We start from the raw sequence: 117,057 nt of genomic DNA, 5'->3' as shown, positions 1-117,057 counted from the left end.
GACTGTATTATTATATTATTATAATATGCAAACACTTTAATTGTTCAACCGAGGACATTGTAATCATATGTTTTTGATTGAGTTACGTTTCTAATTTCTTCACATATATATATTATTTTATTTCATTTAAGCAATTTATCGTTTTTACTTATTTACCTTATACTTTGTCTCTTCTACTGTAACATGTAAATTATCTTTTAGGGATCAGTATAGTAATTTCTTATTGTTAAATAGTGTTGGATAATACACCCATATTGTAAAATGGCTCTTCAGCATTAACCTAAAATCTGATTGATAGTAAAAATCTAATCATAAAAATGTAAAATTCTGTAGTATTTTATTGGCAAAGATGTAAAGATGTAAAATTAATAATTGTCTCGATTTTGTTCTGCTTTTGTTTCTCTGAATAAGTTATGCACCGATCGATCTCCACGTCAAAACATCAGTCAACAGAAAAATAAATAAATCCCATTCAGTGTTGAGTTTGATCTTCTGATCTGCAGCACATGAATGCTGCACTTTCATCAACAAGTGTTGACCAGCAGCACGTGAAGGCAACAATATGGCGCTGAGGAGCCTCCGTGTGGAGACACGCCCACCTGACAGCATGGCAGACTGACCCTGGAGAGAATCCACACGTAGAGATTAACAGAGGGAAGAGCTTTAAAGACCAGAGCTCATGGATATCAATGATAATTAATAAATACGCAAAGGTTCAGGGTGTGGGATTTAGTGACATCTAGTGGTGAAGTGTCGTGTTGCAGCTGAGTACCCCTCATCTCTCACAAACCCTGCTGATCCACAGCAGAGTCTGAGGAGAGAACTGACATCCACCAGTTAGATTAGATGTTAGGAACTTAAATTAAGTTTTGACTTGACAGGTTATTATATTTCTCACTGACACACACACAGACACACCACACTCACACTCTCACACACACACACACACACACAGTTGAAAAACAAGCAGCATTTCAGGCTGGATCACAAGAAACAGTCCTTTTTTTTTTATTCACGGTTCATTTCTTACATTGTTCAAGTACAAAGTTAAAATGCTTTTTTAATTAGTTCATATTCATACAAGAGTAAAATAATAATAGTGCCTTTTCATTACTACGACAAACTTAAATACAGTCATTGTAAAGACAAACTTGATTTATATTCCTAACAATATATTTTTCTTATTTTCAGATAAAATTTTAGCACCTTTTGAAACACCACCAGTTCCTCCTTTTTTTCCGAAAAGCTCATCTTTCATTTAGTCCATGAGATGAGTGTCTGCATGCGCCACAGCATTGTGTGTGTGTACGTGTTGTGCGTGTGTCTCTGTGTGTCAGTAACAGTGTGTATTTGTGTGTATTCGTTTGTGTATCAGTGTTTAAAACAGCGCATCACTCAACCTAACAGCTGTCGATGTAGGCGAACATAAACACCATCACCGTGTCACCTATCATTTAGAGATATCGACTCCATCCCTCACGCTTCTGACCGAACTGCGCTCTCAAAACAGACACACACTGAAGTGACCGCTGCAGACAAATCTGATGAAAAGAAGCCAGTGGTTCACAACTGGGATTCTGGGTTTGTTGTCCCTGTTTCAGGAAAGTTTACTTTTCCAAATTCAAACTTTTAAATACAAGTTAAAAGAGGGAAGAGACACCACAGGATCATTTTATATCTTATTGCAAGGAGGTTATATTTTTACCTCTTGGTCTGTTTGTCAGCAGAATTACACAAAACGAAGGTAGAAGGACGGGACACGGGCCAAGAAAGACCCCATTCCATTTTGGTGTAAATCTGGACTGAGCTTTGGATCCACAGATTATTTAACTTCTTTAATTCCGAGGCATTTTTTGACCTTTTCACCAATTTTCCAGGGAATCCGACATCACTTCAGCTCATCTCCTGTTTGAGAGCGACTGTCCTTTGGCTCATCGCTTAAAACAACCATTTCTTCATTGCCTCCTTGGATACAATAGAACAAGTCACTATACTAACTGTAATATATGCTTTCTCGAGCCTCCCTCTCTCCGCTCTACAGGCTGAGACTGAACTGAACTGAGCACCAACCTGGAACAGTACACACACACGATAACAGATTATTATTGTAATATTATTACCATTATTTTTATTATCTTTACTCCCTAATCTAACATGAAATCAGAGATTACACTGACTGACTGACATGCAGCACCTGGGGGGGTGAGGTGGGAGGGGAGGGGGAGGGATTTCAGTGTGGGGGGGCGGGGGGGGGGACCGGGTAGGGGTTGTGAGCACCAAGCGACGCGGGGTGGTGATGTCACACCCGGTGGTGCCGTGGGAAGCCTGATGGCAACAGGCAGCCGGCAAATCCACAGTGTGTATGCTTGTATGTGTGTGTGTGTGTTGGTGGCGTGTGTTGCAGAGAAAGGAAAAGCGTGAATGTCTGCACCATATTTGTAGCAAAATGTGTGTGTGTTTGTGTGTGAGTGTGTGTTTGTTTGTGTGTGTGTGTGTGTGTGTGTGTGTGTGTGTGTGTATGAGAGACCTGCAAGAGCACTGTAAAAAAGAGCAAAGTTTAAAAAGCACCAGACTGTTGGTTGTAAAAGCGGAGAGTAAACTTGTCGGGAAAACATTTTGAACCTGCTGGTTTATTGTTGTTTTGTGTTACTGTGTATTTGTGTGTCTGTGTCTGTGTGTGTGTGTGTGTGTGTCCAGTCGTTAGCTGGTATCTGAGGAAGGTCAGAGGATCAGAAGGCTTCCTGGGAGAAAAGGATTGTTGGTCGTCTGAGGACCAGAAGCACCAGACTGAAAGTGATGACAGCCCTGTCTGAATAAAACACACAACTGTGTGCAGTGACGCGTACACATGGCGTTAAGGTGTGTATCATCTCCTTATTGTTTACCTGCCTATGCCCGTTCAAGGTCACGAAGGGGCTGAGATCCTCCCAGCATGCATTGGGCATAAAAGAGGTTGAACAGTTGCATCTGTGTTGTGTGAGGAAGTATCTGTTATTTATTCAGGGCTGTCTGTTTCAGTCACAGGAAGTAGAAAACCAGCAGAGAGTCTACAAAGTAAAGGTCCGTCTCTGGTTTCACTGGACGTCGCTGCAGAGTTTTGATCCCTACGAAGCAAAGTCGAGGTTTTAACTTCAAGTCGCGCAGGACGACAACACTGGAGCTGAGGTGCAGGAGATAAATACCTGGAAGTGTTCAGGACCTACACTTTGCAAACTGGAATTTAGTTTGAAAGCTGCTCTTCAAGAATAATCTCAGAGGATGAGTTAAACCTTATTGACAGAGCCAAAGATTAAAATATTTTTGATTGCAAAACACGTCTAATAGTTTTGATTTTAAAATCCAGAAACTTTGTTCAATAGTGTTATAAGCATGGCCAGAAATACAGAGATATAAATCTGTTTTTTAAATATTTGATTTCATTGTTTTTGTGTCTGACAACAAGCTAAAACAACCAAGATACTAATTGTCGTTTTATTTTTTAGATGTTCACATTTTTAACCACAATTAGGTTTTTGTTGAAGGGCCATTGTTTGACTACTGCAGGTAAAAGATTTCAAAATTCAAAAACCACTAAAATAAAAAGCAATTTCTAGAAAGAAAATCTAGAAAGCAGACTTTAAATAGAGTAAAGTCAAGGTCACAAAGATAAGATGAATAAATAATCTGCAGAATGTGGCAGACAAAATTCAAGCCGTGCTCCTGATGGGTAAAAACAAGCTGCTACAGAACTAATGACCTGATATTTACACTTCACAGTAGCTGGGTTTTGGGTTGAGATGCAGGGTAGTCACTCCCAGCCTAATGAAATGATCCCAGTAAGTTTTCCTTATCATCGACCACCACCTGGTGACGTCTCCAGGGACGTTCACTGCGACTAAATGAATGCAGACGATAAAAAACTCCAAACTCTCCAAGCTGTGAGACCTAATGTGAGAAACCTCTGCTACGTTCACAAACAGTATTATTCCAAATTTGCAGCATTAAGATGAACATCACAGTCGTTGGAGCAACAGTAAAGAAATGCAACCCAACAGCACGTGTACAGCATAAAATAAACACAAGGTAAAATACCCATCGTTAAAATGCTACAGTATTTCACAGCAATTAACTCAACTTAATATACAACCACTGCCTAAATATCCCCATATTCAATAGTAGTGTGAAAACCTAATAAAAGCTGATCCTGACCAATAAGAGACCTGCAGCTGTGAATGGTACTGAGAATAAAAGCTGATTTAATACTTTGTCTTCATTAAGTTCACAATATTCCAACACGTCAGAGACTTTCCTACTTCAATCTCACCTCTGACGTTACTTTAAAAGTGTTTTCATGACGATATGAAGAATATGCCTCGTGTATATTTGAGTATGAAAACGAATTGGATCGATAGGATGCAGATTGGTGAGGTGAGCTAGGGCGTTAGCATTCGGACCTTCTAGTTTATTTAGGTATTTTCTTGTTGTTATATTTGAATGTAAATCACTTTGCATTGTCTCGTTGTTTAAATGTTTATATACAAATAAACTTTGCCGGTATCACTGACCACATTTCAGCTGGAATTCGTCTTCCTCAGGTTTAAACATTTTTTTCGAAGCTACTTTACCAGAAAAACCCGTCGTTTACCTCGATCCCTGAGGTTTTTACTTCCAGAGCAGCGTTTCCTCCAAGAAGAAGAGTCTGATTGAGTCCTAATCTCTTTGGGAAACTGTCCTGCCAGTTCTTTCACACCAGATCTGACAAATCAATGTATCCTGAAGCCTCACGATCACCTGGCGTTGCATCTACCTGCGAATAATCGTTTAGTTTGACTCGGGTTGGGAAACAAAACTGCAGCGACTGAAACAACCAGAGACTGTTCAGTGTCTAAAAGCACCAAGGACTGTAAAAGTGTTGTATTAAAGTGGCACCATTAGGACTCTTATCACTGCCTGACCAGCACCATGAGCATTAACTGGAGTGTGCGTGTGCGTGTGTGTGTGTTTGTTTGTTTTTGTATATATTTGTGTTTGTTGCACTGTAATATACCAGCAGCACTGTCACTACACATGAATACAGTTATGGTTCAGAGGAAAATCATTGGTGTGTTGATGTGTTCAGAGCGTTACTGTATTTAAAAACAAAAGAAAAGTCAGGGCGTCTTGTGTTAGCTTTAGCGCCCCCTGGAGGTTTGAACTCCAGCTGCCACCACAGAGTAAAGCCAGAAGACATCAATTTCAAGGTTGGACAGGAAGTTCGTGTGTGAAGATTTACAGTACAGAGACCCTGCACCAGTTTGTGTAAATCAATGACTGTTTATAAAGATGGAAAACCCCACAGCTCTCAAAGGGGAAACCAAAACGTCTTGATATGGCAGCTCCACCCCCCCATCCGGCTCAAAATGACACAAAAAGCTCAAGATGGCAGCACCAGCACATATTCGGCATATTTTGGATAAATGTTTGTTAAGTAGGAGGAAGTGGAGACGCGGCGTCCATCTTTATTATCAGTCATTGGTGTAAATCAATGGAAGGTAGCACCAGGGGACTAAGGTCAGCCAGTGGCCTACAGGTGTGTGTGTGTGTGTGTGTCTGTGTGTGTCTGTGTGTGTGTTAGTGTGTGTGTGTCTGGTCATCCTGTGTCAGCCAACCTTCATGTACAATCTGTATACAGTGTGTAGTTGTAGTTGTGTGTTTGTCATTACATGATGTTTATGTGTGTACGCATGTGTGTGTGTGTGTGCATGACAGAAAGAGAGAGAGAGAGTTGGTGTGTAACTAGTTGCAGGCGAAGAACTCCTTGAGTGGGGCGAAGAGGTGCCTGATGACGGGGACGCTCCAGGAACGTCCCAGCAGCCTTTGCCTGGCCAGACGACTCATGTTGGACACGTCGGTGTAGTGGACGGGGAAACCGAACACCCTGGAGACACACGGGAGATTCAGGTATTTGACTTTCACGAGATTTGTGGTTGTAATCAAATGTTTAAGAGCTACAGATTTCCTTCATGCATCCAATTCTCCTATTGATTGAAGATGAAGTTTATAAAAGTTACCTTTTTTATAAATCACTCATTAGAGACGTAACACACACACACACACACCACCGTACCTCTCCATCTCCGTGCACCAGAGGATGTCCTCCTTGTTGTCCATGTAGACGGGGAAATGCTCGTCTTTCCCCTGCTTCACAGAGTTGGAGCGTGTCGTTATCGTACGCAACTTCTCAAACTAGAATTACCATCCAGAGCCAAACACATCACAAACACAGACACACACATGCTGTTTGTGCACCAGCTTTGAAGATTCGGAGGATTCATATGAAGCATTAAAAACAAAAAAACAAAAGTAGAGAAAAAGTACAACAGTAGAAATATATATATATATTCATATATAGAGTCGACAAAGGGAAACGCTTCTGAAAGTAGAAAAACCCGAAAGACATTTCCCCCTTTTTCTATTTTCATATGTACAAGACATTTTTAGATGCTGCACATTTCCACTCTTTATGTTTAATTATAAGCTGTAATTTGTGACTTAAAAAGAGTAAAAAGTTAGATGGCATAATTATAATAATCTCTCACACACGCACACACACACCCAGGTGGTTACCTTGGCATGGCGCCCATGCTCGAGGCACTCCTGTAGGTCCAGCCTGTCATTCACCATGGCTGCCAGGGGTCTGCCACAAGGAAATGAAGGTGAACAAACTAAAAAGTAGAAAGTTGTGTTCCAATGTTTTTTATTGTGTGTTTGTGTTTGTAGGTTTGTATCACCTGGACATGCCTGGCAGGTTGCCCCAGAAATAGCGAGCGCGGTGCGCGGCCGAGACTTCCTTGGCGTCGATCATTATTGGATTAGACTGCAGACAGACGACAGGGTTACGTTACTGTTTCACTGAACATGAACATCTTCCGTGTGAGACTCCTCCGAATGTCACACTCCTCTGTTTGTGCAACCCGCTTCAGCTGAGTCGGTATTTAAATGTGTGTGTTTTTGTAGCTGTACTTCATTTGGCTTGTTCACCGCACCTCTAAAAAGCGAGAGATGTCCCGTTTGTCGCTGACTCCCATCGCGACCACGTTCTCAAACAGCCAGAAGAACGGCCGCTCGTCGCCGGGCTTCGGTCGCGCCTCGTGCAGCAGTCGGTAAAACTCAAAAAACAACCGGCCAGTTCCCTCTGCAGGAGGAAAAGAGAGAAAGCCTTTGTGGTGATAAGTAAAAAACAACGACAACGGAAAGACCTTGTGACCCAAGATCGCTTCGTACCGTAAAGGCCTTTGCGTGCAGGGTTGACTATGGAGAGGTCGTTACAGGGGCTTCCTCCTATCACCAGATCAAAAGGTCCCCACTCGTCAATCTGACAGATACAACACAACACGAGTCAACGTCACAACAAAGACAAGTCATAGTGTTGCTTTAAATGCATCGTGTCCGAATATCCACAAATCTCAGATGACCATTATTTGTCGACGAGGAGAATGTCACCTACATGTTTGCGGGTTACGTTGCGAATGTCTCCCACGTACATGATGCGTCCGTGGTGTCGTACCAGGCCGACAGTAATGGAGTCTTCACACACCTCAGACGCCACGTACTTGTCGATCTGGATGCCCAAATCCCTCAGCACCAGCAGACCTGAGTAATGGGTTGATCGTTTCAGTCATTTACCAGAGAAGACGAATATAAATACGTATTTAGCCTCTTTCGGCCTCTGCCCTGTTTAGTCTGACAGAAACAACGATTTGAAGGCATCACCTTGAGCTCTGGGAACTTGTGTTGGATGTTTTTCTGTATTTTCTGACATTTTATAGAGTAAAGTTATTAGGTTTAAACAAGTTGAAAAACTTAAACTAGGAGTCTGGAGCCCGGCTGGCGGCTCTGTGGGAAACTTTGTGGCTCTTGAAGCAAAACGCTGACGTGCTCAGAATGACAACGCTGATCGAGTGTAACGTTATAAACCAAAGAAATTGAGATTCATGCCGAAGGGAGACATTAATGTGTTCCATCCACAAATGTAAACCTCATGGTGGCGCTAGAGGAGAAGTCAGGGGATTAATAGAGTCATTAGGAATCATTATCTCTGGAGCATGAATGTCTGAAGAAGACATTTCCCAGCAGCGCCCCCCCCCCTCCCCGCTCGCTGCTTCAGACTGACTGACGTTGCCTATTAATAGTGAATTAATTGCTAGTTCCCGCCAACGTGTTTATTTACCTGTGGCAATGCCGTCAAACAGAGAGAGGACTCTGATTGGCTGTCTCTTCTCTGCCGCCACTGGAGGATACAACTTGGCTGGCTCCTGGAATAGAGAGTGAAGAAGAAGAGGTGACGTTCTATATTTCAGAGCATATTCACTAATACTACAACAGCTATTCTTTATATATATATATAATCACAATTGTTTGATACGTATTATCTGTATTATCTTACGAAGTCCTGTTCGTGGTTGTTGGCGAAGAAGTGCTGGAGTCTGCAGGGCCAGTCGTCCCGTCGCCGCAGTAACCCGTGGGTGTTGCGGGGGCCACACATGTAACAGTTCCAGGGGTCTTCTTTGATGGCTATCGCTGCTGAGCCGGCTCCGACCAGCAGATCCACACACTCCACACAGAAACACCTGCACACACATGGGGGATTCATCAGGTTTCCCTTGTGGTTTGGATAAATTAAAGAAATGACGCCTTGTTGTCTTTTAGTTCTCGTCCACTTCCTGTTCAGGTGTGCTGAAATGATCATATCTACTCCCACAGACCTGTGGTTTGTCTCCTTGGAAGAAGGTGGAAGGAGTTTGTTTGAACCAAATCAAAGAGGCACATCATATATATATATATATATATATATATATATAACCCTGTCTATTTGTGAGTTAAATATGATCTGACTCATCTTAACCTGCTGCTGTGGCTCATTTTTATTTGTTTCCTCTCAATAGTTTAAAGTTCCCTGTCAGGACACGTCCACAATCGAGCTGGCAGCTCTGTGTGTCTCAGCACTTTTAAAGTTAATTGGAAGTTTTGTTATTGTGACACCTGATATGTGAAGTATTTGCAGCGATGAAGTCAGAGGAGCCTTGAAGCCTAAATCAACAGTTTACTCTGTATTCTCATAAATAAACCTGGTCCACGTACACAGGCTGACTCGGCCTTCATGTGTCATGTTTGTGGGTAAATTGTTTTTCTTCATGTGAAATCCAAAACCTCGTCCGAGCCACAAAGAGGAGCGACCGAGTTCTGACCGCAGTGCACACGGTCCTGTACTGACCTACAGCAGTTGTTGTTGCCACACATGAGCACTTCCCTGCCTCCACAGCAGATGGTGCAGTAGGACTGGTAGCCGTCGTCATCGTACTGGTAGGCACACTCCAGGAAGGAGTTCTGTCAGGACGACCAAACAGTAATTAAGGATAATATTGAATTATTTACCAGTTTCAATAATTGAAAGGAGAAAAGACTGGGTGAGTTCTTACTTTGCAACCCTGACACATGGCTCCTGAAAAGAGAGGATGCTCCAGGGAGACGTTGAGGCTCCCGCAGGAAATACAGATATCTGAGCAAAGGCAGACACACAAACTCAAACATTTTCAAGATGTGGTAAATACACAACTTTCACAGCCGCTGAGGTAAAAGGTAAACATAACGCACTTAAAATCACTAACAGGACTGAATCACAAACCCCCCCCCCCTCCACTCAAACAGTAAATTATTCTGCTGTTTTTAATCGTCGCTAATCGTCTGAAACACAAACAGGAACAACTGACTTTAAGGATAATTCAATAATAACCAATAAAAAAAAATCCTCAAATGATCCTGAATGAGAATTAGTTAAACTGTTTATTTAAAAGCTCCCAGATGATGAAATTAAATTATATTTTATTAACCCGAGAAGAGAGTTTCATATAAAGGGTAATGACATTTTAAAATGATGCCATATTTCAAACAATTAAAGAAGAGTTTTAATCTTAGTTTTAAGAGTTTTTTAATGTCTTAATATTCAACATTATTAAACCATTATGTTTGTCATGTCATTATCACTTAATACCACAGTTAGAATTTGGAGGCTAGACACAAATTATACATAAATACAGTATAATATAAAGTAAATACATCACTTAACACTTCAGATACTTTCAGGGGCTTTTTTACCTTCTATATTCCTGGTTTTCTTTTTGATCTCGCATATGAGTCTCTCTGGAAAAACACAACAAATTAGAAAAAGTAATCACTTCACACACATATATATATATATTAAAGAATAATGGGTTTCAGTTAAAATGTTCTGTGTCTGTTCACCTCTGGTCCCCTCGTCGATCACTTCTCGGATCTTTGCTTTCTCGGCGAGGTTCTTGCGCGGTTTCTTCGCAGGCGGAGGCGTGTACGCTGCCTCAGGCTCCGCCCACATCTCCGGGTACACCTCTTTGTATGGATTCTGCTCCTCTGTGTAACGGCAAAGTATAATTTACACGTGTGTGTGTTTTAGCGCGGGTGTGTCATTGTGTGTTTGGGATGATGAGGAGCTAGTCACCTTCTGGAGGTTCCAGTGACTGTGGACCTTTGGGCAGGAAGCCGGTCATTGCCCACTCTATCATCTGTCTGGTCTGAATGTCCACGCCGTCGGCATCATCGCTCGCATCACAGGAAGGGACTGGCCTCCCCGCCCGCACACTGGCCACCTCAAAACAAAACAAGCACGAAATTCAAATATAGGTGCACCGCTTGTTTATAATATCAAACCAATGGGTGCCACAGAGTCTGTAAGTGACCATGTGCTCTGTACTAAGAGATAAAGATATATTGGACCAAACATTTCCTTAAAATAATTGATTTATACTAATATACCTACGTGTCACCACGTGTAAAGTTGGGACGGAGCTGGAAGAAAAAACCACCTCCACATATGCAAAACAGCAACGTTACATAAGAGAAGAATGAGTAAAATACGACCTTTAGACCTACACATGTATACTTATGTCTTTGAGATGTTTATTCCATCCACAGAAATGCATGATGAGTGCAGAATGACACAAAACCACACACACACACACACACACTCCCTGACATTAAGAGGCAGAGGTTTAATGACGGGGTTGATTACCTGCAGAGCCTCGAAGATGGCTTTCCTGTACATGGACTGTTTGTTGTAGGTGGGCTGGTGGAAGGCAGATGAGAACGAGCTCAGCAGCATCAGCTTCTCCACACAAACCTGCAAAATACAGACACGATGACAGATAGAATAAGAACAGACCTCTTATCTGTGGTTGGACTTTTTTGGGTGATGGTGTTTGAGGCCTTGATAAGAATTGCCTGATAATTTTGCAGCTGCTGAACCTGCATCCGATCCATTTCACCCCCGAAGCGACTCGCACTCACCACAGAGAATTTGCCGTCGCCGAACCACATGACCCAGCGGGTGCCGTCGGCGGCTCGACTCCGGCCGCTCATCCACCAGGAGACGATCCTGCCGGGCCACCATGAGAAACCTCGCAGCTTCCCGAACACCAGCGTGCCGATGCCAAAGCCCCGGCCATCCTGTTAGCGCACGTACACACACACACACAGGCACACACACACACACACACAAAGGAACCACAAGCCAAGTTTGAGGTTTCATGCTCTGTTTGTAAGACGATAACTGTGAGTTTCTTAACAGGAAAGATATTTTATGTTTCAGCCAAGGACTAGAAACTTGAAAGTATGACAGGCCTGGATTTCTGCAACATGAAAATAACGTCTGAGTTATTCCCCTTATTTTGAAAACACAAAATAAAACAGCAGATAAGTATATATAGTATATATATATATAAGTATAACCAAAAGTTTTTAGTACAAAAGCACAACATAATGGTTTTTCCTTCATTAGACACACGTTGCTTTGAGCTGTGTCTCGTTTTCCGTGCAAATTTGCATTAAATCAGCACAAGAGGTTATTTCCTGAGATGGAAATATTTTATGAGATGGACCGGTATCAGGAAATAAGAGAGCGAGAGAGAGGAAGCTCTCATCTTCACAGGAGGTGTAATGTGAGCAGTGGTATCGTAGCAGCAGCAGCTTCAGCCCTCGTTGTCTGTCATTCTTTAAAATGTTTTTTTTTTCAGACATGGCCTCAACCATTGGCTGACGTACCTGGTACTCTACCTCATTGGGTGTGGCCTGGTCTCCCCTGGCGACCGGCTCCGGCGTCACGGCGACTGTGGGGGACGCGGGGTCCGTGTGCTGTTGTGAAGGCGGAGGCGCTGGGCTGGCCGGTTCCTCCTCTTTCCGAAAGTCGGCCTCTGTCAGTTCGTCCATCATGCTCATCTCTGCCTCTCTGTACGCCCGCCGCTCCGCCTGCGACGGACACACGCAGACAAACATCGTCACATGGCGAGCAAAGAGATGAAGATGAGTATTCAGATTTTTTGTAGGATATTCTGTTCGTTTGTGTTCAGATTTGTTGTTTTGTGTATTTATTGTTCTATAGTTAAAACCAAGTTAAGACAATAATGGTACTAAAATGAATAAAAATAACAAACAAAGTTACACATAGACTTCAAATGGAGTTTCCCTGCCATTTTCAGTGGTGGGTATCTTCTCTGTTCTGTGGCCTCTTACTGTGGGAACAGACTTTTTGACCATATCTGTGCATAATTACAAGGAAAAAAATGTTCCTAACTTCGACACAAAGTCAGATTTCCCAGCACAGTCGACAGGATTCTCCATTTAAGGCCGAGTCTCTGTCAGATTTTCCTTTGGGGAAAACGCCTCCACGTTCAGAACCTCCTCCACTAGAGTTCTTATGAGTAGATAAAGGATTAGTCATACAAATGTTTGACTCTGAAAAGCCGCACAATGTTTACAGCGAATTTTGCTATTTGACTTTTGATGAGCATTTTTTAAAATGTATTTGGGAAAGAATTCAAATCTAGAGTAAAGAGCAGAGGGATGACTTGAGAAAGCTCGGGGGACAAAATGCAACAAAAGACGATGACTGAGCTTGATTCGATTTTTAATATTCAAAGAAATGCCATTATATTGTTACTATAAGTACTATAAGAAATACTGACAGTAATAGTAGTAGTTATTTAAAGTTTATGGACGTAAGTTGAATATTAATATGAGCACGACATCCATCAACAAACAATCTTGTGTGATCAGGTCATGTAATGATTATTCCCACAGGCAACACCAGTCAATCAGCATCATATCTGTCATTTTAAAATGTTTAATGGTAAATGGTCAGTGTTTATATCGACCCGAGGACATTTTGGAATGCGGACGGGGATCGAACTACTGACTTTCGAGTAGTGGGCAACCCGCTCCACCTCCTGAGCCACGGCCCCTCCTGAGTGTCTAAAAGTTGACCATGACATATCTGTAAATATATTCTAGGCGAATCCATCTGTAAAGGATGATGTCTCTATAAATTCAAAGTTGCTGCTGATCATTTCTCAGTGTCCAGTGACTCGGCTCCTTTTTGTTTTCCTCCTGTTGGACTGTCCAGGCGAACACTGTCATTTAAGGAGGTCTCCTGCGGTTGATGTTTTATGTGGATCTCTGCAGTCGATGTGGTGGCTGTTCGGAGATCAAGGCCTCGGCGCTCGGGCCCCAGGGGTCTGTGGCAACAATCCTTTAATTGTTCCTCTAAACAGGAAGTGAGCGAGGAGAAAGGGTGCGGTGGAGAGGCAGTTCAACGGGTTCAGCTCAGGAAGGAGCGAGAGAGAGGGAGGGAGTGGAAGCAGAGGGAGAGTAAATGGGATTATGATATAAAACTGAGGGAATACAATACGGACGGAGAGAAGGAAAGTGGAGCGTGTTTGATGGGTGACAGGAAGAGAAGGAGAGACTGCAGGCGGTGAAGTTTTCAGATTTTCTCCTCTGTTACCTCCACCGAGGAGCTTTCATCCCGGTTTTTAATGCTTTGTTTGTTTGTTTGTCAGCAGGACTTCACAAAAACTACCGGATGGATTTACACAGAACTTGGTGGAAGGAGGAGACGCAGGCCGAGAAGGAATTCCATCAATTTTGACGTGGATCCAGATCAGGGGGCAGATACAGGATTTTTTTTCCCACCCTCTTTACATAACGAGATTTATGAGCATCTTCACAAATTTCCCATGGAATGATTTATAGATCAGGGTTATTTAGAGAACTGATTTCTATGAGTGTGCGGAATTTGTTGGGCCTTGGTTGAGGTGTGTGCTCTACTGAGGGAATTTTTAATTATACATATATTTCTTTTAAGTTTGTCGTCGTAATAGCATCAAAATATAATGTGAAAATGTGAAAAACATCCCGTTGTAACAATAAACTTTCAAGTTTCTTTCTTTCTCTTTCTGGTGTGACAGCAATAGGCTTTGGTGACGTTCCACCTCTGGTAATACAACACGTACCATTGTTCAAAGAGACAAATGACAGAGCAGCACATGAAATAAAAAGCTATGAAATGTTGTGGAATAAGAAGTCCAGTGCAGCTTCAAAGACCAAATCCAAACTAATCATGACCTCACTGGTTACGACTCTGCAGGAACGTCACTGTGGCCCGGACGTTAAATCCCACGACTCCTTCAGAGCATTTCCATGACCTACAAACATCGTTCCCTGTTTGTTTTTAACAGAAAATGTAGGTTTCTACTCTGAAACCGTTAAATGAACGTGTGAAACAGTTTGAGGTAGAAACACATTCATGTAGAAAAAGAGAGGGAGAGAGCGTGAGAGGTGAAGGAGGCGGAGAGATGACGACGCGACATAAATTCAAGTTGAGGAGACAGTAAAAGTGAGGGTGTCCGGTTGTGACACTTCTCTCCTCGGTTTGACCCCAAAGTGAGAGGAGGTCACTCCTCCCTGCTCCTGTTGACCCCTGACCTCATAAAGTCCAAATCAGCCTGTTACACGGATCATATACCGACCACACACACACACACACACACACACACAGGTGCACGTGCACATGCACTGTAAGGGGAACTCCACATGTCGTCACTGAATTCTAAAACATCTGGTAACTCTTGAATCAAAAGTCTGAATTCTTCCTTCCAGTGTGTCAGTGTGTCCCACATCCATACCACGACTTTAGCATTTAGCATTTAGCATTTAGCATTTAGCATCCTAAGTGATGTAGTATGTTTGGAAAGATCTTGGAAAACAGTTTCACATAATAAAAAAAACACAAACTGAACTCAAACAAATGCAGTTTGATGGATTGTTAAGATAAAATGCTGAAGTTTGCTGTGAACCAACAACTGTAAACTAATGTTTTGTTTGTGAGTAATTAGCTTTAAAATTAGCATCATTTTACAGTTTTAATGCTGCATTTATTGCACATTTGTGAACTCTTACTTAATGAATAGTAATTAACCTTGGTGTTAAGTTACTTATTAACTAATATCTCCTGTATTATTCTTCTTCAAACTACTTGGAGACAAATTGAAAGCAGGAATGTAGAAGTAGAAATTGTTACGTCCAGGACCAAATGCATTAATTTGATTTCCACCTTCATCTGATCTAAACTTTGATGATGTTTATTGTGGAGGAGACGTGATGGTGTCTTTAAGCATCCTGGACTGAATCTCCTCTTCACACGACTTGGACCTTGCTCCTGTTGCTAAGAGATGTCGACCTAACTCCCGCTTACAGGAAGAAAGTGTGTGGGTTGCCCGGCAACATCGGCAGATTGAAGCGTCCGTCAGGGAGGTTTCAGAGGACGAGTCACCGCTCACACACGAGTGTGTTTTCATCTGCTGGAGAGCAACACTCTGAAATGAACTGAAACCTGCTGCTCTGGTTCATTACTGTCAGTCTGAAGATATTGAACATGTGGCAGAGGATTAGTTGACTGTAAAAGTTTTATGGACTTTCCCTTCATTGGCTGCCAGTTGAATTTAGGATTGATTTTAGGATTATTTTAACAACTTTTGAAGCTCAGCACGGTCTGACCCCCAGTTACATTACAGAGCTACTAACTCCCCACACTCCAAGACGTAATCTACGATCTATCACAACACTAGTATTTTCTATAAGTCAAGGCTGGTAACTGAGGATGACCAGGCTTTTACTCTGGAACTCCTTGCCTGAGGAGATTAGACTTTCCTGCACTTTACCTGTTTTTAAATCATTTCTTTAAAACATATTTTGTATAGGAAAGCCTCTTAATGCCTGAATTTGAACTGGTTTTAAAAGGTGTGGTTTGTTTTTAAAGTTTTAATTTGTGTTATCTTCCTTATTTTAGTTTTGTCTGGTTTTGCCTTGTGTTGTTTTATCCCCATGTGTTTTGTAAAGCACTTTGTAACCTTGATTAGATAAATGCTACAGAAATAAAGGTTTATTACCACTATTACTATTATTATTACATTTTATTGCACTTTTAGAAAGTTAATTGATAAATAGAAGCTATTAATGGTCTGGTAATGTACCTTAGATTATTTTTTAGGATAATAGTTGTCACCTCTGTGTTGTTTCGGGGGTGATCTATGGAACTGCTTCGTATTGTCACAGAAAACTCAAGTGTGCAGATGCTCTCAGGTCAACAACAACAACAGAAACACTTGAGGATGTGTGTTGTCATGTGAGGGGACAAATAAAGGCGGGGTGGGGGGGTGGAAGGACACAGAGAGGCTGTAATGTTGTGAGTTACATCTTTGAACTTTATCGTACCCCATGGCCTGGTCAGTGTTTTCACTCTTTGTGCCGCCCCCTTGACCTCCGACCCCTCACCCTCTGACCTAGCCAATGAGCCATTTCTTAAACCCCGCCCCCTTTATGAGCGTGACTGACCCTGACCTGGAGATGAACCCGACATAGCAGTTAACAGCCTCTCTCACATGGTCAAGTGACGGCTCTTTGATTAGCATTGATCGCAGCCGTGGGACATGTTAAAGAAACACAAGCAGTGGGTTTCAGTGAAGCTCCCCCGAGGTCTCTTGGAATGAAAGTGACCGAACAACGTCTGATGTGTGTTTCAGGAGAAGAAGCTGATTTCAACCCTGCAGGGAAATAATCGGTGATTTGGTTTTGGACTCTTACGAAAAGAGTCCAAAATGCTTTTAAAGCTCTAATAAATAGTGATTGTGTTAATAAAATCAAACTATAAACAAACCTGATGTTAACCTATATGAACACTTCAGTGGCTTGTTCATTTGACATATTTCAGCCCAAAGACTCTTGCAAATAATACAATAAAAGGTTTCATAATTGTCATTTAATGCAAATATTTACTCAGACTAAACTATTTAGACTATTTAGTGTTTTTTTTAAACTTAACGTGCAGAAACATAACGTTTTTCAGCTTTTCCAAGCTAATTTCTACGTTTTCATGAGGGTGACTCAACTGCTTTCCAAAGACTTTTCATTCAAAACCAAAATGCACAAAAAATATATGCTCTCAAAAACACTGGTTGGGGCCCCAGCAAGAAGTTTAACGGGTCTCAAGACGATTAAAAGAAGAAAAAAAGCCTTGACTGAAAATTCTGATTCTCCTGTTTTATGTTTATTTTACTCTTTTGAATCCTATTTATAAATATTAACCTTTATATCCTGTTTCCATGTGTTTTTTATCTATGTTTTGAATTAGCTGGTTTAGCTGCTATACAAACAAACTTATTTTGCCTTGTAAGATGTCAGGGGCCAAAAAAGTTGATATATTTAGACAAGACCAACATGGAAACAGGGAGTTGTCCAAAGGTGACAAACATGTTATGTAAACAGTACAAGGTAAACACGTAAACAGAAAATAAACATAATATTTAGATCCAACCAAACTCTCTTCTGTCAGATGTTTATCCCTCAAAAATAAACTTGCCACGAAAAAACATTCTGCCAACAAAAATAACTTGTATAACTTTGTGTTTCTTCACACATTTCTTCACACACACACACACACAGGTGCAAACTCTGCAACACGTGCACACACGCAAGAGAAAAAATATGAAATCACTTACAGACCGGACATGACAGCTCTGCAACTGTAACCCTTCCTCCCTGGATCTCTTTCTCTCCTTCATTTTCTTTGTCTGTCTCTCTCTCTCTCTCTCTCTCTCTCTCTCTCTGTCTCACCTCCTCCTCCTCCTACACTTTCCCTCTCTGCGTCTCCTCAGCTTCACTCAAACCCTCAGGTCGTCCTCACCCGCTCCCTCTCTGCTGATTGGCCGGCAGGGAAGAGTGTGATTTACTGGCTTCTTCACCTAACAGATGTTTAGGTGAACTTTCACGTCACACACACACAGAGAAAGAGCGAGAGCACACTAATGTCTGGTAGCCCTGGAGTTAAAGGGTGATTAACACACACACACACACACACACACACACACACACACACACACACATATGGGCTGATGTGTATAAGAGGTGTGTTCATGCACTGGGGTCAAAGGTTACGTAAGCCTCATGGTTGACAAGGCAATAGGATGTGTTAGGGTCAGGACCTCGCAATCACACACACAACGACACACACCACGACACACACGTGCACACCGACATCGACACATACACATTACTGTGAAATGCAGTTGTACACAGAGTCACATGAGACTCTTGGGTTACAGAAAGAAAAATAAAGCCAAGTTGACATCATGTCTGTGAACTGTGTTTTGGAATCAAAGCCACAATGATTGTTTTCATGAGACCAGGAAAGGCTCCTCCACTCGTTTTGGCCACCAGGGGGCACCCAGCCAGACACACAACTCCCATGTAATACTGCCTCATGATATTGGTGAGAGCAAAAATGTTAGAAAACATTTACACATATTTTAAAACCTCAGCAGACACAGGATTATCCATTTCTGGCCTGATGCTAAAAAGTCTTTTGCTGCTAGTTTGGTCTCCACCAGTTCCTCACTTAAAGCCGAATAACCATTTCCGCAGACGGGACAGTTAAGAGCGCTGAGGCGGAACCACCGACTGTAAATAAAGGATGGACGACGAGAGAGCTTCTCAAAAGTGAAGCCAAATTATCTTGATAACTCGTAAACTCAAAACTGGCGTTGCAAATGTTATTAGTTAGGCCTGTTATATTTGTTAGTCCCACGCATTGCCCTCTGGAGGGAAGCTGAACGTAAACATAACTCTGCGGGGGTGTCTTTAAGTTACCGATTCATATAAACACGTCTATTAGGTCGTACGTCAGCCATCATTGATTAGATCTTATTGACATGTCTGGAAATCACGAGTTTAACGTAACACTGCGTTCACGAGTCAAAACAAGGGCCCGGCTAAGTGTGAGCTCCGTGTGAGGCTCGCTTAATTCAATCGGCACAAAGAGAAGTTTAAGAAAGCAGACCGTCTAATATATACAACACACAATACCCCCACTCGGGCTGTAACTCTACACGCGAAAGAGAAAACGACTGCGCCAGATGTTTGTATCCTGCAAAATGGAAAAGAGAGTTTGCGGAGTGACCAGGTTTTCTTCAGTCTGCAGTGAGATGGGTCTGTTAACAGCTGGCTGCAGTTCCAGTGACAAATGAGAGAAAACACACACTCACGGACACACACACACACACACACACAGAGGCAGAAACCTGGAACTGGTTAACCTCTGTCTCCATCATTGATTTCTCCTGCTCTCTCTTTCACTGTGTGTTTCCCTCACCCCCACCTCCCCTCCTTTCTTTTCTACCTTCCATCTTCTCCTTTATTTGCTTGTCCCTCTTCTTCTCCTTTTTTTTTATCTTTCTTCCTTGTTCTTATTGTGAAGTTTCCCTCTTGTGAGGCTGGAAAACATTCAAGTTCATTAACTCAAGTGTTGAGCTCTTGAGGTGGTTTAGTTGAGTCTGTTTTTTAGTGTTTGTACTTGTACTTCATTATATTTTATAGGGAAATACTGTCCAACATTTTCACTTGATTTGCTGTAGTTACCTTTCAGATTAAGTTTGTTTCATCAAGATTTTACATAAAAACAAGAGATGCACATATATAATATAATATTATATTACACATTAAACCGATCTGGGTTTTTTGCCTCTATTTTATGCTGTATTATTTTAAAATACACACAGTTACAAAGGATATTCTTCAATGAGTCCTTTAAGTGCATTCATATATATTTACATTCATGTATTGTATCTAGTTTTGATTCTTTGCTCCTAGTGGCTCATTTACATTATTACTATTCACTATATTAACAACCTTCATCCCTTCCTTTCTGTATTTGACTCTTTTGTGTATTTCCTTCTTTCAAATTGACATAAAGACGTCAGAGCGACCTGCATTTCAGTCTCATTTTCTGTCACAACACACATGGGAGCCGGCGATGAGTCAGTACATGATAATAAGGTGTTGACAGGAAGTCACGCATGCTCTACCTCTCTCTCTACCTCTCTCTACCTCTCTCTCTCCCTCCATCTGTCACATGCAACAGCCTGAAGACAAGCTGGTGTCAGTTTGACCAATGGGAGCTCATGTGCGTTCACATAGGCCTCAATCATACATGATTTGTCTGTTTTCCATGTAATTAATCAGACATAATACACATATGTTGTTGGTTGGGAACTTTTCTTTCCTCAAACAAATGAATCTGAACATTTCTCACAAACACCGACTGCAGTTAATTCAAACACGAGAAGGAGGAAGCTGTGGCCGCGCTCTTTACTCTCACCTCCCGGTGTGTCTCATTCAACCTGTCTCACAGTCAGCCCGATTAACTTTCTCTCACCCGTTCATGACCACACACACATCCTGTCTCTTCAGTTTTATGTCGTCCACACACACACACACACACACACACACACCACACACACACACACACACACACACACACACACACACACACACACACACACACACACACACACTGCATCTACAGATACACAACCTCTCCTTGTAACAGCACAACAGCACCTTATTTTCTCCACTATGTTGTCAATATATTAGCGCAAGAGTATTTTACATGTGCATTAATGTGATCTAATCTATTTTCTTACTATCTGTCTTACACTTCAATCATAGAAAACTGTATTGTAGTCTTTATGATTATTAGTCCAATATTTAATCCCTTGTATCTCTCCTTTTGGTCTCCACCATCCCCTGAGGGAAAAGGTGGTGTTGTTTGATGCTCAGCAGCTTTATTGTCCTTCTAAAATCTGCTGCATGCTTCAAAGTGCAAAGTGAACAAGAGCAGTGAAAGTTTTAGGCCATAGAACCCAAACAATGAGTTTGAGAATGCTCCCTGAGAGGAACTGCTGAGTTGGGTGATAGATATTTGTGGGTTTGACCTGTTACACGTTGAAGCAGTGATATGTTCAATTGTTAGTTCAGATGTACAGATTATAGCCACTTCACATTATGGTTAATGGGACGTTACTGGGTCAGGTGTTGAAATAAAAAAGCCAAACAAACTGAAAGACCACATCGCACTCTCCAGAGCAGAGGACGGCTTTCGAAAACAACAATGTGAGACAAAGTATGATGTTGACATTTTCAGTCAGTGGTTGGTTTGGTTTCAAATATTTATGGTTCGACCCAAATGGTTTTGACCAAAACAGACAAATGTCATTTGAGAAAAAGAGAGACAGTGTGTTCCAACAAACCAAGATCAACTAAAAGGTCCAGAACCAGAGGAAACGTCTAATGAGTCTTAGAGAAGAAGAAGAAGAAGAAGAAGAAGAAGAAGAAGAACTTAAAAACTGATTGAAATGTTCAATGTTAAATCTAATGAAATTCTTAATGTGTGATAATGAAATGCATAGAGTCACTGTGCAGAGTTTCCGCAGGTTGCTGATTATTATTGTATATTAATAACATCTTTTTTCCAGTAAAACCCAGCATTACATAACAGAAGCTATTTCAAATCAAATCACCACAGTTGGTACTTGGTAACACCTTCTTCTCATGGCCTGTAGATATCCCGCCTGTGTTTAATCTTTGAATTCTTAGTTCAGTCGGCCAACTCACATGGAACAGATCACATGAATGTAGAATATGTTAAGTATTAATGTTTGGAAGATCGCTTCGAGTTAAGCGGTGGGGCAGCGGCATAAGATTAAGCAGAGCTCCGGTGTTTTCAAGATTAAACAAGTACATTGGATCCATGTGGAGAGTTGTATGCAAACACATGAGGAGAGAAGAAGAAGAAGAAGAAAATATAACCTCTGCAGCAAAGACACATTAAAAACCAGCTTTTCTTCAAATGTTAAATGCACGGTTATTTTTTAATTCATGAACTTAAAAAAAATGGAAAGAATAAACAGTTATCATGGCAGGTACAGGTCCTTCCCTTTCCTGATTATTATAATTATTCTCTCTGAGAGTCTCTCTTGCAGCCACAGCATGTTTAGGATCTACACAGATCTTCAGTCACCCTGTGTGTGTTTCTTGAAGTAGTTCATGGAGGATTTTGAGATCTGCTTTGGATCACTGTCCTGTGGCAGCGGCCGGCCTGTTTGCGGTTTCAGTTTCGGGACATTTGCATCTAGAATTTGTTAACGTCAAATTAAAACCTTCCCTCCATCTCTGCAACATGTGCAACTGGCTGCCAAACAACCACAAAGATATTAGAATATTACTGCCTTGCTGAACAGCTGGAGAATGAGTAGGCTACATCCACACTACTAGGTTTCTGTATCCACACTACACTGGAGTTCCAGGGTCGGTAAGACAAGTTTTAGAGGCTTTGCTGGCCTCGTTAAATTGTAAAAACTCCGGGGCTGTGTTTTAGTCTGGATCTTTAAAAACATTGACGTATAGAAACTCACAGCTGCTGAACGATTGGGTCTTTGTGGTCACGACGTAGCCTTTCGCTGATTCATCACATTACATAACACATCATTTAGCTGACGATGTTATCCAAAGCCACTTCCAATAAGTGCATCAACCATGAGGGTACAAACCCAGAACGGCATGAATCACGTAAGTACATTAGCTTTAAAAAAGCCAAACTACAAAGATTCGAAAAAAACGGTTGGTTGCTAGCTAGCTCGCAGTGTTAGCTTCGTTTTTACAAAGTACAAACGATGTTCAAAATTGAATTTCTGACACGGCTCTCTCAATTAATTTGAGTAAAATGAGCACTTAACAGAATCAGGACATATTAAGTCAATAATATCCTTACAACATTTTAAATGATGTCAAACAACACTAAGTAAGTAGGTTGAGCTCATTTCTCAGAGTGATTTTTATATAGAGCTTTGGAGGCTTTATAATACAAAGCATCCATCTACAGATTCAGTTCGAAAGCTTGAAATACTTCTCTGCAGATAAGTCATTGTGATATGTGTCGTCCTTCACAGCAGCCTGATTGTTTCGGAATGAGGTGTTTTTCCTTCATTCTGACTTCCGTTTCATTTTCACTCCGTGTCACCGTTTATCATTTCACACAGACAGAGACCTGATTCTCTCCCACCTCTATCTTCCAGCGGCTGAGCCACTCGTCTCTCTGTCTCCTGCTGATGTAGTACGGGTCGCCGGCCTGGAAAGTCACCCGGGGGACTGGCCTCCTCCGCAGCCTCCCGGTCTCACCCTGCACACACTGACACACAAACACCTCGTTATGCACTTTACTGTTAGACCTGTGTGCTGGCTTCATTTTAGGAAGGGAATTAAATAAAACGGGGGTTACAACTGCTCTTCTCACCTCTTTGGGGGAGACGCAGCTTCTGTCGTCTGGCTCGTCTGCAGGAGAAGAGAAGTTACAGGAAATAGCCCATTTGTACAGATTTAACAAGAGGTTTAATGAGGAGGTAAAGTCATGGTTTTCATCACTTTGCTCCGGCATACATATTTTAGAAAAATGCCCTCAAACACTGCAATCTGGAAGCTATTTAGCAGGTTATTATCCAGGTAAACTGACAGAAAGTGCTTCTGAAAACACACATCATGTCAGGATTGGAAAGTTCTTACGTTTAAAGCATCTTGATTTATAGCAAGTTAGATATATCTTCCTGGAAATCTTTATTTGAAAATTTGAATTGTTGTATATGTGAACAAAGCCATGTAATTTGAAATTATATGACTTTGCATTAAAGCTATATACCCTTATTCCTCTTGGTTCGCTCTAGTTTCCGACGCCCACGCTTCTTGCGAGGGGCGGGGGAGGCCTCCGGCTCCTCAGGCGGGGTTGGGGGGGCATTTGCACAAGGGTCAGAGGTCGCCATCTCCTGGGAAACAGACGGAACACAGTCTAGGTCTGAGAAATCTGCTGCTCGCCCTCGTCTAGACCCATCAAAGCAAGCAGGCATATTAACCGTACACACATAAAAACTTGTGCATGTACACACACAATCAAAGAGCTGCTGCAGTACACGCACAAAGCTATTAGTCTGCTCTTATTAGTGCAACACAGAGCAGGTACGTCCAGCAGAGCCCGTCTGCAAAGGATCAGCCTAATAAACACCCTCAACTCCCATTAACACACACACACACACACACACTTATGAGATGAGAAGGGGAGTAACACTGATGTCATTAACAGTGATAATGATTAATGAGCACATTTATGCTAAATGATGCCAACCCCTCATAATGAAAATCAAAAAAATTCCATTAGCCCCACGGCGACCGCGACGTTTAACTCTGATCATGCGTCCGCACTCAAAAGGCCAGTAGGGGTTTTATGTGTGACTGTGGCTAAAAGGCTAACACCTTTTATAGATGAGTCGTTAAGGAGTGAGGAGCAGGGGTGAATGTCAAGCTCAAAGGCTACGCTAACCGCGGCTAGCACTTACGAGCCCTCGGAGGCTGTAATGAGCAGGTGAGAAGACCTTTAAAAGGCAGAGGACTCAAAAAAAGGCCCCGGGACAGAATAAAGTGCACCAGCGCACACTGGTTACACACAGACACTCGATCAGAGGAGGACAATTTAATCAATGGCATTATTGTGCGCCGTTGCCCTTTTGTAACAAATAATTGCAAATAACTAAGAGCATGTGTAAAGTCCGTTCTCTGGGGGTTCACGCAGGATCAAGCTCTAAGAGCCAGTTGGGTTTGTATCCTCTATTAGTTAATCATCAGAAAGGTAATCAACAATTTTGAGTATTCAATTATTGTCGATTATCTACTTCTTATCCCTTATGGGGGGGGGTCAATCCCAGCTGACGTCGCCTACAAGGTACAGTCAATTTAGAGTCTTCATTTACCCTAATCCCAATCTAATGTCTTTGGACTATATGGGAGACTTGAGTGAATCCACGCAGACTGAAGGAGAACATGCAACTCCACATACAGAGACCCTGCACCCCCTCGTCACCAGATTAATATTTCAGACATTTTTTTAAGGAAGAAAAAGTGAAATACTTCCTGTTTCCAGCTTCTCAAAAGTGAGATTACGTGAAAGTAAACTGAATATGTTTGGATTCTGGGCTGCTGGTCGGACAAAACAACAACATTTGAAGAGAGAACCCTCATAAATTATAACTTTACACACATTACACTGAAAATAACTAGAATATTATAATGATAATAATAGTTGGCTGCAAGCTTTGATTTCATATATCCAGTCTGCATATGCATATATAGCACCGACAGCTGTGCAATATTATTTTAAGTTGATTCATTAAATGAATGAACTTTCACACAGGAACAATTATCCTGATCTTGACAATACAGAGTTTGATTGATGACGTAGCAGCAGATAATGTTTTGTTTGACCTAAATAGAGTCATTACCACTGAAAGGTCTCAGTAACAATCTTTTAACTTGGTACATATTTATAAATAATTATCTGTGAGGCTGCTTATGTGACATGTTCAGACAAAATATTAGGGAATGAGCTGCTAAGGTAAAAGTTAATAGACTTGACTGGGAAAAACAAAGATAGAGATTTGTGTTTACATTATCTTACTGACACCATTCAACACAGAAAAATGTGACAAACACAAAAGTTCTGACTAAACAAATCAACTAAATTCAACTATGCAAAAAAAAAAAATTCAAGCATGTGCCTAGAAAAATACAAATGCATGACACTTATTAACTGACATAAATTAGCTTACATGGATTTTTAAAAACAAATCATGACATAAATTAACCAGATCAAAAATCAAAATTAAAAATAAGTGCAGCAGAATCTATCACGTGCACACGTAACATCTTCATGTGCCCTCGACGAGAACACATGAGCTTAACATTAATCGTCTTAACCCCAACATGAAACTAAAGCTGCATTAGGCATAGTTTTATTAACTATTAGTTATTACTACATCAGCATCTACTACTAACTTTTAGGCAAACAACTCACTACTTACACATTCAGCAGAAACAGAGGAATCTGGACTCGCAGTCATCTTTTTGGCCACATGTCGAATGTAAAGTTCAATTCAGTCCACAGACTCTTGAGAAAATACGTCTGGATGTCTTTTGACTGCTACATGTTCGACGCTCTTCGGCCACTTCAGCCTCTCCGGCATCTAGCGATAAACAGGAAGTGTACAAACAGCTTGTGTGAGCCGGTTGAACACTTCCTCCTCTGAGAGCAGGTGAATCTTTGAGGCTGTTATTTCACATTTCTTACTTTTTTGATTTAGTGTCACTAACAAAAATATGACTTAATGCAGCTTTAATGTCGAATGGAGGGGATTTTAAGGCACCGTGCATGAAACTGGACGACATTTAGGCTCTGACGACCTAACATTAGCATTAACTCAAACACAGAAACCAACTCCTGCGGGTTTTTCACTGTTGGTCTCTTTTGTCTTTCACCGTTTCAAACGCCTCCTCGCTGACCTGCACTTCCTCTTATCTCAACGTCCAGCCTGGACCTTGAGTGACAGATGGCGTGGAAAGTACCCGACTTAAACTGTGCGGCTGAACTCTAACCTGAAGGGATTCTTAGGTTTTTAAGTTGGATGAAAAATGTGATTACACCCAGGAGGAGGCCGGTCAGGGAACAGGAAGTAGCAAACAATAAAACAATAGTGCACCAAAAATAGTAAAAATAATGCATGATTGTCCATTTATAGATGAGTAGGTTGAGTAACTGAGTTAATTATTATCCAAAATGCTATCTCCAATATCAGCGTGACACATGGAAGTAACACATATGTGCAGAAACATGTGCATCATCATACTTCTGACGTTTTCGCGTGGAATAGCTGTGAATTTCAATCCAGATTGTGTTTAGCATCAAATAAATCTTGCAAACGTTAATTTACTAAATTTCTTTCAACTTCAAGCTCAACTCTTTTCATCTGTTATTTGTGAAATTTACTTTTCTCGCTTCAGTTTTTCTAGCTAACACTAGAGATAGCTACTGCGGAGACACTGAGGGGAGGAGCTATCCCTAGTTGCTAGATTAACTGAACTTTTAAAACTAATCTAACAAATGATTGTTTGTCAAAAGCAAATAAAGGAAAACCTGACAACGTTACCCAGCATTGATTCTTAGAGCGTCAATTCAGCTGAAGTTTGTTTTGTTTTACAGCCATTGGCTTCAGGCTACACAACAGAAACACATGTCAGTCAGTGTAACACACTACTATTTCTACTTTGTCGCACATCTGCTGTGAATTAAAACAGGGATTGACCAATTAGGATCCAAAAGCTGCATATAGAGGAATTTACATGTAAACATTTGACATCTTTTAAACAAGTTTTGTACTAAAAACGTTCAGGATACAAAAATATAACAACTTTCTGATAGATTTCTCAGTTAAATTAAATGAATGTAAACACAGATTAATGTAATGATTCAATGAAAGTCTTGACATTGTTTCCTGTAACCGCAACAGTCTGAGTTTGCTACTACTAATACCAATACTACTAATACTACCACTATTTCTGCTGCAAGTATAACTGCAACAGCTACTACAAAATTGTGATAAACAACATTTCAGTGAACCAATGCAGCAGGTAAACACAAGCTCAGCTACTTTGCAGTGCTGTTTTACTTTTGGCCTGAGAAAGTCATTTTTTTTAGGCCACAGCTCATGAAACTTTCTGCCAAACACTGCGAACACAACCACAATGTTCCCAGAATCTCTCAGGGACCTTTGAGGTTTTGGCGCAAAATGGAAAACGCCAAAAAAAAAACCTGACTGAGCTGCGTTTGTGCCGAGAGCAAATCCAAACCTCTGGACTTCAGGATACAAGTTAGGACCTTGATTGTTTAGTTGAGCCTTTGTCAAGATAAAATCTAGTTTTTATTGTGCATGAATAGGTTCATTGTTTATAACAGTCATCATCACAACTGGTGATGTAACAGTGTGTAAATGTTGTACTAATATAGTCTCTTTAATCCTACTGTACTTCAAACTACTCTGAAGTCTTAAAAGCCACAAGCACAACACACACACACTCACACACACGCACACACACACACACACACAGAAACCCCAGCTGCTTCACACATGGTGCCAGTGGCAACAACCGAAGGAGAAACGAAGGAGGAAGGAAAGACGAAGAGTCCGACACCTATCTGAAGTTTTAGTGTTGAGTGAGCGAGTGCCAAAGAAAACTAAAGAGCCGCCAAAAAATCTGAAGCGTGAAAGGAGCAAAGAAAAGAATGGCGCTTCGAAAACAGTTAAGTACCATGTCGCTGATGTAATCATCCGTGAAACGATCTTCATTACTGTAATAATGTGTGTGTTTGTAATAGAGGTGAGTGAAGGAGACAAGTGAAGGAGACAGAGGAGGAAAAAGTGAGGCTCCATCCCTCTCTGCTCTTTATAGTTAGTGCCACTGACAGCTCCACCCTGAGCTCCACACAATAGCTCTATTCCTGGGATACACTCCACGGTGTGTGTGTGTGTGTGTGTGTGTGTGTGTTGTGTGTGTGTGTGTGTGTGTGTGTGTGTGTGTGTGTGTGTGTGTGCAGCGTGTGTGTACATTTCATGCTTAAGACCATTTAATTGGTGACGACTTGTCCAACTGTTACAAAAGTTGTTTTTATCGCATCAAATACTTGACCAAACTTAGAAAACTTGTTCATACAACATTGTGATGAGAACTAGTTAAAATGACAGAAACCATCTTTGAGAAAAATGTATTTGACGTGTTCATAGACTTTTTTTAGTTTGGTTCATTTCCCATCCACTAACACGGAGGAGGCGGGTTTATGACCTATACTGCCACCAGCCATCAGGGGGCGATCAAGGCTCTCTGGCTTCGCTTTTGAGGAGCAGTTATGTCGTCGATCTACTTCTACTATACTAAAATTAAATACTACAACTACATCTATTATTACTGCTACTAATACTGACAAAATCCGAGTAGTCATACTACTGCGACAGAAACTACTAATACTGTTACAACATGATTTATATTAATCCTGACCAAGACATCAAAGAAAGACCAGACCTGCTCTTTAGTGTACAACACACACACACACACACACACACACACACACACACACACACACACACACACACACACACACAGGTCTTGTTTGATCAGCTATATTGACTTGCTGATTCTGCCGCAGAGTTCATTCAGTACAAAAGGACACACACACACACACACACACACACACACACACACACTGACAGACACACAAACACACTCTCACACACACACACACACGCACACACACTGTGAGCACTAAGAGGATGAATGAAGAGGGAAATAAAGATGCCAAAGACCTGAAGTGTGTCAGAGTGGAGAACTGCACAGCACAAAGTCATTACAGTAATAATGCAGCACAGATTATTTCTGCCGGCCTCAAGGTGATTGGAAGGTTGCCAGTTTGAAACCCCGGTCAGACTTACATTAGGGTGGTACAGTAACATTGCCTCTTTGTATACGTACAAGTACCCAAGTTAAAAAACTACAGCTAAATTGGACAAATGTACACGTTTTAGTCATGTTTGCACAAACACATGCAAATATGCAAAGTATAAATATCCAGTATGAGCAGATGTGTGGATATGAATTACCTCAGAGTTTATTTAATCTATCCTGTGATAATATTTTTGCTATAACCAGTGTTCAGTGTTGACAGTATCGCTTTTTGTGTTTTGTGTGGAGAAACGTGTTTCTGCCCCTTAAACGTTGCCTACACCTGACGCCCTAAAATACTGTCCAATGCCCCTAGACGTTAATTGGTCGTTGGATGTTACCTCTGAGACTGTATAGAGGATAACAGAGGTGTATCACAGCAGAGGTGTGTGTTTAGATAATACAAAGAAATGTGTTTACATCTCTAAAGTGTGTGGTTGTTCTCTAATTTCATAATTTCTCCCTCCTCTTCCTCTTGAACTGACGAAGTGAGTGAGGTGCGGGGTTGAGGCCGACAGTTATCTACAGCTTTTTATTGCCCCCTGTTTTTGATAAGTAGAGAAATCCAGGCCGACCTGAAAGATTTGATTAATGCTCCTCTTGTTATTAACCCAGAACACGTATTCTGATTAAGTGCTAAAGATGACCTCACATCCGTGATAACAGCTCGTGTCTGAAAATGTGGGGGCTGATAAGTGAAAATGATGATGAGGCTGAAAATCAATGAGGAAGTGAAACCAACGCTACATGTTGAAGGGGAGCGAACGCACAGGGCTGGTTTCACACAAAGTCTCCATGTCACACGTAAAAAGCAGAAGAACAGAAAGCAACACAAGCTGCTGCGAGGACGAACGTGTTCCATCTCGTCTTCTGTCAAACGCACTCAAATGTGATGATTAATTAATGTAGTGAGAGTGACCTGAGTCTTCTGTGACAAGAGACGGAGCCGACTGGGGCTGACACGGTGCATAACTGTGAGTTAATGTGGAGTGAGTACGTGCATGTTTAACGTGTCTTTCCAGGTTAGAGGGTGGAATTTTGCAGAAGGATGAACAGATCAATTAATACGTCTGAGGTGGTTTGAAGCATTGAAAACACAGGGTATAATTACAGCACTCACAGGAAGCAGCTGCTTGCGTTTCCTTCCAGGGCGGCCCACTCTGCGCTTGGTGCGGGGGCTCGCCGGCGTCCCCTCCTCCGGACTGTCCTGGTCCGCTCCATCTTCACACTGAGCAAGTACAGAGAGGCCACATCAAAACACTGAGGCATTCAAACGACTGTATGAAGTTATGATGGATGTCAGCAGCAGCTATGATCCAAGGCAATGTGGTGAAGAAACACTCTGGAGTAAACAGCATCACAATGAATAAAGAGTGGCAGCACATTGAGGAAAACCCCCATGAAGAGGGTTTCGAGAGGGTTTCATACTTAGAAAAGAAGCTAAACTGAAGATAAATTCAAAAAATACTACTTTAAAATTGAATTTATCAAACTGTACATGGGTAAATAAAGAAAATCTACGATGGCACTCAACATACTTCCGAGTCCGACAAGGCCAAACAGTCCCCTAATGAAGCCACATTTAAATTCATTAGTTCCAGATTTCTGATATTTATGAGCGTGCACAGAATCGTGCACACTCATAAATATCAGTCCTCTTAACATCCCTGATTGTTTTCATTAAGATTCATGAATTATTCCCTGAGCAATCAGCGAAAATGTTGAAAAACGGCCCCAGTCTCACGATGTTTTAAACAAATCGAGGATCTGTCCCTTGATCTGCATCCATAGCAAAATGTAACGGCTTCTTCCCGGACCCGTACCCGACCTTCCACCAAGTTCTGTGGTAATCCCTCCAGGAGTTTCCCTCTGCTAATACCCTCCTCGGTGGAGGTAACCAGTAAATGACCTGTTTACGGACGTGAAATCCATCTGTGTTTAGACAACACGCATGTTGGACCAGTCCTGCACTGGATTCATCTGAGCACGGATATACAACACGTCTCTGTAAGAACTTGAATAATTCATCTGAAGTGTTTTAGAAACTTGTCAGAAGCCTTGAGAACATAATGCTTCTCTGCTGCTGCTTCTCCGCAGCTTTTTGTGAAACTTTGGACCTGAATTAATTCACCTCAGCCTTTTTAAACAGCTTCCTCAGCTCGGCTCACAGCAGAGACAGAGTGGTACAGTGCAGCGGAGCTGTGGAATAGTGATGTGTGGAACAAAAATGGCACAGCACCTGTGTTTTAACTGGTGTGTGTGTGTGTGTGTGTGTGTGTGTGTGTGTGTGTGTGTGTGTGTGTGTGTGTGTGTGTGTGTGTGTGTGTGTGTGTGTGTGTGTGTGTGTGTGTGTGTGTTTGTGTGTGTGTTTGTGTGTGTGTCAATGAGAAACACAATTGAGATGCTTCTAACCAGAGGAATTAATTGATTAATTTACAGTATCAGCTAAATTAAAATGTGCTGACATTTCTTCCTGTGTGTTTAAATTTGATTTGTCATGTCAAAATAAAATTAGAAGAAAACTTCTATCAATGACTTCACTTCAGTTTAATGACGTGGGATGATCTCATGTCCTTTCCAGGCCCAAAACATTTAATATTATGTCATTAAAAAGTGCAAAGGTCGTTTATTTTCCTGACAACAGCTTTAAACAAGCTGACAGCAGCCAATCGTGTCACTTGTTCAGCATCAGGACCAACAGACAACAGACGTTACAGCAGGTTATCAAACGTTGGATGTTAAAAACTCTGCTAAGAAAACAGACGACAACATGGAAATCATTATCAAATAATTTGCAACTGACAAAGTAAAAGCCTCATCAGTTTGCTTTTAAGTTATAAGTGTTTTCTGGAAGTATGGATGCACAGAGTGGACTTCACTTCCTGGCATACAGCAAAATCCTGAATCATGATGATAGTGTAAGGACTGAATTTCATAATAGCTGAAACTGTATATGATGGAGATTGGTCGCATCTGGTTAATAGCAGGATCTGTATTTCTATTTGAAAGTTATGAATACAACTTTTAAAAGAACTTGTTATTTTTACTGCAAAAACCTGTAAACACATTTTGTTTTGTAGGACTCAAACACAAGGTTTAGGACTTGGACTTGAATAACTGGTGACTTGCAAAACAATGATTCTGCTCCACCTCTGCCTCTTTGCCTCTTTGCCTCTTTGCCTGATGATGGAAGGTGTTTCCTTGATTTAATAACATCATAAATAATGAATGGGGGTGAAGAGAGGGACTATGTTGCAGAGACAGTGGCTTGAAGGGAGGAGAAGCCTGAGTGGATGAGGTGTGAATATCTTGTTTTAAACAGAGCTGTAAACCTTCCGTCTCCCACACGTTTCCATTCACACTTTGTATTTCTACATCTGCTCCGGACAAACTTTCACTTTCTGAGTCTCGGGTTTGTGCAGAGCTTTTATTGGACTCGAGAGGAAAAATAGGCAACACCTGCTGCGTCTTTACTTTAACAATCCAAACTTTCATGTGGTTTCACCATGAAACATATCAATGCCCGGTGCTTTGAGAGCAGTATCGTATTTTAGCCCGGAGGCAGGAATTTGCCGGCCGCAGTGATTTTCATAGCATTCATGTTTGAGCGCTCTAAATATGCATCGCGGCCTCGGGCAGAAATTAAATCACTGGTACAAGGACCAAACCTTAAAACTCTTGTATCGCTGAAGTGAAGCAAACAGCTTTAAACGCAGCAGTCGCAATAATTATTGGTTTTAATCAGAGGTTTGTGCAACTGGGACTCAAAGTTTGAACAGAGGCAAGTGATGTATACAAGATTAAAACAAGTGAGAAGCATCAGAGAGATCAAACTCCTCATGTCAGTGATGCTGGGTTTTGATTTACTACTAATACTAATACTGATAATAATAATAATAATAATGAATCCTCTCTCACAAACTGTCTCCAGCTATAATCAGTGCAGTTTGCTTCCGTGTGCTGCCTCCTGTCAGGCGAGTGTTCCCACTAATGTTGCTGAGTGGTCGCTAAGGTGCAGAAACTGCTTAGCAACTGTCTCCGACAGGGCCTCTGTGCTGACTAAAGCTCCTGATGTCACTTCCCTGACGATCAGCATAGCAACCAGCTAGAACGGGGGGTAATGGCCCTATCGGCCTGGTGTGCTGCCCATATGCCGGTGTCACGACACACACTCACAGACACGCACACGTTTTTAACAACACAACATGAACCGAGTGTACGAACAAAAACATAAAGCAGCACGGCTAAAACCAAATCCTTTCAAGAATATGTCTCGCGCACACACACAAACAAACACACTAGTCAATCTGTCCAAGTATCTTTGGTCTATTTCTATCTCCCGGCAGGTTATTTTGGGCTGCTCCAGTTGCTAAGTTACCAGACTGAAACCAGGCGGACAGAGGAGGATCCCATCAGCAGCAGACAGCCTGTCCTCTTTCTCTCTCCCCCACGTCCTCCTCTCTACGTCGCTCTCTTTCCCCCTTTTCTTTCTCGTGCTCGTTTCATCTCATCTTCTGCTCTTCTTTCTCAATTTCACTCTGAATCATTTCCTCACCTGATGATTTGTTGATTAAAATGTCAATATAACAAAGACAAGACTCGTTAACCGAGATTCCCCTTTCAATACTACTGTAATTCAGAGGATGTCAATTCTGTATTATGCAATTTTATATTTACACATTGAAAACCACCAACAGACTGAGGTTTAGACCCCAACTTAGCACCCTAGTTATTTATTTATTCGTCTTATGGCCTTTGAACAACTAAACCTGTATCAACTGTTACTCCATTGCCCTTGTTTGAAGACAAGGGCAAACTAAATTTATTCTGCGACCAGACACTGACCAGTGATCCCACACTGTCTAAAAGACTCAATCACCTTGCAATCGTTGCAAAGTGGTGGTTGTGGGTGGAGGTAGAAGCAAGGGAACCGGCCCCCCCCCCTCTCAAGTGTTGACAATAGAGAATTTTTGTGTTTTTTGAAGCGTGGCACCTTTTCCCTGACTTCAGTCTGAAAACTATAAACACATGAAACCCTCTTTCAAACAGTGGGTTGACTTCTACCTACATTCTTCAACCTACAATCCAACATCACGTCCATGTCTATGCCGTGAGCGACGAGGTATGCAGAGGTGACAAAGTGGAGCAGAATTGGAGGTTTTTCACAGGTCCAAAATTGTGGACTTGATATGAAAAGGACATGTGCATGTTGCCCAACCCCCAACATGCACATGTTACTTATCAAAGACACATACAGACCTGAGGATAATCAGACCTGATCCAACGTCTGGTCAGGTCAAACAGAAGACATTCTCAAGAGCCCATTGGCTATCGTCTGAATTACCCTCTGGGGGCAACAGCGAATATTTTGAGGCTTCTGGATTCAACGGCAGATATCTGGGCCAAGACTCCGTTCCCAGTTACCATTTACAGTCCGACAAATCAAACGGAAAGTTTCTCCACACAAAACACAATAACTGATACTTATGGCGGGTGTTTTAGGTCCAGACAACATTTGGGCTAATTAACAGCTACTTGCATATCAATGCAGACAAATAAAAAATAGCCGATGCATTTCAGTCAATGTGTTCCACCTCTTTAGCTCTCCACTAGTTTTTTGTTTACCAAAGCCTTCTCAAATCCTACTGGTCAAACTAGAAACAGACACTGGAAGAACCCCAACATCTTATCTACTCGCGAACAGATTCTGCAGATTCACAAGCAGAATCTGTTTATAGAAACAAAACAGATCCGAACAGCGAGAGAACACAAAGACAGGCAGCGACATGATGAGCTGTTAATGACTTTGATCTTTTAACGAGTAGCAAGACGCGCTCTAATATTTACGTCCTAAGAACAAATAAAGAGTCAGCGAAAGTAAATTAATTCCTTTATATGCTCCAAAGACTTGTTTATTTAAATATCTGCACCAACAGTCGAACCCTCTTTAGCTAAAGACACAGAGAATCAAATGTTGCTTTCATTGTGTTGTTTGAATGGGACTAAACAGCTTCTCTCAAGGCAGAGACAGAGATGATTGTTTATCCCTTCATCACTTTAACCAGTAGCTTCTGTCAGGTGCAATAGTTTATAACTGGAATAAATCAAACCTCCCACACCTCAGTCCCACCCCCCCACAGTAAAACCTCCCAAACACTGTGACTCACTCTGATTTCTCTCTCTGAAGGTTTTACTTGACTCTTTGAGACACACAGAGAGCGAGAGAGAGAGAGAGAGAGAGAGTTAAGAGACACAGCGAATTCTTATACGGGAAACTTTGTCCTCGTTGGCTCGTTGCCACTCTGTGAATGTGGAAGTAAGTGAGTAAGACGGTTCTTTATATAGCTGCACTATAGAATGAACTTCAAACCTCTCGCAGATTTACAACGGCTGCTGCCCTGGGCTCTGGGGGCGCAAATGAAAAGGGCCATTTTTCACCCGCGTGTGTGTCTGACTGTGTGGTAGCGTGTGTGTGTGTGTGTGTGTTTGTGTGTGTGTGTACATGCGTATTTAAAAAAAACAACCCCCAAAAACAGTTTGAGACTCCAGACTCCTGCACTCATCTGTATGTGGCGGTGTGGAGTGTGGAATGCAGAAAAGCCTGTAGGTAATGTAAATAAATAACTGTAGGTTTAATTATTAGACACACACACACACACACGCTCTGACTTGCCAGATTTTCTGTGAGCATTGGCTAAAAACAGCTCTGCACTTCATGCTCAGAAGCCAAAGTAGTGATGGTGGTGGTAATGAAAGCTGTAATAATATCTGAGGCTGCACAAATAACAGTAGTAGAATTTCACCGCGTATGATAATAGAGGCAGCAATAACAACAACAGCAGTAGTATTTCAGTAGAAGTTGTGGTGGTGCAGAGAGTTTAGGGTGGAAACCCCAAGTTTAAAAGTGCTGCAGTGACATTTTGAAGCACTAGTACGTGACTTATAAGTACGAACATTTTATTTAAAGTTAAATCTACACTTTTTACAGAAAGAATATATTGAGTATTTGATGCAAAAGAAAAGTGTTTTCTTAATACACAACAAATACAGTGACCACCATAACAGTATTTACATATAATAATATAAAAGTAATGATCCCACTCTCACCACATCGACCACGGTGTCCTTCGCTGGCGTCTGTGGCGTCTCCGTGGCGGCCGGACTGTTGGACGGCATGGCAACGAGCGGCTTCGACGAAGCCAAGTTCAGGAAGTGAAGAAAAAAATAAACGGAACAAATCAAAACATGGGAAAGGCCCTCAGAAGCACCAGGTGCAGCTTCATTCAATCTGTGAGTCGCTCGCTCGCTCGGTCCTCCCCCTCTCTCCCTGGAGATCAAAGACAGAACACAGAGCGGGACGTGAGTGGATGTACAGTAGGAGGAAACTTGTCAAGAAATCATTTTAAGTACGTGGTTCCCATCTCCTTCTTCCTATCGACCCTTTTCTTACCCTTTCACTCACACACACACACACACACACACACACACACACACACACACACACACACACACACGCAAAGCCCCAGAGTCAAGCCGGTAAAACAGGTGTGTTTATGATCTACAGTTGATGGATACATAGTTGCAGCACATACATTTCATCTCTGAACAGTAACCGGTTAAAACAGGAAGTGGTCCACATTCACACACTAACACACATTCACACACATTCACACACACACACACACACACACACACACACACACACACACACACACACACACACACACACACACACATGCATGTGTCCTCAAAGGAATCTGCTGGAATCAGGGTAACTTTCAACACGGCTGTCACACAGTTTGATTGACGGTGGCTCGTCTGTGCCCATTTCATTAGACAAAATGGCTGCGTTCACGCTGAAGGTACAAATCATGGCTGAAATATGACTTTGTTCCCTGTCACACATGTAACATATATGTTTTATAGACATTGACGGGGAAAAAAACCCCATTAGAGTTGACCGCTACGATCCTGATTTTTAATTGTGGCTCGTTAATCTGTTAGTGAACCACCATCACTATCGGGATCCACCACCACTTTCCACGATCAGCTGCAGCCAATCAAATTACATCTCGTGCACGGAATCATATCGGTGGTTAAACTGTGAAATCTATTCATCTATCTTTGTTTGTGAAGTCCTTCATAAGATGAATGGACTTTCCTGAGGTTTCATCCATTTCCCCCCCATTTTTTCGCCAATGAGTCTTTCCTTTTTCTACAGTGGTGATTTGGGGCCATTTAAATAAAACTGGCTTCACTTATTTTCCATGGCGATAGCTCGGCTGCACTTAAGCAGACGCTGCACGACACGTGCCTCCGTTTCACTCATTTCACTAATTTCCTTCTGCAGGAGCATCCTCATGTTAAGTTTTGCACTGTTGCGAGTCAGTGCTTTGTTTACTGGTGTCAGTTACTGATCACAAGCGGCGGACAAAGAAGGATTTAACGTTTGTAAACTGGATTTGGGTTTTAAGCACATTACCACTGCAGCCACAGTGTCTGGCTTTGCTCGGGAGCTATTGTACAGTATGTCACTCCTCACGCTGTGGCCTTACATCACCTACTGTAAAGACAACAGGCGGCCGGGCCAGAGCTACCAGCGGAAAGGCCGGGGTGGAAACTTTGCAGAAATGGGTGTACAGTATCCAGCCCTCCACCCCTGAGGGCTCCTTGCACGAGCTGCAGGCACCAGGCCAACCAGCCAACCAACTCCTCCAAGTTCTGCATATGTAGGTCACACACACACACACATGCACACACACACACACACACAAACACACACAGACACACACCTATAGCAGGTCTACATACAGACATTTAAATTGTTCCAGTCGTCCTGCCAGCAGTGGTTTAAATTAGAACATAGTTAAAGGCCCAGAAGCCTGAACTGGTGGGAGGAGAAATGGTTGCGCAGAGAAAAAGCTTGAAAGGTGTGTGAAGGTGGAGAGAGTCACACAGAGACTAGAAAGGGAAGTAGGGCATTAGTCTTCACAATAAAAGCATACACTGAATCATTTTCTTTGCCGTTTTATTTGTTAAACTTGAGTAGCTCTATATCTAGTTAAATTACTTTGGACATGTCTGCTGTGCTGCTGTTACATGTAAATGTCCTCTGGGTCTCAGTAACGTCTTCACATCGGGACGGACACGAATAGTTTTTGCCTCATTCTGACTTAATTTGAAACAAACAAAAGGTAACAATTGCAGATAAATGGGTGTTTTGTATTTGAGCATAAAGAAAATCATGTTTAAAGGCATTTAAAGATTGTTTTTAAACTGATTTATCGACCTTTTAACTGTTTTTTAAATGATCATCATTCATAAAAATATTATATAGGTCATTACAGGATTTTAGAAATCCTGAGGTCATATGAGGTCATGAGTCCAACAACCCTCAACACATTTTTATGAAATCTTTATGTTGCTGAGGGTAAACTAACCTAACTAAAAAAAGACCTGACTGATAAAATCCATATTTAATGGAACTCAAAAACTAGTAATCCCAACAGATTAGATCTGAAATAATCCAAAAAATTGTTGATTGACGGAACATGAACATACAACTATTTAATAATCAATTCATTGTCGGAGTCATATTTTACCAAAAATACCATGATTGTATCTTTTATGAGCACAAATCAAACACCTTAAGGTTTGGGAATCGGTCAAGTATAACAGCAACTAGTATAACAACTAGCATAGCAGCAACTAGTATAACAACTAGCATAGCAGCAACTAGTATAACAACTAGCATAGCAGCAACTAGTATAAAAACTAGCATAGCAGCAACTAGCATAGCAGCAACTAGTATAACAACTAGCATAGCAGCAACTAGTATAAACTAGCATAGCAGCAACTAGCATAGCAGCAACTAGTATAACAACTAGCATAGCAGCAACTAGTATAAAAACTAGCATAGCAGCAACTTGTACAGCAGCAACTAGTATAACTTCAACTAGTATAACAACTAGCATAACAGCAACTAGTATAACAACTAGCATAACAGCAACTAGTATAACAACTAGCATAGCAGCAACTAGTATAACAACTAGTATAGCAGCAACTAGTATAGCAGCAACTCGTACAGCAGCAACTAGTATAACTTCAACTAGTATAACAACTAGCATAACAGCAACTTGTATAACAGCAACTTGTATAATAGCAACTAGTATAACAACTAGTATAACAACTAGCATAACAGCAACTAGCATAACAACTAGTATAACAACTAGTATAACAACTAGCATAACAGCAACTTGTATAATAGCAACTAGTAAAACAACTAGTATAACAACTAGCATAACAGCAACTAGCATAACAACTAGTATAACAACTAGTATAACAACTAGCATAACATCAACTTGTATAACAGCAACTTGTATAACAGCAACTTGTATAACAGCAACTAGTAAAACAACTAGTATAACAGCTAGTATAACAACTAGCATAACAGCAACTTGTATAACAGCAACTTGTATAACAGCAACTTGTATAACAGCAACTAGTAAAACAACTAGTATAACAGCTAGCATAACAGCAACTAGCATAACAACTAGTATAACAACTAGCATAACAGCAACTAGCATAACAACTAGTATAACAACTAGCATAACAACTAGCATAACAACTAGTATAATAACTAGTACTCCAAAGATAAAAACTTTCAGGGCAGTTGCCAACTCGGTAATTCCGAGTCCTATCCTAACTGAGGCCTATTTTTCAAAAACACATTCATTGCAGTTAAATGTTTCATTGTCAGCATATTGATTCAAAGTAAGATATTGTGAAGGACAACCTGTACCTATGTTATATATATATATATATATATATATATATATATATATATATATATATATATATCAATCAACACTGAAGACCACCTCACAGCAACCTGCGCTGCATCAGTTACTCATGTTAAACATATATAAGGCAAACAGCAGGTTTTATACACCACTGACATCTCGTCGTGCAGAAACCTCCACGTCATGTCAGCCAACACAGGTCATCAACATCTGCAGTGTATTAAAAACTCAACGATTCAGAATGATGTTCACATAAGGGCCACATACTTTACTAAATACCTCTCGTCTATTGTTCTAGTTCAAATTCAATTGTTCTTAATTGGCCGTTTCGATCATTTCTCCCCACCACTGGTTAGAGGAAGTGATTGACAGTGTCAGAACAGTCGGACAGCTTGTGATGAGGGTCTGTCTGCACCATAGAATCTGCTCAGCACATGTTTATATGGTTTTATGGTAGTTTTACTCTTTTGGAGGGTTTAGAACACAGGATGTTGCACCTTGTTAAACTCTATGAGACAAATTGTGAATATGGGCTATACAAATAAAATGTGATTGGTTGATTGACGGGTGGATATACTTGCTGATCTATTCAACAATAACAATCTGTTAACGTTGGTGGGTGAGGCTTTTATTTTCAAATAGCAAACCGGAAGTAGCGTCCCCCCTCGTGCTACCTTAACGCAGCGCAGCATAACGATAATACAGGGAGCGACCTCACGCGGCCTTTACCGGACGGCCTCCGAGCAACCGGGCTATAATCCCGGTGTGTGTGTGTGGGGCGGGCCGCCGGTGCGAGGCACGTGTCGGTGTGTGTACCGGCGATAAGCTGCAGTGTGTCCGGTAATAAACACACACACACACACACACACACACACACGGGGGCGCGTTTCAGACCGAACGCACCCGTTAACCCCGGGCAGGCGCGCTCCCGCCCGCTCGGCTCCGCGCGCTGATGTGTCTGCATCTGGTGGTCGGAGGTGACTGCGCGCTCCGGTTTAACGTTACCTGCCGGTGCAGGGGGTGGGGTTGGGGGAGAACCGTCTCCTGTCCACCGGATAACGTGCAACACACAGCCGCTACACACCGTGCGTGCGGCCCGGTGGTGGGGTTTTTTTTTTCCTCCGCCTCCGGTAAAAAACACAAGTCCCCAAGTTCACCGCTCCGTCCTCACGCGCACATCATCCGCCGAGACGGAGCCCGCGGAGCGCGCGAGCGATGACTTTAGGAGTGAACTTAACGGCGGTAACGGGAGCGTGCACGAGCCCAAATGTGATGTTTATATTTACCGTGTCGTCCGTCGCTCTGCCTCCCGGAGCCTGACGGTGGTTCTCTCTCTCTCTCCTCCCGTTCAGTCTCGACCTCTCTCACTCTCTCTCTCTCTCTCTCTCTCTCTCTCTCTCCTCCCGTTCAGTCTCGACCTCTCTCACTCTCTCTCTCTCTCTCTCTCTCTCGCACTCTCTCTCTCTCTCCTCCCGTTCAGTCTCGACCTCTCTCTCTCTCTCTCTCTCTCTCGCACTCTACCAGGTCTTCTCTCTCCGCTGCTGTCTCGCGCTCCCCCGCCTCTCTCTCTCTCTCTCTCTCTCTCTCTCTCTCTCTCTCTCTCTCTCTCTCTCTCTCTCTCTCTCTCTCTCTCTCACACACACTCTCTCTCTCTCTAACCGCAGAGGCTCTGCCGCACCACACAGAAAGTTTCCGCCGGGTCCTAGAGTCTACATTCTAAACGTCACTCACGCGCGCACACACGCACACACAAACAGGTGTAGAGGTTGGACTCAGGTAGGAGACATGAGCTGTGTCCTAATTCAGGGGCTGCGTCCTTCGGAGGATGCATCCTTCAGGGGCTGCGTCCTTCGGAGGATGCATCCTTCAGGGGCTGCGTCCTTCGGAGGATGCATCCTTCAGGGGCTGCGTCCTTCGGAGACCGAGTGCGTCACAGCGCCGCGACCAGACTGTCCCAATGCGAAGGCTCCTTCAAATGTGTCCTTCCAGTTCCCGGGCCCAACGTATCCCATGATCCATTGCACTTGCGTGACAAAATAGTGGCATGCAAAAAACAGCTTTACAACGTTTTGGTCCCTAGCTGTGTCGCTAGGCAACGGCTGTAACCGCGGGACAAGCTGGTGACGCAACAGGAAGACCAGACCGTCTCATTTCGCATTCGGCTGATGCGGTCAACAAGGGCGTGAAGGATGCGGCCGCTGAATTGAGACACAGCTATGGACGTACCCAGGGGCCTGAGAGGTCAGACGACCTTCTTCTTCTCTGTTTGGTTTATTGGCGAGTGGCAACAAACGTCAAGGTGCATTACCAACACCTTGCCGCCTTGTGGCAGCCAACGGCACCTTGGCCACCGCCAATGGACCCAGCAGGGAAGAGGGGGAAGTTTGTATTTATCACAAAGGATAATAGGAGATACAGTAGATGGCGGTAGTGCACCTTGATGTTGGTTGCCACCCGTCAATAAACCGCACAAAGAAGAAGAGACACCAAAAAATGAAAAAAAGACACAAAATGGCGACAAAGAAGAGACTGAAGAGACACAAAACGAATACTAGCGCTACGTTCAAGTTCAAAGATACAAACCGGCTGCAAAGGAATGCAAAGACTACAAATATAAGGAATGTGACCAATGAGTAATAACTGGTGTTTAGATAACTTTCCTGTTTCCGTGTGTTTGATGTCAGCAGTTTACAGCCTGGAGGAAACTTTCTGTCACATCTGTCTCGTCTCAGGGGGTCAAGGTGACGTCTAAACTTAAAATGCACCTTTAAAAAGCTCAGACGCTCCAGTTTCCAGAGTAAAGAATGTAAGATCTGAGAAAAGTCAAACAAATTAACATAAGCAGCATATTTCTTTCAAGTTTTTCTGTCTTTTTAATGATCTTGTGTCCTCTGATGTATCCGGGAGTTGTAAACCACTGACTTACACTGTGTTACAGGGATTCTGGACTAAAATGTGCCTCAGATGTCTCTTTGTCATGCCACTGACACTTTTACCAACTTTCCTGCTCGGCGGGTTCGTTTCCTCTAATCTTTCTGCTCAGGTTTTTCCAACAGGTGAAGCTGAGGTCTGCGGGGACAAGTTGAGACGTGCGCTCCGGCTGCTGTGGACGTGGTCTTCTATCAAACATATAGGAAAGAAAAAGCAGTAAATATAATCGATAGAGCACATTTGAAAGAAGCTGCTGATGAACAAGAAGATACATCTCGTGTTGAAGTGTGGAATCTGTGTAAAAAGGTCTATGTGGCGCTTGCTCTGATAGAATTGTTTTATTGACAGATAATTCCCCTAAAAAGATGTCACTCACCTATCAATCAATCAATTAGTCCACCGAAAGAAAATGAGTCTGCAATGTTTGTGATAATTGATGTTTCAGTTGCTTTAACGAGCAAAAACGGCAAAAAATCTGTTCATTCCAGCTTCTGAAATGTGAAAATCTTTCTTATATATCATAATAAGTTATATATATCTCAGCAAATCAAAGTTGAGGGCACTTTACTGATTCAGAGTTCATTGTTTATTTCAATTGTCACATCAAATAGACTTTCACTGCACTTCCGCCGCTTGATTCTTGCAGTTAGTTTCTAGTAGAGAAGGTTAAACTCAGTTTGACCTCTGAGAAGAAAAAGATCTGGACTACACAGGGTCATAACTACACTGGGCGCTGTGTGTGTCTGTGTGAGAGCATATAAGAGGTGGGGGTTATTTATAGCAGTCAGTGAGGTCACTGACACACAGAAAACCTCAATGTGCTTTATTCAGTCTATAGTTTACACCCCCCCCCCCCTCCTTGTATACACACACACACACCCTCACACAAACGCACATCCACTGAGTCACGACCTCTGCGGGGAGCTCATGGGAAAAGTGAGAACTGCTCATCCACACTAACGAGGACACTAAATCAGGGGAAAGTTTTTAAAGTCTTAACATTGAGGAGGAAAAACTGGTGTTTTTAGTGTATGTCCAGGCTGAGAGACAAGGGGGTATTTATAGAAACTGGGTTAGGACTGAAAAACACTGGCTCACAGGAAAATGGAAAAAAAAAGCTTCTCTCCGGATTACTGAGATCACGTTTGGATGGAAATATGTGATTTTTTTTTTTTTTTCAGACTGCTGCCTGTTATTGTTCTACCCTCGGATTAATTACATTCCTAAAATGGTTGGATTTTTTTAGGGTAGTAGGTTAGAGGCCTAAAATAGGTGGCGTGTTTTTAACAGGAGCTTCTTCTTCACTACGATCCTGGAACTCTGTTGGAGGTGGAAGGAAGATTCAGACGCTTTACTGAGAAAGTAGAAAAACCAGAGTGTAAAAACTACTCAAGAACAATCCTGCATTCTTGTACTTGAATGAAAGTAATACCAAAAATCAAAGTAGCATTTCTAGGCAGTTAATATATGTTTAATAAAGCTATTAAAGTAGAATTAAAAGCAATTAAAGCTTTTTATAATGAATGTCATCAATCAAAGTTGTAAACAATAAAATAAATCTTTTATTACAAATACTGAATTACTTTAACTCTTTAAAATGACCATAAACAGGATGTGCGTACAACTTCATTTTACAGTGTCGTAAACAACGTATTCATTACAACTGAAGAGCAGCGGATTAATTTGTTTACAGTGCAATCAAACCAATTCAACTTGTTCAGGTACGAAGTTTGAATCCAGGACGACGATGGCAATGAGAAATACTGTAAAGTCTGGTAATTACAGAAAGAACATTCCCTAAATGGCTAATGGGGAAGTAATAAACTCTTAAAAGGTTTTTGATTTCATGGAAACTTTTGAGGATTATTAGGATTTTAAAGTAAACACACTTTCTTCGTTCCACCACTGGTTTAGTCATGGTCTCGTATTTTCTTCCCCCGCTCTGGTTTGTTTTTGCAGATTTGTTTCCAGTTGTGTTGGAGTCGTTGTAATATCCTGGGATTTAGAAAAGTGCAATACTTCAGCGGAGGGAAGTCGAGGAATTTCACAACTGGGTCACTTTCCAGGAATAGAGTGGAGAGTGTGGTTTCCAACTTATTAGATGTTTCAAATTCTGCCAAACTGCAGCACGAGGAGAACATGGACAAACAAGGAAGGAATGAAAATGGAAAAATCGGAGGAGAGTCATTGAAAAGCTACTGAATTCTATTAATACATTTAGTTGTGTTGGTGTAATTGTTTTGAGCCTCAGGAAAAAGTCTGAGGTGTCGAGTAAAGAAGTGAACAAGAAACAAGCAGACGCTCAGAGTTTGACGTTAAATATCATTTATTGCCGATGATCCACACGTTTCACTCACACCGTCTCAGCTCCGGCAGGTTCAGAGCTGAATGAGTTTCATGTCTGGACGAGTCGGTCCTGTCAGTCTTGATTTCTCTCGCTCTCCCTTTTTCACGCACACACGTTGAAACATGAGCTCATTGGTTTATTAAATCACTCGCACTGTCAGTCAATCATCGCTGCGGACTCAAAAACGTGATAATCCCAGCCACAAGTAGTCAGTCGAACAAAGTGGAGGCCGGGGGGGGCGGAAATAAACTGATGCAGAAATGTACATTACAGCAAAGTACAGCTTCCTGTGAACATGAATCCAAACATGTTGATAAAAAAAAACATCTCACGGCTGGTACATGAAAATAAAATCAACCTGACGTGACTCGAGCTCAGTGAGTCGCTTTGGGTCGTGCTGGATTTGCATAAAAATGTTGTTTTGAGGTGCTGTGGGGGGGGGGGTTACTTCAACTTCAACAATCAGAGGCGTCTAACAGGGAGATTCAAAGAGGAGCAAAGTGCGAGGAGTTAATTTTGAGAAGCAGCTGTTTGGATAGAATCTGTCACGTTTGGGTTTTATTTAGCAAAGAGGCAATTTTGAGCAGTTTCAAGACTTGAATGGACAAAATTCTGTAATATCAATACTTTATTTCTGATTATTTTCTTCTTCTGTTGTTGCAAGAAAATTAATTATATATTTTTTTAAATATTAATTGATTTCTTACTCTATCAAAATATAATAAATAAAGAGTTAGGATCAAATTTAATCAATTATTACACATTTTTTAATGATTTGCTCCTGAATGTGCTAATTGTTTTTTTACTTGTTGGAAGGACTAATACGTGAAACTACTTTTAAACTCGGAGGGACGAGGTCGGGGAGAGAACGTCTTGCATGTTGGTGCAGAGGTGGATTAAAGGGCGATCCAGGAATTATTGTTCACTTTCTTTATGTTTTATGACAAATCATAATTCAGATGATCAGACGACTTGCTTTTTTCTTTTATATATTTATTCTATAAAAGCTAAACAATCAAGTTTCGGACTGTTGGTGGCTGGTTATCCAAAATTTCACAAATTAAAACCACCGATTTTTTTTTATTTCTCTTTTTGAACGGATCCTTTAAAAGAAAACTTTTAAAATAGGCGTTAAGGTTTTACGAATCTTCTCCTCCCACTTTGCTGCTCTACTGCCGCCCCTCCCCTGTTGAACACACACAGACACACACACACACAGTAATCAGATATGACCTCTTTAAACGTGGTCCCACTGCAGTAGTGGGATCCACAGAGAGGTGTGGACGACCTGAGCTGCTTTCAGCACCACGGCACTAATCTGGTCCAGGTTTCAGACCTGGGCCGACACTTCAACTCTGCATCGCTTCAATCAGACGGGGGTCCTCGCCGGTCTCGATGCAGCAGGAAACATTAAAGCTTACAGCAGGGCCCGACCACACTGGCGTACACAGAAGCACTCAACCGAATGAATAAATGTCAAACATCAAATCAAAGCAATAAATACTAAGCACACAGTGCTGAAACTTAAAACGTTACATCTCACTTCCTGTCTGTCTTTTGACTTTCCTATGTTTCTCCTCTCACATGGTCACGTACAGTTCCTCCTTCCTTTTTAAAAAAACAATTCCTTCACAAATGTCCTGAACGCACCTCATCTGTCACGGTGTCTCTCTCTCTCTCTCACTTGCTCGACCATCTCGCAACTCGAAAAAAAAACGCAGAGCACACACACACACATGCTACAGTACAAATCAGTAGGTATCCGTCAGCTCGTTTAGCTACGCACGATCAAATCAAAAAACTAACGTAAAACCACAGTGACAAGACACACACACAGAATCTCAGCTATACATCAGTAGGGACCCCCCCTGCTGTGGGGTCATTTGGTGTCCAGCATCGTGATTGGTTGATCGACAGTGGAGCGGTCATCCCCACTGGCTAACGAGGGTTCTAAGAAGATCCGCTTGAATCCCTGCAGGGTCTTGTTTGGCCAAGATGAAACCTCACACCTGAGGAGAGAGCGACAGATCAAGATTTAATTATTCTGTCACATGGAATTTAACAGTTTAACTTTTTTGGAATATGCTCGTTAGCTTTCTAGTCAAGAATTAGATGAGATTATTAAGTCTGTGTGTGAAAATACGAAGCTGGAACAAACAACTGGGTAAAAACAAATGACTTACTGCTTTAGTTGTTCCTCCAATGATTTTAACCTGCTAGAGAAAGAAAGTTGTGTTAGAAACAAGTAAAACAACTGAAACAAGTGCTTCAGGATTCTGACAGAAACTAAAAATAAGATTCAGACCAGTTCTTACATAGAAACTTCAAATAAAATGGTACTAACTCCGGTGGAAAAACTATGATGTAGATGATCTATCAGGGTTTCTTATGCAGGCTGAACCCTGGCCTCCTGTCTGGCTGGGGGTCCGAGGGTTAGTACAGCAGGTTAGTATTCTAATGAGTTTTTACACTGAGCCGGGCAACAGACCAGGAAGCAGTTTGACCACCTTGTCTCTGCAGGTGGTCCTCTCGTAAAGAGGAGGGGCTCCATAAAGCAGCGGGTAATGAGACGGCGTGTTAATGAAGCTTGCTGCGGAAACGACGAGAGCACCTGGAGAACGAGTGGCGCTGGGTGGACAGTGTGCACGTGGGCGCGCACGGACACAGACAAACAGGGCAGGAAAGGTCGGGCGTTAAAAGCAGTACTTGGGATGTTTCGCCTGAAATTATCCAGAGGTTCCGTGTGTGTGTGAGAACGTAAACGTCAGAGTCAGTTGCTGTTAGTGTGACTCACGATGAGTTTCTCCAGCCAGCTCCATGGTAAGAACTCAGGAGAATGTCCGGGGGAGCCCTGCTGTGTCTTTATGTGGAAAAGGGAAACTCTGGAAAACATCCAGACTCACTTGTTTCCAGAGTTCACGTCCCCAAGATGAGAAAAACTTTGGACACCTCAAGGAGATTTGAGAATATTCCTGTACTTTCACTCAAGTTACTTTCCACTACAGGCTTTTAGTTTACTCAGGAGTGTTTTTACTACTTTTACTCAAGTGAAGGATCTGAATACTTTTAACAGATTAACCCCATTTGCTCTCGCTGCTGGACATATGATCAAGAAAGCACCGCAGAGAGAGAAAAGTTCAAGTGTGCCCTCGAGAGCCGAGAGGAAACATCAACTCAGCTGATGTGTGGACGAGCGGATTAACTTCCTCTGAGCCCTCGGGGGGGAAACTTACTCTTGCTCTGTGACGGTAAACTCAACATTTTGTTATTTTAAATTTCCTTGAGAAAAAGAGCTTTTTGAATGTGTAAACTTGGGCCACAGAGAATAAAGATATTTCAATATCTTATGCATTCAGTATTTAATTAATTATTAAAGAACGTAATTATCAGATGTATTAATAAAGAAAACAATTATGAATCTTTAATCGTGGATTAATACGACGTTGCCTGAGGTTTTCTGTGGTTTAATTACTTAACAAAAATTTAAACAGTTTAATGAAACATTACAAAGAATAACCACGGTTCAATCTAAAATTGTAAAATTTGATTTAGACTCTTACGACGAGGGCAGAGTTGATTATTTTACGTCAGCTGCACAAGTTTCAAACAAATTTGCATTTAATCCCATTATGCAGACATTATGCAGGCTGCCTGGTTTGAGCAGTCAGAGATCCGGCCTCAGATGTGTGGACAGACTTATTAACTGAAGAAATTTGGCCAAACTCTTCACTGTCATGAGATCCCACTTCTGTACTTTCTTGTGTGATCAGGATTTTCCATGAAAAACCGTCGGAGACATGGCCGTGGGAAACAGATTACAAATTGTTTTGGGATTTTAAAAAAACTCCCCAATTCTTCACACATTTTAAGCGAAAACTTGCAGAAAAATCCTATATTTTTGACTTCTAATTTTCATGTGTTCAATATGTTTTTTCATCGTTTGCTTTGCATTATTAAGGTCAAAATCTAAAAGACGCCGATTATTAGCATCTGGCTCTGTTGTTATTGTTAATTCAGCAATTTGAAAATGGAGAAAATCTTCGTGGAGCTTCGGTGCAACGGTCAAACTTTATATTCATCATTAGTGTGTCTGCTTTACGTGGCAAGTTAGAAAAGACGTTAATGAGAAAAGCTAATGAGCCGCTGCTCGAAGAGATAAATGTACCTCTGTCCTTCCCGTTCAGCAACCGCTCCTCTTCCTCCCGACCATCATCTAGTCAGAGTAAAAAGTCAACATGTGAATGTGCGTCGAAACAAAATGATTTTAGCAACTTGTCCATTATCAAACCAGAGAATTCTCATCTTTTATAAAAAATTACAGTCATTCAGAAGCTACAGAAATGAGTGAAGAACATCTGCAGGAGACTGAGGGAGTGTGTGTTTGTGTTGTTTGTGTTGTTTGTACCCGAGTGCAGCTCTTTGACCAGGGAGGACACAGTGTTGGTGATGGAGTCAGCTGCCACCAGAAGGTCGTTTCTCAGGTTCCTTCTGGAGCCTGAAGTAGACACACGCAGAGAAAACAACAACTATCATTATCTAGTGTTGAACACCACAGAACAAACTTCAGATTTACACTATATGTATGTGTTTTTACAGCTGTAGGCCTCTAACCCTGGAAGTCACGCTTGTTAACTGCATTTCCAGTGTGAAATCTTTCTAAATTGCTGACATTCACGCCAACTTTGGCTAACGCTGCTCTACCAGAAATAACTTCTCCTTTGCTGCTCTAAAAACAGACACTAGCCAGCGGCGGAGTAATGCAACTTACTGGTGAAACTAATCTACTTCAAAGACGTGGTAACAGATTCAAGTACTTGCCAATGCGCGACTCAGAATTTTTAAGCAGTACCAGAACATCTCTTACACTAACCCTGTGTTAAGTTAGGACTTAAAATATTAAACTGTCTTACTGTTAAACAAAAACAAAATCATAACAAACCACAACCCAGCGACGACTTCAAATGGAAACAACACCTCCCAGTTTACAATGAAGCACACGCACGACTACAAACGCAGTTTTTCAGCTGGTAAAACTTGTCACAGCAGGAATGTACACACACTCACTTATAGAAGCTTTCTCCAAAATCCCTCTCACCTTGAGCGAAGGCCTCTTGTACGTCTCCACCCACCCCGGCGAGGGAGTCCTGGGGAGGGTACATGTGAGCCTGTGGAGACGCGGCACCTACAGAGCGAACGGTTGATGGACTCGGCCGGGAAGGAGAAGCGTGAGAAGAGCCAGCGGCCTGCGCCTAAGAGACGGATTCAAGAGGGTTGTTAGGACCTGGAGGCGTCTGTAATACTTGTCTTTTCTCACAACTGACAACTGAGATCTCCAGAAAAGATTCGTCTGACTTCAATAAGAGGCCGTTAACAATCCAAAATATCAAGGTTGCAATTAAGGAAATGAATTTGCCCGCACGGCTTGAAATGTTTTTCTTATTTTGAGTTAAAAAAAGGCTAAAGCTCAACATAACAGGGAGAAACTTACTGCCTGTCGCTGCTCCTCATCCTACAGGGGCCACAACATGGGCAGTTGTAAACAAACAGGGAGGAAACGGATGGAAAAGAGGAGGTCAGACACAGTCAGAGGCAGAAACAGAGGTAAAATGAGACAAAAAAGGAGGAAGTAGCAGAGAGGAAGTGAAGCTTGTTACTGCAGCAACAGAGAAAAGAGACGAGGCCCTCTAGTGAGAGGCAGGACACCGGGCTGAAGGCGATAGTCAGTGTGTGTCTGTGTGTGTGTGAGTGTGTGAGTCACCTTGAGCAGCTTCATCAGTCCCTCCAGCTGCACCATCAGCTCCCTCCTGCTCTCTTGTAGAGACGACATCCTCTGCTCCAGCTCGTCTTTCCTCTGTCTTCAGCACAAACAAACACACACACACACAAACAGCTTGCGTCAGGGGGAAACAGGAAATACAAAATAACCCAAGCACCAAGACTCTCTGGAGCTAGAAGCTGTAGTAAGACGAAAATAACGAGGATACGGAATTTCCAAAAACTGACAAATAACCAACAAGGACAAGACAAGGGCTCGGAGATTAGCCTTTCGGTTTTCTTACAGAATAAAACTCAGTATCTGTGCCAATGCTCTGGATTTCAATCAAGCCCTACATCAGTCCCCCAAATATGCCTGATTTCTTTATCAAGATTCATGAATTATTCTCTGGGAAAACAGCGAAAATGACAAAAGTATCTAAGTTTTCAGGAAAATCGAAGTTTCAAGCCGAGGAGTGTGGTTTCTCAGTATATATTAAATATTACAATCAAATAATTTAGTAGAAACAACACAGTATATTGTGATCTGCTCAAATTTATGCCACTTTGAGTAGAAATTAAAAATTTGCAAGTCTGGCACCCCCATGTGGTATAGAAAAATATACCATGACACAGTGACCTCATTCTAAAATAAAAAATCATCTGAAAGACGTTAGCATCTCATAAAAACAAATATATCATTATAATAATAATACAGTGAAGTTACAGTGAACAACCATCGTGGATAAACAGCCTGTAACTGCTTCAGATTAAACCCGCTCACTTCCAGCTCCACCTCGTCCTCCCTTGACTTTTGTTTTCCACACTAAGCCTAAACATGTTGGTGGTGATTTTTTTTTACATTAGCTTTTCAAAAGGTCGACCATCTGCCATCTGCCATCTGCCATAAAGCCCCCCCCCCGTGCCGCAGAGCAACACGGCCGAGTTCCCTCCGAACCCAACGCTGCGGTTCTCGATGCAGTGGAACGCAGCAGCAGCACGGGGGCTGGGGATCTCTGGACCTTTTGAACATGTTGCTGTACGTTTGTGTTCGGCAGGTTTCGGTGTAAACTCCTGATCCTCCTGATCCTCCTGATGCGGAGCCTGTGTTTACCTGAGCAGGCGAAGCTCGGCCAGCAGCGTGGGGTTGGTGCTGCCCCTCTCCGGGCTGAGCTGGCAGGCGGCGTCGTGCTCTGTGCGGAGATGTTTGATCTCTGCCAAGATCTCTCTAGGAAATTCAGAAGATAAACAGAGTGTTCAGCTCCGGCTGGGATCGTGTGGGAAGTCCGGGCTAAATAACAGGTTTTTATTCTTTTTGGAAGGAAAAATTAAGTTGAGACAAACCGAATCTGAAAAGCGGTGGAACACACAGAGTAAGACAAACTGTGTGTTGACCCGTTTCTACCTGTTTTTACTCTCCAGCTGAGCGATGAGCTCCCTCTTCTGCTTGTTCACGTCAAAGTTGATGCTCCGGTTCGGTATCACCTGAAACACACACGCACACACAAATAACTTACTTATTGGAACAATGACTGTGGGTTGATCATTGATCATTTAACGACCACAAGACTTCATTACTGTGTGTGTGTGTCCTGAGTTGTGTGCACGTGTAACATACGAGAACCTGATTGAAGATTTGCATATAATGGTGTAGGAAACAAATGAGGTGTTGTTGACTCACTCCTGAACCGTCAGACTCCGCCAGGCGGGAGGTGTAGCGGGCGATCAGCTTGTGCTCCTCATCTTGTCTGCTGGGACTGTCCACACTACTGACACACACAACACACACACACACAAACACAACACAACACATAGTGGAGGAACGTCAGCATCATACGACTAATGATCATCAGAAGTGTTAGATTAAAAAGGCCGGCATGGCAGCTGATGATACAGGTACATTACACATGGACTCTTTTCCATTATTTTAAAATCTTTGATTTTGTCTTGAGTGGTCAAATGTCCCCTGTGAGCCACTGTAGGTGTTACTTGGCAACTGTCTCCTGCACATTCTGGTGTCTGATCAAACAAACATGTGAACAGCCTGTAGCAGGTGACAATGCCCCCCCCCTCTGCTCCTCTCTCTCACCGTGGGCTGCTCTGGAGACGATTCACGTACGCGGCGATCAGAGCGTGTTCCTCGTTCATGCGCTGAGCCGCTGCCAAACTGGACGGCAGACATAAAAAAAAAAACCAGACAGAAAATAACCGGTGAGCATGAAAGACTGTGATTATCAACCAATTTACCCAATTTGCAGGAATCACAACAGCTTTGTTTCACCCTGACGGATAAAATGCTAATTCACATTTTTGACATTATCGTATAATTCTAATATCGTGTCATGTTTCGTTTAATCTCTACATTAAAATGTCCTTTTGAATTTGAAGGCCGGTGCTTTTTAAACACCAGCAGTGAACGAGCTGCTGCAAAAGACTCAAATTTTCATTAAATCCAATCAAAAACATTTAATTGGCAGTTGATGTAAAGTTATTGCAGAGGAGACTGTGATTTGCACGTAACAAAGGAATAAAGCAAGTTGTTAAAAACCCATTTCATGATGACTCTGACACATTATGGCCTGGTAGGAACCGGTATTTTATCTAATCTATCGAGTCTTTACCGTTTGGTGGACCCTGGTGACGACGAGGACAGCAACATGGCCTCATTGGCGTTTCCAATAGGTCGAGAGGGGCTGCACAAACACAAACACACAATGAGTGAAGTCCATATCATCAACCGTACAAATATAAAGTGATAACAACGACATTTAACCGTTCAAACACAAAAGGCCTTCAGATAAAAGACACGCACATTCTCACCCTCACATTCTCACACACGCTGCGTCTGCTTTTCTGTGCATTCATGCACTAGTGAATCGTTCTAGTCTGAGCAAACACACACAGGCCAAAGATCGCCGGAGGGAGAGAGCGAGAGAGAGAAAGAAAGAGAAAGACAGTGAGCACGAACAGAAACGACAGAAAGTCTGATAAACCTTGTGTAAAGTTCGACAGAGCTTTGCTGTCAGCATACTCACAGCAGTGCTAAGTGCAGCCTCTGTGCTCTGCCCTGAATACGAGTCTAGTCAGAGCTTGCAGGTCTGTAATGACCCAGTCTGTCGGCGCTTGTTGGAAAATCAAACAGTGGGAATCCAGCGAAAAGGGGCGGGGCCGCCGCCGCCGCAGCGGGCCGGGCCGAAGAGGCGTGACTTTGGTTTTATTCATGTTATCATAACTTTCTGTGCACGTGTAACTTGGTGACGGCCACAGAAGCAAGAGTCGGTGAAATGCTTCTGCAACGCGGTGGTTAATGTTTCACCTTCTGTGATGAAAGTGACAGAAATAGGGACAATAGGACCTATAATTATTTATTCCCATCGTATTTTTTGTTAGTTTAGATACAAAATATAATTTTTCTACTTAACCTGACGTGTTCTTATCATTTTTGCCTTTTTGACATTGTCATAAGAGGTTGAGATGATGTAATGTGAGTGAATCTGAGTCAATTATCATTTAGACGAGTAAATGTTGCTGAACTTGACTAATGTTATTCACCAATTCTATTTAAGCAATTAACACTATAGAAGAAAACTGTGTTGTATTGATTTGATGATGGAATATATTTATATCTTGTAAATGTGCCGTTTCTTTTCCAAGAGGAATAAACTGTAGTTATTTGTCTTGCATGTGTAACATACCCTCAGTCCTGGTGTGCGTCATGAACGATGTGTGTTACAGTGTGTATAAGTGTGTGTTAGTGCTGCGAGGTCTTACACGATGTTGGAGAGGTTCAGCGTCCTCTCAGGTTCCTCTGGATAAATTGGGTGGGGGGGATCTCTGGACGATACGCAGCCCAGAGTCCTGCTCAGGGCTCGACCAAGCTTCGTCGCTGGGGACTTCTACAAACACACAAACACGCACACAGAGAGAGACACACACGTCAGGTCAACGTTCATAGACCGTGTGACTGAAGCAGCGTTAACTGCATTAACAGCAGGACTGAACTCTGTGGTTGGAACAGTTAATCTTGAAGGATGAAAGTCTGAACTCGTGTTATCAGTTTGTTGTTTATCTCAGAGGTTACAGGCAATTCACAGCATCTGTTGCACGCTCACACATCCGGGGGAGGAATCCCCCGTTCACTGCAGGAGTCTTTTACATTTCTATCGTTTATTTGCATTGTTTCTCTAGAGAAGATTATTAAGACATATTTTAAGTTTCCTGCTGAATATTGGAGATAAAAAGTATTTTTAACTGATCTGTGTTCACTTGGTGCACGACTTTAAACTAAGAGCTGTGCAGCACCGAAGGTCGACAGGTAAACTGAGAGTAAACTTAATCCTGAAACTGAATCCTGTGGGAGATGATGTGCAAAGTCTGCGGAGGATTATTAGGAGAGATTTACTTTGACGGGCAGGAGCAGCGGTGCTGAGGAGATTAATTCCTGAAACATTAATAAGACAAATGATGCCAAGTCGGAGGGATGAATAATTCAAACGACTAGGTTTCCATCTATTTATACATCATTTCTATACTGAAAACATTCTCTCCCTCAGCCTCGAGCAGCTGTCTATTAAGTATTATAAAGATTTGACATATTTCATTTCCAATCAGTCTTTTGGATTTAACAAATCACAACAGCAGTAACCAGGAACATTTACTCAAGTACAAATCTCAGGCAACTGAGGTAACTGTACTTTCCTTTTATGTCACTTTATACTTTTCAGAGGAAAATATTATATCTTTTACTGCACCTCATTTGATTGGCAGCTTTAGTTACTAGTTACTTAAAAACTTTGACACACACACACACAGACAGAGATGGTGCCCCCTGGTGTGATGAATGAGTAATCGCACGGTGACTCACCCAGGACGAGTGCTCCTTCATCTGATGCTGGCTGGTGTGTGAGCCGCTGATGTTGCCGCGCCAGAAGCAGTTCTGACAGAGCTGGTAACCGCGGCAACGGAGGCAGCGGTAGCGGAAGCCCGTCATGCCGTTGCCACGACAGAAGGAGCACGACACAGGATGATAGACTGAGAGAGAGAGAGAGAGGGAGTTGAAGAGTTTAGATCTTGATCTCAAAGTAAATATACTGCTGTACTGGTAATACAAATATTCAAATATTTTGTATATATACACGTGTGTGTGTACCGTGCTCCACGTTGGCCAGGCGGTGCATGAGAGGCAGCCAAACGAGACATTGAGGAGGGTTGGTAACAATGTCCAGGAACATGTTGAGCATCACCCTCTTCTACACAACAACAAATACAAGAGACAATAACAAGAATAAACACAGCAGTGAATAGAAAATACAGCAGGGAAAGAAAAACAATGTTTAATATAAACTTTCAGATGAATCAGTAGCTCGAGAGACGAAGGTGTTTGACCAAACCTGTTGTGGGAAACACGAGCGCGCTAATGTGTGCGTGTAGCCAAAGGACGGTGCTTCATGTACAACGGTGGGCAGCTTCAGAGCTTCCTTCAGAAACCCATCAAATTTGGACAGAACCATCACACCACCGGAGTCAGATATCTGAGAAAACACATCTACACACACACACACACACACACACACACACACACAGACACACACACACACAGTTAGAGAGCTGTTACATTAACCTACTTTCATTCTCCTGAGATGTAACCTCACTATGACCGTAAGCTCTACAACTCTTAAAGTTAATATTTTATGTCACGGTGATCTGCCCTCAAGTCGAGTCTCTTTAATGTGGCGCAGTGAAGCCGTTTATGTTCCCTGTAACGTGAGTAATATGCGAATCAACCTGAGAAAACAGCAGCACTGACGTACCTTCTCCACAAGGTGGCACATTTCTAACATGGATACATCAACAACAAGTACATCACATGCTGAAAGAACTCACAGCGGAGTTTATCCACCAGTTTCCCTCCACACAGCATCGCCAGCATCGCCTTCACCGACAGCACCGTCAGTCGGCTTTCTGGTTCACTGGGAAAACACACAAACACACATTTGATTGAGATACACCACCTTGATTTTCACATAAAACCCAGTGTGAGGTCTACAGCAGTTCTCAGGTAGTCTTGCACTTTTTTATTGTTAATAACAACGTGAATATCTGAGCGGGGGTTCTCCAAATTAAGCTAATTGTTTTCTTTTGTCTGTGTTGTAAAATGTATGAATAAAGCGAACAGGGAGTTGATGTAGCCTGTGTTGTTGCTGCTGCCATGGATACGAGCACCAGTAGTAATTATGCAGATGAAATATTATATTCTAAATGCCACAGCTCTGTCCTCCTGCTTATTTAAAAAAAAACACATTTATGTCTTTTTTATCTAACAGATCCTTAATCAGTCCTTAAATCTCCAAACAGACTTAGATTCTTAGAGATTTGATCTTTCAGAAGAGCTCAGGTCAGTCAACAGTAAAATCCCAGCGCTGTGTAAGAAGATGTGAATAATTAATGAAGGTGTCTGAGAGTTTGAAGAGTGCTGCTGCCTTGTTGTGCACATCTGCAGCCGTTGTCTTCACTGTCCAGATGCAGCTCGGAGTTTATTAGATCAGCTTTACTGCTCAGCTCATGCTTCTTACATTAACGCGTCAGGCTGGTTCGGTCCAGAATAGATTTAAAGACAATTTGAAACAGATGCATCATGGGACATTTACACTGGGATTACTCTGCATTGTCGTTACCTGTCCACGGCAGCCAGTAAGAACTCCACGAACAGGGCGGTGCTCTCTTGCGGGTTGATGGTGTGCGTGGTGGGCAGGCGCTTGCTGAGCTGGTTGAACAGGGACGACACCAGGTTCTCCAGTCTGGTCACGGAGATGCCGGCGTTCAGCTCGACGGCGTTCAGACCAGCGTCCCGCACCGCCTCGATCACGTTGTATATGTCGATCAGATGCACTGGAATGAGAGGAGGGAAGTCAGTGAAACCTGCACACACGCCGATGTGTTTTCTTATACTGGTCGTAATTTCCGTATCTGCATCATTCCACATGTTTTAATAGAAATCTTTTTTCCTCCATCTGACATTGGTCACACAGTCACGTCCCTTTAACAGCCAACATGTTCCTTGACAGCAGCTTTGACTCACGGTTGCATCTCTTCTGTATAAACCGGAGCTTGCAGGACGTTCGATATGTAGAAAGACAAATGCCGTCAAGGTTCTGCTCCCCTGGGACGAGAAGAAGAAGAAGAGGACGTTTTGAAAAATCTTTAAAAGTCATTCATCCTCACACAAAGTTTATTGTGTGGAACAAAGTGCAACAAAACATGCAACATGTAAACAAAACCTTTTATTTTATATATATTATGGTTAAACAAAAAAATATCAAGCCTCAACTACATTTCTTGACATCTTAGGAATTATTGTCAACATCTCACAATATATCAGTAACTGCCAGTCCCCAATAACCATAAAGATAATCACTTAGCAATCAGGCTTTAATAGATACAGGATATTTATTATTGGTAAATCTTTTGACTCATGATCTTCTCATCAATCTCTATCTCCTTTCTTCGGAGTGAATATCAATAAAGTGATATTTACAGAAACGCATTAAAACGTTTCCCAGGAAAAGAGACTAAAAGGTAGTTTTTAATCCTGTGAACAGAATGAGCTGCACAGACCTCCCGCAGGCTCAGTTCATTAAGGTTCAGCGGTCACTCACCGAGCTCCACGAAGATCTGCCGTCCCTCCGCTGCTGCCGTCACCGGACCCCCCCTCCCTCTGTCTCCTGGACCCCCCTCCTCCATCACCATCCTGCAACAGCGAAACAAACCACGAGGACTCTTAGTGTCAGAGTGAAGGAAATCTAAACATCAGGAGACCGTTTCAATGTTTTTGACGGAGGTGGAAAAAAATGTCTCGTAAATAACTGATGCAATAAACAGTGTAATCCTGCAACCACCAGTCTCAGGAACAGTTTGGTTTGTTGCAGTTGATATTAGTGTGTGGATATATATATAAATATGTGTTTACAGCAACGTCAAGAAAGGTCCATCCTGCTCCCCCCCCCCCACTGACAGAACATAAATTGTCCATTTTGCTTTAATAGAGGATCACAGGTGATGTTAAAATACCTAATTTATTAGTTAAATACGACAATAAGTGTGTAATAGATGATTTAATTTGCGCTGAATCAATTTGTGATAGAAAAATAATCAGTCATCTCTATGTTACTGTAACTATTTGATAATCAATTAATCATTAGCAATATTTTCAAGCATTTATGTGGCTGCCTATCTTAGAAATTTAAATATCTTTGGAGTTGATTGGACTAAACAAGCATTTCAATGTCATGACCTTGAGCTTTAGGAAACTTCGATGGGCATTTTCTTTACTTTATAGAAGAAAAACAATAATCGATTACTAATGTAAAAGACCATTAAATACAAATTTGAATGTCTGATGTGTTACAGCCATAGACAGTGAAGAAGCAAATGTGGTGAACTAAGACATCAAAGTGCAACAGGAATTCTTCAAGTGTTAAATGTGATTTGTTCCAATATTTCAAGAAGCAGCTTTAAAACCCAAGATAAATCCTTTCGACCTAAAATGGGAAATACAATGAGTGTGTATTTTTACACACTGGTTTACTGTGTGCATACCGACACACCCATGTAAACATCATGGGACCGGGTCTGTGAGAGAGGACGAGTGGAGCGCTTGGTAAATAAACACATTAATGAGAGCAGCTGATGTAATCTGATCTGCAGGCTGGCATTTAGAGGACGACAGAGAGAGAGAGAGAGAGAGAGAGAGAGAGAGAGAGAGAGAGAGAGAGAGAGAGAGAGAGAGAGAGAGAGAGAGAGAGAGAGAGAGAGAGAGAGAGGTGGGGCGGTGAAAGAAAAGAATAAGAAAAAAAGTTAGCTGTCAACCCCAACGCCGTCAGGTGACACGGAAAAGACCAGAGGATACCGGTCGCCATGGCAACGGTTATACTACACCACGAAACTGAAAGACACGCACACAAATATTTGCATTCCTTGTACAAATGTGGTGACAGGCCAACCCCCAACACACACACAACAGACACGCACGTATAGACACACACACACACACACACATATAGACACACACACGCGCACAAATTCCAGAGAGGATTTAAAAGCTTCCCAGGAGACTTCATGCTTCACCCAGACAAAAGGACTCTTCTTTTCAGTCACTTTCACACACTCAAAAATGCACACACACACACACACACACACACACACACACACACACACACACACACACACACACACACACACACACACACAGCTGTTTCTTTCCTCTTTCTTACTCCCTGACACACACACACACTCTCGAAGCTGCTGCCGTCAAGTGCAAGTATAAGTGTAACTTCGGTGATGTGTCCCTGAGAAAGACACAACTATAGTCTCACACTAGACAACTGTGCACGGAGGACGTGTCATGGTCTCATGTTCCTGAGAGTCACCTGGAGCTTCTTCATCTGAGGAATCCTGGAGAATAAATTACTGAACTTGAACTGAACCCTGATGGGAGTTAATTTCTCGCACTGCCACCACAACAAATAGTGGTTTGATCCTCAGCTCCTCCACTTCCTGTCCGGTAGCGTCACTTTAACCTCACGTGAACCAAATAAGGACATGTGGCCATTTCCGAGAGTCTCACTTACTCATCAGTTACAACTCTGGACTCCCGTGATGAGTAAATTGTTATTTCCAGCCTGGCCTTGGTGATAACTACACCCTGTCTGTCTGTCTCTCGGTCTGTCTGTCTGCATATAGCTGACACGGAGGAACATTTGCTGTGTGAGGTTTGCTTCTTATTTTAACTTTCGAAGCTTTAAGCCATCGTAGATATAATTAACCTTCCCGCAATTACCCCCCCAACTGTGTCAGAGGGCTCGGAACAGCCCCACGGACGGTTTTTAACCCCCCCCTGGTCAAGGCGCCGAGAAGTGGCGCTTGGAAATTCTTTAGATAGCAACGTTACAACACCTGAAGCTACCAGACTGAACATCAGGCGACGCTACAACTGAGCATTTTGTTCAAGAAGTTGCTGCGTCTGTTTGCGATGTGCGTCATGATGACATGAAACGTTTGATGCTCTATTCTCTCGTGAGAGGACAAAGTCAAATCAGCTTTGTATCATTTTCTACTTGGTACTTTGAGTTCCGTTACAGAAATGAAAGTACAGGGAACAGAAAGAGGGAGCGAGAGAGAAGGGGAACAGACGTGGCTGACACATGAATGCGTGTTGCTTTTCTGTGATTGTGTGGGTGGCGCTGCACACGGCCGTTGCACCATGGTGTTTTACTGTGGCCGACATTTGCTGAGCTTTACGGAAACAAACATGCCAACAACACACGCTGCTCTGAGCGCGCACACACACACACACACACACACACACACACAGAGACACACGAACACACACTATGAGCCATAGGAAACGCTGTCTCTGTAATGCTTAATTTTAAAGAATGAACAGTGTCATTGTGTGTGTGTGTGTGTGTGTGTGTGTGTGTGTGTGTGTGTGTGTGTGTGTGTGTGTGTGTGTGTGTGTGTGTGTGTGTGTGTGTGCGGTCACCTCTCTGTGTCAGGGGGTCACACAGGACAGAGGAGCTTCAATACAGGACGTCTAGCAGAGAGACACACAGGGAGGAGAGAAAAGTCTTTTCAGTCTTCAAACAATAACGTCAAAGGCTCTTTAGAGACAGCAGAGGACACACTGATAAAGACACACACTAAACACAACCAGTGGGACACACATTCCACAACTACATCTTCACACTGGATAGAAAAATGTATATTATATTATTGTTTAATTCCAATCTGGTTGGTTTTGTAATATGCAGTTTCTGATGCCGATTGTAAATCATCTTTAAAAGAATTTACTTTAATGCTTTTACATTATTATCTTCTGTTGCAGTATAAAGCAGCGTAAAGTACACTTTATAAACATGTACTGCACTTTACATGACAGGATATTACATAGAAGACATACATTTAAAAAGATACAGAAGCATTAAACTTCACAAACACAAAAGCACAGGCACGGAGCTTTGAGAGAAGCAAATAGTGCAAATTAGATTGAGTTGTTACATAACCACCACATCTGTTGACATACGTCTCATAAGAATATAATGTTCCTGTTCTACATCCTGTTACCAACCTCAAATGCCACATGTGATCTTAATAACAACTGTCAACTCTCAAAAACACCAGTGTCACGCCTGTTGACGGAGGAGAGACAGAATCCTGTCCCGAGTATCAATCACTGACAAGTATTTAAAGTTGTCAGATTCTTCGTCTTATGGAACATCTTCAAACATCTGGTTTTGTCTGAGCAAGTGTCCAAAGGTCCAAAGATGTTCAGTTTAATATCAGAAATAAAAGATTAAAGATCAAATCCTCACATTTAAAAAAAGCTAGAAACAGCAAATATTTGACATTTTTGCCAAAGAAAATGAATTTGAATACAAAGACGATTTGCCGATGGATTAATCAACAAATCATTAAAGCTCCATAAACTTGGTCCCGAACTAAAGTAGTGTGAGCTGTCATTTATACATCCTGCACACACACACACACACACACACACACACACACACACACACACACACACACACACACACACACACACACACACACACACACACACACACACACACACACACACACACACACACACACACAGACTCAAGTTATCACGATGACTTAATTACAAATATTATTGTCAGTCTCAAAAACATTTAATTTCTCACTCTTTTTAATAGAGGGTGTGCATGTAGGGACAGTGCATGTAAAAGGGGGGGTAGTATCAGTGCAGGCCACCCAACTACTGCACCTGTGCATAAACACATTCACACAGAGACACACACACACACACACACACACACACACACACACACACACACACACACACACACACACACACACACACACACACACACACACACACACACACACACACACACACACACACACACACACGCGCGCAAACCACACACACAGACACACACACTCTAAAGAAACTCCTCAGAACAGTGGTTAAAGTTATGCAGCCCCAACACCTGAGCAGGGAAAATGGTCCTGAAAGCAAACACACACACACAATCTACTGTCCCACAAACATCACACACACTCACTCTCTCTCACACACACACTCACCTGTTCATAGAAGTCACTCACTCTCAGTCTGAATCATGCACTGCAGGTGTGAATTCGTAGCCAAAATTCAACAACAGAAAATTACCTCCGCGTTCGTTCTGTGGGGGTGAATCCACGAACTAAACGTTCACGAGTGACGAAGACGAAGACGAAGACGAACAGGAAGAAGAAGAAGACGACACTGATAAAGGGAAGAGCTTCAGGCAGGCGAGCTGGTACTAAAGAAGGGTTAGAGAGTGTTTACCCCCCCGCACGCACCATGCATGCCACATGACCACATCACCACTTCCAGCTGCTCTGTGTTCTCAAAATCGGCCCTGACAGGACCCGACCAGTGTGTGTGTGTGTGTGTGTGTGTGTGTGTGTGTGTGTGTGTGTGTGTGTGTGTGTGTGTGTGTTTATATGACATATTTACAGTCGACAACTTTAGACACTGTCGTTGCTGGAATACCTACGAGCTCCATTTATCCTCAAAACGACCTCGATTACTGTAACACACACAAAGCAAACCCACAAAGCTCTGCAGACAATTTGAGAAATTTGGATGTTTGTGCACATTGTGGAGCCGAGTGACGAACTGGTGGTTTGGCCTCGAGGGTCCTGAAACATTTCAGACATAGTGGAGACCAAGTGAAGTGAAATGTGGTGTTTAGCAAAAAGCTGGAAAGTTTTAGGAGGAATCTATAACTTGATTTATTCCAATATGCTGCTGCAGCCGTGGACAAATATCTATTTGATAAGTCGCAGCATGTGTAGTTTGATATTTTTGATATTAATTATAACATTTAACATCACTCTGGACACAAGATGATGGTCTAGATGTTGCACCTTGAGGAGAATGAAGTTGGAAGAAAAGCAAGGTTTTTGTATTTGATAGCATTAAAAAAAAAAAAGGTTGAATTTCAAGCCTGAAATACCAAACTAAAAACGTAATGTCTTTACCACCTGCACGTTTGTTGGTTGAGCCTCATTAAAAACCTCACCGCCATTAAAAAACGTAGAAAATCAAGTTCGACACCAGCTTCTTTACCACAGAGCAACACCTGCGATTCTAACACCTACAAGCAGGTTGAACCAAAAGCAGCAACACCCCCCCCCCCCGCCTCTCCGATCTCTCTGCCTCCCGACCTCTGAACCCTGAGCTGCCATAGAGACGGCCCGGCTGACCCTGCATGACTCCAGGGGTGTCACCATGCAGGTAAAAACAGAAGCAACTCATATCTGGTTTCAACTTTTTTTAAAGATGGACAGCTAGCATGCCACAGGGGGTGTCTGGAGGACTGGTCAGGAAGCTATAGGTTTCTCTGGAGGTAGTGGCGGTACTGGTGGAGAAATATGTGCAAGCCCGAGCTCCTGGTCCCATTCTCAGACCCAGTAATGTTTTTACGACTGTTGTGAAACTAACTTTAACTTTACAGGGTTGTAAAATCATCCTGTGCCGTCTTATTATGTCTGTGATACGCCGTCACACTCCTGGACCTGCTTTTCAAACCCGTCCTTCCTGGATCGTATTTCATAGTCTCACCGATACCTGAAGGGACACGTCCCCACAAACAGTCTCTTGCTTTGTTTTACAACATCAAAGTTTTCCTTCTGAGTACCTGATGCAGCAGAAACCTATCACAAACTTAATGAGACTCATTATCAGATTCATCTCCAGTTATAATTACATTTACGCTTAAATCTGTGACTGCAAGCAAGTAAAGTTTAGGATTTTATCTTCGACTGGTAATCTGGCTTTTCCGATGGTGAGGGTTCCATCTCCAGTGATGCGGTGGTCATGCTGGTTGCAGAGGAAGAATGAAAGGAGATAGAGACAGTACAGGTGGAGAAGGAGATAAAGATGTGAAGACGTGAAGAAGAATCTAGGAGGTACCAAGACTCCAGAAGGAAGCGGAGAGTCAGACGCTACGATGCTAAGCGACAGGAAGAGAGTGAAAGAGAACAACAAGTTTGATAATATGACCTTGAGTCATCGAGCTGGATCGATGACGACAAGGCCCACAGAGTTATCAGTGTCCTTGGTCCAAAACAAGGTCTTACTCAAACAAAGCTTGACGACATAACTGGGGAATCTGTGCTGGGAGACAACCAGCCCAGTCATTACGCTGCAACGCCACAAGCCGTCTGAGAATTAACCTCAGTAAACGAGGGGAGAGCTCCCAGGGTCGCCACAAGTGTCGGAGGCGACATGCAACTGCTCTCAGACGCAAAAAATAAAGCAACTCTTAAATTACACTATAATTTAATTCCCGAGAAATTATATAAACTAGAGGCGGGATAGGAATGGGCTGCTTCTAATTATAGGTTTCGCCCCCTCACAGCTATTATCTCCTCACCCGTAGTGGAGACAGCAACACACAATTCAGCACTACTGTAAATCAGCGTCGTCTCAAAACACTTCCATATGGAGACGCTGAGATGAAAGGGCATGAAGAAGCTGGGTGGTGATTAGAAGCCGCTGCAGGTAACGTATACAGGTGAAACACGAGGGCTAGCGGTTTCTATACCTGGTAATCACAAGCCAGGGAGAAGTGGGACGAATACTTCTTCATTCCTCTGTTACTTAGTCTCGTTCAAGATGTAAACAAATCACCCAGCGCTCGGGTTTAAGTGCACGAGATGCAGCGACAAGGGGAAAAAGTTGCGGCCTCCGGGGGGACAGCTCATCGGTTTCAGTAATCTCGCACTTTTTCCTGTCATTCCTCTCTTTTCTCAGCTTCCTCCACAGGGAGCGACAATTTGGAAAAGTCTGAAAACTGCCTGAATACACAATAAAAAAAAAAAAACCTGACTCAGTGTGGTTTTGCTGAAGTAGTTGAATTTTCACACTGTCACAACTTCTACTTAGAAAGGTGCTCGGTTGATTAACCACCGACTGTATAAAGATAGACGACGTGACAGCTCCCCAAAATCTCCCCCTGGAGGCTGACTGCGGTACAACCCGGCCTCCTCCATGTTAGTAGATGGGAAATAGACCAAATTCAAAAGTCACTACACGTCAAATACTTGTTTCTCAAAGATGTTTTCTGTCGTTTGAGGTAGTTCTCATCACGTTGATGTTTGTTTAAGTGTTCATTAGTTGGTTTGATGCTAAAACACAAGTTGAAACCTCATGATTGACAGCTGAGACAGCTGAGACTCTCATTGGTCGAGTATCACTGCACAGATAGTGATTGGATGGCAGCTTTCTTATCTGGGATATTTTGGCTTCATTTCTAGACAGTGGGAGGAAGTAGAGACACGTCGTCCATCTTCATTTACTTTGAATTTCAATTGGAATACATACATCGATGTAGTACTATTGATAGTAGTAACAGAATTGAATTTAAGGGCTCAACTTTTAGGCAGAAGTTCAATCACCAGGACATACTGGTTGGCAGTATTAGCTCATAACAGATATCTCAGTATGTATACATCAGTAATACATGACTTTTCTCTAATTATACTGATGCGTTGGTGACTAGACAGAAAAATAACATGTATTCTCTTATTCTACTTGCATATATCGCAGCCCTGGGTATCTACAGTTTGTACAATCAGGTGTTTCATGAGTTTTATGTGGACAAAAGGCCGAGTTCACCCTGATTCACCATCTGACTGTATCTGCTCCAACACATTTCAGAGGGTTGGGTTTCGCAGCCACACACAAATGCTCGGGCCGTCTCCGCTAACACCTTTTTGGCAGGTTGTGGTGTGAGAAGTCATTTCAGTTGACCCCCACAGGTCAGATGACACGATTCATTAAAAGAGAGACTGGCCGGTGATTCCGTGAAGTGAAATAAAGATTTATTAAACCTTTTTCATTTCACCAAAAAGGTCAAAAGGTCATTATCCCAGCATTCTCCCCACAGCGGTTTCCATTCAGCTTGTTGCGTTGTAATTGTACCTACACGTACACTGAGACTGTAGTGATTGCAAAAAAGTTTATATATTTATGTTTGGGGGAAACGTAAAATCGCCATATTTTTGAATGGAGCATGGTTCCTCTCGTAGAAGGAAACAGTTTTGATTTGAAAAGTGGGCTCGATTTACGACTGACCACCGGGAGGGACGACAACACGTTAGATATTTTTAATTATAACATTCTAACGGTACTTTCTGGACTCTTTAAGTTTCCATTCAGCTTGTTGTGTACACGCACGTGCGATTCAAACCTGATGAAATCCTCAACATGCCATAAGCCGAATTCCACATTTGACTGTAGAGATTGTAAAAAATTTGACATTGATGCTGAATGTGATTTGTAAGTTTGAGGAATACGCGTTGCAAAGTAAAATCTGCATATTTCTGAATGGAGCATGGGGGAGAACAGCAATAATTTTGATTTATGACTGAAAACTTTTAGGGACAACAACACACTGCACGTTTTGCTGAAGTATGAAAATTCAAACAGTCTTTTCTGGTTTGAGTTTATTATTTAATGAACTCTCCTGAACGCGTCTGGTTCTGCTTCTCGTGGCTCTGCCTCCTTCTGGGAAGCTGTGTGACATCTGAGCGGCCATGTTGCAGAAAAAAAAGTTTAACTCCCTGTTCACCTTGTTCCCCTCGAGCCAACGTGCACGTGAACCCCGCTCAAACTTCTCCGCGTTCCTCTTCACATTGAAACCCGACATTTAAAGCGGTTAAACCTCAAGCCACCATCTTTAATTCCGCGTTGAATCCACGTTGAAACGGGCGCAGCTCTGGGCTCTACTCACCGGGACTGTTTTCCGCAGGTATTCAAACTCGAACATCAACACGGGAGCGCGTGTCACCGACTTTTCCCTCCTCCCGGCTCCGTGGCTCACGACTGTCCTCCGTCCCCCCCCCTCCTCCTCCTCCTCCCGGGTCCCGTTATCTATTCCCGCGGGGGAACCATGTGTGTCTGCCCCGGTGCCCGCCGCCTCGCCTCGGTCCTCTGAGCCGGGTTCTGCTGCTGTGATGACGGGAACTATTTTTGAAACGAGTCGCTCTGCCTCCTTGGTCCGTCCCCCTCCTCACCCCCCCTTCCTCCTCCTCCTCCTCCTCTTCCTCATCCCCCTCCGGTGTACGCTGCTCACACAAAACCAACTCATCACTGGTTTCACTTCTAACAGTAGTTGGTTTCCCTGGGCTGCTTGAATTTAACTTTTTTATTTATCTTTATTTTATCTTTATTTATTATTGGTTTATTGCACCATGGAGGTATCAGGAGAAAACAAGGCCCTGGGCACAGATGTGGAAAAGGCCCCCCAGCATTCAGGCGCCGGACACCCCAACAGAAAGAGACGAAGTTACATCTAGAGATGATGCTGCTGTTTTGGTTCCTGTATCTTTGAATCCTAACTTCACTGAGTCTCTTATAAGCCTTTTTTATTTTTGGCATCTTTGAGTTTGTTTCGAGTGTCTTTGTTGTCGTTTTGCATCCTTGTAGTTGTCATTTTGAGTCTGTAGTTTGTTATGTTGAGTCTTTGTTGTTGTTTTGTGTATCTTGATTGTTGTTTTGCATCCTTGTAGTTGTCGTTTTGACTCTGTTGATTGTTATAGTTGAGTCTTTGCTGTTGTTTTGTGTCTCTTGATTGTTGTTTTGCATCCTGTGGTTGTCTTTGAGTCTGTTGATTGTTATGTTGAGTCTTTGCTGTTGTTTTGTGTCTCTTGATTGTTGTTTTGCATCCTTGTAGTTGTCATTTTGAGTCTGTTGATTGTTATGTTGAGTCTTTGTTGTTGTTTTGTGTCTCTTGATTGTTGTTTTGCATCCTTGTAGTTGTCGTTTTGAGTCTGTTGATTGTTAAGTTGAGTCTTTGCTGTTGTTTTGTGTCTCTTGATTGTTGTTTTACACCCGTGTAGTTGTCGTTTTGAGTCTGTTGATTGTTATGTTGAGTCTTTGCTGTTGTTTTGTGTCTCTTGATTGTTGTTTTGCATCCTTGTAGTTGTCGTTTTGAGTATTTCTTCGTAAAAAGTATTATATTTTCCTCTGTAACATAGTGAAGTACAGAATTTTCAATATATTCAAACAAAACTCTGTGTGACTCAAATAAATATACTCACATGACCTCACTACTGATTTCAGTGTCTGTTGGTAACAATAATGTAACTCACAGTTTTAAGTAAGGTCGGATGTAACCTCGCTTCCACAGTGTGACTCTTCCTCTGCTTCTGTTTCTCTTCCTCTCTGCATCGTGTTTGACAAACCTTCATTCTGCAGAGGTTGTGAAATTCACCAGCAGCGTGTGATAAAACACCACACGCTCCGCTGTTTGCACTGTTTTAGGCTGATTCCAATGACAATGAAACATTTAGAGCTATTTGATTAGTTGATTGAAGTTTAAAAGTGAGGCTTTTATGCCAATGAATCATTAATCATCTCAGTGATACATAGACTTAAGTAGTGGATGAAGAACTGCAGTATTTAAGGATATACAAAATACTGTAGACTACACGTCCTGCAGTCATTATTTACTTAAGAGACTGCGGTGGAGTAAAAAAGTACAATATTACCCACAAGTCCTCTCGTGCTTCAGAAAGAGCCAGTTGTGCAACCCAGTGTATGAGTGTTAACTCAGTACACAACAGAAAGACATAGAAAACGTAGCAACCAAAGAACACAAACATGTAAATGTACTTCCCCATGTCATGTAAATCTGGAACCTGCAAAATAAAAAAAGAGGGAAGTCCCGGTCAGCGTCACGTTTGAGCCGCAGGGTCGATGCTCAAGATGACGCAAACACAGCAGATAAAAGCACGGCTGAGGTAAATCTGTGCAGAGGCGATCTGGTTGTAACGCAGCAGAGACCAGATCATACGTTTATCTGAGGTTTAACGTGGAAGCTGTGTGAGGATGTTGTGTCTTCAGCTCGTTGCCATCTGTGTTTTCCTGCAGGTAAGTTAACATTCAGAATGATGTATGAAATTTTAATTTGAAGAGCTGTAAAATGTCTTGAAATAGAGAAAATAAAACCATATCAGATTATGTTTTTATGATTTAATATTGATGTTTACTATCTCAGAGCAAAGGCAAATTGGGATTCATCTGGTGCAATTGTATTATTGAAAGGTTTTTAAACTAGAATACATCAAATTGAAGCAAAGGAAATACAGAAATAAATAAGATTGTCGTTAAATCTAAGTATCTCCATTTACATTTAAAATTTCCGCTTGCAGATACCAGGATGTTTCCCATCATGCCTCATCGTTGGCTCTGTAGCAAACTGCGCCTTCCAGAACCTCGTTTCGGTTCCTGCTCTCCCTCCTCACATCACCCACCTGTTCCTGGAGATGAACCGCATCGGTGAGATTAACTCCACCTCCCTGTCCGGCCTCGAGCGGCTGCAGGAGCTGGACCTGGGAAAACAGGGCGTGCAGCTTGTGATCAGAAACGACGCCTTCAGCAGACAGAGTCGCCTGAAGAAGCTGCGGATCGACTCCAACGCCGACCTTCGACTGGAGCCCGGGGCCTTCGTGGGACTGTCCAGTTTGCAGAAGCTCCACCTGGGTTACTGCTCGCTCAATGAGTCCATACTGAAGGGAAAGGTTCTGCAGCCGCTGTCCTCTTTGGAGACTCTCGACCTCTTTGGAAACCGCATACAGAGACTCCAGCCGGCCGCGTTCTTCGCCAACATGAGTCACTTGAAAGAGGTGAATCTCAAACTGAACACAATCGATAGAATGTGTGAATCAGATCTGGGGGGTTTCCAGGGGAAGCACTTCAAGGTCCTCAACTTGGACTCTGTTCGCCTTAAAGCGATGTTGACTGGCGGATTTGACTGGCAGGGATGTGGCAACCCTTTCAGGGGAATGTCCTTCCAGACACTCGACCTGTCCCACAACGGGTTCAGCGTGAACATGTCGAAACAGTTCTTCAGAGCCATAGAGGGGACGAAGATCTCCCACCTCAAGCTGTCGGGACACATGGGTAAAGGCTTTTCATTCAATAACCTCCCCGATCCGGACCGCAGCACGTTCGCCGGCCTGAGGAACAGCTCGGTCCTCACTGTGGATCTGTCTAAAAACTGGATATTTGCTCTGCAGCGGGGGGTTTTCAGTCCACTGAGGGACGTGGTAAATATTGACCTTTCCCAAAACAGAGTGAATCGGATCGACAGAAATGCCTTCGAAGGTCTTCAGGGTCATTTAGCTTCACTCAACTTGTCGCACAACCTGCTCGGGGAACTCTACTCTTACACTTTTGCTTCTCTGACGAACCTGCGAGTGTTGGACTTGTCTTACAATCACATCGGTGCGCTGGGTTACACTGCGTTCCGTGGACTTCCCAAGCTGGTAGTGTTGGATCTGACAGGGAACGCCCTGCGGGACTTGGGTTTCCCTGCAGCTTTACCACGTTTAGTTCGTCTCCTGTTGAGTGACAATCTGTTGACCCACTCATCAATGAGGAGTGTCGCAAGTTTTGCCAGTAATGTCGTGCATTTGGACATTAAGAACAATAGAATCACAGACTTAGCGAATGTTTACACCTTCTTGACTCGGCTGAAACGCCTGCAACATCTCTCCTATGGAGGAAACTCAATCAGGTGGTGTGTGCCCAGTGCCCAGGTTGGTCCCAATGAACTCCAGTTCCTGGATCTTCACAGGAGCTCCCTGCAGTCAGTCTGGGCTCAGGGCAATTGTCTGAATCTCTTTGACAAACTCGGAAAAGTGTTGGTTCTCTACTTGAACTCTAATGCTCTGCAGGCCCTTCCTCAAGGCATCTTCAAGGGTCTCACCTCAGTGGTCCAGATGGACCTGTCGTCCAACTCCTTGACGTATCTCCACCCGGACGTGTTACCCAGAAGTCTGGCAGTGCTCGACCTTTCCAACAACTTCATAGCCTCCCCCGACCCCGACGCTTTCCGCTCCCTCAGCTTCCTCGACCTGAAAACGAACCGATTCCACTGCGACGCCGACCTGAGGGGTTTTCTGACGTGGCTGAACCAGACCAACGTGACCTTCGTGAGTCCTGTTCGGGAGCTCAGGTGTGAGTTTCCCTCTCGGCTCTATAAAGTTCCTCTGTTGAATTACACTGCTCAAGTCACACAGCAGGAAAAGCGGTGGGAGGTCAGGAAATGGAATGTCAGCAAAGAAGTCGTCCAGTAGTATAAATGCATGGTAATTAATGTTGGTATAAGTAGTGCAGTCATGTAGTTTCCACTGTTAGATCCAACGTCAAAGTGTCAGGAATGTGTGGAAATTGTAATATGAGTAAAACCTTTCAAGAAAATGGAATAAAAACATTTCTTTATTTAAAGAGGTCTCTGATATGCTTCATAAACAAATTAATATGCTTCTTTTAAACTATTGTATGATGTCGTATATCAAATTAAGTTTTTTCTTGCCTCATTATCTCAATGGAAAAACAAATGAGGAAGTGCTTATATAATAAAGGGAAACAGAAAAGGTACGTTATATACATATATAGACATAAATAAAGACATGTTCTGTTCAATAAAGTATTTTTCTCTTTTTGCAGTCCTAGCAGATATACTATATTTCCCTCTAGAGTCAGAGGCAGCTGTCTTCTCCCCCTCTCGCAGCAGAGGGCGCCCTCAGTCCAGTCAGGAACCTGTTGACCTTCACGCTGCCTCTCAGCCACAGACTGTGAACAAAAAGCTCTCAGGAGTAAAACTAGTTCTGAAACCAAAGTCTCCAGTTAAAATTCAACCAAGCTGCTTCCTCCCTCTCTCTTTACTCCAGTCACTGTCGAATAAATCAATCTTTAACGAGTCTAATCAGAGATGATTAAATAAATCTGAATATCGTTGCTCTTGGCGACCACCTCACATGTGTAGATTCATCACACACACACACACACACACACACACACACACACACACACACACATTCTCATTCTCGTACCACATATACTTACATTCATTTCCATAACCACTGACTAACCCTTGTATTATTATTATTATTATTATTAGAAACACGACTGATGGAGAAGCAGGCACCTGTGACAATGTCTTTATTATATTTTTTTCAGCCCCACCGGCCCACCATGATACATACATACATATACATAGAGACCCCCGAGACCCACCCGACCCAACATCTCCCCATCCCAACACCCTTTGCCGGCAGGTTACCATGGAAACAGGCTCCTCCACAGTCACTTCCTGATTGTCTCTGGATTCCTGCATCCATCCATCCCTCCGTCCACCCCCTTCCCTCTCTCTTCCCATCAGCAGCAGCAGCCTCGCTCCGCCCCACCCCCACAGTCCTCACACACACACATTTGTACAATATTTCACGGCCCTGACACAGATGGGAAACGTACATGGATATATATATTTTACTGAATAATATGACAACAATGTTTATACATTAGAAACTGTCCTCAGTTCAATTTAGAACATAATTTAATTTTACAATAGAGGCGACACAGTGCGAATAAATAATTTACTGTTTTAAACGTTAAAATTAGATGTTTTCAGTATCGTAGACACAATTTTTTAAAATATTTTAACTTGAATATCATTATTTTAACATCTTTATTTGACCAATAGTCCGACGCTGTTTGGAGTCTGGATTATACATGAAGATAAACATTTAAAACCCTCAGTGTCGATCAGTCTGAGACGGAGGTAGATTTCAATCAAAACAGCATCTGGTGATAAATTACACCAAAACCAAACGTTTCCAGGTTTGTTTAAAACTTCTTTGGGTTTCGGACTTTTTACACAAGTAATTTAAAAACATCACCAACATTTCTGGCGAATATTGACAATTTGTGCATCCAATAAGTGATTCAGCCATAATGAAGATGTCTGAGTCAAATTCCCTCGTCTGTCATATTATCACATATAATAAATGATATGATGTTTGGGTTAAAACATATTTTTGAACACACAGGACGACGATGTCATGTAACAAAGATGTGGAAGTTTCGATCTCATTGGGAATAGATGTACTTTGACTGGAGGACGCCTGTGTTGCTCTCTTGCACTTTGCAGGGGGTTCAGCTGCAACAGGATCTGAAGCATCAATAATACAGCGATGATCCGTGCCCCCCCACTGTCCGCTCCTCTTCACCTCCATGAAGAAAACAATGGACTGACTGCTCGCTGCCTCCGGAAACAACAGGGACACTCCACTCAGTCCACCTGCAGAGAAACAGGCTGCAGCTTTCACTGACTGTCTTACCACAGCAGCCATTCGGGGGTGTTTTACAGGAACATCTTTATGACTGTGTCATTTCACAGAAACCAATATGCACAGTACGTAGCCAGTAGTACATTCAGCGGCTCTGGCTATGCACTGGAGACGAGTCCTCAATTATAGGGAAAAGACAAAGTTCACAGCAAATCTGCCAGTTTCTTAAACTGTGACACTTCCACGTCTTCAATTAAGCTGAAGGACTTTGGAAAACCTGCTATTATATTTCCTGCTGCAGTGTTTTTTGTGTGAAATGCTCCAACCATCTTAATTTTCTTCTGATTATTATTTGAAGGCATTTCTTACTCGTTAGATATCGTGGAGGGACAGAAGAATGATGAGTGACAACGGGTATAAAGGTGAAGGTCATCATTCAGGCTTCAACGCACCTCGTCTGACCAACAACAGCACATTTCATATGTTATATCAATATTTTCTAACGTGCTCAACACAGACATAAACACTCTGAAGGGAACGGACGATGGATTCGGACCAAACCCCCCCGAAGGAAAGAAAATAAAACATGACATATTTACACTGATTGATATTCTACAGGGGAGTCAAGCAGTTTGTGAGCTCTCAGATCTCAACTGGTCACAATTAGAAACACAAACAGACAATCATACAGCCCCGTATGCACAACACACACTCATACACACACCAGCCTGGCTGCAGAACAACTCTGCAGCCAGACGTTTTAAAAGACAATCCAAGGCTCTTGGTCCCAAACATGCAGGGACGAAGGAGGAAAAGTCTTTACATCCGTAGAACAGGAGGAACTGATGTTTTATAGAAGTTTCTGAGTTCATTTAGTTTTCCCGTCAGGAGAAAGTTTCTTTATTAGCGACCCGTTAAAGTCTGTGACCTCTCGGGATTCAGCAGAGGTCGTAGCGTGTGCTTGTATCCCAGCTGTGCGCCTCGCTGAGAAATGTTTCAGAGGAAAATCAGCAGGAGGAAGCAGAAGAATGAAATAAATTAACAATAAAAAAAAACACCTCAAGCCTCTTCACTAAAGCTTTACTGCGCCGCCGTGGGTGTGGCAGCGTGACACGCCGCCAGGGAAACGTTAGACGAGGAGGAAGTGATGGATTTCGGCGTCTGACACCTGCAAAGGGAAGAAGGAAGAATTATAAAAGTGAGATGAACCTGCAGATTCGGTCAAATCTCTGTCTTCGCACGGAGCGTAGACGCAGGTTAACGAGATTATCCCACATCAGTGAGATTACAGGAAAAAATCGAAAAAGATAAACCTTCAGATTAGGACCACGTAGTGAGGGTGTGGCTAATCCTGAATAATCCCATTTAAAGACGCATCGAGTCTAAACCATTTACACCCATAAGATACAGGATGAGCAGTAAAATGATATTTCCCTGCATACAAAAGAACACAACATGCGTCCACTACATGACAAACTGGCTTCTGGTAAAAGGGGGTTGGTCTCACCAGGAGCGAGACTTGCGGACGCCCCCCCTCTCCTTGGTGGGCGAGTTGTCCCCAGAGGTGCTTTGGTTGGGCTCCGTCGAGCGCTCCAGCGAGGCCGTGTTCGGAGGAGTCATGTCCAGCTCCAGGAACATGATGTTCTCAGCCTGAGCAGAGGGACAGAGGGTCAGGGCTGCAGTACACGTCATTAACCATGTCTCCTCCATGTTGGCAGACGGGACATGGAACAAATTAAAAAGTCAAACACGGCGAATTCATTTTTCTCGAAGACGGTTTCTGTCATTTGATGAAGTTCTTACAACGACTCATGTTCATGTTTTCATTTTTCCTGAAAGTTTGGATTTAATTTGTTATTTGATGCTGTAAAAACTGGGTGATTGACAGGTGAGACTGTCTCGGGATTGGTCGAGCACGTTTATCAACGGGATCTCAATCTCAAGACGTCTACATCTCTGGATAGCGGGAGGAAGTGGAGACATGGCGTCCATCTTTATTTACACTACACACACACACACACACACACACACTCCCACACAGACACCTACCCTGTATCTGGAGTGGGCTCCCATCGCTATGGCAACCCTGGCATACTGGCTGATGGGTCGTTTGTATCCGACTGCAGACGACGGCCTTTTCTTCATCTGCGAGGATTTACTGAGTAAAGACAGAGGAGGAGGGATCAATATAAATAAAATCTGTTATAAATCAATGTTCGAACCAGTTTCTAGAAAGGAAAATGGTTATAAAGGATTTTAAAGTCGAGGACACTGATAATTGAGGATAAACAATCGATATTGAGCGGACCACACTTGTGACACAGGTCAGGAGGTCGTGACCTTTGACCCCAAACCACCACATTCTGAGCTCGTTAGGTTTGAACTCAGGCCACGGATGGAAAAAACCCTGAGCCCCGATATCTAAATCAAACCGACCTCTCAGCGGGAACGAGGGGCTGAAACTTCCACTGATCCTCCTCGGTGTCGAAGGTCAGTCTGTTCATGATCTTGTTCTTCTCCTCTGGAGGAATGAAGTTCTCTATGATCAGGTACCTGCAGGAACAGCACAGCAGCCGTCAGCTCTTCCTCACTGGTTACAGGCGAAACATCTTCATCGTGTTTGAACATTTGAAAACGTTACGAGGAAGAGGACGCTGGTGGATTTTATAAATATGGGAAAGGCGCTTTTATGCTTGTACACATGTTTTAAATCAATGTAAAATACAAACCAGCTGAGATGTGTTTGTGCCAGAAAGCTAAGACCTCTGTCTGTCACCTCATCACGTTGTAGGCCTGTGATGACATCACTACGCTTTGTTATATGTGCTGTTCGCTCGACTCACTTGAACTTGAGCTCCCTGGTGAGCTCGTTCTGAGTTTGCTCCAGCTCCTGTCGGCTCCTCACGTGCTCGTCGTTCACGTCCTGGATCTCTGCTTTGATGCACTGGAGCTTGGCGTACAGCTACGAGGAGAGAGAGAGAGAGAGAGAGGGAGAGAGAGAGGGAGACAAGCAGAGAGGGTGAGGACCAGAGATGTCGCCGGCGACCTGGTCTCCAAATCGCTGCAGCTTGGTTGCCCGTGGCAACAGCACTGGAGGCTCTGGTGACTGGAGAAACGTGCGGCCAGCGGGAGCACGGAAACATGGCAGCTCTCCCTCCTCACAGCTCGTTCCTCCTCTTTCCAGCAGCTTTCATACCGATCGTTCTTTCACTTCACCCATGACTGAATATATGGGCCTCACACAAGTGGTTTAATCCTGATTTCCTGGTCCTAAAGAGGACGCTGCAGCTCAAGTACACTTTCATTCAGATTGGATTTTAGTATGACCAGTGGAAACAGACAATTGTGAGCTTGTATGTGATGTTGTATTTTTTTAGCTCGTCTCTGAGTGTCACAGGCCTGAGCTGTAAAAATCTCTACGTTTCATTCTCCTTCTTTTCCTCCGAGTGGCGACACCATGCAGTGGTAGAAGAGTGGAAGGCAAACACGTGGCGTTAGGGCATCAGAGGCACAAAAATCAACACGGGATCATTAGTCACATGGTCATCCACACTCACACCAGGGGTTGTCTGGGGTTAGTCCGGCCGGCAGGGTCGGTGCGACGGGTTGGGAAGTGAGAGGAGCAGGATGTGTTGTTTAAGGGTTTTTTGCACTGAAGGATTTCAATGTGCGATGTTGAGAGAGCCTGAGAAATTTGACGAGCGAGGGGAAACGGGCTCAGAGGATCAGCGTGGAAAGCATGGACGGAGAGTGAAGTACACACAGACAGACAGACGGAGGGAGGGAGGGAGGGAGGGAGGGAGAGGTCCAGGAGAGAGGAGGGGACGGCAGGACAAACCTTGAGGTACTGAGATTTAAGTGAGTGTCCGTACGGAGCACGAGTCCGAGGCAGAGGGTCATTAGGGTCCAGGTCAAAGTTCAGGGGTTCAGGGGTAAAAGAGGGATATACTCACATTAGGAACAAAAAAGGAAGGTGTGTGTGTGTGTGTGTGTGTGTGTGTGTGTGTGTGTGTGTGCAAGCTTTTTGTGCCTATACATGTGCATTCCTCATGTATTTCTATAGTGAACACACACACGATTGTCTTCCATCCAGCTGCAGATATTTTACCTTCTTGAGTTTCTTGGTCTTGGCCTCCACCTCCTGCTGCAGAGAAGTGAACGTCTCTCTGAGCTCCACCGTCTCCTCGTCCTGGACGAACATCTGCTGCTGCATCTCCCTCTCCGTGCGGGTCTGAAAGCATCAAAACGTCACCTTCAGGTTCATAGACAACAACGAGGAAGGAGAAAACCATGGTAATAATCATAATAATCTCCTCCTCTGAGAAACACACACACACACACACACAGGTTTACCTGGTCAGCGATCTCCTGCTGCTTCATCTCCAGCATCTTCTGCTGCTCGTTGGTGTGATCCATGATGTTCTTTCCTCCGACCAGCAGCTTGCTCTCCATCGCCTGGAAACACATTATAACAACAACATCTGGATTAATAATTAATAAACAAAGCTGCAATGTGTCCTTTTCCATGTAGTCGCTCTGGGAAGAGATATTTAAACACATATACATGTTTTTTTCCTCCTTTGTAGTAAAGGTTAAATACAACAACATCTACTGTGTAGTTAATGTCAGTTAAAAACAAATGTACATTTTTGACTGCAAGCTGATTGTATTTAAATTTTAAAAAAGATTTGAACAATTTGTATCTAAACTTTGTTTCACAAACCATCAACAAAACAACAATGAAACACCAAACGATACTGGATATAAGGAGAAGTCGAATCTTCTTGAGGTCAAACAAAGTTCATTGAGACATTTAACAGTAAAGTCTTTGTGTGTGTGTGTGTGTGTGTGTGTGTGTGTGTGTGTGTGTGTGTGTGTGTGTGTGTGTGTGTCTGCTGCAGTGAGTGCAGACTTTGTGCTGATGAGGCAGATGGAGCTGAAGCTCAGCAGCGACCTGATGACACCAGTCGGCTCTGCTGAAACACGAATCACTGTGGAAACTCCACAGGTTTCACGGATATACATCAACCGATATATTGGACACATCTGTATTGGCCCCTTAAAAAAACACATCTGCTCTACTTCTGATAACCTAAAAGCAACAATTATGAATTGCTTGTTTGAATTTGTTTGCCCTTTTTGTGACAGATGCACAGAAACAAAGCAGCGAGAGGATCACAGATATAGAAACACAAGCTTCCTGTTATTCCCAGAGGATAAAACCAGCTCATCTATCTGTAAATAACAACAAACAAACAGCAGAGAAGGATCACACACACACGCTCTCTCTTTCTACACCTGAAATAAAAAAGTTTGGAACATCTTTTTGAAGCATTGTGCATCTTAAAATGTATTATCTATACTTTTAAAAATAAAGTAAGATGTATTACATGGGCCTATGTGTGTTAACTCTGATGACGTGACATCATGCCTCTGGGTTAAAGCATCTCTGGTTACTGTGGAGATTCAAAGACACACATGCACATGCACATGCACATGCACACTATTCTGCCTTTATCTGTGAATGAATGATCTCATGTCCCAAGGGCAGAAAGGACGAGAGACGAGAGACGAGGAACAAGAGACGCAAAGGAAACGCAGAGACGAAGAAAATGTAAAAAGCAGGAGGACGTAACCGAGAGACAAAAAAGGAAAAAGGGGCCCGAGGAGGATAAACAGGGTCCGTGGCCTTTTTATACTGGTCACATTCCAGTCTCTGGACGCTCTGCACAAAGACAGCATGTGTGTGTGTGTGTGTGTGAACTGTGTGCAGCCTATACATTCTCAATTACACGTACATACCACACTGTCCACTCGATTGTTCACCATCGGCTGGACTATAACACACACACACACACACACACACACATGCAGAGAGCACAGTGGAGTCCTTCAGAGTGGATGCGTCTGCAGCAGGTCTTTACAGAAAGCCTCTTTGTTTCTGTGTGTGTCTGTGTGTGTCTGTGTGTGTGTGAGCTCTGCTGCTCTTTGTGTTTTGTCATATTCTTTCATCTTCATTAAAGGGCTGATTCATGTCATGGATGTTCTCTCTCTCTCTCGTGCCTCTCTGTGTCTCTTGCTCTTGACAGGCCGGTTAGAAAAAGTATAAAAGCCCCCGAGTGTAAAAACCTGAACTTCATCTAAATCACAGCAGCAGACGAACACAATGTGCTTAAGCTAATAACACACTCACATTTATCCTCTTTAGTGTCTCTATTGAGCACGCTCATTAAACATTAATGGTGCGGGTTGCACAGCGTATCGACTGATCTGCTCCCTGATTGGTGCAAAAGGCTGATTGTCTCCGTCTGTCGGACATTTATTTTAACGTTCCCGATCGTTGTCCTGCTGCATCTCTCAACTTCTACTGAGCTTCTATACTGAGGTTCCTCCCCAAGGGGATTTTTAAAAATAATACATTTTCTTGGTAAAAAAGCTCAAAACAAAATTCAAACCTCAAACTGTGTCACTGCGTTTTCTGTTCAAATAAATAACACAGACTGGCAACAGTTCTATGAAAGCAAATCTGAGTTTAAAGTAATAACAACACTGTCATGTTCCTAATGTTCAAATAAAAGAAGACAAAACAGGAGGAAGAGGAGGAAGAGGAGGAAAGGAGGAACGATGACTCAGTGAGGAGCCCAAATGACCTTCAATACAATCACATGAGAGACGACTCACTTGTCATTTGAGTCATTACACAGACACACACACACACACACACACACACACACACACACACACACACACACACACACACACACACACACACACACACACACACACAGTTCTTAAGGTCAAAGCAAATTTGAATCTGTCACCAGCTCATTAGAAACCTTCCTGTAACTGCAGCTCATTAACTCTGAGTCAGTTGATTCTGATTAAAGAAAAACCTTTTAAGAGCTCGAAGGGCCTCAGCACATTGTTTTAGTTTATTTGTATTTATTTGCAGAACAATGGAATCATCACCATTCAATTTAAATTTGAGCATTTATATACATGTATATCAAACCAGCTGCGGTTGAGCTTTGTTGTGACATGAAAGAGCATTGAGAGGTTCAATCTTTTGTATTATTTACTTGTATAATACTTCCCTGAATATGTAAAGTCATGAAAATAAAATAGTTATGTTCACGTAGATACTAAAGTAGAAGTATTTAGTTGAAGTCCACCAACGTGTGTGTTTTAGTTTCAGAGGAAGTCACGTCTGCTCTAATGCACATGAATAACCATTAAAAAATACTTTACTCCATGTAGTATAATCACATCTAGTGCGGTGAGTATTTCAGTATTTCTATTTTCTGCAAACCCTGAAGCGTTAATAAACACATTACACTTTTCCTGCAGGTGCTGAGTGCATCATGTGTGTGAGTGTCAGGTGTCTATATTTGTGCGTGTGTGTATAATCTGCCCATAAGTGTGTGTTCAAACTGCTTTGGCTGTGACTGACTCGCTTCCTGCCGGGAAAGTGAAGATAATGTGAAGCGCCGCGTATCGAGCCGGCCCGTCTGCACCGGCCAGCCAATGGCGGCGAGGCTGGGGCCTGCTGGGAGCGAGAGAGCGGGCTATAAATATACGATGTGACGACAACAGGTCTTGTGTGTGTGCGGCGGGGAGACAGAGAGCCGGCTGGGAAGAGACAGAAACAAAGACGAGAGAGGGGGGGGAAGTGGAGAAGACGGGAGACAGAGCGAAGAGAAGAAAGGTCACAACAGCTCCGGGGATCTGGTTCATAAGAGGCACTCACAGCTTAAGATGTCAACTCGCTGTCAATCATCCACCTGCACCTGACACACACATGAGGGAGATGCAGGCGAGCGACATTCAGCCAACATGGACAACATCCTTGTTTAGATCCTGTCCACACAAATGTGAACAGTTTGATCATCTGACGTTTTCCTCTGTGTTTGAGCCGCTCGTCCACACGTCACTAAGAGAGAGAGTTTAGCGTGTAGCGTGTAGCGTGTGGGAATCGATGAGGTCACAGCTAACTTCGCACATGCTCACTGTGGCTTTGTGCAAAGAGCATGCACCAGAAACAACAACAACAATGGCGACTACACACACGTTTCTCTACCTTCCGATATCACAAGTTTGCAGCTAAGTTTAGCGTCACTGCACCGATACACCAATCAAGAGTCAGTCTGTGTCTCAGCTGTCAATCAAGGCGTTTCACCCCATTGTTATAGAATCAAATAATTAATTAAAACAAACATCAGTGTGATAAGAACTTCCTAAAATGACAGAAACCATCTTTGAGAAAAATGTTTTTTGTTGTGTAGTTGGACTTTTTTGTTTGGTCTACTAACATGGAGTGAGTCACGTGATCATAACGGTGTGACTGTCGAGTGAGTCATCAGCTGTCATGTGACCTCCGCGGCTCTCAAGGTGTTAACGAGCACACAAGAGGTTAAACATTAGTTTAACATGTTAGTCATGTGGAGCTGGAGACGCCTCGGGTCAGAGGGGACAAGTCCTCAACCACCTCAAGTCCAGACGCCTCCGCATCGCACTTAAAGACACTGAGACCTGGAGATTGTCCCTCAGACGGGATCTCAACAACAGCAAAATGTCCAAACTCTGGCGTCGGCGTTCTCACATAGAGACACTCTGGAACATTTCAGGAAAATGTCCGAACTGAAACGATTCCTTTAAGATGAAAAAGCCACGGGAGGTTTGTTTTTAACTCGTTTTACACAGCGTATATAAAGAGTGATAAATTATTCATTTGATAATTGTGGTGTATATTTTATGAGGCTGCAGTCGTCACATTAGCAAAGTATTAAATCTCGTTTCCATCCAATACAACATTTTTTTACTATGTGAGCCCTGCAACACAAACACATGTTTAATATTTAATGTTTATGTGATATTTCTGTTTTTGTTTGTCTTCTTCGATGAAAGGACTGTGTCGTTTTTAAGAAAACCCCAAAACTACCGTCAAACAACTAATAACCATTAATTTCATCTTCAATACATTTTTTATTCAAAGTAAAACACTTTGTAAAACAGCAAATACATTAACCCACACATAACATGCATTAAGTGGCTTGTGTGTCTGCTTTCTCCACCGATCCCACAGCTTCAGGAGAACACAAACGCACACAGACAAACGCACAAACGCTCTTACACACACGAAAAACACACAAGGACGAACACAGTCGATTCATCAATATTTCAGTGATGCAGTCCTCCATGCTGAAAGATGGAGAGCAGAGATGAGCTCTTTTCTGTTTATCAGCACACACAGAACACACACACACACACAACACACACACACACACACACAAACACAAACACACACACACTCCACCCTCTGTCCAGGCTTTCTTTTGCCTTTAATTAGACAGGAAGGCGACTGTATAAACAGGAAACAGACATTTTACTCATAAAGCCATGCTTGTATATGTGTGTGTGTGTGTGTGTGTGTGTGTGTGTGTGTGTGTGTGTGTGTGTGTGTGTGTGTGTGTGTGTGTGTGAGTGTGTAACACTGCCAATCTTTCCTATGAGGCCGTGGGCATTGTTGTTAGACATGCGCTGTGATTGGCCAAACCTCAGCCGGCAGGATGTAAGAAAAGCTCCTGCCACAGACGGTGTAAAGACGAGAAGCTGCATTAAAGCTGAAGCTGTAAACTTCTGTCTCAGTGTCATCGCACCTCGAGCCAACCCCCTCTTCAGCTCGCTGATGGTGCAACTTCTATTTTAGGCTTTTTACCAAACAACCATCAGATCAAACCCATCGGAGAGAAACAGGCCAGTGTTTCCCGACACGGGCTTCACCTGGGCATCCTGCCATGGGCCGCTTTTTATTCTCAGTTTATTAGGGTCGTCTGTCCTGTAATTTCCCTGTTCCCACTCTGATCCAAATTTGTTTAAACATTTCTCAACGCATTTACTCGAGCGTGACCAATATGCACAAATTTCAGCCCAAAATAACGTAATTAAATGTGGATATTTTCAGTTTTACCATAAACTTTATTATGAATAACTATAAATACAAAGAAACACACAAGTACCAACCGAGAGGCCATTACAGAGCTGGAAAACTAAAATTCTGAAAGTCGTGTAACATACTTGAAACCTTATTTTTCCAGAAGATGCTTAACGGCAGGTGGAATAAAAAGCTTTGATTTAAGTATCTAAGAGAATTAAATAGAAGCATGTTTTTGAGAGTTGCGTTCACATAATCGTTTTTCAGGACCTACAGAAATAAAGACATCACTAATATGAGAGATGTGGGAAAGAGGAAGGTTTGACCCAGAAAAGTGGATCTAAGAATAGTCCACAGTGGAACTGCTGCTCGGGATGAAGCTCTCAACAGCCACTGCACTGAGACCTGTTTCATAACAGCACTACTGTTAAAAGATGCTAAATATGGCCACAGTGTTAAAAGATAAAACTACTCAAGTGAGAGACTGAAGTTAAATTACTACAGATTCAGTAGCTACAGCTGTTTTTTTCAATATTTAATCTGCACGTAAGTAAATATATAAAATGTACAAGATTGGATTTGGGATCAGCAGATTCCCAGTAGGAATAGAACTTCTGGATGTGAATCACAAAAACATGGCCTCACTGGAGGAGGTTACCACGTGTGATACTTCTGAGATCGTAGATCGTACGTGATGCTCTTGAATCAATGACCCTACACTGCCCCTGCTGTTCATGTGAGCATTACACCTTGCAAGTGTTGGTTTCACGACAGACGCACCAAACGGATGAGTTATATGCGAGACCGCCATGATGCACTGGCGCAGTTAAAACCTAGTATATCTCCAGCGAAAGAGAAATGATGCACACAAGGAGGCGGCAAAGTCAAACCCATGATGGTGTGAGTGGTTGCCAACAGGACTCCAGACTTCACCATTTCACCATGTAGATCAAAGCTGGTGTCACCAGTAGAACACAGAACAGAGCTTTGTACCTTAGAGGCCGGTTCACTAACATCAGCTGACCAACAGCTTCATAAGGCTAATTTCTGACCTACTTACATGTGTTGAGAGTTTGTGTGTGTGTGTGTGTGTGTGTGTGTGTGTGTGTGTGTGTGTGTGTGTGTGAGAGACGACAGAGAAACAGATATAATTGCTTTCCTTTCTGATATTATCTATAATTGGTTATTTTTGTAGCTAATTTCCACTGATGTTTTCAGCCTCTCTCTCTCTCTCTCTCTCTCTCTCTCTCTCTCTCTCTCTCTCTCTCTCTCTCTCTCTCTCTCTCTCCCGACTCTCTGCCTGGAAACCTCTCTTTGATTGGTCGGGAGCACAGAGGAGAAAAACGGACCCCTCAGGCCACATCCTGTGGTTGGTGGCTTAATATCTCACCAGCCAATCAGAGGAAAGCTAAACCTCCAGCTGAACCTGACTGTGAGTTTAGTTTGGCTTTAAAAACCTTATTTATTATATAATTTGTTTTCATGTTTAAGCCCTGTAGTGTATTATTGTTAACTCATTACCATGTACTATGTACTTTATAGCTTATTTATCTATATTTTTGAATTGTGCCAAATTCTAAAGGATTCTCTCGAGGCATTCTTAAGATAACACGTTCAGAAGGCAGAAAAGGTCTTTCTGAGGTCACCTTGACCTTCACCTTTGACCTTCAACCACCGAAATCGAATCAATTCATCTTTAAGTCAAAGTGAATGTTTGTCCGAAATTGGAAGAAATAAAGCATCTTGGACCAAACAAATGAGTCCGTTCCTCACATGTTTTCCTTTGAAACCACCCACTTCTTTGATGGATCAAAGACGGGAAACGCTCTTCCACTTAATCATCTTCCTCCTCAGGGGGGGGGTGCAGCTCAGTTGATTCTCTGTGCTGACATCACTCCGCAGCTGCCCACTCAGGGAGAAGCAACACGAGCAGCCTCACACTCAGGATCAGGATATACATCAGCTCCGTCTCGTGGGACTTTCCCAGACCTCCTACCTTCACTCACAGAGACAATGAGCCACATCCTACCGACGAGGCCGCGATGAACATGTGCTTACGCTGCTTTTAAAGAGGCGAGCGAGAAACAAGTGCAGCATGAGCACTCTGTCACTTCCAGTTCGGCCTGTTTGGGGGATTTTTGACTTTTAAATAACCTACAGCGAAGGAAAGAAGCAAACTCAAAAAATAATACACCACTGATTCAGATTGCTGTAGGGAAAAAACCTATAAAAGAAGAAGAACTGGTATCTGCTCAAATTATAAAGTATTTTAAATAAAGCTTTCAGTAAATACAATTTAAATAGCAGGAGGTTACTAATAACTAAAGTTTGATACCAACACATGGAAGTGATTGGGTGATAATTCAGTTTTACTATTTGCTGACATAGAGAGAACACATACAGAATTATCTCATTACGTTTCACTTTTAATTATGTTTTCACACGTTTTCCCAATGTAAAGCACCTTCAACTGTGTTATTACAAATTAAGTTGCTTACATTAAACATTAATTTAATTCTTTAATATGTAATTTTTCATATCATGTTGATCCTGATCTTTTTGTCATAGAGGTAAAGGATCAGTTTCTCCACTGGAAACAGCTTCAGCAGGACAGAATGTAATTAAGTCCCCCGCACATTTTGTGTTTTGACACATGGGGATAACTGTTCCTGTAAAATCTCTCCGTGTTATTCCAGGACTCTCGCTGCTATCGCTCTCTCCACCTACACAGACTGGTTTTCACCGACACCTGAATGCATCACACCCACGCCTCTGCTCTGGGAGCTGTTAAATCACTGTGGTGGGTTCAGGGTGAAGTGGATTAAACCAAAACATGTACAGAACACGAGTTTATTGCTCTCAAAATACTCAGAACGTCACAGATCGAAAAGTACAACGCGTGTACTTGTCACTTTCTATCTTTCCTACCGAAGTGAAGCTGGAAATAAAATCTCCTCGAGGCTGCTCGCTGCTGCTCAGTAAACTGATCCTGTGATTTCTCGTGTTGGACGGTCCCGGCCACAGCTACAGTTTTATATAGACTGCAGTCTTTCTGCACGGGTGACTTATTGACTGGATGTGCACAGGAATCAGAGCAAGTAATGAATGCAGGTCAGACTCGGAGCCTCTGATTGGAGGCTTTGTGTTGGCGTGTTTGAAGAAGGGTGAAGGGAGAGCTGACATTTTAAGCTACAGTGACCACAGCTCCGGTCTGGACATGTGAGACACCTGAACACACTGTGGTTGAAGGACAGCAGGGACAAGGACTCACACTGGACCAGTGACTGGAACCACCAGTGACTGTATATAGGGTACATAAATACTGTAAGAGATTTTATTCCAAGAAGCACAGAGACGCTCGACTATCGGCCCCAAAAGTTCACAATCAGTTGGATTATAACACACACACACACACACACACACACACACACACACACACACACACACACACACACACACACACACACACACACACTGTATTTAGGGGAGTCAGGAGGAGTCAGATTAGGGACATGCGGTCCACGGGATTATCATGTGTGATAATCTGATGAGCTGTTATTAAGTGACATTATGGACAGTAACCCTTGGAGCTCCATGTCTAATTACACCTCTGTGTGTGTGTGTGTGTGTGTGTGTGTGTGTGTGTGTGTGTGTGTGTGTGTGTGTGTGTGTGTGTGTGTGTGTGTGTGTGTGGTCCTTAAAATGTTCAAAAACAGAAATTTAAACAACTGCAGGTCACTGACGACTGGACATCCTTTGCCTGCTGAAGAAGATCCATGAATCAAAAGCTCCAGAACAGCTTCTAACGGACCTTGATGCAGAGGTGCTGCTGGCCCTGTGTTGTTTCCTCCTTCTGTGCATATCTGTAGCTTCACTCAACATAAAAACATGCAGCTCTCCTGGTTAATGCAACGATCTCCCATGTTTGAGTAATTATTGCTTCTACTATTCTGATAAACCAGGTTGTAAACCATGAGGTTTGAATACTACAATACCCATGAGCCTCCACTGCTGTTTTATGGAGAGGTGTAAATTGGAGTGGCAGCAAATTCAGAATTTGTTTTTGTTGCATTTGTGAACAAAAGTCGACTCATCAATAAAACCATTGGTTGATGAGGAGAAAGATAATCGATGCATTTTTGAGTTCCAGCTTTTCAAATGGACTTGATCTGTATTTTTGTCGTCTATGATCTTAAACTGAATATCTTTGGGTTTTGTACTGTTCACCGGACAAAACAAATGAAGATGTGACTTTGGGAAACAAAGGTGTTTGTCGATATTTATCTGATATGTTGGATAATTAATAAATCATCCATTTTTGTCCAAAATGGGTCGATGGACAAAGAAAGAAAGGATCGAAACAACCTGTGACTGGTCTCAGGTCTGACCTCTCACCTTGTACTTGGCGGTCAGCTGCTCGGTGGCTTCCTGCTCCTTCCTCAGATCCCCCATCATCCTCTCCTTCTCTCCCAGCAGCTTCTGCTTCTCCTCGGCCAACATGAATCGATCATCTCTGATGGCCTCCTTCTCCCTCTCCAACCGCTGCTCCTGCAGCTTCACATAGTCCTCTGCGTCCTTCTCCACCTCCAACTCCTCGTCCTCGCCCTCCGTCTCCTCATCCTCGTCTCTCTCCCAGCTCTCACCCTCCACCTGCTCCTTCTTCTGTTTGCTACTCCACTTCCTGTGGTTGAGCTGGGCCCGGAGGCGAGCGATCTCCGTCTGGAACTCGCGCAGCAGAGCGTCCTTGGGGTCCTCGTTGACCCTCGGCTGGTTCTGGATGTTCTTGGCTCGGTTGGCGTAGCGGAGGGTGGTGAGGGTTTCGTCGTAGTGCTGGGGGGCTGGGCCTAAGGTGGCGACCATGACCGTCTTTGCATTCCCGCCTAAAGAGTCTTGCAACAGCCTGGTCAGCTTGGAGTCCCGGTAAGGCACATGGCCGCTGCGTCCATCTGCTAGTGCTGAGATCACATTCCCCAGTGCTGACAGGGAAAGGTTGATCTTGGCGGCTTCTTTCAGGCGCTCGCCCTGGACGCCAGTCTTGGCTTGGCGCTCGCTACCAGCCAGATCCACCAGGTTGAGGCGACCAACTCGAATGTGTTTTCTCCCATCTGGTCCAGGCTGGCTGCACTCCACCGTGATCAGGAACAAAGCATGGGACCTGGACGAGTGCTCGTTCATGTCTGTCGCCGCAACCGCCCTCGCCTGGTTGCCCACGTTCATCACCTCCTCGATCTCCTTGATGCTCTTGCAAACACACGATGTGAGATCTCGGACGTACACTCCGGTTTCTGGACTCTCTCTGAGCTCCAGGGCTCTGGCGGTGGCATGGTTGGGATCGAGGAGATCCCGAACCTCCTCTAGGTAGATCTCGAGGTAGGATGCGCGCACCAGGTACTGCCTGTCGGACTGCGAGCGGGAGATGTGTGTGAAGATGTGGTCAAAAGCGTTGGGGATCACCCCCCGTTTCTCTGGGTCCATCCATGCCCCCTGCATAGTGTATGTCTTTCCAGTTCCGGTTTGCCCGTATGCAAATATGGTGCCATTGAACCCTTCAAGCACCGAGTCTATCAGGGGCCTCACGCTCTCATCGTACAGGTCTCGCTGTTTGGAGCTTGCATCATAAACCCCATCGAACGTGAAGGTTTTCTGGGGCTCGCTGACTGGTGCCCGAGGGTTTCTGAGGATCACCTGTCCCAGACCCAGGTCCATCCGCACGATGCCCCCTGCAGGCCCATGGGACTCCTCTTTCCGGTTCAAAGGGCGGCATCGAACCACCACCTTCACTGACTCGCTGCTCTTAATTTTTGACATGACTGCTCTCTGATTAATTTGAACAAAAACACGAATCTATATCAGGCTACTCTCATTAAAAAAAAACTGACTTCCCGAAGCCTTTAATTGGCCTGGATGTGCTCCTGTCCGCGCGTGACTTGTGTAACCATTGATTTCTGAATCATTAATAACAAATTCACTGTGGCTCCCTCATCGGATCATGAAGGGAAATAGCGGCACAGCAGAACAACACAACCCCCGGTGCAGACGAAGGGATGCCACGGTTTCTAAAAAGGCTAATTTTCTTTGCTTATTGTCTGCAACATTCGCCTGAAAGCAGACGATCAGCGGCTCTCACGCTCTGCACCGATGCTCCATTGCGGTTCCCCGGCTACGCGTCCAGATTCCAGATGAAAACACACAATCCGGATTCCCGCAGTCGCGTCGTGCTGGTTTCAATCCGCCGGTAAGATCCGCCGCAGACCGACGTCCACGTCCTCATCCTCCCGTCCGACGCTCACTGATGCTCGGCGGTGGATTCGCGGATCTCTCGGGTCCTGTGCGGGGAGACGGAGCTCTCCTCCTCCTCCTCCTCCTCCTCCTCAACACACACACACACACACAGATGTACACACACTCACACACACTCATTCAATCACCACACCCCACATCACTGCGGAGCGGAACGAGGGATCATGGGAAATGAAGTTTATTTCTCATGTGCAAAATGACAAGTTTAATTGCTGCATAGTTTCAGTTGTCGATGCTTCACTAAACAGACAATTTTCTCATTTTCCTCTTTTTTTATTTATTGTATAAGTGTTTAAAACCATTTCCTACTTTGCATCATTCAATTTAAATCCAATCATCAACTTATCCTTTTCATTACTTTTTATTTTTGTTGTTTCAGCCTGACATATTTGTCTTTGGAAAGTTTGAGGGTCTCTACAAGAATTTAAATAAGTCTGAGTAAAGGTCAGTTCTGATAATTATTCAGAGACAAGAGTTAGTTTAGATCCTCTGGACCTAAAAGATTTGATGCTTTAAAACTGAATATTACAGAAATATGTCCATGACGTTTTATAGCATCATTTTTAAACAACAATTTTCCATTTCAATTGTTCATTTTCAACAAGAGTGAACATGGAGAAGAAACACAGGACAGCCTTAACATTAAAAAACAGCTGATTTAGATTTAATATCTTCAACCTGTTAAGTCCACAAAACCCCAAAAAGTATATAAGCTCTGATTTCAGATAATAAATAAACATATTTTTAAAATCTGCTGTTTTTTTAATGTGATTTTCTCTTTAGTAACATCGTGTTAGTCTGATTCCAATTTATTTTCTGTTTAATTTATCTTTGGTTGTTCTGTTTGAGCAAAACTATGACCTGGTCCATCAGTGATAATTATAAAACAATTAGTCATATTTGCAATTAAAACATGAATAAAGACAGTTTACATCCACTTACTAAGATGCTTGTCCTGAATTTATGTCAAAGATGTGATTTCAGTCATGTTAAAGCATTTTCTGTATGGATGTTTATACTCAGAGGGAATGGAAGTCACATTTAAATGAAAGATAATCCACTTGGTCATCAGTGATTTATCCAAGATGGGTTCCCATCACTTCCTAACTGTGTTCCCAAAACCAGCACAGATTGAGGACAATGCAAAATTAATCATTACAAGACTTATTTAACGATTGCACTCATTCAAATAACGACACAGCAGCGCCACCTGGTGGAACAACTGTGGAGCACACCCTGACCTGCAGCTGGACGTCACCACAGGAGTTGAGGAGATTGATGAGAAGAGCAGAGGAAACTGGTTCCAGGTGTAATGAGGGAGGTTCCACTATAACCATCTTACATCCTCAGTGTTATTTAATGGATTAGTGCTGCTCTAGGCCTCATGGCCACAAAGGGGAAAGTCACAGCCACACTGGGAATTCAACAAATATCATTGTTCCTAAAGCTACAGACACAAACTGCTTCTCCTTTACTACGCCACCTCATTGTGATGTGTGTGACAGTTATTGACTGAATGTCATTGTTGGCTCGTGCACTGTTTGTTGATGTTTTATGGAGCGGAGCCAGAACCTTATCCTAAGAATCCCCTTAGCTCAGACACTCGTGGCGTCACCTTGAATGACTCATTCTCAGGAAAGTTAGAGCTCAAAGTAAACTTTCCAAATGTGTGTGAGCCCGAGAGCTGAAAATAGGATGTCAGGAATATCCGCCTATCAAAACAAAAGTAATGACTGGTATAAAATAAAAAGCTAAACAGTCGATGAAAAGAAAACTGCATTATTTAACTTGTTTTCAAGAGAAAGGAAATATAGCCTAAGACAAAGTTGTTGTTATATTAATTTAATTATTTTTAATTGTTAAAATTAAAATTTTAGATGGTTATTTTTCCCACTAGTTTGAGTTTAATGCTCCAAATGTATTGCTTTAAGAAAACTACAAAAACACTATAGCCTATAATATAGAAAACACACTTAACAGTCACTCTAGTTTTGGTAAATAAAGATAAAATTATATAAAATAACTGGTGACCCAATGTTTTCTTTTATGTGGGCAATTCATTATTTTCATTATTATTATATGCAGATTATTTCCTTGTTTATTCAGTGTATTATTTGGTCTATATAATGTTTAAAAATATAAAAAGATGACAATTTATACACTTTAAATGTATATGTAATGTAAGATAATGTCATTAAAAGGATCTATTATTATTTTTTATAGCCACCTACAATTTAAAACCTTAATCACCTTAAAACCTGAAACCTTAATAATAATGAAATAAATTTAGAAGCTGGAAGCATTTCTGCTTTAAAATTACTGAAAGGACAAAGTTTTAAATTGACTTCTTGTTTCAGTGAAAGAATAAAATATGTTTAGCTGTTGGGGAAAGTTTCATATTTCCAGGTTAAACATGGTTTGTGCTTCCTGGCGTCCTCGTGATCAACATGCATACCATATACTGTTGCTGAGTTATTCCCCCTCCCTCTCTGCCTTTACTTCCTGTCACCTCTGAACCATCCGAAGTTGTTCAAGCACAAAAATGCCCCCAAAAATACCTTAAAAAGCCCAAAGGTCACCTTGTTTACTTGTCCAACAGGTACGTGTGTCAGCAGAGTTCTTCTCTTCAAAGTGTTTTTAACTGTCACTGCCAGAACGGTGCAGAAATTGGAGTCGCTGGCTGTTTGTGAGCGTGTGAGACGAACCCTGGGGCCCCAAGCAGCAAAATTCAGGAATGCACAGTGATGTGGGAAGATTTCTGCATTCAGACATGATTTACTGGTGCAACAAAGATGGTCTTATAACTGAGGAGGAGGCATTCGATCAGAATACGACCTAACATAGAATTTAACCTGCACTTCAACTTTAGTTGAGAAGAAAAACAGTGAGCTTCATTTAACTAATGCCTCTTAACCATCTGTTTTAGATATCTGCTTCTCGTTTCTTTTCTTTCTGCCCTCCCTTAAAATCTATATTTACACAAGGTATTTCTGAAAAGTGTGACAATGATTAAAGTATTTACGCATAAGTAAATGTCTGATAGAGATTTTGTGGGGGTCAAGGGTCACGGGGCAGTTTTTCATTCAACCTGGTGCATAAGGTCAATTATTTGTTCCACTACTTTGATTTATTAATGTGCTAAACCTTCATTAATCCCTTCCTCAGCTTTTTAGTGACTATCTCTCTCTCTCTTTCTCTTTCTATAGTGTTTCTTCCTTTGGTTCGTTTCAAGTCTGTACTTGGCAGTAGAAACGCAGCAGGGCATACTCAGCATTCCTAGGGAGTGTCTGAGAGTCCAACTACTCTGACAGGCGGAAGAGGGAGAGAGCAACACACACACACACACTCACACACTCACACACAGCACACACATGCATTTTATCTCTCAGTAAAAAAGACAGGATACATGCGTGTGCACTTCATGAAACAGAGGATGTGGGGAAACGCCCGTAACAAGCACAGAAGTACTTTTTATATGACATCACTTTGCCTGAGTCACAGCTGGGACAGTCACCGCATCACACGCCCCGGCTGCAAGAGATCCGCATGAAACCGGCCGCCATGTTGGATCAAACTATACATTTCTTTTTTTTTTATTTTAAAAGAGGAACAGAAGAAGAAAGAAGCACACATGGGGTTGTGTGTGCAATAAAAAACAGGAACATACAAACATAAATACAAACCAGGTGTTGTTGTACAGTATAAATCATATAAATATCCTGTAGAATTAAAAAAATATTTTTAAAGTTTTAACAGCCTTTTTGTTGGAAATTGTTCAACGTCTTTCAGGCAAAAATTAAAACAATAAAACAGGATCTTTTATTGCTGTAGTTGCCAAAAACAATATCAAATTTATTGAGAAACATAACACTTTTTGGGGGGGGGGGGTTCTAACAAAACAAAATACGCACATTTTCCCCAGATAATGAAAATTATTGAATAACACGATCACCAATAAACTTACAGAAGTGAATTCATGAAAATTTATGAATAATTCTCAAGAGAATTGAGATTTGAGCCCAAATGTCAGCGCTGCGCACTCAGTCGCATTTCTGTCAACTATAAGACACGCCTCCCCCTACCCCCCCCAACCCAGTAGCCAATCACATTAGGGCGGGTGCGTGAGTGAAGGCAGCGTTGACCAATCGCAGGGGCGGAGTCTGCCAGAAGGGGGCGGGGACAGGGGGCGTGGCCGGGGGCTGCAGGGTGTCGCCGCGGTGGCTCCATTCGAAGGCGGCGGCGCTCGTCTCTCTGTGTTTCGGCTCTAATCTCTCCGGAGGAAGTGAGGAAGGGAAAAAAGAAACAAGGGCCCGAGAATCGTTTCGCACCGGCGGCGAGAAAAAAACAAAACACCCCAACGGTCCCCGTCCCCCCCACCACCACCACCAGCCCTCTCTCTCCCCCCCGGTGACATCGGTCCTGCTGGAAGTGGTTCTGGGTTCGAGCGGCTGGAATGACGGAGTGTGCCGAGAATCTGAATTAGAGAGAGAGAGAGAGAGAGAGAGAGAGAGAGAGAGAGAGAGGAGCCATTTTGTCCCGACTGAGTGGGAGCAGCGGAGGAACAGTGGAAAAGAGGAATCACACGGGAGGAGTGGTTGGGCTCTTTTTTTTTTTTCGCTTTCTGTTCTCATGCTGTAAAGCGACCAGGAGAGCAGGGGGGGGGCAAACAGTCGGGGCCCTCGGGGAATCGAACATCTCGGGAACACGGACGCGTCTCTTTTCTTTCTGCTCGGGTGTTTTCAGAGCCAACTAGCCCGCCGAGCTAATCAACAGATCCCAGCCCGGTTAGCTGTGAACGGTCCGGAGGAGCGAAGGGAGCCGGCTGTAGACTCACACTCGGGCGTGTTAGGTTGCCATTTTTTTAGTTTTTTGTTTGTTTGTTGTTGTTGTTGTTGTTGTATCCACCCGGGTGAACACAAGCTAGTTCTCAATGGCGAAGAAGACGTACGACTTGCTGTTCAAGCTGCTCCTGATCGGGGACTCGGGCGTGGGGAAGACCTGCGTGCTGTTCCGCTTCTCCGACGACGCCTTCAACACAACCTTCATCTCCACCATAGGTAAGAGGGGACCCCCATCCCCCCCCGGGGAAGGGGGACATGCCGGGTCCGGGTGGTGTGGGGTCTGTCCCCGGGTCCGCAGCTCGGGGGACTCGTACCCTTCAGCTGGGAGAGGCGGGCAGGGCGAGTGCAGTTAGCCGCCGTGCTAGCAGCGTGCGGCGGCTCTCCGGGCCTGCACAGGCTAGCTTCCAAGCTAGCTGTGCAGTTTTACGAGCTCTTGGTCGAATCCCAGTCAACCCCCCCATTCTTTTTAAAAGTATATGGGAGTTTAATAACAACACCCGAGGGTTGTTGTGGGTTTAGTTGGCCAGTGATGTCCAGTAGAACCAGTTTCTGAACCAGGGGAATTGCTGTCACGTCAGTCGACTCAGTAGCTAGCAAGCTAACTGGGCTAGCAGCAGTGCAGGGCCTATAACAGACGTATACATGTTAGTGTTAACCTATATAAAACCGTTATAATTACACGTGTGTCATTAATTATACAAGTGTTAGACTTGTATTCTTCTCCCGTCACAGCAGTTCGCAGTTGAAAGTGCTTATAAGCAGCAAATTATGTGTAAATAAACAATTATATGTGGGTTAATGTTTTATAACTATTATTGTTTGAACAGCATTTATGTTGCTGAGTCTCATCTAGATCAGTTATGAAGATTTCTTTACAGCTGCCTTGACTTGTTGATTAATGGACTTTTTAACAATTAATCAGCAACTGTCTTCATCACATATATAAGATTTTAGTCACTTTTCCTGCTTAAATGTCAAACTTTCCCTGTTTTCGCTGTGCAAATGTCGTCATTTGCAGCTTTTTCTCCTTCATTTATATTTATATAGATTTGAAATATCTTTACGTCTTTATCTGAGATGCAGGCAAATACATTTTTACATGTCACCTCTGATTGAGATTCAGTATTTGGGTAAATTATCATTACTTGCAGAATAATGTTTAGTATCTGAAGTCTCTTAAATGTCACCGGCAGCTGTGGCTGTCAAGTTATATTGAAACATACAGAAATACAAGTATCTGTGATTTTATATTTAAGTGCATTAGTAAATATACTAGTAACTTTCCACGTAAACAATTCATCATGGTGGCATCATCAGCTCCCCCCCCCCTGGTCCTCTACGCATGCGTGCGTCCATCATCACGCTCACATGAGTCAAGTGTCAAGCTATGTCAAATCCCTGCACGGCCCGAGTGAAGGCTCCATTTACTGCTTAAGATCGGCCGTTGAGTAATAACGTAACATTAGATGTGTGTTGCTGAACCAAATTAAGCCGACTGTTTGCCATGAACCGGCATTAGATCCTTGATCTCTTGATTGGGCTTTACTTTCAAGCCCCGGTTTTTCGCAACCTAGGTGTTGACAGACGACTCCTCCCGACTGTATGCCCAACAACACACAACCATAATGGGCACCAGTGTTCCCGGTGGTATCCAGGCTAGATTAGATTGGTTGAGGTACAGCCATGAACTGCGTGCTGTGTTGCAAAGCTCGCTGTCACGTGGAGGTATGTATTTGTTTATGGTTTGGTCGCTGCTGTGGCTTTTCTTTATCCTGTCATCAGCCGAGTGCTTTGAAGAATACACACAGTCGTGTTTCTCATAACATAGTCATAGGCTTTTATCCAAAAACTCAGGTTGACATTGGCACAGTGTTTGATCAGAACCTGTCACTTCTGTCATGAAGATTAGAAGTGCAATGTGTGTAAAACCCTAGGTTGTCCACAAAGGTGGCAAGTAAAAGATGCAGATTTAAGGAATTTCAAACCATCTCCTCTTTCTCTGGTTCCCTTCAGGAGTTGTCCTGGTTAAGAAAATACAACATAGTTGTAATCCAGTCGGGATTGTCTCTCACCCTGTCTCTCACCCTGTCTCTCACCCTGTCTCTCACCTTGTCTCACGCCTTGTCTTCGTTCTACATCTGTACTCAAAACAAAGAAGCTTGTCGTATGTTGAGCTGCAAAAAGTTAGGAATATGCCGGACTTAATCCACCTCAGCTCATGCAATCTAATGCTAATGCAGTTGCCTTCATTGCTTTTAAGGCAAGTTTGTGTAGTCATTCTGAAAGTAAAGCCTCGTTCAAGTACTCAACTTTTATTTTTCCCCACTGCCCTACTTGGCCAGTAGATCAGAGTCCTACTGGCCCCTTGTAAACTTTCACGAGTCTGAAGTTTCGTAATATAATAATTACAAGGGCCTTTTATTGCAGCACGCGTAGTAAAAATGTATCACTCTTTTACACGCTTCAGACATTAATGAGTAGAATAAAAAGAGGACAGAGCTGCCATTACTAGATTTATTATAGTTTTATTGCTCAAAACAAGGTAGCTCAGGAAACAACAGTCATCCAGACAAATAAACAGAGCAATCAGGGCGTCGTGGAAATCTGCGTTTGGTGTGAACGCATCATTAGGACTCCGATGAACAGTCACTGGCCGGGGCGGACCGGTGACTGGTCAATCAACTCGCCCTGCATAAACCTTTCCTGGCCCCGGGCCACTGGTAATGTTGGACTGTTCCTTGTGGATATAGTCCCTGCTAGGAAAGTTGAACCCTGTTGGTTTTCCTTCTGCCTTGTGGTGACTTGTTCTGGTTGGAATCAGCGATGTCATATGATTAGTGGTTTCATGTCACTATTCTGGCGCAGTGTATGATTAGTGAAGGCAACAAATTAGTGCAGAAAAATTACCAGAGTTCAGCAAACCCATGAATATGAAATGGATACTGGTTAAATTAGAAAATCTGTGAGATGGATTTTATTTATTTTGCAGGACAAGTTTCACAAAGGGTGGAAACATATTTCACAAGAGAGACTCTGCAATAACAGGAGCATAAATGTTGCCTGACATAACAGCAGAATACAAATGAGCAGTGGAATTGTTTTCTCTGACATTTGCAACGGTCTCCAATTTGGCCAGAGATATTAAATTCCTCAATATATAATAGTTTTGGGGACGGCACCAAGTGGCTGCAGCAGGAACTGCAAAACGTGTCCTCCCCCATCTCTGTCTGTACATTGTGGACCAGACTGGACGAGAATATCTGCAAGATGCAACTTTTAGGACTAGATTCAAATCAGGTTCAGATCTGGATTCATAACATAAAACCACAACGTGTGAGTGGAAACAAACATTGGGAAGAAATAGCAGAACCAGGACATGTGAAACAGAAGTGGGTTCTTCCCCTGACACTGTACTCATACCTTTGGAGTCACAGTGTGATTGGAGACACAGCTGCTTCTCAAAATACCCCCGCTGGAAACCCCCCCCCTCTCGCATCAGTCACTCATCCTTATTTCCAATCCTCTGAGTGTGTCTCTCCCCCCCCAGTTTACATTATCGGTTATGAATATTAAGAGTGCTGAACATGCATAATGTTGCAGTCTGGATCCCAGTTAAACAACACGTCATGAATTTTGCATGGAAACTGGCAGATGGAGTCAGTGGAATTCCTGCTCGTGGAAGGAATGGTTCCTCTCGGATGAAAAAGAAAACCGCTCATAAACCCCGTGGACTTTGTGTTCAGGACTTCCAGTTCAGTTTTTCTGACTGTGATGGAAAGCGTCGCTCTCTTCTCGTGGAGCCTGACCACTTTTCCAGCGATTGGATCAATGTTGCGTCATTGCACAATGCCTGTATTTCCTTGACAACCTGCCAGTGCGCCTCGCCAGGAGAAAAGCCCGACAGTGTTTTTACTCCTCACAAGGAACAACAGTAATGTTACGTGATCCGTTCCGGGCCAAAAATCTGAGTGCTTAAACTTTTTTAAAGCAGTTGACGCAACAAAACTCAAATGTTTTAGTGGTGAACGTCAATGTAGGCAAACACAGCTGCAATTCGTTTGCTAAAACATCCATCTCCTTCCCTTTTGTCCGTTCTTTCTATCAACCTCCTATCGTTCTTTCTCTCCCTCCCTCTCTCTGGGGTGTGAATAATATATAGTGAGTCATACTTTGGCAGCCAGTTCCTTCATTATCCTGTGGCCCTGCCCCACCTAGAGCACAGCTGCTTCTTGGTCTCTTTTAGCTAACCCCGATTTCTGACCAGAGCAGAACTGACAGCTCGGCGTTTAACAGGAAAACACAACTCTGTGGCCAAAAGGGGAAATCGGTGATGAGTCACCACTTTTTACCAGGCCTCCCTCGGGCTTTCACAGTTATGACGATGATCATGAATATTGTAAACACGATCATTTAGAGTTGAAACTGTCAGAAAATTGATTAGTCACTAGTTCCCGTTTCTGCATTTCACTGTTTCACTGATTACGGAAATGTTTCACTTTTTGCAGCACTTATTTAAGAAAGTTGTAGACTTAATAATAGAGTTTGACATTTTTGTCTTTCACGTGAACTTGCGTCTACTTGTTGCTGCGATTACTCGCTGCCACGAGTCTCTGTTTCAGGGGTGGCACCGGTAATAATACAAATATTGATTGATATGTTTAAAGAAAGTAGAAAATGCCAGAGAATAATACATTTGAAGACCCCAGGATGAAGCCTTGACAGGCCTCTTTATCCAAACAACAATCGTCTAATTGTTTGATTATGAACTGAAACAAATCAGTTAACTGAAACAAATCAGTCCTAAATGCTCTATGGTTTGTTACAGTTATGCTATGTTGTGCTCAGGTGATCCAGTTTACTCGAATAGTTTCCAGATCATGGATTCCTTGTCTATTTTAGCACCATAGAAATTCATATTTGAAGTCATAGCATTTAAAAAATACAGCTTTTTACGAACATAACGAGGATTAAACACAAGAGTCCAAGGAAATAACTTGGAGGAAATTCACCGTCTAGATGAGCGGAAACATCAGGACACGTCCAAAATAATTAAATCCAAAGTCCAGTGAACAGAAACTGAAAAATGAGTTTCCATTGCTGAACAGTTTATTTGTGAAACGCAGAAACAGCCACACGGAAAAAACTGTCTGCTCGTCTGCCACAGAAAGTAAAGTGTCCCTTCACTGCACCGACCACTCTTCAACATCACATATAAATATCTAACCAGGTCAGGTTTTAACAGCGATGAGGTTACTGTAGTGCATCAGATCATTGCCTCTGTTTTCCTGCCTTAACCTGATTTTGCTGTGTTACCTGGTTCCGTGCACGCGCTCATTGTTAACCAGCTGCTGATCCCACAACCCTCTGCTCATGGGTTCAAGGTCTGGGCATGACATGGCAGAATCAGGAAGAGAAAGAGTTCATGTTATTGTCTCCCTGATGGAAACAGCTGTCGCACACTTTTCATTTTACTCTCTCGCTCGACGTCTTTCTTGGGTTGTTTCTCATCCGTCATTGTTGATGTTTCCATTTTCTCCTGACATCAGTGCTGAAGTCTTTTAAGCTCTGTAAGCTGCTATTTATCATTCATCCGTTTCCCATCGTTGCTGTCTCTCACACGCTGGACGTGTCCGCCCCTTTCTAATGGATGTGTATACTAATATCTGTGTCTTTTGTTCCACAGGAATAGACTTCAAGATCAAAACTGTTGAATTACAAGGAAAGAAGATCAAACTACAGATCTGGTGAGTCAGTGCGTCGTTATGAGATGACTTCTTTTTGTTTGTAGACCCATGAGTGTCCTATCTGTGCAGGGCGGAAAAAAATGCACAAACTTTGTTACATCATAGTGAAACATCTGTTTGACAATCCTCCCTCAAGTCCAGAAATATGTCGGAACAGGAAATGGTCATTGGCCCGTCAGGAGGTCTGCTGGGGGGGTTACCAGTTTCCTCCACCACTTACAGCAGCTGAAATGACTATGTTTCCGTTTGCAAAACTTAAAAGACCATCATTTCTTTCTCTTTCTTTCTTTCTCTTTCTTTCTCTTTCTCTCGTTTTCTCTTTCTGTTTCTTTATAGCTTTTGTAATGTCCTGTTTATGATGGTTCAGATGCCGTCGTAGTTTATCACTGTAACAAGGCTGCTACACGGAACTGAAATTGATATCCCGACATTTTTAAGATACGGTGACACATCCTCCGCAGCAGCAGACAAAAGGCTTTTCATTTTAATCATTCAATGTTATCTAGAGCTGAGACTGAGACACCTGCACATCCACACCCATGGTTATCTTCTCGAGTCCGACTGATTGTGATATTGATTTGAAGTCCAGCCCTGTGATGTTGTTAGTTGTTGCAGCTCTAATAATAATCGAGATAAAAGAACGTGTTGCTTTCTTTGTCACACATTGTAAACTATTTTAGTTAGTCTGCAGCCATAGTTACACGTGTCTGCTACACCTTAAGGTCTGTGACATAAATAATGAAGCTACATTATCTCACTTGAGCGAAGCAAAGCAGAACAAAAAATGTAGAACTAATCTTAATGCTGAGTAATAGCTTTTATTCTTACATTTTCAAACAACCTAAATACGGTCTGTAGCTAATAAGTGTTCAGATTAGAGTCTCTCAAACCTTGCATATATTTTAATGCTCAGTTTTATGTGTGGTGAAGATCTTAAACTATTTATCGTCTGGGGCAATAGCTGCAATGAATACAAATGTGTGTGTGGTGTTGTGTTTGTTTAGGGACACAGCCGGTCAGGAACGGTTCCACACCATCACCACCTCCTACTACAGAGGAGCCATGGGCATTATGCTGGTCTACGACATCACCAACGCCAAGAGCTTCGAAAACATCAGCAAATGGCTGCGCAACATCGACGAGGTAAAGAAGTAACACAATACCAGAGGGCTGCTTTTAACATCTCTGTGGATTATGGGTTGCTGTGAGGGGATCTAACAGGATCTGTGTTTGGCTGCAATAGATTTAAGTACTGTAGACTATTATATGAGTCATTTAACAAGCCTGATAATTCAGAACGATGAGCTGTCGGTAAAATATGCTGAGTTAATTCTGCCGCTGAGAGCTGAGAGCTGAGCGCTCCTCTGTAAGAGGTACAACAACTCTGCCTCCGGTTTAGCTTCCATATCTCTATGGTCTTATCCATGTTGGTGTGTTTCACCCTCGCACATCCCTCTGTGTATAGTGCTGTCGTCTTACTCCTTATCTTAGTGCGTCTCTGGGATCCATTCCAGAACCAGCACGCCAGATTAAGTCAATAATAAATAGTTCCTCTTTCCTGGGAGTAAGAAAACACTGTAATGTTACAACACATTATCAGTCTGAAGGTGTTGGCTAATGAATAAGGCCGATGGGGGGGGGGGGCGGCATTCATCAACACTTTCCTGTCATTTTTCTCACCCTTGCCGTTAAAGAGCTTTGAGTCGAGTCGAGGAAAAGGAAGCACATTGCATTTCCTGACAACTTTGAACTCGACCTTGTTCATGTTGTAGCTCAGTGTTTTTAAAAGCTCGTTCCCTCTGGGATAGGTTGCATGGTTTTGTTGGAAAGTGCCATGAACACAGTGTTAAGATCAGTGGGTCTCCACCTTCTTTTGTCCTTTAACACTCTGTAACAACATGATATCGACTCCTGACCTATATTTCAACTGTGTCTATCTCTGAGTTTTGACACCTTCAACCAAAAAGCAATGTAATCAGTCCGTTGACAGGATTTATGACAACTTTTAATGACAGAGTCAGTTATAGTCACAGTCTGTCTGCCCCCTGTTGGCCAGTATGTACTTTGATATGTAAATATTAAACCTTTTATCACCTGGTTGTGTTGAAATGAGTTTGATTGATCGACTTACGGGACCTGGTCCAAATGTGAATGAGTCAAAACAAAGTGTGTGTGTGTGTGTGTGTGTGTGTGTGTGTGTGTGTGTGTGTGTGTGTGTGTGTGTGTGTGTGTGTGTGTGTGTGTGTGTGTGTGTGTGTGTGTGTGTGTGTGTGTGTGTGTGAAAATAATCTGTCCGGAGGTTAAGTTTTCTGTTGCGGAAGTCGTCTAATCATTGTTTTTTTTTTTCCTTTATCTCTTTTTCAGCATGCAAATGAGGACGTTGAAAGGATGCTGCTAGGCAACAAGTGTGACATGGAGGACAAGAGGGTCGTACCAAAAGCCAAGGGGGAGCAGGTGAGATGGTGCAGTCCCTCGCCGCTGTAGGAAGGCCCTTCGTCACGCAGCTCCCGCGTCCTGATTGGCTCGTTTGTTGCTGCCGTTTGGTCGGCACATGTTCAGTTCCTAGTCGTGAACACAGAGAAACCATGTGATCATTAAGTGTCCTGCTGTTAATTACATTTTCACACTGACGTGATGAGAGCAGGGTGGTTTTCACATGACGACACAGTTTGAGCTCATTCAACACTAAAGGTTATAAAACCCAGTGTGAAGTTAAGAGACTTCAAAGCAGAGATGATGGGATGAGTGTGTGAGGTCTGGACCTCGTCAACGGCCGTGACGCAGATAAATAACTATCGTTTGTTTGTTTTCTGCTTCACGACTGTGGTGACGCTGCTGCTCCGCACTAGAACTAAAGCTTTCAGTGTAATCAGGACAAGTGACAACATGTGTAGGTGTGCGGAGCCTCTTAGAGCAAAGTAAACCAGCAGTGACTAGTCAGTCTGCAGATTTAGCAACATCAGATACAGGTCTGCTTACTCATAGACACACACACACACACACACACACACACACAGACTGTGTGTGTGTGTGTGTGTGTGTGTGTGTGTTAGCACCAGTGATACCTGATCCCTGCTCCACGTCAGCCACTTTATTTTCGGACCGGACCTTCTCCTGGCTCTAACTCGCCCTCGTTTCCTCTCCACAGATTGCGAGGGAGCACGGCATTAGGTTTTTTGAGACGAGCGCTAAGGCCAACGTCAGCATCGAGAAGGCCTTCCTCACGTTAGCAGAAGACATCCTCAGAAAGGTGAGCGAGCGGCTGTTGTGAGTGGGAGATATAACCGGTGTGTGTTTCCATTTGTACTCGTCTACTGGCCTGTTGGTTTCTGCCTGAAATGGGTCGATACTGGACGATGTTGGATTCTTGCATTGATGTAATTGAATACTCCACTTTTTGGGATGTATCCAAGTGGAACTGGAAAATGTACAATATCAACTGATAGTGAAAATAGTCATTACTTGAAACTTAAATTGATAATGTTACGTAAAGTTTACCAACTCTTTTCTTGCTATTGTTTAAATCCGGGGGGGGATGTTGTTAGATTTATCATCTACAGCCTTTTTAGTTTTCTGCCAAATATTAAGAAGTAAAGTTTCTGAAACATGTTTGAAGGTGAGTCTGTGTTTTGTGTCCGTGATGTTTCATTCTAACGTGTTTCTGTGTCGTCCTGTCAGACGCCTGTAAAAGAGCCCAACAGTGAAAACGTCGACATCAGCAGCGGAGGTGGAGTCACAGGCTGGAAGAGCAAGTGCTGCAGTTGAACAACTCCTCTGTTTCACGCACACTAACGCACACAGACACACACAGACAGACAGACACACACACACACTCTCTCTCCCTCTCTCTCCCTCTCTCTCTCCGTCTCTCTCTCTCTCCTCTTCTCTCTGTCTAACTGCTAACTCTAACTCTCTCGCCCTCTAACCTGTCTCATGAGTTTTTCTTGCACACTGACACTCTGTCTCTTTTATCAGAATAAAACAATAAACCACTTCACTTGTTAACCCCTCCACCCTTCCTCTTCCTCTTCCCTCCTCCTCCTCCTCCTCCTCCTCCTCCTCCTCCTCATCCTCCACCCTCCCCCACCACCTCCCACCTCCATGTTTTTCCATCTGATGCTCATTTTTATTTCTGATAAAAAGAGAAATCCAGTCACGTTTCTTGTCATTTGTTTTAAAGGTTGTTAAAAAAAAAAAAAAAAAAGTGCGAACAGACAAGCTCATGTTTTTAATATTTCCTTTGCCTGAGCTCACCTGGTCGGACCCCTCACCCCTCACCCCTCCACCTCCTCACCCCTCCACCCCTACCCCCCACCCCCTAACCCTCGTAACCCTCAGCACTCACCTTCAGTCAGAGGAAATAAAAAATACAAAAAAAAAAAAAAACTAAGACAAACGTAGGATTAACATTTTGTACATTCAGTGAGGTTTCTGTTGTCTAACCATATTCGGTCATTTACAATTTGTTACCAAGTGACGGAGGCGTGGCCAGCTCCTTTTGTATGTGGGGGTTTATTTTGTCCTGTGCCTTATATGGAAGACAGGGGCGGGGCTGTGTGGTGGGCGGAGCCACATCCACCCAATGAAATTACAGTTTAATATTCTGTCGGGTTCACGGAGACGCCGAACCGAAGCGGAAACGTTTGAATTTCTCCTCCAGCCAAGAGAACGGCATTATACAGTATATGTCCTGTTTATTGATGTTTTATTTTTGTCTGTATGATTTATTTTACTTTTATTTTCTTCCCCTTATTTGGGTTGAATTGTTTTTTTTTTTTCCTGCATGCAGATTTCTTTGGGTTGGAAGCGTTTCTGTAACGTTGTGTAACGTTTGCCACTGGGTAACTGTGGGGGGGGAGGTACACAAGTTCTCTTTGGAAATTCAGACAATTTTGCAGATCCATTAAAAATAAGCTTGTTTAAGTTAACTTGTTTGTCGTCAATCGTGTGATCAGTTGTGAAGTTTCATGTGTCCACTTGTGTCCGATTTTAAACTACTAGATTTACAACAAGCCATGTTCGGGAAATCAAACTATAAAGATGAAACCTAGAATCACAGATTTGCAACTTTTGTCGTTAGATCCTCGAACCGAATAAAAGAAAACTTCCCAAAAATAAACTTTTACCTTTTTAAAAAGGATAAAACCTGAGAAGCACGTGATTAATTTAAATTTGGATCATCAGGTTGAGAAAAATCATATTTTATCAACTCAGATCAAATGTGTTGATATTAGTTCAAACAGATATTGAAAGTATAGTCATAGTATTGTATTGTATAGTAGAGTGAAGCTAATTAAACTGGGTCAGTAGGCCTGGTTGGCGCCCCCTGGTGGCAATAGGTCTGAAAATCATCACACTGACCTGCATCTTTTCCATGAAACTAAATCTGAGGTGTCACTTCACTTTTATCACAAGTAAAGTATTTGGACAGTTTCAACTTTCAATTTAAATCCCAAAAAATTGTCTTGGCTTTGATTTTAGAGGGTCATTTCAATGTCTAAAATGTTTTTATTCAAACAAATGGATGTTAATGATTCAATTAGTGGAAATGTTGACATTCTCCAATTGTTCTACTTCAACTGTTTCTGGGATGAAACTTCAGATCTGGATTTTTAATTTAGGCTGAAATGGTCAAAAGACCAATTTTTTAAAAGCCTAAAATTCCCTCACAGATGCACATATACTTTCCTAAACTATTGGGAAGTTTTATCTGTAATTTGGTTTATTAATTGTATTGAATAACTTCAACTATACTAATACTGCCGATCGATAACTTGATCAAATAACCTGCAGACGATGAAAATACTTGTTAATCTAATAGATTGTAACAAAACAACGAGGCAGGTGTGGATGTGAAACATGTTTTGTTCTTTACATTCTTTATTTATCACCTCGTCCCTGAACCCAAACCTCCCGCAGCAGTAATGTACACAAAAATAAAAATTCTCTCACTTAGCAATGAAAACACAGGAGCAGTGCAGAATCACCATCAAGTCCATAACAACTACATTCAGAGAGAATCTCCTCAACACAAAGAACAAAGTACAGCGGGTTTACAGAACCATCAGTTTGTGTTTTCCACTTTTACTTCAGACGCACAAAGAACTCGTCACGTGACGCAAGTCGGCCGTCGTGTTGCTCAAAGACAGGAAGTGTGAAAGATAGGCATTTCTGCTCGATACTGAAATAATGTCATCTTTCTTCTTGCAGTGTTATTTTCTAAAAACAAAAAGTCACAAAAAAACACCTATTTAGTGCTTTGGTTGAGAAATGAGAATAAACGTTTTACAAGAAGGTTTTAACTCTACGCTGAGTGGTGTGAATTAGTGTTTGTTACGAGACAGGAAGACAACATGGAGGCAGCAGCAGTGACACTGACGAGGGCCTGCCCTAAGGAAACAAAACGAAGCAGCTGACGGAAGAGAAACATATTTACATCAACTGTGTACAACTTAATTTATAAATACATTTTTTTTACGTATAAATTAGAAAAATAAAACAACTAGTGTAGATCAATCACGCTACTGCTACTCTCATTTTAAAGTCTGATTATTAACCCTCTTTATATTTGGTGAAAGAAAAAAAAAAAGGCACAGCAATGAATAATTAGAGCGGTTTTCTCCCTGCAAACTTCTACATCACTACACCCCCATCGCGACAGACAGTGAAATATAAATTAAGACGATTTTCTATTCTTTTTTTTTTTTTTTAAACCAACAGAAGAATAAGTCCCACACTCAAACAGCAGCTACACTAACGTCACCAGTTACAATTCTCTTAAATAAATTAAGGCTTTAAGGGGGTTCGGGTTAAGTCAGAGAAACAGAACCCCGACTTTTCTTTGTCAGGCAGAAAAACACAGTGTAACTCCAGCACGCGACAGGAACAGGCTTCAGGAGGTGAGAGGAGAAGATTGAAAAACCTTTAAACCTGCTGGTTTAACGTGTTTGATCCCGAACAGAAACCACAGTTGTGGTAATCTAGTAATATTTCAAAGCAAATGTGAGGATATGATGCTTTTCTTTATCATAGATGACTGAACGTTGGGTTTTGTAGTGTTGGTCGTTTGAATACGTCGCCTCTCCGTGTCCAAATTTCAGTTTTTAGTGTTTAGCTCCCACATCCCTAAACAAGATAAGTGGAATAGATAATAGATGGATTATGAGACCGTGGGACAAATTGGACTAAAGCCCCGAAGTCTATGTTGCTAATGGGAAACACTAAGTTGTATTGACAAAACAAAGTCAATAATCCTTCAGGCTGAGACCTTTAATGTGCTGACAGGCAGATTTTCAGAGTCCCACAGTTCCCAGTGTTTCTGCTAAGCTAACCAGCTTCATATTTATCGTACAAACACGAGACGCAGAAATCTTGTCATCGAGCTCTCGGTGAAAAAGCTAATTAGTGTTTTAACTGTTCCTTTAAGTCGCTGTGTGAATATTTGATCTCTGACTCGTCCTTATAACAAACTTCCTATGTTTAAGGTTTTGAATGCCGTTCTGTTCTCACACACACACACACACACACACACACACACACACACACACACACACACACACACACACACACACACACACACACACACACACACACACACACACACACACACACACACACACACACACACACACACCTTCAGCAAACTCGCTATGTACAAGCGGCTGCTACACGTAGACCAGGTCTCGGCCCTGTGTCGCCGAGCTGCCGGCCGCCTCCTGCGCCGGGCTCTCAGCTTCCGCCTCGTCCTCGTAGCCCTCGTACTCGATGGGCTTGGGGCAGCTGTACGGGTGGCCGTTGTCGTCGAAGAAGCGGCGGAAGGTGAACTCGTAGAAGGCGTGCTCGGGGTGTTTGCCGTTGCGGAACCAGCCGTTCAGCGTGTCGTTGAGGTTGTCCTCGCCGTCGCCGTCGCTGATCCACAGCTTGTCCGGGTCCACGGGGTCGAAGTTGGAGGTGTCCGTGGAGTGGGCGATGGTGGGGATGTACGGTGCCACCTGCTGTCGCTGGTCACTGGAGAAGTCGATGGTCTTGAAGAACGAATGGGCTTTGATTTCGTCCGCGCCGTTCTTGCCGATGCGGTCCTCGGGACCTCGGCACAGATTGACGATGAGATCTGACGCCTCCGGGCTGAGCTTGGCTTGTGGGGGAATGTGCAGCGTGCTCTTCCAGTTTATCACCTGGTTTCAACACAGAGAGAGAGAGACACAATCAGAGACAATGAAGTCTGAGGATGCATAACATTTCTCTGCAGGTGCCACACATACCTTCAGCTGCGTCTCAAGGGGCGTGGTCGCTAAGTAGGGAGGCTGTCCGACGACCATTTCATACAGGATGACACCGACGCTCCACCAATCACAGAGCTGCGTGTATCCTGGAGAAGATTCAAGACGTGTTTACACCAATCAACCGGCAGCAACCTCATCTCATGGGAGGGATTGAAGTGAATTTCTTTGAATCTTTGATTGAAATAATCGGATTTGGATGAACTATAAACTCCAGCTTCCTCCTGCACTGTACCTGTTCGGAGCAGCACTTCCGGTGCGATGTAGTTGGGCGTCCCCACGAGCGAGTGAGCCAGACAGCGCTGGTGCTGCCGGGCCTTCCTCCTCTCCAGGGGCTTCAGCCGGTCGGTGCAGCGGCAGTTAGTCGGGTCTTCCCACTCCTTACTGAAGTCCATGCTGTCCTGCCGCACGTGGTCGCCTGCAGAAAAGATCACACGGCTCATTACATCAATCAGCTGTGGTTTTCTGACCGGCACCAGGTGTTAATGTTTTTAACTGTTTTCATTCTCTCCCTCCATTTAGCATTTTCCTGATTTACAAATATCTGCCGGGTTGGACTGAAGAATGTAATCAGACTAAAAAGTGATACTAACCGCTCTGGTAATACTTGGAGTCGTGCGTCCAGCGGAAACCAGTACAGAGACCGAAGTCGGTCAGCTTTATGTGTCCGTCTCTGTCGATGAGGATGTTGTCGGGTTTGATGTCCCGATGGATGAAGCCCATCTTGTGGACGCTCTCCACGGCGCAGGTGAGCTCTGCGATGTAAAACTGAGCCAGCTCCTCTTTGAAGATGCCGAGTCGGATGAGAAGACTCATCATGTCTCCTCCGGGGATGTACTCCATGACAAAGTACAGGTTGTCCTTGTCTTGGAAGGAGTAGTAGAGACGCACCACCCACTCGTTGTCGGCCTCGGCCAGGATGTCCCTCTCGGCCTTCACGTGGGCCACCTGGTTCCTCAGCAGCACGTCCTTCTTGCGGAGCGTCTTCATGGCATACAGAGCTCCCGTGTCCTCTTTTCTGGCCAAACACACCTCGCCGAACGCGCCGATGCCAAGGGTCTTGATCCGTTTGAACATGGACTTGTCCATCTTGGCTCGCTTTAGCCGGATGTAGTTGGACTCTTTCTGACAGAGCATCATACGCATCTGCTCCTGGGCTTCTGAAGACAGACCCACCTGAGGACAAGAGGAAGGAAAACACGATTTAAAATGTGACGAAGCCTCAGAATAGTGTAAATCTAAATGCACATAAATACATATAATCGTGCTTAGACATAAACTGAGACTAAGAAACTCAACTGAGGAAAACAAGTGCAAATAAAACAAGATGCACAAATTTTAGTCCAAAAAACAAGATATGTGCACAAGCAGTGATGTTATGAGTGAGATGAAGTTCATCCCATGCATTTCCTTCAGCCACAGAGATGAGATGTCATGCTTTTTACGTAAAAGAACAGTTTCTTAACAGCAGCTTACTTGTGTGTGTAATGAACAGCAGAGAAACCTTTACCTTTCAGATCAGCTGTTAGTGACAGCGAGGAGAGAAAAGGAAGAGAACAGCTCAGAAAAAATAGAATAATATGATAAAGACTCTCAGAGAAAACAGTGATTACAAGATAGTTCAGGGAAAAACAGTTGGAAAATAGCAAAGAGCCAAGAAGATTTACTTGTGTGATGAATTAAGAAAAGACTTTTTCTGATTTCTCACCCGGTTCATCTCACTCTCCAGCTGCTTCCTCCGTCTGATCCGCTGCTGATGGTTCTTCAGGACGTTCTCCACGTGCTGCTCCATGAAGAACTTGAAGGCCTGAGGGGAGTAGAGAGCGATCCTGCCCGACTCTCCCCTCGGCTCCTCGTCTTTCTTGTTACGGCGGACGGGAACGGGCGATGTCGTGATCTGTTTATTCTCCTTCTCTGTCGCTGTGGCGTTTTTGCCGTTTTCTGCCGTCTTGTCTCTGGAGTTGTCACCTCCGCTGCTCTCCTCCTCAGCCGGCTCGTCCCTGCCAGAGCCGAGCTTGTTGGCGCCTGGATCGTACGCTGGGGGTAAAGGTGCGGGCGCCTGCTGGAGGAGGTGCTTAGGGTAGGGTGGAGGAGGACCCTGGTAGCTGGGTACTTCTGCTACCACAGGGATCTGAGGAACAGGAGCTGGGGGTTCCTGGTAGGCAGGTGCAGCTGGAGGTGGTGGAGCCTGCTGCAGCCATGGAGGATGCGTGGGCGCCACAGCGGTGTGTAACTCAGGTTTGTGAACACGCATGCTTTTGACTGGCTGCAGGATGGGAGCTTGGGTGATGGCAGTGACTGTGCTGGCTGAGGGCTGGGAGCTGGCCAGGTGCGCTGCTCTGCCGTTCAGCTGGTGGTTGTTGAAGGAGTTGGAGCGGATTGGCATGTTGTGTTGCCACGATGGGGACAGATCCTGGTTGCTGCTGTTGCCGGAGGAGGACTGAGGCTGATTGGGGACCAGAGGGGGCTGAGACCAGGACTGAGGAGGGCCTAAGTTGCACAAATCAAGGTTGTGACTGTTCCGGTTGGGTACCATCAGGGACTGAGGGATGTTTCCACCGTTTAAGTAAGAGGGAGAGGATGCGGGTCCTCCCATCTGATCAGTGGGACTGTGCCGACTGCTCTGGTTGACTGGGTATGGGGGAGGGGGCTGTCGGCTGTTCCCTGCCATGTAGTCTGGCTGAGGGGAGCCATTCTGGGTCCAGCTGGAGGGGAAGGTGAACTTACTCCCTCCAGAACTTTGCATTATGATGGGCTGGTGGCCCACAGACACTGGACTGATCCCACGCTGGTTCTGAGAGGCTGCAGCTGAGTAGCCATCAGGCCAGGCCCCCTGGGGTACGGGAGAGATACGGGGCACCAGGTAATCCATGTTACCAGAGTAGCGCTTGGTTGACGGGTTGCTGTCCCAGGAAGTTGAAGGAGGCATGGCACCGCGATTTGGTGGAGGCGTCACACTGCGCACCTGAGGTGGCAGCGGAGGGTTGACCCTCTGGTTGTTCGCAGGGTGACCCTGGGGGAAGGCAGGAGGTGGCCCGGGGCTGTCGGAGCGGTACATTATTCCATCGACCATGATGGGACCGTGTCGAGGAGCCAGAGACTCCTTAGAGCCTTTCCAGCTCGGCCTCCTCAGCACGGACTGTTGCATATGGGAAGGACCTAAACACACACAAAATATAGTTAGACAGTTACAATTTGAAAAAAACGTATACAGTGCAAGTAGGTTGTACAAAGTATTTAAGAACACAGAAATTCGACTTTCCCAGATTTTTGTTAAAACTTAGACGATAATACAGATCTGCACTAATCCAGATTTATATTTTGACTTGGTCTCTAATGTGATGTGATTTGTCGGCATGTGTTTCCAACTCCGCTGATCTTACCCTGTATTTACCTTTGTGGTTTTAATCCATAACAGTTGTCAAAACACACCCACACAAAATACTTATCAATAGTAGAGTATGTTGGCAGCCATCATGGTGGTTACACGCTACCACACCTGGTCTTCCCAGAACGTATCATTACCGACATCATGTGTGAAAGTTATCAACCTAATTTCCGCTCAATTCTTTCATGCAGTGACTCATTCTCTTTCTCTCAGAGCACTTTGTCAATTTCTTTAAGCAAACGTCCCAAATCCTGAAAACAATAATGGAGGCCGAGCGATCCCGCCTGGACGGGAGATAAAAGGAGAAGAACTCGTCCCAGAGGACTGTTTACGTACCAGGGGCTTTCAGGCCCGTTGTGTTGGGGTTGGAAACGACCATCTGATCCCTCATTGCGTCCTGATAGGTCACCTTACCCATGTAGTCTAAAGACACCCCCACATTACGACTGTTGCTCTGCTTCAGGGCAAAAAACAGACAGACAGAATATTGTATTTTGTTAGGATTCATTACTTCAGCAAACAAGAACAGATTACATATCTATACTTACTTTAAACCTAATGTAAATGGATTATAGCTAATTATTTACATTATCAATTGTTCTGCACATCATTTTCTTCATCAATTGATTATTGCTTTGTATATAAAAAGTACAATTATATAAAATCAAGCTGGAAACAAAGATTTTTATTTGGACTAAAGAAACCTGTTGGTCAACGAAGGAATTAATACAATAAACACATTTTAATTATATTATGATGTTAATTTCTTTCTATAAACCTGTTACAACCCCTGTTACGTACAAACCACTTCATACTTGGATTGAAAACACTGGCTCAAAACCAGTGGGAGCTGCCGACTGAGAAACCACTTCTGTTCTCTCAACTGCACAAGCTTGTCATTCTACTTTGCATACTTGTCATTTTCCAAATGGTGATTACACTCAATCACAAAGACATGTACAGTCTGACATTTTTCCTTAATCTTGCACAACAACAACCTGTCTTGGCAACACACCACCAGACAAAAACACTCATCTCACCTCCTCGAACCCGATGCACGGGGCTTCCAGCGACATGTGTTTGTTCGCCTCGGGGCCGGAGCTGTTGGGTTCATTGGCAAAGGGCATCAGGGACTTGCGGATCTCCTGTAGGGCCTTGTGGTACGGGTTCTTGGGGTTGATGCAGCGCCCTTGCTGCCTCGGATCCTCAGGGACCATTTTCCCAGCTCCGCCTTGATCCACTTTCGGTGGTTCCGAGGGTTTGGACAGGTTGCGCAGGCTGTTCCTTATTTCCTGCAGCATTTGCTGGCTGTTGCCGCTGTAGTTGCTGGCGGGAAACGTTTTGGGCCTCATCTGTCGGTATCCTTCGGGTTTCTCCCCTCTCTTCATGTAAACGCATGTATGGAGACGATGGAGGGGGATGAAGAGGAGGTCGCTCAGTGCGGGGGGGCTGCAGAAGGAGGTGGCGTGCGTCTGACTTCACATCTGCATCCTCCTGAAAACAAACCAGCCATGAGTAGGATTCCAGAGCACATGTCATGCTACCTAACAGGTTTGGCAAATGAGATGTGGTGAGAGCAGAAGTTCAAAAATAGTGACAGATAAACATGAGGAGTCAAATATTAGTCGGGATGTTATGACTGAAAGCTGATTGATTCATGATTTATCGATTTAAGCATCTTTTTTAGTGCAATAAATACAAACCAGGCAGGGAAAGTAACAATTAAGGATAATAACTAATAACAATTAGTTGAAGACTAAACTTAAATACAACAATAATGGAGCAATAACACGAGGACAACAGTCAAAACAACAGCAGATAACATGATATTTTACACAAATCAGCAAACGAGAAGCAGAATAACATAAACTTTCCACTTGACAAAGTTATTGTTTTACTAATTGACTCGTTTATTACTATTTAAAACCAATAAAGTGCAGATTCCTGCCTCCAAAATAAAAGCTACACCTCCTCAAAACAAGACCCCGTCCACTTGCTAGCTATCGTTAGCACTGTGCGCTAACAGCTCGCTTGCTCCGGCGTCGACGATGCTAACGCGACTCCCCGACGCTTCTCGCTAAACGACCCTAAAAACATCCAGAAATTCGCGATTTAACGACAACCACACTGCGGGGTTTTTTTCTCTCAATCCCACTTTGCGTGAGATCTCACGCAGCAGCTGCGTCCCCGCGGCCTTTGCGGGTCCCAGGCGTCCATTTGCTGCCGCTGAGCTAACGACAGGTTGAGGGTTAGCATGCTAGCTCGTTAGCCGCCGTTTGACAACTGACCCGGGGTCCGCAGCGGCCGCTTCCCTCGACACTTCTCCGGCTCCGACAACAAGCGACGGCCCCTCGAACCTTTCCCCGGCGACAAGGACGCGATTTCAGGGTCAAACGTCTGAGTCGAGCCGCTCGTTCTCTGGAGCTCGGGAATTCCAGGGATGTGAATGACAAGTACAACAGACGCAAGCTGCACAAGCTACACAACAAAACAACACACGGCACTTCCGCTGCTTTCACAATAAAAGATCAGGGGGGATATTTATATTATGTGAACCAAATCCTGTAAACGGACGGTGGGAGGCCCTCTTGAAATTGTAAGGATTATTCTTATTATAGTGACCCAGATGAATTGGCTTTTTGAGGCTTCAACATGCTCAACTTCTTACCAAACTTTGCAGAAAATTAGAAAGTGGTGATAATTTACGTATTCTGGAGTAATTTGAAATGGGCGTGGCAAAATGGCTCAACAGCGCCCCCTGGAACGCAGCCCCTAGGTTTCCCTTTGACCGATCTTCACAAAAATCGTAGCCCAGGTGTATCGTGACCAGACAAACAAAAAGGTCTCAAGGGGCATTATGAAAAACGCAACAGGAAGCCCGCCATTTTGCATTTAGTGGCCATTTTGGCCATATTCCACATTTTTACTTTGACGAACTTGTCCCAGGGCTTTTATCTGATCAACTTCATATTGAGATGCGTGTCATCACAACAAGACGGAGATAAAAACTAACTCAAAGATCGACATTGATAATGAAGGCATAAGATTACTGTGACTTTTCGTCAAACGCCATAATAGTGGCGTGGCGTCAAAGTTCATCAACTCACTGTGACACACGAAATTGCTGTAACTTCAGTGTTCGAGGTTCAACCTCCCTCAAACTACATTTGTGTATCAACACTCCCCCCCTGAAAATATTCATATGGTTTTAAGGAATTATTAAGTTATTTTGCCAATGGGCGTGGCAAAATAACTGACTAGCGCCCCCTAAAGGGCAGCCCCGACACCACGATTGGCCGACATGTACAAAAATCGATGGGGACATGTGTCTTTTCATAACAAACAAATAAGTCTCTTGGATAGATATGCTAGACCAAACAGGAAGCCCACCATTTAGGCTTTAGTGGGTTTTTTATATATATGTTTTTTTTCATTTTTTTTTCTAGGAACAGTACAACAACAGTACGGCTTTTTTGTGCCACTTTGTATATATGAATATATATACAAAGTGGCACAAAAAAGGCGTTATGGCGGAGCGTTATGGAACAACGCAACAGGAAGTCGCCTATTTTTGACGTTACACGTTCGATCATATCAACTTTAAATGACGTCATCTCAACAACATGGAGATTTTTAGTTTTTGCCCTGAACAGATCAGTCTGTGCGTAGTGATACTGACAGCGCTGCACGTGATGGCGTGGAATGTAGTGCGTATTTTTGCCAACACAAGCAAACCACAGCAAATTCCTTGTACGTGTGTGTCGGTATTTTACAGCTATTTTATTTTATCAAATTCAGTGCTCAAAAGGCAAGAACAAATTTAATTAAATATTAAAATAACCTTTCAACACAAAAAAAGCAATAAAATGTGTTCAAAGACAAGAATATAAATTGTGTCGTAAGATAGTTTTAGCTGCAATCTACACGCAAGACTTAAAAAACAATAGTTTGTCCCTCAGAAATAATCTAAATCGTTAGTGTTATGTTTGAG

General features: G+C 43.1%; 6 protein-coding genes across 23 annotated transcripts; 2 read left to right on the top strand and 4 right to left on the bottom strand.

Annotated features, from left to right (window-relative positions):
• Positions 1-984: 984 nt before the first annotated feature.
• Positions 985-41,833, bottom strand: LOC118099144 (DNA (cytosine-5)-methyltransferase 3A). Of its 8 annotated transcripts, none has more exons than XM_035143437.2 (23): positions 41,669-41,833; positions 36,688-36,907; positions 30,701-30,808; positions 23,906-24,029; positions 23,507-23,544; positions 23,276-23,401; positions 12,091-12,294; positions 11,338-11,496; positions 11,063-11,170; positions 10,493-10,640; positions 10,261-10,404; positions 10,114-10,158; positions 9,438-9,517; positions 9,233-9,345; positions 8,405-8,588; positions 8,189-8,273; positions 7,466-7,611; positions 7,243-7,333; positions 7,005-7,153; positions 6,750-6,835; positions 6,586-6,655; positions 6,086-6,204; positions 985-5,896 (listed from the first exon to the last, which is right to left on the bottom strand). In XM_035143437.2, the coding sequence occupies exons 2-23, from the start codon at positions 36,754-36,756 to the stop codon at positions 5,755-5,757; spliced, it is 2,538 nt and encodes an 845-aa protein (XP_034999328.1). In that variant the 5' UTR covers positions 36,757-36,907; positions 41,669-41,833; the 3' UTR covers positions 985-5,754. The 8 variants fall into 8 exon arrangements, with proteins under 8 accessions (XP_034999328.1, XP_034999330.1, XP_034999327.1 ...); XM_035143439.2 differs by lacking the exon at positions 41,669-41,833 and adding an exon at positions 41,467-41,613; XM_035143436.2 differs by lacking the exon at positions 41,669-41,833 and adding an exon at positions 38,396-38,724 and having other exon boundaries at positions 6,086-6,156.
• A 3,788-nt stretch (positions 41,834-45,621) lies between these two features.
• Positions 45,622-68,432, bottom strand: LOC118099062 (dystrobrevin beta). 6 transcript variants are annotated; one of them, XM_035143323.2, is made up of 22 exons: positions 68,238-68,432; positions 61,955-62,005; positions 59,070-59,161; positions 58,493-58,573; positions 58,089-58,302; positions 57,298-57,383; positions 56,805-56,959; positions 56,564-56,663; positions 56,279-56,445; positions 55,186-55,310; positions 54,036-54,107; positions 53,504-53,581; positions 53,096-53,183; positions 52,820-52,899; positions 52,529-52,642; positions 51,419-51,515; positions 51,149-51,169; positions 50,756-50,909; positions 50,066-50,155; positions 49,826-49,873; positions 47,844-47,876; positions 45,622-47,669 (listed from the first exon to the last, which is right to left on the bottom strand). In XM_035143323.2, the coding sequence occupies exons 3-21, from the start codon at positions 59,158-59,160 to the stop codon at positions 47,869-47,871; spliced, it is 1,869 nt and encodes a 622-aa protein (XP_034999214.1). In that variant the 5' UTR covers position 59,161; positions 61,955-62,005; positions 68,238-68,432; the 3' UTR covers positions 45,622-47,669; positions 47,844-47,868. The 6 variants fall into 6 exon arrangements, with proteins under 6 accessions (XP_034999214.1, XP_034999213.1, XP_034999212.1 ...); XM_035143322.2 differs by lacking the exon at positions 68,238-68,432 and adding an exon at positions 63,538-63,786; XM_035143321.2 differs by lacking the exon at positions 68,238-68,432 and adding an exon at positions 63,623-63,786.
• Positions 68,433-69,118: 686 nt separating this feature from the next.
• On the top strand, positions 69,119-72,739 carry LOC118099099 (toll-like receptor 5). Its single transcript, XM_035143375.2, has 2 exons — positions 69,119-70,378; positions 70,660-72,739. Exons 1-2 carry the CDS (start codon positions 70,337-70,339, stop codon positions 72,586-72,588), a joined length of 1,971 nt encoding a protein of 656 aa, XP_034999266.1. The 5' UTR covers positions 69,119-70,336; the 3' UTR covers positions 72,589-72,739.
• A 1,021-nt stretch (positions 72,740-73,760) lies between these two features.
• On the bottom strand, positions 73,761-90,884 carry LOC118099872 (kinesin-like protein KIF3C). Of its 2 annotated transcripts, XM_035144649.2 has the most exons (9): positions 88,910-90,884; positions 78,937-79,038; positions 78,692-78,814; positions 78,422-78,430; positions 77,427-77,545; positions 77,020-77,136; positions 76,633-76,741; positions 76,091-76,233; positions 73,761-75,751 (listed from the first exon to the last, which is right to left on the bottom strand). In XM_035144649.2, exons 1-9 carry the CDS (start codon positions 90,320-90,322, stop codon positions 75,664-75,666), a joined length of 2,223 nt encoding a protein of 740 aa, XP_035000540.1. In that variant the 5' UTR covers positions 90,323-90,884; the 3' UTR covers positions 73,761-75,663. The 2 variants fall into 2 exon arrangements, with proteins under 2 accessions (XP_035000540.1, XP_035000543.1); XM_035144652.2 differs by lacking the exon at positions 78,422-78,430.
• A 4,132-nt stretch (positions 90,885-95,016) lies between these two features.
• rab10 (RAB10, member RAS oncogene family) lies at positions 95,017-106,327 on the top strand. Its single transcript, XM_035143410.2, has 6 exons — positions 95,017-95,871; positions 101,339-101,399; positions 102,404-102,542; positions 103,764-103,853; positions 104,548-104,649; positions 105,078-106,327. Exons 1-6 carry the CDS (start codon positions 95,745-95,747, stop codon positions 105,162-105,164), a joined length of 606 nt encoding a protein of 201 aa, XP_034999301.1. The 5' UTR covers positions 95,017-95,744; the 3' UTR covers positions 105,165-106,327.
• Positions 103,678-115,569, bottom strand: lats1 (large tumor suppressor kinase 1). 5 transcript variants are annotated; one of them, XM_047338160.1, is made up of 9 exons: positions 115,355-115,569; positions 114,107-114,560; positions 113,403-113,523; positions 111,387-112,837; positions 110,272-110,854; positions 109,914-110,096; positions 109,661-109,767; positions 109,033-109,573; positions 103,678-103,961 (listed from the first exon to the last, which is right to left on the bottom strand). In XM_047338160.1, exons 2-8 carry the CDS (start codon positions 114,452-114,454, stop codon positions 109,064-109,066), a joined length of 3,303 nt encoding a protein of 1,100 aa, XP_047194116.1. In that variant the 5' UTR covers positions 114,455-114,560; positions 115,355-115,569; the 3' UTR covers positions 103,678-103,961; positions 109,033-109,063. The 5 variants fall into 5 exon arrangements, with proteins under 5 accessions (XP_047194116.1, XP_034999295.1, XP_034999296.1 ...); XM_035143404.2 differs by lacking the exon at positions 103,678-103,961 and having other exon boundaries at positions 107,247-109,573; XM_035143405.2 differs by lacking the exon at positions 103,678-103,961 and having other exon boundaries at positions 107,247-109,573; positions 113,403-113,520.
• Positions 115,570-117,057: the final 1,488 nt, after the last annotated feature.

This window comes from Hippoglossus stenolepis, chromosome 20 (assembly GCF_022539355.2).
Source record: "Hippoglossus stenolepis isolate QCI-W04-F060 chromosome 20, HSTE1.2, whole genome shotgun sequence".
Taxonomy (NCBI): domain Eukaryota; kingdom Metazoa; phylum Chordata; class Actinopteri; order Pleuronectiformes; family Pleuronectidae; genus Hippoglossus; species Hippoglossus stenolepis.
This window is presented reverse-complemented; position numbering and strand designations above follow the sequence as displayed.

Coding starts and splice junctions, on each gene's coding strand:
- LOC118099144 (XM_035143434.2), bottom strand. Junction 23,402..23,506: donor GCTGCGTCTCCCCCAAAGAG/GTGAGAAGAGCA, acceptor TTTGTGTGTCAG/TGTGTGCAGGGTGAGACCGG. Junction 9,346..9,437: donor CCATGTGTCAGGGTTGCAAA/GTAAGAACTCAC, acceptor TCGTCCTGACAG/AACTCCTTCCTGGAGTGTGC.
- LOC118099062 (XM_035143323.2), bottom strand. CDS start 59,160: ATGGTGATGGAGGAGGGGGGTCCAGGAGACAGAGGGAGGGGGGGTCCG. Junction 56,664..56,804: donor GCTCGTGTTTCCCACAACAG/GTTTGGTCAAAC, acceptor GTTGTTGTGTAG/AAGAGGGTGATGCTCAACAT. Junction 51,516..52,528: donor GCCGAGCTTCGCCTGCTCAG/GTAAACACAGGC, acceptor TTTGTGCTGAAG/ACAGAGGAAAGACGAGCTGG.
- LOC118099099 (XM_035143375.2), top strand. CDS start 70,337: ATGTTGTGTCTTCAGCTCGTTGCCATCTGTGTTTTCCTGCAG. Junction 70,379..70,659: donor CCATCTGTGTTTTCCTGCAG/GTAAGTTAACAT, acceptor TTCCGCTTGCAG/ATACCAGGATGTTTCCCATC.
- LOC118099872 (XM_035144649.2), bottom strand. CDS start 90,322: ATGTCAAAAATTAAGAGCAGCGAGTCAGTGAAGGTGGTGGTTCGATGC. Junction 76,234..76,632: donor GAGCCCACTCCAGATACAGG/GTAGGTGTCTGT, acceptor CCCTCTGCTCAG/GCTGAGAACATCATGTTCCT. Junction 75,752..76,090: donor GTCCGCAAGTCTCGCTCCTG/GTGAGACCAACC, acceptor TTCCCTTTGCAG/GTGTCAGACGCCGAAATCCA.
- rab10 (XM_035143410.2), top strand. CDS start 95,745: ATGGCGAAGAAGACGTACGACTTGCTGTTCAAGCTGCTCCTGATCGGG. Junction 95,872..101,338: donor AACCTTCATCTCCACCATAG/GTAAGAGGGGAC, acceptor TTTGTTCCACAG/GAATAGACTTCAAGATCAAA. Junction 101,400..102,403: donor AAGATCAAACTACAGATCTG/GTGAGTCAGTGC, acceptor GTGTTTGTTTAG/GGACACAGCCGGTCAGGAAC.
- lats1 (XM_047338160.1), bottom strand. CDS start 114,454: ATGAAGAGAGGGGAGAAACCCGAAGGATACCGACAGATGAGGCCCAAA. Junction 113,524..114,106: donor CGTGCATCGGGTTCGAGGAG/GTGAGATGAGTG, acceptor TTTGCCCTGAAG/CAGAGCAACAGTCGTAATGT. Junction 110,097..110,271: donor CTCCAAGTATTACCAGAGCG/GTTAGTATCACT, acceptor TCTTTTCTGCAG/GCGACCACGTGCGGCAGGAC.